At 43.0% G+C, this 144,179-nt stretch overlaps 1 protein-coding gene and 1 long non-coding RNA gene across 4 annotated transcripts; one reads left to right on the forward strand and one right to left on the reverse strand.

Moving 5' to 3' along the window:
• Positions 1-18,289: 18,289 nt before the first annotated feature.
• LOC139560583 (retinoic acid receptor gamma-A-like) lies at positions 18,290-93,324 on the forward strand. 3 transcript variants are annotated; one of them, XM_071377483.1, is made up of 9 exons: positions 18,290-18,900; positions 35,640-35,990; positions 86,102-86,250; positions 86,680-86,821; positions 87,315-87,478; positions 87,569-87,745; positions 88,076-88,280; positions 88,611-88,769; positions 89,065-93,324. In XM_071377483.1, exons 2-9 carry the CDS (start codon positions 35,822-35,824, stop codon positions 89,379-89,381), a joined length of 1,482 nt encoding a protein of 493 aa, XP_071233584.1. In that variant the 5' UTR covers positions 18,290-18,900; positions 35,640-35,821; the 3' UTR covers positions 89,382-93,324. The 3 variants fall into 3 exon arrangements, with proteins under 3 accessions (XP_071233584.1, XP_071233594.1, XP_071233603.1); XM_071377493.1 differs by lacking the exon at positions 18,290-18,900 and adding an exon at positions 22,374-22,457; XM_071377502.1 differs by lacking the exons at positions 18,290-18,900; positions 35,640-35,990 and adding an exon at positions 56,580-57,203.
• A 12,849-nt stretch (positions 93,325-106,173) lies between these two features.
• LOC139550889 (uncharacterized) lies at positions 106,174-108,419 on the reverse strand. Its single transcript, XR_011670148.1, has 2 exons — positions 108,006-108,419; positions 106,174-107,319 (listed from the first exon to the last, which is right to left on the reverse strand). It is a non-coding gene; the product is annotated as an uncharacterized lncRNA (long non-coding RNA).
• Between the last annotated feature and the right edge of the window lie 35,760 nt (positions 108,420-144,179).

The raw sequence follows: 144,179 nt of genomic DNA on the forward strand, positions 1-144,179 counted from the left end.
TGATGGAAATGCATGGTGGTGGGTTATTCTGTATAGCTAAAGGTAATGTGTCACCCAATTAATTATGAAAATATAAACATTCCCTATTGCTAGGTTATTCGGAATCAAAATACAAATTCACCAATTGTAGGTGAACTGTAAGCCACCATGCACAATCAATGAACCAACAGCATTGCCTAGGGCCATACTTTCTCTCCCAGACTTATGGATATACATTTTGGAGGGTAGCATAAAGTAACCAGTCCATCCAGTATGCATAATAATACAGTTGTCACACCCTGATCTGTTTCACCTGTCTTTGTTCTTGTCTCCACCCCCCTCCAGGTGTCGCCCGTTTTCCCCATTATCCCCTGTGTATTTATACCTGTGTTCTCTGTTTGTCTGTTGCCAGTTCATTTTGTTCGTCAAGCCTATCAGCGGTTTTCCCCTTGCTCCTGTCTGTTTCTAGTTCCTGTTTTCTAGTTTTCCCGGTTTTGACCATTCTGCCTGCCCTGACCCTGAGCCTGTCTGCCGTTCTGTACCTTGTCACACTACACTGGATAATTGACCTCTGCCTGCCCTTAACCTAAGACTGCCTGCCGTTCTGTACCTTTTGGACTCTGATCTGGATTACTGACCTCTGCCTGCCTTTGACCTGTTGTTTTGCCTGCCCCCTGTTCTAGTAATAACATTTTGTTACTTTGACACTGTCTGTATCTAGGTCTTCCCTATAACGTGATAACAGTCCATACTCAAAGGATAGACCAATTATGTACCCAAAGACATCTTAAAACAGTTTGGTTTTATGTTTTTCTTTCATGCATAATATGCCAGTAGGCTATGTATTGTATAACTGCACAATGATAATTAGAATTCAGGTAATTTTTTTCGTAAGCCTATGCATACGGTCTAATATGTGTATGGGTGTTTTGAATTAATCATCACCATAGAAAGCACTGTCCATTTAGTTGTGTTAGCTTTGAAACCACATCCACAACAACCATGTTTTACAGTTTCAACCTGCTGTTGAACTTCTTTCTTCAAATTGATCATCACAGTGAGGTGAGTTTTAAAAGTACAAAAGTTCTACTGTTTTGATCATATGATTGCATTTGCATTGATGTCAGAGTGGTTAGAGGGACAATAGAGCCCTGAGTACCAGCCATTAGGACTTGATGGTAGTTGGTAAATTTGGTACTACCAAAGCATGTCCAGAGTGCATAAAAGTAGATTACCGATACTCAACTGTGGCTGCCGGTGTGGCGGTATTACAGTCACCGCAACAGCCCTAGTAGGACCCGGACCCTTCTAGGAAGAGAGGGAAGTGGTGCTTATAAGGCAGACACAGGCGATGGGGGGGTACCCACAAAACCTGGTCGACCTCTCTCTGGAGTAGCCTCCCGTAACCAGTGACAGAGCGCACAGGAGCTGGGAGACTTTCGACCCGACCAACGACCCACACCTTCTCTGTGTCCCGCAACTCAGACTCAGCCGATGTATGGGCACACTATCGTAAACACCAAGCCCCCTAAAGAATTCGACACGATTGTTAAGAGAATCTGCACCACGTCTGTTTAGTGAAACATTGCCAGGCGTCCCCTAGTCTCGCACACAAACTGATTCGAGTGAGGGCAGCCTGAGCATGTCCTGAGCCGAGACATACAGACAACCAACATGAGTATATTTTAATTAGTTGCGAACCTGAACCAGCTTGCTAGCCTTTGACGTTTCGGTCGCGTTAGCCATCTTACTCATTGCTATAGTCAGAACAAGCAATTTGAAGAATAACTAATTGTTTCTAATTAGGAAACTTATGAGCCTCACACTTATCACCTGTGGAAGGCGGGGCTACCAGCGAGGCTGGTAGGTCGCGAGAGTGCGACACCCCATAGTATGTTTTACCAAAGTTGAGGTGCCACAGGGCCTCCTAGAAAAATGTATCTCTCGAGGCTCAAAGTACAAAGACGAACATAAGAAGTGCTTTCCCCAATTCTCCTTCTTCACAATGTTCATCTGCTTTCCCCAGCAGTAGCAGTGGCCCTGCGAGAAGTGAGAATCGTGCCATGAGAAACGTAAGCACAAAACCCCCTGTATTTTTTACACAAAACAGATGTTAACACGGCTGCTGACCCCAATGCAGAAACCACCGCAAAGACATAAGATGGCCCAGGTAAAAACTGCCCCATCCACAATCTACCTCATCCGCTTAGAAAATGCAGAGGCCTCAGAGCTAAGACCATCAACGTTGTGTTTCATGTGTTATGCATCATCTTTTCACCTTGCAAGGGACTGTAAGATAGCAGTGAAATGTAATGAGTGTGAAAGTGACTGCCACAACACAGCTATGGACCTCAATGGCCTTCACCCCTGCGTCTGACAATGGCGGGGAGGAGGAAGAAAACCCAACCACTGCACCTGCAGTCAGCTCCCTGAGTTATGTGACACCGGTCCGACAACATGATCATGCTCCAAAATATGTCTGGTGAGAGTATACCCCCAGGGGCAGCGTGAAAACGCGATCAAGATGTACACAATACTCAATGACCAGAGCATCCAATCACTGGCAAGGTCAGAGTTGTTCGATCGGTTCAGCAACCAGGACAGCCCATCCCCTTACTCATCCCCCTACTCACTGAGGACATGCGTGGGAGTCGTGGAAACAGCAGGCAGAAAAGCTGATAGCTTCCAGATCCAAGCAGTGAATGGAAGAGTATGCCCTTCCTTCACTCAAGTAGCGCAATGACATCCTCAACAACCGATCTAACATACCTACACCATTGGCAACCCACATCCTGGAGCTGGATCCAAGTGCCAAAATCTGTCTGTTATTAGGGAGAGACATTATCAGATTACACAAGATTACACACAATGCCCCCTTAGCTCAGAGACTCAACTTAGGCTGGGTCCTAGTGGGGGAACCATACCTGGACAATGCACACAAGCCAAGTGTGAGCAGCCTCAAAACAGATGTGGAGAACGGGCATCTCTCCTTCCTCACTCCATGCCTGATCCATGGCGGGGAGCAACAGGTTGGTTTCTCCCATGCATTCAAAGCAAGCCTTGTTGAAAAGACAGACAAGGACAAGACAAACAGCTGGGTTGCTCCTCTCCCCTTCAGGGCACCCAGTCCTTCTCTTCCTACAGGAGAGGCTCATCTCTGGCTCAGCCGAGCCACCCAAGGCCGTTGTATTGTGTTACACCTTGTTAACCGCATTTATTCTATGGTACTTCTTCTGTGGTGCTGTGCCTGTAAACAGGACATAGGAAGCATTTGGATCAGTTGACCATCCTTGTTGTTTCTGCCTTCAAAAAGTATTTCCTTTTTACACCGGTATATCAATCATTAAATACTGGAGGTTTGGAAAATCCTGACTCTTGACATGGTTTTTGAATGGAGTTTGGCTGGCTGTCTAATTTCTGTTACACACACCACAAGGAGGACAGTACAGTTAGGGTGTCTAGCACTGTGATTGAACACACGACCTTCGGAGCCAGAGTTGGCGGCTTAAACGACCTTAGGAGCTGGAGTCTACGGCTTAAACATATATCCATCGTCCCCAGGCGAAAAAAACTTTCCAAGCCAAACCATGTCATAACCGCTACACACACTCCATATTGTTTTTCCCTTATTAGCTAAAGTAATGTCCTAGTCAACATAGCTAATAGAACTAATGCATTAGTAAACACGCTACAATAATGCAGTAGTGTTACAGTGTATAGTCAGTAAGCAGTTACACAGGCGGTCCCCGGTGGCAATAAATTAATTAAACCAAAAGCTTACCTTGGAAGAGATTTAGTGTTGTGTTGGATAGTTGTAGCCAGCTAGCTAACATAGCATCCCTCTGTTTGAGCCAGGTGCTTGAGTAACTAAACTAGCCAGCTGCATTTGCTAGCTAAGTAGTCTCCTTCATTGTTGAAGAAATTAATTTGTTGAAAACTGTTAAACTATTGTCTTTCCCTCTCTTTGAGTCAACTACTCACCACATTTTATGCACTGCAGTGCTAGCTCGCTGTAGATTATGCTTTCAGTACAAGATTCATTCTTTGATCCTTTGATTGGGTGGACAACATGTCAGTTCATGCTGCAGGAGCTCTGATAGGTTGGGGTGCGTCCTCCGGAGGTTGTCATAATCACTGTGTAAGTCTATGGAATGGGGTGAGAACCAAGAGCTTCCTAGGTTTTGTATTGAAGTCAAAGTACCAAGAGGAGGACAGATGTTAGCTGTCATCCGGCTACAACATGGTGCTACCCTACAGTGCTGTTGAGGATGCTGTAGACCTTCATTGCAAAACAGTGTGTTTTAATCAACTATTTGGTGATGTGAATATATTTAGTATAGTTTTATCTAAAAAGGAGGCGTTTTTCAATGTTTTCATGAAAAAAATGAAATTCACTGAGGAGGTTGGTTCTCGCCTTCCTCCTCTGAGGAGCCTCCACTGCTCTGCCCCCATACGAGCGCGCACTGCAGTTGTCCTGCAAACGCACTGCTAGAGACTAGGGGATCATAAACTGTCTCCCCAAACTCCCAGTGACCTCTGCTACCAGGCCACCTATAGTTGTTAGGGGGCAGGACACCTGACAGTTCTGCCTGTTCAGGTCAGAGCCTCTTCAGTCTCTCTCCAAGTGGACAAGAGTGATGGAGTGCGTGGACAGACGTGAGTGATGTTGTTATTGAAACTTGTGCATTTACTGTTGGTTGTTACTATTGCTAGTTGTTAATAATAGTTGATGCTATTATATACAGTCCTTTTCTTATGTCACTATCTCCTTATACAGGCAATATTATTATTACTCATTCATTCTCATGCTATGTTTATTAGTATATTAATTTCTTTATCTTTCTCTGTACAGAACCACATCCATCTCATAGGTCCTCTGGAAATAAAGTTCTTTAGTGTGTGTAACTCTCTGTGAGGTTGGCTTATTCCTTTGACCGGTAAAGGTGTCAGTGAATCAGCCCAACTTGAGAGCCATTCTCTTTCATGGTCCTTTAACTCGTCAGATTTGGGACTTGCTGGCACCACTATGGCAGCGTACAGAAAATTCACAGGAGACTAACCATCCAGACCTCCGCTCTCAGATTACACCCCCTTTTCTTCATCAGCATGTGGAGTAAAGGCAGCTTGGAGTTTGACCCATTGCTTCTCCAGGATTTTATAAATCCCTTCTTCCTGTCTAGGCAGCGATAGCGTGGACTTAAAGCCTCATCCCGTTGGGGGAAGCCATTCCTCACAGCTAAGAGGGTGGCAGGACAGGTGACTTGGGGAGCCTGAGCAGGGATGTACCACCTCCTCGGCCCCAGCAACACTACAGGGGATGTCTGTGATGGGGACTGGGCCAAAGCCTACTGGACTAGTGGTGTCATCCTTCAGAAGTCACGAAACATCACCTCATCACCCCCTGCAAGCCTCTACTCTGCACCAACAGTCCACTCTGTTGGCCCAGCCAGCTGTACCCCAGCCTGGTCCTCAGTCTGCGAGAACTGAGTTCCAGCCTCCAGCATGAGCAGCATTTCTCCAGGCACAACATCAATCTGTGCATCAGCCATCAGCCCATTCACCGGTACAGGTAGGAGCCCTGCGACCACCAATCCAGTCTGCTGTGCTCGAGTGGATGCTGCAGCCTTCATCACCGCCTACCAAAAGGCCTCAGGCGCACCAACTGTGCCAACGCCAGCACTCCACACGTGAGACTCATCTTCTGGGTGTGAAGCCTGTGATGGAGAATCCTCCAGACCCAGGAGTGGACCACCATCCTGCCCTGGTAAGAGAGCCGCCGCCATGCCCACCCCCCTTCTCTGGCTCCATCCTTGGGACACTATTGGGCTCTGTTGGAGAGCCTACCATGACACCCTACTGGACACAGCGAAATAACCCTGATTTAGGGTGCCTAGACACAGTTGTCTGTCCCCTGGCCTCTCCTAACGTGCCACTGAGGGGGAGTGACAGGGGGCGTGACAGGGGGCGGCGGAGTGGTGCCAGCTCTGCGCTCTAGACCTCCAGTACACCTCCAGAGTCCAGTACGTCCTGTGCCTCCTCTCCGCACTCGCCCTGAGGTGCGTGTCATCAGCCCGGTGCCACCGGTACCGGGTCCATGCATCAGACCTCCAGTACGCCTCCACAGTCCAGTACGTCCTGTGCCTCCTCTCCGCACTCGTCCTGAGGTGCAGGTTATCAGCCCGGTGCCACCGGTACCGGTCCCACGCATCAAGCCTCAGCGACGGTCCCCAGTCAGCGACGGTCCCCAGTCCGGGGCCTGCAGCGATGGTCCCCAGTCCGGGGCTTGCAGCGATGGTCCGCAGTCCGGGGCCTGCAGCGAAGGTCCCCAGTCCGGAGCCTGCAGCGACGGTCCCCAGTCCGGGTCTGCAGCGAGGGTCCCCAGTCCGGGGCCTGCGACGAGAGTCCCCAGTCCTGGGCCTGCAGAGAGGGTCCCCGCACCAGAGGCGCCACCAAAGTGGGGTGAGCCAGAGGTGGAGCGGGGTCTGCGTCCCGCACCGGAGCCGCCACCAAAGTAGATGCCCACCCGGACCCTCCCCTATAGGTTCAGGTTTGCGGCCGGGAGTCTGCACCTTTGGGGGGGGGGGGGGGGGGTACTGTCACGGGTGTGATGGGTGTGATGGGTGTGATGGGTGTGATGTGGGGTGGGCATTTTATGTTTTGTATTTCTGTGTGTTTGGCCGAGTGTGGTTCAAAATCAGAGGCAGCTGTCTATCGTTGTCTCTGTTTGGGAATCATACTTAGGCAGCCTGTTTTGCCACCTTAGTTGTAGGTAGTTGTCTTTGTTAGTGGCCTGTATAGCCCTAGTAAGCTTCACGTTCGTTTTTGTTGTTTCTTGTTTTGTTGGCGACATTTAAAATAAAGAAAAATGTACACTCACCACGCTGCACCTTGGTCCGGTCATTTCCCTGACAACGTTCGTGACAAGCACTCTTGGCCTAAGGTGGATCAAACCCTTTCAAACTACGACAAACCATGTTATTATTCATTCTGAATATTTTATCAAAAGAGCCAGAGACACCAAAACGTCAATGGACAACATACTCTGTAGTTTAGAGAACTACAATAGCAGGGCTGAGCACTATGCAAAGAACGGTTACAGTGTCTTTAAATATTAATTTCACTTTATACACACACACACATACACAATGTTAAGCAGTGGACTTAGAACATTTGTTAATACATGCAGAATTACTGTCTAACCTCAATTAGCCACGAAGTCCCTAGTTTAAAAGTGACTGTTTTCTTGAAGCTGAATTACGTAATTTTCCTTACATTTCGCCCCAAGTGGGCCGGCTGGTGGGAACACCACATACCACAGTCATAGTACAGTCCATTCGGAAAATATTCACACCCCTTCATTTTTTCCACATTTTGTTACGTTACAGCCTTGTTCTAAAAATTAAAACAAAAAAATGTATCATCAATCTAAACACATTATCCCATAATGATAGAGCGAAAAAAAAAAAAATTGTTGTTGAAATGTTTGCAAATGTATTACAAATAAAAAACAGAAACACCTTATTTACATAAGTATTCAGACCCTTTGCTATGAGACTTGAAAATGAGTTTAGGTGCATCCTGTTTCCTTTGCTTATCCTTGAGATGTTTCTACAACTTGATTGGAGAAATTCAATTGATAAGGTCCTACAGTTGACAGTGCATGTCAGAGCAAAAACCAAGCCATGAGGCCGAAGGAATTGTCCGTAGAGCTCCGAGTCAGGATTGTGTCGAGGCACACATCTGGGGAAAGGTACCAAAAAATGTCTGCATCATTGAAGGTCCCCAAGAACACAATGGCCTCCATCATTCTTAAATTGAAAAAGTTTGAACCAATCCACATCCTAGAGCTGGAGCTTCCTAGAGCTGGCCGCCTGGCCAAAATGAGCAATCGGGGGAGAGGGACCTTGGTCAGGGAGGTGACCAAGAACCCGATGGTCACTCTGATAGAGCTCCAGATTTCCTCTGTGCAGATGGGAGAACCTTCCAGAAGGACAACCATCTCTGCAGCACTCCACCAATCAGGCCTTTATGGTAGAGTGGCCAGATGGAAGCCACTCCTCAGTAAAAGGCACCTGACAGCCCACTTGGAGTTTGCCAAAGGCACCTAAAGGACTCTCAGACCATGATAAACAAGATGATCTGGTCTGATGAAACCAAGACTGAACTGATCTAAATTCCAAGTGTCACGTCTGGAGGAAACCAGAAACCACTCATCACCTGACCAAGACCATCTCTACAGAGAAGCATGGTGGTGGCAGCATCATGCTGTGGGATGTTTTTCAGCGGCATGGACTGACAGTCTATTCAGGATCAAGGGAAAGATGAACGAAGCAAAGTACAGAGAGATCCTTGATGAAAACCTGCTCCAGAGCGCTCAGGACCTCAGACTGGGGCGAAGGTTCACCTTCCAAAAGGAAAACGAGAACATAGCCAAGACTACGCAGGAGTGGCAAGTCTCTGAATGTCCTTGAGTGGCCCAGCCAGAGCCTGGACTTGAACCCAATCGAACATCTCTCGAGAGACCTGAAAATAGCTGTGGGATTATTTAAGATATGGATTGAAGAGGTAGGGTTCCAGATGTTTTCAGAAGATGGACAGAGACTTTGCTGTCCTAGCTTCAGGGGGAATCTGGTTCCACCATTGGGGTGCCAGGACAGAAATGAGCTTGGACTGGGCTGAGTAGGAGCGGGAGTCCGAGACTGATGACATGGCTGCCTGTCTCTGTATTTGTGAAAAGTTATGGTGGTGCTAGAATCCTTCAATTCTCTCTTTCTGCATTAGCCATCCATCTGTTATGGTTGGACAAATGTGTTCATATTGTTTGTGTAGACTGATCTGTGGTGGAATTGTAGTTTTTTTTACTTTTAAGACTGTGAAATTTGTGCCACAAACACTTGTGAGTAATCACCAGCAGTGGAAATAAAACAATATGCCAACGAACATTACTGGACTAACAAACTGGTTGGCTAACGTTTTTTAGGAACTTCAGTATCCGTTGGTCTTGGGTAGCAGCAGCAGATCGTTTCATCTTCTTTGCCATGTGCCAAACACATTTATTCAGTGAGTCTAAATTGTTAACTTAGCGGCTGGCAGGATGATGGTATCAACCTAGCTAGGTAATGTTAGCAAGCTCTCGAGCTAGGCTACTTTAAAGCTAACGTTGGTAGATTTGTTAGCTAGATATACAGTTAAAGTAAGAAGTTTACATACACTTAGGTTGGAGTCATTAAAACTCGTTTTTCAACCACTCCACACATTTTTCTTAACAAACTATAGTTTTGGCAAGTCGGTTAGGACATCTACTTTGTGCATGACAAGTCATTTTTCCAACAATTGTTTATAGACAGATTATTTCACTTATAATTCACCGTATCACAATTCCAGTGGGTTAGAGGTTTACATACACTAAGTTGACTGTGCCTTTAAACAGCTTGGAAAATTCCATAAAAGGATGTCATGGCTTGAGAAGCTTCTGATAGGCTAATTGACATAATTTGAGTCAATTGGAGGTGTACCTGTGGATGTATTTCAAGGCCTACCTTCAAACTCAGTGCCTCTTTGCTTGACATCATGGGAAAATCAAAAGAAATCAGCCAAGACCTCAGAAAAAAAATTGTAGACCTCCACAAGTCTGGTTCATCATTGGGAGCAATGTCCAAATGCCTGAAGGTACCACGTTCACCTGTACAAACAATAGTACGCAAGTATAAACACCATGGGACCAGGCAGCCGTCATACCGCTCAGGAAGGAGACACGTTCTGTCTCCTAGAGATGAAAAGTGCAAATCAATCCCAGAACAACAGCAAAGGACCATGTGAAGATGCTGAAGGAAACAGGTACAAAAGTATCTATATCCACAGTCAAATGAGTCCTATATCAACATAACCTGAAATGCCGCTCAGCTAGGAAGAAGTCACTGCTCCAAAACCGCCATAAAAGAGCCAGACTACAGTTTACAACTGCACATTGGGACAAAGATTGTACTTTTTGGAGAAATGTCCTCTGGTCTGATGAAACAAAAATAGAACTGTTTGGCCATAATGACCATCGTTAAGTTTGGAGGAAAAAGGGGGAGGCTTGCAAGCCGAAGAACACCATCCCAACCGTGAAGCACGGGGTGGCAGCATCATGCTGTGGGGGTGCTTTGCTGCAGGAGGGACTGGTGCACTTCACAAAATAGATGGCATCACGAGGCAGGAAAATGATGTGGATATATTGAAGCAACATCTCAAGACATCAGTCAGGAAGTTAAAGCTTGGTTGCAAATGGGTCTTCCAAATGGACAATGACCCCAAGCATACTTCCAAAGTTGTGGCAAAATGGCTAAAGGACAACAAAGTCAAGGTATTGGAGTGGCCATCACAAAGCCTTGACCTCAATCCTGTAGAAAATGTGTGGGCAGAACTGAAAATGTGTGTGCGAGCAAGGAGGCCTACAAACATGACTCAGTTACACCAGCTCTGTCAGAAGGAATGGGCCAAAATTCACCCAACTTATTGTGGGAAGCTTGTGGAAGGCTACCCAAAACATTTGACCCAAGTTAAACAATTTAAAGGCAACGCTAGCAAACACTAATTAAGTGTATGTAAACTTCTGACCCACTGGGAATGTGATGAAAGAAATAAAAGCTGAAATAATTAATTCTCTCTACTATTATTCTGACATTTCACATTCTGAAAATAAAGTGGTGATCCTAACTGACCTAAGACAGGGAATTTCTACTAGGATTAAATGTCAGGAATTGTGAAAAACTGAGTTTAAATGTATTTGGCTAAGGTGTATGTAAACTTCCGACTTCGACTGTAGATTGGCACATTCTAGATAGTTGTAGAGGACGACTTAAAAACTTCTCAGGGATAGGCGTCCCGTCAGCGGGACAGTTGTAAATCATGCAGCGCCTTGTGTCATGATCGCAGATTTTAGAGAAACAACAAATGTCAGTACATATATGTGTCTTATATCTGCTGAAAGCTTAAATTCTTGTTAATTAAACTGCACTTTCCAATTTACAGTAGCTATTACTGCAAAATATGCCATGCTATTGTTTGAGGAGAGCTCCTAACAACAAAAACTTTTTTTCACTGCGCTAGGTTTGATAAATTCACCTCTGAAGGTGAAATGTGTACTTACATTCTGAAATGTTGCTCTGATTTATCATCCAAAGGGTCCCAGAAATAACATTAAGTGTCGTTTTGTTTGATAACATCATTTTTTCTATCCTAAAAAGGTCCATAATACATGCACAATCGATTTTGTATTTCCACTCGTTCAATTTGCAAAGAAAGGAATCTGTGAAATTCTAACCCTAAACGTTGTTTCGACCAGTCAAATCACATTCGTATTTATTCCTCGGAGATCCTAGAACGTAATCATACTTCGCTATATCATTAGGGATGTAGTATATCCTATAGGACACCAAATTTGGTCAGAGAGCGGCGCCTTCATGGCACGCCGATGACGAGGGCGGTTTTCACTTGATCGACTCTAACTTTGTCAAATAAGCACCAATCGGGGTCAACCAAAGCTAGCTAGATAGCCAATGAATTGAGCTTTATGGGAGTATCAGGAACCCCTGTACCTGTCGCAAAATGTAGCTGCCAACCTTTTGCGACAGCATGCCTTTTCCTTTTGGACAAAAATTATACGAATATTCAGAGTTATGAAGTTATGAAAACTGGTTGTTTTGCAAATGTTGAACTTATAATATGGCTACTAATACTGGAAAAGCTAAACCAAAGTCCAAGTATACAGATTTGACGATTTTCTTGCAGAAAAATGTAATATGAATGCAAACGTCTCCTTCACGATTTGCCCAAATGTACCTGGGTGACTTCACACTAAATGTCATGTAGTTCGCTCATACTTCAAGTTATCCGTCTGAATTTTTTGGGGGGGCACATATACTGCTGTCATGTTGTGGACACCATCGGAATTACAAACAGAGTGATGGCTCGAACTGGGACCTTTCTCTTGCATTTCAAAGTTGGTGGTAGAAAAAAACGGGTTGGTTTTTTCTTTGTATTTCCTTCTACCAGATCTATTATGTTATATTCTCCTACATTCAATTCACATTTCCACAAACTCCAAAGTGTTTCTTTTCAAATGGTACCAAGAATATGCATATCCTTGCTTCAGAGTCTGAGCTACAGGCAGTTAGATTTGGGTATGTCATTTGCGCAAAAATTGAAGAAAAGCGGGCTATCCCTAAGAATATGAACTGCTTTTATTAACACATACATTGTTTTCCATGAAAACATCATTAGAAAACGTGGTCTTCGGTTGTGAAGCCGGTTGGACGTACTGCCAAATTCTCTAAAACGACGTTGGAGGCAGCTTATGGTAAATAAATCAACATTAAATTCTCTGGCAACAGCTCTGGTCGACATTCTTGCAGTCAGCATGCCAATTTCATGCTCCCTCAAAACTTGAGACATCTGTGGCATTGTATTGTGTGCCAAAACTGCACATTTTAGAGTGGCCTTTTATTGTCCCCAGCACAAGGTGCACCTGTGTAATTACCGTGTTGTTTAATCAGCTTCTTGATATGCCACACCTGTCAGTTGGATGGATTATCTTGGCAAAGGAGAAATGCTCACTAACAGGCATGTAAATGAATTTGTGCACAAAGTTGTAGAGAAATAAGCTTTTTGTGCGAATGGAATCTGGGACCTGGGATTTCTGGGATCTTTAATTTCAGCTCATGAAAAATGGGACCAACACTTTACGTGTTGCGTTTATATTTTTCTTCAGTGTAGAAGTGTAAGTTACACAGTGTGCGGCTGCTGTAGAATGAATGAGCTCCATCACAGGATGTGTTTAACTTTATTACCCAAAATTGACAACTGCTCCTCTCTCTGTCTCTCTCTCTGTCTCTCTCTCTGTCTCTCTCTCTCTCTCTCTCTCTCTCTCTCTCTCTCTCTCTCTCTCTCTCTCTCTCTCTCTCTCTCTCTCTCTCTCTCTCTCTCTCTCTCTCTCGCTCTCTCTCGCTCTCTCTCAATTCAATTCAATTAAATCCAAAGAGCTTTATTGGCATGGGAAACATATGCTCTGTCTCTCTCTCTTTCGCTCTCTCTCTCTCTCTCTCTCTGCCACTGGTCCAGGGTGTTGTTTGAATGTGTGTATGTGGCTATGTGTGTCTGTGTGAGGGAGTTCAAGTGTGTTTAGGTGTGGGGGTGTGATTGTTTGTATTTGTTTGTGTTGGTTCTTGTTTCCAACACTTAACATACCTAGTGGTTAGTAAAAGTTTGTGTGTGTGGCGTGTGGCGTGTGTGCACCAGACTGTGTATACTCGTGTAAGAGCGTTTGCCTATCTGTAGACGTGTTGGTCTTTCTGAGTGTTGGTATTCGTGTGTGTGTGTTTATTTGTGTGTGTATGTATGTATGTATGTATGTATGTATGTATGTATGAGTGTGTGTGTGTGTGTGTGTGTGTGTGTGTGTGTGTGTGTGTGTGTGTGTGTGTGTGTGTGTGTGTGTGTGTGTGTGTGTGTGTGTGTGTGTGTGTGTGTGTGTGTGTGTGTGTGCGTGTGCGTGTGCGTGTGCATGCCTGTCGTTCTCGGCGTGCCTCTCAGAGCTTCACATGACATCAATCTGAGAGAAAGCGGGATAGTGATCTCATTACCAACGGCCTGCTGCTGATTAAAACCTGCCGTCTACACCCCTCCCTCTCCTCCCTCTCCTCCCTCACCCCTTCTTTTCTTCTCTCTCCCCTCCCCCCTCCCTACCTCGCTCCGTCTTTCCAGCCAAGGGCTCACACCCTTCTGCGGTTTCTCCGCTGCTTGCGTCCAAATGGGGCCCCATTTTAAGCTCTCCAAAATGTCACTCTCTTTCGACTGCCTCTTTTCCAGTTCACTCTCAGCTTCTTCTTCTTCTTGTTTCTCTGCTGTTTTCCTTTTCCTGGAGCAAACAACAGCTGTAATGCCTTTCACCTACCCTTTACATTATCCGGGCCCTCCCACTATTCTTCTCTCATTCCATCCTCACCCGATCCCAGCTTTGTTTTACATTTGAGTCATTTAGCAGACGCTCTTATCCAGAGTCTTATCCAGAGTCTTATCCAGAGCGACTTACAGAAGCAATTAGTTGCTTTACTCAAGGATATATCGACAGATTCTTTACCTAGTCGGCTAGGGGATTTAAGCCAGCAACCTTTCATTTGCTGGCCCAACACTCTTAACCGCTAGGCTAACTACCTGCCATTCCTCTCTTTCTCTCACAGCCTTTAGCACAGCGTTTCCCAAACTATGGGTTGCCACCCCATTTGAAAATGGGGTAGCTAGAGAAACTCTGAAATAAAATAAATTCAATCGCGCTTGGTTCGTAGAACCGGGGTTATGTCAGTAGTCTCCAGTAGCCGCTAGATTAGGTTTTAATGAACAGAGCGGTTTATGTTTCTCCCTACAAATGTGGCTCTATCTTTTGAACCGTTTAAACGACAAAATATTATGACCCCATCACTGAAAGATTAGAACGTTTCCCTCTACAATGCCCACAAGCGGCGTAGGACTCATTAGAACACTCGGCCAGAAGATCATACAAAATGATTGCCTGGTGATCTTCTGTACTTCCCAATACCTTTCTGATGCATTTCAGTCACTTCAAACCATACTTCTTTCAGATTGAAATAATGTCAAAAGTACTATCAGACTGATTTGTAATAGACTCATAGCCCCAAATGGCCAATGATTACACCACTTTTTTTACATGGTGGGTGTCGCACATTTTTATAAACATCGAAATGGCGTCGAGGGCCAAAAAAGTTGTGAACCCCTGCTGTAGCAGATGTACATAATGCACTTAGGTTCATAATTTTTTTAAATTTTATTTTGAACTCTATTTGGCTGTTACTTTGGCAACAGCTGCTCTTGCTGTGGCTCACACAAAGTGCAAAATACAGTACAACACAACCATACACATAGACAGAAACTATCCTGACCAAAAAAACTGTAACCACTAACCAGAGTGTGGGTGCAAGCCAACAGGGAAAGGGGATAGGAAATAGAGAGTAGGCACTCTTATCTGCCTTCAATACCTCATTCTGTTGACTGCACACACCCACACACTCACACACACTCAAACCATAAATCTACTCCCCCTCGTCTTCACACACTTCACTGACACTGAAACACAAACGCTACTAACCTTTAACCTCCCTGATGCTACTGCCCCACAGACAGTAATATGCTCACAATATTAGGCAGGTGTTCTTAATGTTTTGTACACTCACTGTATGTGCACGCACAGACTCTATCTATTGCATGGTGAGACCCTTTCTTACATCTCTACTGAAGGTAAGGTCCATCGGATACAGTCTTCATTTGATTTGCTTGTCTGTTACCAGCCGTCTTACAGTCGGCTAGAGTTAGTTTCAGTCTGTTCAACCTGTTTCAGACTGGTTGACTGTATGTAAGACTGGTAGTCTGGTAGACTGTTTCCCTCAGACATTATGAGACAGACGAGAGTTCATTCATCTCCTGCGTGTACAGACAGGGAAGCAAGCAGACAGACAGACAGACAGACAGACAGACAGACAGACAGACAGACAGACAGACAGACAGACAGACAGACAGACAGACAGACAGACAGACAGACAGACAGACAGACAGACAGACAGACAGACAGACAGACAGACAGACAGACAGACAGACAGACAGACAGACAGACAGACAGACAGACAGACAGACAGACAGACAGACAGACAGACAGACAGACAGACAGACAGACAGACAGACAGACAGACAGACAGACAGAGAAGCAAGCAGACAGGAGGCGGGAAGTCAGGCAGAAAGACAAACAGATAGGCAGTCAGAGAGACAGACAGACAGACAGACAGACAGACAGACAGACAGACAGACAGACAGACAGACAGACAGACAGACAGACAGACAGACAGACAGACAGACAGACAGACAGACAGACAGACAGACAGACAGACAGACAGACAGACAGACAGACAGACAGAGAAGCAAGCAGACAGGAGGCGGGAAGTCAGGCAGAAAGACAAACAGATAGGCAGTCAGAGAGACAGACAGGCACGCAGGCAGGCACGCAGGCTTGGATCCTGTGGGGTAGGGCTTTATGTAATGACTGATTAATTGTACCTCCATCAAATGCTTCCTTACCAGAAAACCACACTGCTGATTTGCCTAGGAAAATCCTAGAGGAGGAACAGAACAGGCATCTTCTAAAACAGAACAGAGAATGAACCCATTGTACTTTACATGTCAAGGTGTGTTAAGTATGTGTGTGTGTGTTTCTGGAGTTGCCCGATGTGTGACAAGTGGAGTCTTTAGTGTGTGTGCGTGTGCTAATACTTGTGTGCCTGTGTGTTTGCGTGTGTGTGTGTGTGATTGAGGCTGAAAGGGGATAGCAGGGTAAGGGGCTAAGGTAGGAGTGAGGCTGAGGGGAGGTTAGGGGGTAAGTGGTTCTGTGACTCATCCCTGCTCAGTAATTAGCCCAGGGTATCAGCTCCTCTGAGACTGAACAAGTTAGACGAAAGAACACCTATTTACTGTACAAACAGGCTGGCCGTAAACACTGCACGTTAGTGCAAAGGACACATTGCATATGATATATTTGTGTTCTTGTAAAAACCTGGATAATTCTCACATCATTTAGCAGATGCTCTCATCCAGAGCAACCTACAGTAGGTAGTGCATACATTTTCATACTGGTCAACAGCGGGAATCAAACCCACAGTCAACAAAAGTGACTGAAGAAGATCAAAAAGGGGAGAAAGTATTCTCAATCACCGCAAGCTGGCAGAAGGACAATGACTGCAGTATGAAATACCCCCCCCCCACCACCCACTTCACCACCCCACCCCGGTTGGCAAACTGACGTTCATTCCATGTTCCTCTAAGCTATTGATTGACAGTGCTCAACCAGTGGTTCATTCCAAAAGACAGATGTTTAGATTATTACCACAATCCTGCTCATCTCTAAACTCAGTCGTTTCACTGTTCGTATCAGCTTACAGTGTTAAGTGACTAGTGACAAGTGATCGGGGCAATTTCACAGTAACAGAATGCTGCTGAGACTCAGATCTTTCACTTTAAAATGTGAGCCAAACAAACATTTAGGATTGCAAAGTTAACAAACCATACGACTTAATGCGCAAGGATGACTTTCAACAATTTCCACAGAAAATTTTACAAACATACTTTTCCTTGAAGAACAGTGCAGATCCAACGTTTGGTAACAGAATGACGTTTTGTGCTGTGTGTACCGTCATTCTGTTACCAAACTTTGCATCTGCACTGTTCTTCAAGGAAATGTAAATCGGAGTCTCAGCATCGATCTGTTATCGTGGAATTGCCCATTAGTGTTTATATCACATAATGTGTTAGTTAAGAGTTTGCCCATCTGATGCATTTTAAGAATAGAGTTATTATTTAAAAAGTTGTTGGTTATTCCTTAGCAAATAGATTTGTAGGACTTTTATGAGAAATACTTTTCACTCTTCAATTTGTAGATTCACGTGCCAGACTTATCAATCAATCAAATGTATTTATAAAGTCCTTCTTACATCAGCTGATGTCACAAAGTGCTGTACAGAAACCCAGCCTAAAACCCCAAACAGCAAGCAATGCAGGTGTAGAGGCACGTTGGCTAGGAAAAACTCCCTAGAAAGGTTGGAACCTAGGAAGAAACCTAGAGAGGAACCAGGCAATGAGGGGTGGCATGTCCTCTTCTGGCTGTGCCGGGTGGAGATTATAACAGAACATGGCCAAGATGTTATATCTTTGTTATTCTTGTTCAATTATTATTATTCATTGTTTAATATATATTGGACTCGTATTATTATTGGTGTCACTAGGTAAATGACCTGTGCTATTGAGTCAGATTGAGTGTATTCAGTGTGACTGTGGAGATTTAGTCACAATAGTGTGTTCAGTGGTCCGTGGCTCAGGCCCCTCTTGGGCTCCCAGATCCTTGGCCCAGTCACACAGTTCAGGCATTGTAAACATTAAGCAAAGGCCAAGGATTCATACTGATATCCCCGAAGGTGCACAGCCTTCTGCTGCATGTGTGTTTGTGTATGTCTGCTAGGTAATGACTGTTTCAGAGCTTGTGTGTGTGTGTGTATGTGTGTGTGTGTGACTTTAAATGAAAAGAGAATCTAGGACCATAGAACATGAGAGCATGTTGGGACTGAGAAGAAAAACAAACGAATTGGCATTTATGCCCCCCCTTCCCCCTCGGACACACATGCGCACACACATATGCAAAGCTGGGTGGGCAGTTGTTTGTTTTTAAAGGAAGAGGAATATGCATAAAGGGAGATATGGGAATAGTCAAGGAAATGAAACATCCAAGAACAGTAAGGTGACAGACCAAAGGTTTGGGACGAAGAGTGAAGGGAGAGAGTGAGAGACAAAGAAAGAGAGAGAGAGAGCGAGAGAGAGAGAGGGAGAAGGAGAAGGAAAGAGAGAGGAGGGGGGCTGAGAAGCTGAAACCTAAGCTTTCTGGACTCTATTTTCCATTCCTTCAGGCATTCTGTGGCTTGTAAAAAATGCACTGTATATTTGAAGTGTTGGATCACGTGACAGGGAGGGTTTGTAAATCAAAGTGCATAATGATTTCAGTAGGGGAGAGAGAGGGAGCAAGAAGAGAGTGAGTGAGTGAGCGATCAAGGGAAAGAGAGAGAGCGAGAGAGAGAGCGAGAGAGAGAGCGAGAGAGAGAGAGCGAGAGAGAGAGCGAGAGAGAGAGAGCGAGAGAGAGAGAGAGAGAGAGCGAGAGAGAGAGAGAGAGAGAGAAAGAAAGAAAGAAAAAGGAGAGGAAGGCAGAATGCAACAGGCTGTGCTTTATCTTCGCTCTGAGAGGGACTTCTGACTGATGAACTGAACTCTACTACACATATCTCAATCTACTCTCTTCCTTCATTCGTCCATCTGTGCTCCAGACCACTGCAGAGCTGGTGAGTTTGGGTTTCGGATTGAACTTTACAGACCGTCTCTCTTTTTCCTGTTTTTTCTTTCTTTCTGAGTCTTTCTGTGGAGTGAGAGAGAAAGAAAGAGAAAGAGAACATGTCAGAGCAGGACTGAGACAAGAGTGTTTGTGTGGTGTGTGTGTGTGGTGTGGTGTGGTGTGTGTGTGGTGTGTGTATGTGTGTGTGTGTGCATGTGTGAGTGTGTTTGTGGATGGGGAGATGATTGAAACAGAGAGCGCTTGTGTGTGTTTGGGGAGGAATGGGACTCTACAAGGGGAGAGTTTGAGTTTCCTGAGGACAGCTTTAATTGAGAACAGATTTAAAGAGAGAGAGGGAGGTAAACTAGTGAGAAAGACAGAGATCGCCTCTTTCTTGTGCTTGACCGTTGTTACAAGTGTGAGTAGATGTGTAGTATTGTATGCATGAGTGTGTGATATGTTTTTTTAATGTGTTCTTGTGTGTGTTTGCTGATTGTATGACAACTTTATAGTTTCCTAATCAAACGCTTAAATTCCTAATGTGACATACTGGCATGACATGAGCCCTGTGTTTCCTATGCGTGGCATGACACGATATGTGAAAGACCTTTCATCTATGCACACACTGTTGTCTCAGTAGTGATCAAAGTGATTCCTCATTCCATTTTAATATTCTCACATGGCATCGGCCGCACTAATGTTATGTTATAGGGACGTGCACTGCATGTCAGTGTAATACACCTTCATAATGCACTTTCTTCCCCATGTCATGATATATGTGTACATATACACTGAGTGTACAAAACATTAAGAACACCTGCTCTTTCCATGACAGACTGACCAGGTGAATCCAGGTGAAAGCTATGATCCCCTATTGATGGCACTTGCTAAATCCACTTCAATCAGTGTAGATGAAGGGGAGGAGACAGGTTAAAGAAGGATTTTTAAGCCGTGAGTCAAGTGAGACATGGACTGTGTATGTTTGCCATTCAGAGCATGAATGGGCAAGACAAAATATTGAAGTGCTTTTGAACGGGGTATGGTAGTAGGGGACAGGTTTGTGTCAAGAAATGCAACACTGCTGTGTTCTTCATGCTCAATAGTTTCCCGTGTGTATCAAGAATGGTCCACCACCCAAAGGACATCCAGCCAACTTGACACAACTTTGGGAAGCATTGGAGTCAACATGGGCCAGCATCCCTGTGGAACGCTTTCGACACCTTGTAGAGTCAATGCTCCAACAAATTGAGGCTGTTGTGATGGCAAAAGGGGGATCTGCAACTCAATATTAGGAAGGTGTTCTTACTGTTTGGCATACTCAGTGTATGTCAGTGTAATTCCATCTCAATGTCTTTATAGTATGGGTCCTTATATGTCAGTATATTTCCTCCCCATGTTATGGTCACACCCAGCATAAAGTAGCACAGACCTATTAAGCAGTGACTACGCTAGGATTAGACAGGGCCTCTACTTTGCCCACAGGCTGCTCAATCATATTGTGAATTGTCACTCTTGACGGATGCTTCATCAGTCATGCAAATAGCTGGAGCTGGTTTGGTCTGGTCTGGTCTGGTGTGTGTGTGTGTGTGTGTGTGTGTGTGTGTGTGTGTGTGTGTGTGTGTGTGTGTGTGTGTGTGTGTGTGTGTGTGTGTGTGTGTGTGTGTGTGTGTGTGTGTGTGTGTGTGTGTGTGTGTGTGTGTGTGTGTGTGTGTGTGTGTGTGTGTGTGTGTGTGTGTGTGTGTGTGTGTGTGTGTGCGTGCCCGTGTGTGCATGTGTGTTTGTGTGTGTGCACTGTGCAGTAGTACAGTCACATAACACTTAAGGTTATGTAAACAGGTTACGGAGGTGCAATTATACAAGCGACATGGAAACATTGAAACGACGTGATTTGAATATCGGGAGATGACTCTGAGAGCCGTGTGCGTCTGATGTCTGTTTCCTTGTGGTGTGCAGTGTGTGTGTGCGTGTGTGAAAGAAAAAACAAACTCTTTGACCCCATGTAGTAAACCTTCAGTACATGGTGTTACATGTACTTCCATCCTCTCTCAGCAACAACCTGCAACCATTTGAGGATCCTCAGTTTGGGTTTATTTTACAGGAAAAGGGAAACAAAGTGTTTTACACACATTTGTGAGTCACTCATACAGTGGGGATATGCACAATTCTTGTCAAAAACAACATGTACCCATCAATTTTATTATAAATAGATTAAGTTATAATATTGAATCTAATTTGTTTAGATTAAACTTTTACTATCTCTTACTTTGTGTACAAAGCTGTGGTTTAACTGTTGTGTTCCATATGGCTATGATATAATGCTGATCAGTAACACACAGCAGCTCAGTGTTCTGACCTCAGTGTGCTGATCTATGGAGTACAGCTCTATGCAATGCTTATCCTGCCCTTTGCCAATGTAGCGGATGCCCGACAAATCTATTCCAGATTCATTTTCCTAATGTCTGGTGGAATGTTAGTCAGCACATCTAGTAACTATCTTGGCATGGAGAGACGAGGAGGAGGAGGAGGAAGAAGCAGCAAACAGAGCACAGACAGGGCACAAAGGTTTAATGTGGCTAAGCACCACATTAAATGCTGGTTTGTGTCCACACACACTAATAAAAACACACATTCACTATAGTAACACACTCTCTCCCTCATCTACATGAACACCAACAAGCTCTCACAGTCTCACTGCAGAATTAGACGTTTATCCCACTTTTCTCCAAATGTCGCATTTCGAAGTTGCTCTAAACGTCAAATTTAGAAGGTTAAGGTGTTGGATAGAGTTAAAACATTAAGTTTAGGCACTCATTCTGAATGGCTAAGGTAAGGGTTAAGGTCTGGGGTAGGGTTAAAGCAACAACAAAAACAATCTAGACGTCGAATTTCGAAGTCAAGCTTAAGCGACTTGCCTAATGAACAAACACACACACACACACACACACACACACACACACACACACACACACACACACACACACACACACACACACACACACACACACACACACACACACACACACACACACACACACACACACACACACACACACACACACATTTCCCTAAGAGATCAACACAACACACTAGTGTGTCCCACCAGAGCGAGACCAGCCAGTTCCAGTAAAAGCTTTGTGTGTACAGATGTAGGATCTTAATTTGATCCCTCTTTTGTTGCTGAGAATGCAAACTTGTAGTGTATTTTTACGAGGGGAAAAATACAAAAAATACACTTTCAAATTTCAGACATGATTTTCCGTAATGAAAAATTTATCAACCCCTACAAAAATGTAAATTTATTATAATCCACATAATAATTAATATTTCCTGTTGCTGCAGCATAATTTTTCTGCTGTAGCAAACTGGCTCAAATTAAGATCCTGTCTGTGAAGTGTTTGGCAGACAGCATGGTTGGAGTGTGTCTAAATATACTCCACGGAGAGTCCCTTTCTTTTATTCTCTATCACCACAACTCTCAGTGTCAGACTGGATGTCTCTCTCTCTGTGTGAGTGAAGTCAGTGGAGTTTTACAAGAGCATTTCCTCACTGTATATGTCATGTGTCTGAGTGAGTACTCATGTCTTTGTGTGCTAGTGATCCTGGTATTTATGAGAATGTGTCTATGAGCTGGCAATCTTGTGTATAGTCACTGTGAATTGCACCATTCAGTTTAAAAGTGTAGTTAGCTCTGTTATGTGTGTTTTTGCGTGTGTATTGTGTGTGCGTGTGTATTGTGTGTGCGTGTCTGGGGGTGTAGATGTAGGATCTTAATTTGAGCCAGGTTGCTCCAGCAGGAAAATAATCCAGGAAAGTTATCCTGCGACAGTGGGATTAAATTAAGGTCCTACATCTCTATAAATGTGAAGTCAGAGATCCAAACACTTAGAGTGGTTTTCATCACCCTGTAATTTTCTCAGACCAAAGATATCTGGAAAGAGTGTCAACTAATTGCCCTGAGCAACAATACTCTCAATCCCACCAAACCCTCAGGTCACCCACTAGCAACCAACAGGAAGGCACAGGTCTAGGATCAGTTTACACTCGCTAAACCCTAACCTTAACTATCAGGGTGGGCTAAACTGACTAACTATGCCAATGACTGCCATCTCTATAATGGCCATTTTGTTAACCCCATTCCCTGATTCACATACTTTATGGGGGTTAGTTTGGTTGGTTAGAATATACAATACATAATGTATTCTGTACATATGTGTATGGACCTCTGAAGTCTGGAAATGTAATAAGTCGTGTAGCCCAATTTATTTCAAATAATGTATGCTGTTGTAAAACTTGTTTTGATAGCATTCGTTTATGACTAAATGTGTTTTTTTTGTGTTTGTTTTATGATCAAACTCACCTTACCTGACAGACTGACATTTCTTGTCCTGTCTGCCCATACGCTTTAGATACATTCCCAGCAAACCCACATTTATAAAAATGTATACACGTTTGTCTAAGTAATATTCTCTCACACATCTTTCACACGCACACAAACAAAGAGAGATTCATGACGCATCTGCAGTGTTTGTGCGCAGGTTATTACTGCCTAACTCCTTTAACTGCTTTGCAATCTCTGTGTCTTTGTTCCCTTCGCTTTTCAAGACAGGGCCCTCAGTAGGAGAATGTTGTCTGTCTCCTCTCTTTCTTCTTTCTCTCTCTCTGTTTCATGGTCTCCACACGTCTGTCAACACAAAGCATTTCTCATTACCTCTCTCTCTCTATATTTCTCTCTCGCCCCCCACCTGCCTGTCTGTCCATACTAACCCACTTTCAAACTCTCCTCTTTTGAGGTGCTGAATAGAACAAATAGTAGATGGCAAATATAATTTTCCATACAGTATCTAACAATAATTTATTTTTAATAATTAGTGTCCAACCGCAGGTTGTGAGAATGTTGAGAAATACAGTCATCATCAGAAACAGGGGAATTGTAAATCAGTTGGATATTGTAAAAAAAAATGATACAACGGGTGGATCTAATCCTGAATGCTGATTGGTTAAAAGCACATTCCAGCCGGTGTCTATTCCACAAGTTACCACCGGCTAAATCTATCATGTTAAAATGCCTATCTACTCTGTTAATCTGACTGTGCAATCCACTGTCTCATCAGGCCACTTAGGCAAGTTATAAACTTGATCTCCACTATAAAAAGGAGTCGGGATGAGACAGACAGACAGGTAGGCAGTGTTTCTCAGCCAGTTGAAATCTTCAATTAGCTGGTATCATTTTTATGGATATAGTTTTCAGTCTTTCCAGCTTCAGTTTGAAGTGATTATATTAGCTGTGTTATTGGCCTCTGAACAACAGTGTCCTGATGAGAGAGCACATGTTCTATGCCAGGCGAAATCGCGCCTCATTAGCTCATTGTTATGGATGTTTCCAAATAAATGTCACTAGAAAACAGCTTAAACAAATGCAAATGCAGCTATTGTTGTTATTCTGTCTGCACTGTTTGACGTGACCGTAAGTTAGCCGTAGTTGTCTAACTAGCAAACAAGGGATAAGGATGTTGCCAGCCAGTATGGCAATGGAACATTTAGAATGAACGCCTGTGTCCATAGATACAGAACAAAAAGACTGAACGACTGGGTCGCGTCTCAGGCAACCGAACCGATAGAACGAACAACCAACCGGCTTGGGTAGCAACCCTAGATCTGTGTCGAGACTATGTCTTGTGGAAGGATGAAATAGTAGGAATACATTTGTAAAAATTATGTTTTAATTAAAATATGTCAATCATTATTTCAATATGTTGGTAACCTGTTGTATAAAAGTGATAATGCCCCTGAAGCCGGTGTTTGGAGGATATATTGGCACAGGTGTTGTTAGGCCCGAGACAAAGTCGGCTTCTCTGGCATTATCACTTAAACGTAGCACAGTGTTATACACCTTTCATTGTGCATTTATTTTGTTTTTAGACATCTTTCACCACATAACCATTAATCAAAATATATATTTACTGTGAAATATAATGAGTACATTGGTTTAATCACCAAAACACAACATAATCATATCTTCTCAATTTAGTTATTTTAACAACCAGTTAATCCAATAGCAAAGAATGTAAGATACATGTTTCAAAATTGCCCTTTGAATGTAGTATGCTACACAGCACTGTAAATTACATGAAACTGTTTTCCCATTATGCACTAATATTGACTGAATATTACATTTCCAGAATTTCGATCCCATGTGTGATCAAAGGTGTGGTGATTGAAGACAGATTTCACAATGTAATGAAATGAAAGGAATGAAACGCTAGTAAATATCATGTTGTCACTTTGGATAAAAGTGTCTGCTACGTAAATGGCATATATCACGGTATTACAGTACTCTATTTGCCAATGCAAAACAGTAAAGCACATGCTTTTAGAAATCTTTGCAAATGTATTGAAAAGGAAATACAAAAATATCTCATTTACATAAGTATTCACACCCCTGAGTCAATACTTTGTAGAATCACATTTGGCAGTGATCACATCTGTGCGTCTGTCTGGGTAAGTCTCTAAGAGCTTTCCACACCTGGATTGAGCAACATATTTTCATTATTATTTTCAAAATTCTTCAAGCTCTGTCAAATTGGTTGGTGATCATTGCTAGACAACCATTTTCAGGTCTTGCCATACATTTTCAAGTATTAGATTTAAGTCAAAACTGTAACTTGGCCATTCAGGAACATTCACTGTCTTCTATGGTAAGCAACTCCAGTGTAGATTTGGCCTTTGGTCCTGCTGAAAGGTGAATTCATCTCCCAGTGTCTGGTGGAAAGCAGACTGAACCAGGTATTCCTCTAGGATTCTTCCTGTGCTTAGCTCCATTCTGTTTCTTTTCATCCTGAAAAACTCCCCAGTCCTTAACAATTACAAAACAAATGTGTATTGGATTTGCCCGAAGCGTAACAGTTTGTATTCAGAACCAAAACTTAATTGCTTTGCCACATTTCTTGCAGTATTACTTTAGTTCCCTTGTTGCAAACAGGATGCATGTTTTAGAATAATGTTATTCTTTACAGGCTTCCTTCTTTTCACTCTGTCAACTAGGTTAGTATTGTGACGTAACTACAATGTTGTTGTACTTACTCCTATCACAGCCATTAAACTCTGTAACTGTTTTAAAGTCACCATTGGCCTCATGGTGAAATCCCTGAGCGGTTTCCTTCCTCTCCGGCAACTGAGTTAGGAAGGACGCCTGTATCTTTGTAGTGACCTGGTGTATTGATACACCATCCAAAGTGTAATTAATAACTTCACCATACTCAAAGGAATATTCAATGTTTATTTTATTTTTTTACCCATCTACCAATTAGGTGCCCTTCTTTATGAGTCATTGGAAAACCTCCCTGGTCTTTTTTTTTTGGTTGAATCGGTTTTTGAAATTCATTGCTCGACTGAGGGACCTTACAGATAATTGTATGTGTGGGGTACAGAGATGAGGCAGTCATTCAACAGTCATGTTAAACACTGTTAGTGCACACAGAGTGAGTCCATACAACTTATTATGTGACCTGTTAAGCACATTTTTACTCCTGAACATGTTAAGGCTTGCCATAACAAAGGGGTTGAATACTTATTGACTCAAGACATTTCAGCTTTTAATTTTATATTAATTTGTAAATATTTTGAAAAACATAATTCTACTTTGACAATTTGGGATATTTTGCGTAGGCCAGTGACAAAAAAAATCTATGTAATTAATCTATTTTAAATTCAGGCAGAAAAATGTTTTTTTATTTTTTATTTTTTAAAGTTAAATCATAATAGTCATCATCATAGTAGTACATTTGAGTATATATAATACTTTTTATGTTTCTACAGATGTAGGACTTTAATTTGATCCAGTTTGCTACAGCAGGAAAATAATCCTGCAGCAACAGTACATGTGAAGTATTATGTGGATTATAATTAATGGACATGTTCATAGGGGTTGATACATGTTTTGTTAGGGCAAATCAAATCTGAAATTTCTAAGTGGAAATTACAAACTTTGGAAGGCTTTTTAAAACTCAAATATACTACAAGTTTGCATTTCCTGCTGTGCAGGAAAATTCTCAGCAGCAACAGAGTGATCAAATTGAGATCCTATATCTGTACTTTATGTAGTTCTCAAAATCTATAGGTTTACCAAACGTTTAAGTGATCATCAATTAAGAGCCGTCAAATTAAGTAATAGTAGTAATAGTGTCTGGGAAAGGCAATGGGAAAGGCAATGGGAAAGGCAATGGGAAAGGCAATGGGAAAGGCAACGGGAAAGGCAATGATACACTTTTTATGAACATGTGTTGCAATGTGAAACATGTATTTGTAGATGAAACACTGATTACATTTGTTGAAAAAGTGATGGTATGATTTTGTGTGTTGTATGTGCTTAGAGTTTTGAAACATTTGCCTTTTTGATGATCTATTTAGAGTATTGTACTGATAAGAGTTGTGAAAAAGTACCACATACTAATTTTAGTTCAGTAGTTATCAGTTTAGATCAGTTTGATTAAGTGATAGTTAATTGTATTGTTAACAAATTTCAAGAAAATCAAATCAAAAGTACTATTAATATTGCATTTTGAATATGTATTCAAATTGAAATGGATTTGGTGCAGTGAACAAGTCACTTTGTGAATTTGTTTGTTGTACACAGTCAATTAAAAATGTGCTTAGAGTTTTGAAACATGAGCCATTTTTTGTGCTTAGAGTTGTGAAAATATACTACGTACTTGTGAAAATATACTACGTACTTGTGAAAATATACTACGTACTTGTGAAAATATACTACGTACTTGTGAAAATATACTACGTACTTGTGAAAATATACTATGTACTTGTGAAAATATACTACGTACTTGTGAAAATTGCCCCAAAGTCATTGATTTTATTTTCATTTGAGGGAACAATAGGTACCACCAAAAGTTAAGCTTTACTTGCTCAAAATGTAAATGTCTGTTCTTCTCGTTTCCTCTTGTGTGCCAGTATTGGCACAACGGTGTACTGAGTACATTGTGCCTATTTGAGAGATGTTGCTCTTTGGTCGACCTTTCATTTTTTCTCTATGAATATCAATGGCAATTTCATTCAATTATATATTCCCAGAATTGTATTTTCTTGTTTTCCAGCCTGGACGAAACAAACATATTTTTGTTCTGTAACGATGACGTATTTTCTTTGGTGTTACATAAAGGACTCTTAATGGAAACCATGCAGCAGTGTGGTTCTGCTTTAAGTGTTGAGTTGGAGTACTTGTTCACTTCTGATACAGGCTATTTAACAGCTCGTCTGTTCTGCATTGTTTAAGAACAACTCTCTTGTGTGTGGCTACTCATCACATTTAACTCTTTCCAAATGAACATTTTCATCCAAGTAGGACTGTTCTTCTTCATGTTTTAAAAAATGCTTTGTTTATGCTTCACTTTTATTGGTGCACTGCTATTTAGTTCAAAATCTATGTCTCATAAGGTACCGTGTTTGGCACTTTAACACTGTGTTTAAGTCTGTTGAATAGTGGTCATTGTCATTGGGTCAGGTTGTATCATCTGGCCACCTGGTGTACCAGTGAAGCTGTCCTCTGTCTGTGTGTTACTTTAATCACAGCCTCAGGCATGCCTTCAGATCAACATCCACTAGTCCTTTAAACACAGCAGGTCACCTCTAGTCCTCCCTCTGTGGCGGAACGCAACCCTCGACCCCCGAGAGAGAGAGAGAGAGAGAGAGAGAGAGAGAGAGAGAGAGAGAGAGAGAGAGAGAGAGAGAGAGAGAGAGAGAGAGAGAGAGAGAGAGAGAGAGAGAGAGAGAGAGAGAGAGAGAGAGAGAGAGAGAGAGAGAGAGAGAGAGAGAGAGAGAGAGAGAGAGAGAGAGAGAGAGAGAGAGAGAGAGCGGGGAGAGAGCAAAAGAGAAGAGATAGAGAGAGGGTAACTCCAGCACTAGGGTAGACTGACACAGACCCATGAGCACAGAGCTAAAAGGTGCCTACCAAATGCCTCGATTAAGAGTGACCCCTGAACCCTATCTGTAGCCTGGAGCGACATGGGGTGACCTCAGTCGCGACCTGGCAACCCCAGAGTCAGCCGGAGGGGTTGGGCTCCCCATAACGGCACCATTGTGCGTTTGATTTAAACATTATTATCATCATTACCATCATTAGTGCTGTTATTGCAGCCACTATTATGATTAAGCCTACCATTAAGAGAGTAACAGTATTATAGTCACTGGCGTATCTCTAATTACCATTATTTATGGTTAGTAAGTTATTGTAAAGGTTACGACAGTGATTGTAACAGTAACAGTGGTATTATTACAAAGACTGTAAGTCACTTTTATGTTATGTTGACATTATGTGGCTAAAGCAAAGCTCAAATGATTGTTTGCAGTGGAAGGTATAGAAGACAGCATAGAAACACATTATAGGCTTGGTTGTATAAAACATATTCCAGTTTCCATAGGCGGTATTATGAGGCGTGTGAGAAGCAGTTACTGCTGCCTAAACAAATCCCATGTTTCTTTACCAACTGTCCGTCTGACAGTGAGAGATACAATGAGATGGCTGTGGCTAGAGGAGACAGGAGCTGTGGTGAGAATTTAGACTCAATGGTTACATAGAAACAAAGCAACCATAATGAATGATTATGAGGTGAAAGTTTCCACAATTGGAAATAAAATGTCCACATGAAGTTAACCATTTCATTCACACGACAGTGTTTGTGTTAGTACAAGAGTCTAGTTTGCGTCAAAGAAGTTAACAGTTGTAAAAAGGGCGTTGTCGTTTCTTAACTTACCATCTTGGTCATAAATAGTATCTAAATATCTGGCTAATAAAGGAAATGTATATGCATAGTTATGCAAAAAAATAGCTTAGCCAACAATATAATAGCTTTCATAAATTATAGTTATTGTTCGCAACCCTGGACCACAATCGTAAAAATATTTTGGTTTTACGAGACCGATGGTAGCATGTGTTTTAGAGAGCCAGCTATATTTCAGCTATATGTCAACATAGCTCATATACTATGGCCTTTTATTTTGTCTGGGAAAGAGAGAACATTTAATTGAATCGTGTATTGTTTGTGGGCAAATATATTTTGTGTGTGTGTGTGTGTGTGTGTGTGTGTGTGTGTGTGTGTGTGTGTGTGTGTGTGTGTGTGTGTGTGTGTGTGTGTGTGTGTGTGTGTGTGTGTGTGTGTGTGTGTGTGTGTGTGTGTGTGTGTGTGTGTGTGTGTGTGTGTGTGTGTGTGTGTGTGTGTACACCAGGTGAAACTTGCCATGCGGACCGTTTGACCCTGTGCTAACTCAGACACAGCAGACAACACTTCTGCAGAGAGAGAGAAAAACACACACACACACACACAAACACACACACACACACACACATACACATACACAGTTATATACTTTTTTTGTATTTTGACTACATACTTTAACTCCACTTAACAAATAAGCCCATGTTTCAAAATAAAGACAGCATGATTTTACACACTTCTCATTTATCCTGCTTGGGTCGATTTGAGAGGATTGGAGTTTGGGACTTTTTCAGTTTGTCTCCTGCTGCGATTTGAAATTCTCCATCCCTCAGTCTTACTGCGTTAACTGTATGTAGTAGCTGTATAACCTGGCAGTTTTGACAACTGGTAACAAATTCTAGCCAGTTCTAATACCAGCTCTAATCCCATGTTGGGAAAATATATTACATCGTGACGTCTTGTTCTATAGAACATTTATGGATTAAATGCTGAATAGTTGAGCTGCATGAGGTTTTACACAAACTGCTTTAGATAGCTGTGAATGCTCCTCCAATCTACATCACTTACACACAGTGGTGGTCCGTCTCTGAATTAAGTGAATTCACTTGTATTGTTTCAGTAAAAATATGCAACTGTACACATGAAGGTTAAAACCTTAAGCCAGTTGGTGAAACATGTCTGGCATGCAGAGAGGTGATTTAATACATCATTAAAGAAGGACTTGGGGTCACACAGTGCACTTTTTATGACTTTGATTAAAGCTCTCTCTGCATGCCCACCTCAGTAATGACCTGGTGTGTGTCTGTGTCTGTGTGTGTGTGTTTAAGTCAGTAGTTAGAGGCATATTAAACCGCGCCTCCATATTACCCAGTGGGTTGCATTCGCCACATGAAAGCTGGATACTTAAAATCACCCAGAGAAGTGTACGCTTCGCCTCACAAACAAGCTGTTGTGTGGGTTTAACTCAGTTGGAAAAACACAATTTACACTCTACATGGTCCCTGAAGAACAAGAGGCAGGTGCAGTTGGTAACACTGGAGGACAGCTTTTACTTGTGATGAACTTCAGACAGGCTTTTATTGTTTGTTTTGTTTGAAAAGGAAATTAGAAGTAGGATTAGAAAAACATCCAATGGTCATAGTTATATATCCAGTGGCTGGTGTAGGCTATATGTAACCTTTATTTAACTACACAAGTCAGTTAAGAACAAATTCTTATTTACAATGACGGCCTACCCCGGCCAAACTCAGATGACTCTGGGCCAATTGTGCGGCGCCCTATGGGACTTCCAATCACGGCTGGTTGTGATACAGCCTGGATTTGAACCAGGGTATCTGTAGTGATGCCTCTAGCACTGAGATTAAGTGTCTTAGACTGCTGCGTCTTAGACTGCTGCGCCACTCGGGAGCCCAATATCAATCCTATGCTATACAGTATAAATATATGCATACATTTTATATGTCTAGCCGTTGACCAATATCAAATAATTCTGTAAAATAAAAATGTTCACGAGAAAAGGCCTTTTTGGAAAAAAGATGGTGGAATGGAAAACCGCCGACAGACACACACACACACACACACACACACACACACACACACACACACACACACACACACACACACACACACACACACACACACACACACACACACACACACACACACACACACACACACACACACACACATAACCACCAAAGCGGCTTTTAAACCCTCTGCATTCGGAAAGGGGGACGTCAGTTACCTGTGCACCCCTCAGGCGTGTATGTGTGTGTGTGTGTGTGTGTGTGTGTGTGTGTGTGTGTGTGTGTGTGTGTGTGTGTGTGTGTGTGTGTGTGTGTGTGTGTGTGTGTGTGTGTGTGTGTGTGTGTGTGTGTGTGTGTGTGTGTGTGTGTGTGTGTGTGTGTGTGTGTGTGTGTGCGCGTGAAGAGTGGCAGGTTGAGTCAGGTCGGGACTTGGGGTGATGGACTTGGGGGTGATGGTGGGCGATGAGATCACTGAGACAACACCCCTTCGCCCCCTCCACACACACCGTGTGTGTACATGTGTGTGCCTCAGTGTCTCAGCAGGGCCAGGCGGCCCAGTCTGAACCGACCCAGCCCGGCCTCATAAAGGCAGCATTGAGGCCTGGAAGCCCAGAAACGCACAGCACCGCTTTTGTTGCCCTGCCCTAGGTGTGTTACCCCTGGAGGGAGAGAGAGAGAGGCTCCCCTGGCTGGTGTGACTCATTAGAGAAAATGCAACAGTTCTCTGGGATGGAGGCTCATTATTTTGTGTGTTTATTGGGGGAAATAAACCGTTTCTTTATTTTTATGTACGTTTTTCATCCGCCAGTTCGCTCCCCCCATATTTGCTCCCTCCCTCTTTCTTCACCAAAGTCCCCTCTCTCTCTTCTTAATCCAGCTCCCAATGTGGGAGTAATTAATGAAACGCTACTCACCTCTTACGAATGGAGAAAAAGCTCAGTGCCTTCCAGATGCCTGAAACAAACTCTTTCTTTCTCTCTTTCTTTCTCTCTCTCTCTCTTTCTCTCTTTCTTTCTCTCTCTCTCTCTCTCTCTCCTTCTGTTTTCTATCATCTTTCGCTTTCACCAATTTCTTTTTTCCTTCCCTGCTTTTCTTTCTTTCCTTCTTTTTCTCTTTCTTTCATCGTACTAGAGAGACTTGGGTCTTATGTTGTGATCAGTAAGGGAGCCCATTGCAAGTGAAGCAACACCAGGGCTGTCTGCGGTGTGGTTCCTCTCAACAGATCCCGTATTAACTTCATCTCTCCTCCATACTTCGCCTCCTCAGGGTCAATCTGAGATAGCAATGGAGCTTCCGACTGACCCTGGTTCCCACCAAACACTTCCCCATAAGGATGCTTAAAGTCAATGATTGTGTATCCGTGCGGGAGTGAGTGTGTCTGAAGGGATGTCTTTGCACCACTTACTTTAATTTGTATATTGGACACCCGTCTATATCACTCATACAATCCCACCTACTCAATTGTTTTTTTTGTTGCCCATACTTCTTACTATAAGAGATTCTTTGTCTCTGGAGCACAAAAGCCTTTTTTCTCTTTAAGTGAAAATATTTTGGAGGAGAAAGCCCACATCGGCCCTCACAGAGAAGTGCTGAAACCCCTGAAGATCCAAACATTTAAAGAAAATATGTCAATAAGAGAATTTATGGCTTGAAAAACAATTGTGAGATAGTTCATGCTTTTGTTTGCGTGTACATGCATACATGTGTGTGATTGTGGAATAATGAGTAATGAGTTACAAGGCATGGTTATTCAGAACAGAACACAACAAGACAAAAGAAAACAACAAAACCATAACATCCCGTAAACCTCCGGGTCAGAGCTAGGCCTAACAGCAGACCTGATGGAACAAATAGAACAATGACAACCAGATTCAAATCCTGGCAGAGGGAGGGATGTATTTCGTGGACTGATTGGAAATGGTTGAGAGGGAGGTTTAGGGTTGGAGGAAGAGGTGGTTAGAGTGGGGGAGGGATAGAGACAGGAAGAAGAGATGGAGAGGAGAAAGAGAGAGGGTATCTATGACAGTTGTGATGATAGATGGGTCAGGGTATTGATAGGGGGCGTAGAGTATCCACTGGGTTGATTTAGTGGACCGAATGTCTTGGGTAGAAGGGTGAATGCTATGTGTATAGTGTAGGGGGTACAGTGTGAACTGAACAGGAAGAAATCAGGGCCCTATGTATTGTATATGGTATAGGGAAGCACACGTGCATCAGTGGTGTGGGCGTGTGTGTGTCCTCTCTGTAACGTGGCTGGGTTGGCCAGCCGGCCTGGCCCCACATGTGGAACAGTTTACTGGAATGGAACTCTAAATTAGCGGTGCCCCGCTGCAGTAGGCTGTAATTAGCTAGCTCTGTGAACATGGGAGAGAGACAGCGAGACAGCGAGACAGCGAGACAGCGAGACAGCGAGACAGACAGCGAGACAGACAGACAGACAGACAGACAGACAGACAGACAGACAGACAGACAGACAGACAGACAGACAGACAGACAGCGAGACAGACAGACAGCGAGACAGACAGACAGAGACAGACAGCGAGACAGACAGACAGACAGACAGACAGACAGACAGACAGACAGACAGACAGACAGACAGACAGACAGACAGCGAGACAGCGAGACAGACAGACAGACAGACAGACAGACAGACAGACAGACAGACAGACAGACAGACAGACAGACAGACAGACAGACAGACAGACAGACAGACAGACAGACAGACAGAGGGAAGGAGGAAGAAAAGAATACAAGTATGTGTTTGCGCTGATGGGTCTGTTTTCAGGGGTTGTGTGTGTTATGGCCTCTTTGTGGACATTTGTGTGTGTGTGCATGTTTGCGCTCTTGCTTAGTATGCCACCCTACTGCCCCTGCAGTGCCCCCCAGTGCGTGGAACAGGTCACTGCAGAGTGAGTGTGTGTGTGTGTGAGAGTGTGTTTTTCCACTGTACACGTTAATCCATGGACATGTTCTTCCCTGTTTTGAGAGGGTACTGTGAGTTCCTCACCCTTCCCTCCCTCTGCTCCTCTATCCTCTCTCATTCTCCCTCTCCCACTCTTTCTCTCTCTTTCTATCTCTCTCCTTCTCACCCACCTTCTCACTCTCCCTCTCCCCTCCTCTCTCTCTCTCTCCCTCTCTCTCTCTCCCTCTCCCTCTCTCTCTCCCCTCCTCTCTCTCTCTCTCCCTCTCCCCCCCTCCTCTCTCTCTCTCTCTCTCTCCCTCTCTCTCTCTCTCCCTATCCATCTCCCACTAGGATTCATAAGCTGCAGCATGCCCAAAACAACACTGCATTCTTTGGCTCCTGTGTGTTTACCACAGCTCCACCAGCGAGAATGTGAACCCACCCACTCATCACATCACTCTGTGGGGGGTGGGACGGCACACCAGGAGGAGATACGGAGGGAGGGAGAAAGGGAGAGTTACAATGATAGATAGAGGAAATAATTTGATCTGACTAAGTACGTCTTCTGCTGCTTTCTGTGTGTCTGACCCAGAAGATGGGGGCACACTTAACCCATGTTGTAATGGATTAAGTGTGCCCGTGTGTTGGGCACAGTACCCTGGGCAGAGCGGCCACAGTTTCAGGCTGGCAGAGAAAACACAGAGACTCTTTATAGTGGAGTTGGGCTGATTTAAATCAGATGGCATTGCACTGTTTGGAAGCCTTTCAAAAAGTGACAGAAATGAGACCTTTCTCTGCTCTGTCTCATCCTCTCAGTCCTACTTTGTACTTATTTTCCCTAGAACTGTCGCTGTCTCTCATTCTCTGCCCACTGCTGTCTTCATCATATCCCATATTCCCTTTATTCCTCATCATTCACTTTTCTTCTTACCATCATTTGAGTCAGCTACAGTTTCTCCATGAATGATGCCATCCCTCTATGTCTGTAACAGACTTCTCATTTGATCATATATTGATGCATTTGAATTGAGGCTGTGTAGCCTACTATAAACTGACAGGCATTGTAACTGACCTCCTATTCTCTCTTCTTTCCCTCTAGAGAGCGTGGATCTGAGGCAGTGTTGCCCAGGCTTGGTGTCTCGTCTGTGGGTCCCACCTCAGCTCATCACCCTTCCTCAGCCCTGTACTCTCCAGGCCCGCAGGACCAACCCCAATAAGACCACTGCCTGAGCGGGACAGTGGACCGGAGCTATCCTGGACCGGAATTATCCTCTCAACGCCATGGCAACCAATAGGGAACGGCAGGTGGGTCACATGACTGGCTTTTCACCTGCTGTCTACCCTTTTGCCTTCAACTCCATGAGGAGCCATTCCCCCTTCGACCTGCTGGCCAATAGCAGCCTGTTTGGACGATTTGGGGCAGACCTACCGAAAGAGATGGCTGCATTGTGTAAGTACTGTTAATCATATTCTTCATATTCAATACATAATGTATACACACACACGATAACATAGAGAGAGAGAGAAAGAGAGAGATAGAGAGAGAGAGCAAGAGAGAGAGAGAGAGAGAGAGAGAGAGAGAGAGAGAGAGAGAGAGAGAGAGAGAGAGAGAGAGCAAGAGAGAGAGAGAGAGAGGGAGAGAGAGCGAGAGAGTGAGAGTGAGAAAGAGAAAGAGTGAGAGAGAGAGAGAAAGCGAGAGAGAAAGAGAGATTGAGAGAGAGAGAGCAAAATACAGTCCAAAAGAGAGAGGGGTAAGTGTAAAACAGAGTGTCATGGCCCTTCCAGGAAAGCAGGCAGGCCGGCGAGGGGGGGGGGGGGGGGGGCAGGCAGTGGGTTGGCAGGGTACAGGGCCAGCCTGAAGGCAGCAGGAAGAACAAGTGTCCCTTTATGAGCTGGCTTTACAGAGGTGAATCAAATTATAACATATAAAAAACAACATGAAAAGAGAGGGATTAAAGAGAGAGAGAGGGGGGAGAGGTTTGAAACAGTTCCTTGTTTTTGAATGGGTGAGCCAGTGCGGCTGTCAGAGTTTCCACACAAGTTCAAAGGGGGTGCTGTTGTCCAGAGAGAGAAAGAGAGAGAGCGAGAGCGAGAGTACTCCCATATCTATGTGCAGCACGATTTGTCACCTGTTGCCACAAGAAAAAGGGCAACCAGAGAAGAACAAACACCATTGTAAATACAACCCATATTTATGTTTATTTATTTTCCCTTTTGTACTTTAACTATTTGCACATAATATGACATTTGTAATGTCTTTATTCTTTGGAACTTTTGTGAGTGTAATGTTTACTGTTAATATGTATTGTTTATTTCACTTTTGTTTATTATCTAGTTCACTTGCTTTGGCAATGTTAACATATGTTTCCCATGCCAATAAAAGTTCTTAAATTGAATTGAATTGAGAGGAGAGAGAGATATGAGATAGTTGGATAAATGTAGATAAACTTGAAATTTTTCACAAGGACTTGTACAGGAAACTAACCTCAACATTAAAACCTTCAATCCGGATCAAAATTCCATACCTGAAACCTTGATTTTGGACGAAATGACATGAATGGACGGTTACTACCAAGGACTAGCAAGAAAAAACTTTAACAAACCAAAACCTGCCGAAGAAACACAGCAGAACCTGGAAATACCATCCAACACAAAACTGCGTGATTAATATTCAGTCTGAAGCTACTTCTGAAGCCAAAAAGTAAAAGACAATAATAATTTTGTTATATTAAGCTAAGTAAATAAGGCTACTAAGCTACCAAGCTGCTAGGACACCTTCAATTAGCACTGAAGTGTGAAGTCAGATGTGTGAAAACTCTTGAGCCCAACAATGGCAGGAGAGTTTCACAGCCACATCATAATTCACACGTGCACAAATGACATGAGGGCCCATCAGGAAAGAGTGGCAACAGCACTCGCGGGTGTGATTGAAAAAGCTTCTTCCACTTTCCCCAACGCACAAGTGGTTGTCTCCACCCTGCTACCACGAAAATACTTTCACCCTGCCACCATACAGCAGGTGAATGCAAGCATTTCGCGAGACTGTGCCTCAAAACATAATGTCTACCTGGCCCACCACTCCACCCTGGACTTGAACAGCCTTTACAACCAGGTCCACCGCTACAAGGCAGCAATCCAAACTTTTGCCAGGACCCTGAAGGACGTCACCCTCAACCTCAGCCCCAGCACCTCACACAGGAACAACAGAGCAACAGACATCCCGCCCAGACCAGCGAGACACCCTCCCAAACCTGCAAAAAAAACTCCCGAAGGACCTGCACCAAGAGTGCCCATGCCAAGAGGACCTACACCCAGACCACAGCATCACCTGCCACACCACAACCAGCTAAGAACACCCCAAGCAAACCCTGGCCACACCGTATATAGGCCCCCCATATCAGACCTATGCTCCATCTGCCCACCCCATGCCCCCCGCCCCTGCGGCAAGGACCTCAGCATGACAGCAGAACATATGCCCAGGCCGTGAGCAGAGCAACAGGCCCAAACCCCACTATTACACCCGCCCAAGCCTCATCATGCGACCTAAGAGGTATGTATCAGATGCTCAACATGCTCTGCTCACACCTACTGTGATGGTCCGGGCCTAAACCACACAAAGCTTTTACTATCTCATCCTGGAATATACAAGGTCTGAGGTCATCTGCCTTTGGCCTAAACAGCAGGAACCCAGACTTCATCAAATACTGGCATTGTCATCCTACAAGAAACATGGTATAAAATAGATGGACCCACTGGTTGCCTTCTAGGTTACAGAGAGCTGGTATTCCCATCCACCAAACTACCAGGTATGAAACAGGGAAGAGACTCAGGGGGTATGCTAATTTGGTATATAGCAGACCTAACCCACTCTATTAAATTTGTCAAAAGAGGAACATTTTACATCTGGCTAGAAATGAATAAGGAAATTATCTAAACAGAGAAAAATGGCCTCATGTGTGCTACCTATATCCTCCCAATAGAATCCCCATACATTAACGATGACAGCTTCTCCATCCTAGAGTGGGAGATCAACAAATTCCAGGCCCAGGGACATGTACTAGTCTGTGGCGACCTAAATGCCAGAACTGGACAAGAACACGACACCCTCAGCACACAGGGGGACAAACACCTACCTGGAGTTGACAGCATTCCCTCCACCATATGCCCCCCTAGACACAACTACAACCACAAAACAAACAAAAATGGGTCACAACTCCTGCAACTCTGTTGGACGCTGGGTATGTACATAGTCAATGGTAGGCTTCGAGGGGACTCCTATGGTAGGTACACCTATAGCTCATCTCTTGGCAGTAGTATTGTAGACTACTTTATCACTGACCTCAACCCAGAGTCTCTTAAAGCATTCACAGTCAGTCTACTGACACCCCTTTCAGATCACAGCAAAATCACACTCTACTTAAACAGAGCTATGCTCAACCATGAGGCATCAAAGCCAAAGGAACTGAATAATATTAAGAAATGCTATAGATGGAAAGAAAATAACAAAAAACTATTGGGCAACAACAAATTCAATCCCTTCTAGACAATTTCCTGGACAAAATGTTTCACTGTAATAGTGAAGGTGTAAACTTGGCAGTAGAAAACCTAAACAGTATATTTGACGTCTCAACTTCCCTTTCACATCTAAAAATGTCAAGCAGACAACCTAAGAAAATTAACAACAATGATAAATGGTTTGATAAATGGTTTGATGAAGAATGCAAGAACCTAACAAATAAGTTGAAAACCCTATCCAACCAAAAACATAAAGACCCAGAAAACCTGAGCCTACGCCTTCACTATGGTGAATCACTAAAACAAAACAGAAATACACTACGGAAAAAGAATGAAGAGCACATCAGAAATCAACTCAATGTGATTGAAGAATCCATTTTTCCACCACTTCTGGGAAAATTGGAAAACTCTAAACAAACGACAACATGAAGAGTTATCTATCCAAAACGGACATGCATGGATAAACCACTTCTCAAATTTTTGGGGTTCTATAACAAAGAACAAACAGCAAAAACATATACATGATCAGATGCAAATCTTATAATCAACTATTAAAGACTATGAGAACCCACTGGATTCTCCAATTACATTGAATGAACTAAACGACAAAATACAAACCTTCCAGCCCAAAAAGGCCTGTAGTATCTGAAATGAAATGATGAAACACAAATTACAATTGGCTATATACTTAAACTCTTTAACATCATTCTCATCTCTGGCATCTTCCCCAGTATTTGGAACCAAGGACTGATCACCCCAATCCACAAAAGTGGAGACAAATTTGACCCCAATAACTACCGGGGGATATGTGTCAACAGCAACCTTGGGGAAACCTGCTGCATTACCATTAACAGCAGACTCGTACATTTCCTCAGCGAAGAAAATGTACTGAGCAAATGTCAAATTGGCTTTTTACCAAATGACTGTATGACAGAACACGTATTCACCCTGCACACCCTAATTGACAAACAAACAAATCAAAACAAAGGCAAAGTATTCTCATCCTTTTAAAAAAAGCTTTTGACTCAATTTGAGGGTCTGCTGTACAAATTGATGGAAAGTGGTGTTGGGGGAAAAACATACAACATAATAAAATCCAAACTACAAGTGTGTGGTTAAAATTGGCAAAAAACACAAATTTATTTCCACAGGGCCGGGGGGTGAGACAGTGATGCAGCTTAAGCCCCACCCTCTTCAACATATATAACAAATTGGCAAGGGCACTAGAACCGTCTGCTGCACCTATACCCACTAATGATCAAAATCCAGAAAAGAGCTGTTAAATTCAACAACTACCTAAAAGGACACAATTCCCAAACCATCCATAACAAAGCCATCACATACAGAGAAATTTACCTGGAGAAGATCCCCCTAAGCAAGCTGGTTTTGGGGCTCTGCTCACAAACACAAACAGACCCCACAGAGCCCCAAGACAGCAACACAATTAGACTCAACCAAATCATAAGAAAACAAAAAGATAATTACTTGACACAATGGAAAAAATTTGCACAAAAAATGAGCAAACTAGAATGGTATATGGCCCTAAACAGAGAGTATACAGTGGCAGAATACCTGACCACTGTGACTGGCCCAAAAATAAGGAAATATTTGACTCTGTACAGACTCAGTGAGCATAGCCTTGCTATTGAGAGAGGCAGCCGAAGGCATATCTGGTTCCCAAGAGAAGACAGGCTATGTGCACACTGCTCACAAAATGAAGTGGAAACTGAGCTGCACTTCCTAACCTCCTGCCATATGTATGACCATATTAGAGACACATATTCCCCTCAGATTACACAGATCCACAAAGAATTTGAAAACAAATCCAACTTTGATAAACTCCCATATCTATTTGGTGAAATATCACAGTGTGCCATCACAGCAGCAAGATGTGTGACCTGTTGCTGCAAAAAAGGGCAACCAGTGAAGAACAAGGACCATTGTAAATACTGTACAACCCATATTTATGTTTATTTATTTTCCCTTTTGTACTTGAACTATTTGCACATCATTACAACACTGTATATAGACATAATATGACATTTGAAATGTCTTTATTCTTTTGGAACTTTTGAGTGTGATGTTTACTGTACATTTTTTATTGTTTATTTCACTTTTGTTTATTATCAATTTCACTTGCTTTGGCAATGTTAACATATGTTTCCAATGCCATTAAAGCCCCTTGAATTGATTGAATTGAGAGAGAGAGAGAGAGAGCGAGAGAGAGAGAGAGAGAGAGAGAGAGAGAGAGAGAGAGAGAGAGAGAGAGAGAGAGAGAGAGAGAGAGAGAGAGAGAGAGAGAGAGAGAGAGAGAGAGAGAGAGAGAGAGAGAGAGAGAGAGAGAGAGAGAGAGAGAGAGAGAGAGAGAGAGAGAGAGAGAGAGAGAGAGAGAGAGAGAGAGAGAGAGAGAGAGAGAGAGAGAGAGAGAGAGAGAGAGAGAGAGAGAGAGAGAGAGAGAGAGAGACATTATAAAATCCATGTACACAAACAACAAGTGTGCGGTTAAAATTGGCAAAAAACACACACATTTCTTCACACAGGGTCGTGGGGTGAGACAGGGATGCAGCTTAAGCCCCACCCTCTTCAACATATATATCAACGAATTGGCGCGGGCACTAGAACAGTCTGCAGCACCCGGTCTCACCCTACTAGAATCCGAAGTCAAATGTCTACTGTTTGCTGATGATCTGGTGCTTCTGTCACCAACCAAGGAGGGCCTACAGCAGCACCTAGATCTTCTGCACAGATTCTGTCAGACCTGGGCCCTGACAGTAAATCTCAGTAAGACCAAAATAATGGTGTTCCAAAAAAGGTCCAGTCACCAGGACCACAAATTCCATCTAGACACCGTTGCCCTAGAGCACACAAAAAACTATACATACCTCGGCCTAAACATCAGCACCACAGGTAACTTCCACAAAGCTGTGAACGATCTGAGAGACAAGGCAAGAAGGGCCTTCTATGCCATCAAAAGGAACATAAATTTCAACATACCAATTAGGATCTGGCTAAAAATACTTGAATCAGTCATAGAGCCCATTGCCCTTTATGGTTGTGAGGTCTGGGGTCCGCTCACCAACCAAGATTTCACAAAATGGGACAAACACCAAATTGAGACTCTGCATGCAGAATTCTGCAAAAATATCCTCCGTGTACAACGTAGAACACCAAATAATGCATGCAGAGCAGAATTAGGCCGATACCCACTAATTATCAAAATCCAGAAAAGAGCCGTTAAATTCTACAACCACCTAAAAGGAAGCGATTCCCAAACCTTCCATAACAAAGCCATCACCTACAGAGAGATGAACCTGGAGAAGAGTCCCCTAAGCAAGCTGGTCCTAGGGCTCTGTTCACAAACACAAACACACCCCACAGAGCCCCAGGACAACAGCACAATTAGACCCAACCAAATCATGAGAAAACAAAAAGATAATTACTTGACACATTGGAAAGAATTAACAAAAAAACAGAGCAAACTAGAATGCTATTTGGCCCTAAACAGAGAGAACACAGTGGCAGAATACCTGACCACTGTGACTGACCCAAACTTAAGGAAAGCTTTGACTATGTACAGACTCAGTGAGCATAGCCTTGCTATTGAGAAAGGCCGCCGTAGGCAGACATGGCTCTCAAGAGAAGACAGGCTATGTGCACACTGCCCACAAAATGAGGTGGAAACTGAGCTGCACTTCCTAACCTCCTGCCCAATGTATGACCATATTAGAGAGACATATTTCCCTCAGATTACACAGATCCACAAAGAATTCGAAAACAAATCCAATTTTGATAAACTCCCATATCTACTGGGTGAAATTCCACAGTGTGCCATCACAGCAGCAAGATTTGTGACCTGTTGCCACAAGAAAAGGGCAACCAGTGAAGAACAAACACCACTGTAAATACAACCCATATTTATGTTTATTTATTTTAACTTGTGTGCTTTAACCATTTGTACATTGTTACAACACTGCATATATATAATATGACATTTGTAATGTCTTTATTGTTTTGAAACTTCTGTATGTGTAATGTTTACTGTTCATTTTTATTGTTTATTTGACTTTTGTATATTACCTACCTCACTTGCTTTGGCAATGTTAACACATGTTTCCCATGCCAATAAAGCCCCTTGAATTGAATTGAATTGAATTGAGAGAGAACGAGAACGAGAGAGAGAGAGAGAGAGAGAGAGAGAGAGAGAGAGAGAGAGAGAGAGAGAGAGAGAACGAGAGAGAGAGAGAACGAGAGAGAGAGAGAACGAGAGAGAGAGAGAACGAGAACGAGAGAGAGAACGAGAGAGAGAGAGAGAGAGAGAGAGAGAGAGAGAGAGAGAGAGAGAGAGAGAGAGAGAGAGAGAGAGAGAGAGAGAGAGAGAGAGAGAGAGAGAGAGGAAAGTCAACCCAGTATCACAGATTATCGTGAAATAGACACGAAATGTACATGAATGCATTACGAAGAAAGAAAATTATGTAATACACACAAAATGCCTTGTGATTAACTTTTTTGTGCCTCTCACGAATTTCTAATTATGTAATTTGTGTCTATTTCACAATAAGCTGTGATAGTGTGTTGAACAAGTAGAGGGATGAGTGAGGGAGAAAGCATGTGGGAAATCATTTGAAATACTACTATCTCTTTTGAGCATGTTGAAAGGAGACTGAAGTCTGACACACACACAAACACACACACGCACACACACACGCACACACACACACATCCAGCAGTCCCAATATACAGTACAGTCATTTCCTTGCCCCTGTTCTTCTCCAGCAGACATGTAGAGACTGAGAGCAATGTGAGTATGAGCAGTATGAGCAATCTGCTCTGTTGTTAGTGCCCTGGCTCTGACTATAACCACATGAAACACATAGACGTCAATACTGCAGGAATGAAGTCTGGAGAGGAACAGATCAATGACAGATGGATGCTGAGGTACCGCTGGAGAGAACAAAGAAAAATTGACACTAGTACATTTCATTGGACAAAGTTAGTTTGATCGTAAGTTGCAGTGGACCGTTAACCCAAATGGTTTGAGGAAACAAATGGCCTTGAACGGTTTGAGTTTGAAAGCTTAGACATTTGAGTTTTTTGAGTTTGTTCGACAATCATCATTGTTGACACTACTTAAATACTAACTAGTAGAACTTGAAACTATTGAGATAAGTTAATAAAAAAGGGGGTTTTCTTGGTCAGGTCGGATGGTCAGGAAAAACTCCCAATACAGTATAACAATTGAATAGCACTACATTAATGCTAACAATGATCTCAACAATGAGCATACACTTTGATCCACAATGACTTACAGTAAGTAGCCAGCCCTCCAGTTCAGTGTAGTGATCATAAAAACTGTAAAAGACTTGTTAAACAAAAAACTCATGACTCCCCCTCTGCTCTCCCTGTCCTCCATGTCCAAACTTGTCTGTTCTCCTTGCCAGGCTTTCACATGTCAGTCCCTCCCTCCTTCCGTTCCTCTCTCCCTCTGCTCAATTAATCCTCTAGGGATTTGAGGAAGAGGCAGAGAGCAGTAGAGAGGACTCCCCACTAAACCCCCTGGCTGAGCCAAGGTTGGGGAGGAATCTGACAACACATCCTGCCTGGAGAACACACACTCACACACACTGGCAGATGAGCAGACACACACACAAGGACGCACTCTGACAGACACACACATACACTAAACGACAGGAGTATGCACACGGGCACGAGCGCACATGCACGCACGCACGCACGCACGCACGCACGCACGCACGCACACACACACACACACACACACACACACACACACACACACACACACACACACACACACAGACAAGTCGACGCAGTATCTGCTATGCTGGCATCAAGATTAGAAATACCTGTTGAGCACAGTGTTAGTCAGAGAGATACAGTGAGTTCCAAAAGTACAGTGACAGTGACAAATGTTTTGTTGTTCTTTTGGCTTTGCCCCAATATGTTTGGTCCTGTAAAATGTGGGGACTATGTACAAAAGGTTCTGTAATTTCTAAACGGTTCACTCAATATTGATGGAAATACCCTCAAATTAAAGCTGACAGTCGGTAATTTAATCTCATAGTCATTGTATCATTTCAAATCAAAAGTCCTGGAGTACAGAGCCAAAACAACCAACCGTGTGTCACTGTCCTAATACTTCTGTAGCTCACTGTAGCTGTCGGATTGAGTTAGTAGGGAAACTTTGTGGTATTGCTGTGTGTGTGTGCCTCTGTGTGTGTCCTGATCTACCAGGGAGATTATCAGCTGATCTGGTCACAGTGGCTGTTATCTGTTGATCTCTGCCATTATCTGGAGTCTTCAGACCAAACGGCAGGGAGTCCATTAGCACCACTTAATACCTGATAACATCTCAGCCCTGCCCCTCAGAGAGAGGGAGGGAGGGAGAGGGAGAGAGAGGGGAGAGAGAGATAGAGGGAGAGAAAAACAGAGAGAGAGAAAGGAGGGGGAGATATAGGGAGAGAGAGATATAAAGAGATAGAGAGAGATAGAGATATCTACTTCACTTGCTTTGGCAATGTTAACATATGTTTGCCATGCCAATAAAGCCCTTGAATTGAATTGATAAAGGGAGAGACAAACTCCAAAAGGTTCTGGGACACTGTAAAGTCCATGAAGAATAAGAGCACCTCCTCCCAGCTGCCCACTGCACTGAGGCTGGGAAAAACTGTCACCACCGAAAAATCTACGATAATAGAGAATTTCAATAAGCATTTTTCTACGGCTAGCTTTGCTTTCCACCTGGCTACCCCTACCCCGGTCAACAGCTCTGCACCCCCCACAGCAACTTGCCCAAGCCTCCCCAATTTCTCCTTCACCCAATTCCAGATAGCTGATGTTCTGAAAGACTTGCAAAATCTGGACCCCTACAAATCAGCTGGGATAGACAATCTGGACCCTCTCTTTCTAAAATTATCCGCTGCAATTGTTGCAACCCCTATTACTAGCCTGTTCAAACTCTCTTTTATATCGTCTGAGATCCCCAAAGATTGGAAAGCTGCAGCGGTCATCCCCCTCTTCAAAGGGGGAGACACTCTAGACCCAAACTGTTATAGACCTATATCTATCCTACCCTGCCTTTCTAAGGTCTTCGAAAGCCAAGTTAACAAACAGATCACCGACCATTTCGAATCCCACCGTACCTTCTCCGCTATGCAATCTGGTTTCCGAGCTGGTCATGGGTGCACCTCAGCCACGGTCAAGGACCTAAACGATATCATAACCGCCATCGATAAACGGCAATACTGTGCAGCCGTATTCATCGACCTGGCCAAGGCTTTCGACTCTGTCAGTCACCGCATTCTTATCGGCAGACTCAACAGCCTTGGTTTCTCAAATGACTGCCTCGCCTGGTTCACCAACTACTTCTCAGACAGAGTTCAGTGTGTCAAATCAGAGGGCCTGTTGTCCGGACCTCTGGCAGTCTCTATGGGGGTGCCACAGGGTTCAATTCTCGGGCCGACTCTTTTCTCTGTATACATCAATGATGTCGCTCTTGCTGCTGGTGATTCTCTGATCCACCTCTACGCAGATGACACCATTCTGTATACTTCTGGCCCTTCTTTGGACACTGTGTTAACAAACCTCCAGACGAGCTTCAATGCCATACAACTCTCCTTCCGTGGCCTCCAACTGCTCTTAAATGCAAGTAAAACTAAATGCATGCTCTTCAACCGATCGCTGCCTGCACCTGCCTGCCCATCTAGCATCACTACTCTGGACGGTTCTGACTTAGAATATGTGGACAACTACAAATACATAGGTGTCTGGTTAGACTGTAAACTCTCCTTCCAGACTCACATTAAGCATCTCCAATCCAAAATTAAATCTAGAATCGGCTTCCTATTTCGCAACAAAGCATCCTTCATTCATGCTGCCAAACACACCCTCGTAAAACTGACTATCCTATCGATCCATGACTTAGGCGATGTCATTTACAAAATAGCCTCCAACACTCTACTCAGCAAATTGGATGTAGTCTATCATAGTCCCATCCGTTTTGTCACCAAAGCCCCATATACTACCACTGTGACCTGTATGCTCTCGTTGACTGGCCCTCGCTTCATCTTCATCGCCAAACCCACTGGCTCCAGGTCATCTATAAGTCTTCGCTAGGTAAAGCCCCACCTAATCTCAGCTCACTGGTCACCATAGCAGCACGCACCCGTAGAATGCGCTCCAGCAGGTATATTTCACTGGTCACCCCCAAAGCCAACTCCTCATTTGGCCGCCTTTCCTTCCAGTTCTCTGCTGCCAATGACTGGAACGAATTGCAAAAATCACTGAAGCTGGAGACTTATATCTCCCTCACTAACTTTAAGCATCAGCTGTCAGAGCAGCTTACAGATCATTGCACCTGTACATAGCCCATCTGTAAATAGCCCACCCAACTACCTCATGCCCATATTGTTATTTATTTTTGCTCCTTTGCACCCCAGTATCTCTACTTGCACATTCATCTTCTGCACATCTATCACACCAGTGTTTAATTGCTAAATTGTAATTATTTCGCTACTCTGGCCTATTTATTGCCTTTACCTCCATAATCTTACTTCATTTGCACACACTGTATATATACTTTTCTATTGTGTTATTGACTGTACGTTTGTTTATCCCATGTGTAACTCCGTGTTGTTTGTGTCCCACTGCTTTGCTTTGTCTTGGCCAGGTCACAGTTGTAAATGAGAACTTGTTCTCAACTGACCTACCTGGTTATATAAAGGTGAAATAAAATTAAAATTAAAAAACCTTGTGTAATTTACTATTCTAACTCTCAACCGTAAGTTGAGACCCTGATGGAGTTCTTATAAAACATTTTTAAAAAGAATATTGGAAACAATTCGGTGTCCTCATTATGTATCTATGGCCCTGCAGACAGACAAACACGTTCTGCTGTCATAAGTCTGCGGCTCTTGGAGGTCTGCAAATTATAGGCAGCCTGGTCAGAAGCAGTCAGAGATGAGATGGAAAACACAGCGATTCAAATGAATGCCACATTTTGATGAAAAAAAATAACGAGAATGGCCTAAAAGTAAAGGTTGCTGTGGTACTGAAGGGGCCCAGAACAAACAGCACATTGTGTCTAATTATTTATTTATATAAAATCGGTTGGAATTTTGGTTCTGGTCCCAGCTCTCAACCAGCAGAGAGGCCTCTGTGTGTGTGTGTGTGTGTGTGTGTGTGTGTGTGTGTGTGTGTGTGTGTGTGTGTGTGTGTGTGTGTGTGTGTGTGTGTGTGTGTGTGTGTGTGTGTGTGTGTGTGTGTGTGTGTGTGTGTGTGTGTGTGTGTGTGTGTGTGTGTGTGTGTGTGTGTGTGTGTGTGTGCGTGCGTGCGTGCGTGCGTGCGTGCGTGCGTGTGTGTGTGTGTGTGACAGTGATCAAGAGAGGGAGATAGATACTGGTTGAAAAATGTTTCAACCCTATTTATTCTGCCCCAAACTTCATCAGAACAGGGTGCGCAACAAGACGAAATACACATAAATCAGAGAATGAGTCCATTCCTTCAGAAAAAAACACTAATTGTTATTTTTATTCTTTTTTAAATGTAGTTGTTTAGAAGAGAAACTTGAGTCAGGAACAAAATCAAAACAAATGCATAGATGGGGCGGTGGGTAGTGTGGCTGACTCCACATGATGACAGATGAAGATTAAGTAGCCTTTGACAAGAGTTGGACACAAACCTAAACCAATGAAAATCTTCCGCATAAATAAAGGCGTGGTCTTGAGAGCAAGGTGGTCCAATGGAGCTCACTGGGTGGTTGCAGTTCAAGGAGAAGGGCGGCGCATAGGCTCTCCAATTTGCCTTGTCTAACCGACGCGCCAAAGCCTTTCACGAGCGCTCATACAAACAGAGAATCCCGACAATCAAGATTCCTAATTATCATAATAGTTTTTTAAAAAAGGGGCATTTTGTGTTCGTCATGTATAGGCACTAAACTTATGTAGGACTTCATGGATCTCTTCCTGATCCAAGCGCTTCCTGGCTTTGTTCACCATCCTCAGACTGTGTCATTTATTACTCCAATGTCAAGATTACTATAAGCTTTCTCATTTAGAATGATCCACAGTCTGATACACAGGTTTGGACTTATGAGCAAACACTGTACATTCCAACACAGGCAAATACCACACAAACTGCAGCCAACAGTTCCCTAGCCCCTTAAATGTGACCATAATTGTGACTGCAGCTTTATTGATGAACACATTGTGATTTGTGCCCATACTGTTAGTGCTGGGGTTATGAAAGACAGAGAGAGCCCATTGTTCTGGCCTGTGTGTGTTTCTCTCAGAGATGATGACAGAATGAATAGCTGAGGAACCAGATTCTGAAATGCCCTGTGAGGAGCTGGAATGTGACTGTGTGTGCACTATGTGTGTGTACTATGTGTGTGTATGTGCGTGCGTGTGCATGTGAGTGTGAGTGTACGTGTTAGAAAAAGAGTTGGGGAGAAAGAAAGAAAGAGTGAGAAAGGGAATGGACCTCCCTTTTCCTGTCTGCATTCCCTCTTTCATTTCTGTCTCTCTTTCCTTGGTCCTGGGGCTGGAAGCTGTAGGAAGGGGGGTTTGAGGGGGTAAGGGGGGGGCTGTAATTGTCTCAAGGTGTGGAGAGAACAGAGCAGGCTGAGATTGTGCAGCTACGCTCCCTGCTGTGAGTCACAGAGAAGTGTGTGCGTGTGTGTGTGTGTGTGTGTGTGTGTGTGTGTGTGTGTGTGTGTGTGTGTGTGTGTGTGTGTGTGTGTGTGTGTGTGTGTGTGTGTGTGTGTGTGTGTGTGTGTGTGTGTGTGTGTGTGTGTGTGTGTGTGTGTGTGTGTGTGTGTGTGTGTGTGTGTGTGTGTGTGTGTGTGTGTGTGAGACGTGTTGACAGACAGGTAAAAATGTTGAGACTAAGAGAGGGAAACGTTTGGTGGGGGACTTGCTTACATGAACAAAGCAAAGTTTAAAAGGCAAAAAGAGGCCATAGCATTATGAAAAGAGTGACTTTTTTCTTGGAAGTTTCACTATTGTTCAGTTGACTCTAACACTTCCATAGTGAGAGAAAAGAGAGAGAAAAAGAGGAAGAGAGGCAGAGAGAAAGAGTAAAAGAGAGAAAAAAATGCAACAGTACATTAACATAGTGGGGAAGATATTGACATAATAGCAAATTTGCAATTATACAATAAGGGAAAATCATTATGGATAATGAGAATCCAAAAAACAGAGTGATCAGAAGAAAAGTGAGCCAGGGAAGGAACAGAAACCAGGGAAGGAGGGCAGAAGAAGTTTGAAGGGGAGTTAGAGCCCCAGTGGGGGTTTCTTCCAGAGTTCATCCCTCGTGAACCAAGGAAGGAAGGGGAGGGAGGGGGGGTGGAGTTGACCGTATAGAGAGCGTATGAAGTATCCAAAGTCACGGCAATTGAGTTGGCTTGCGGGGAAAGCGTGGTATTAATGTGGCTGAAGTAGCCAATAACCCCAGGGCTGGGCAAATCAACTGAATGTAATGAATTGAATTAGAAAGGCAACACAAGCCAGATGACGAGGGAAGAGAGAGAATCTGAAAGAGTTGAAAACACAAACCGGGGAGGGAGAAAGAGAGAGAGAAAGACATAATGTCTCTATTCTTTTGAAACTTTTGTGAGTGTCATGTTTACTTACTGTTTGGCAATGTAAACATATGTTTCCCATGCCAATAATGCCATTTGAATAGAATTTAGAGAGAGATGAGAAAGAGAGAGATGAGGTAGAGAGAGGGAAAAACACCAAACAGAAAAACACCAAATAATGCAGCAGAGCAGAATTAGGCCAATACTTATTTTAATTATCAAAATCCAGTAAAGAGCTGTTAAATTCGACAACCACCTAAAAGGAAGCGATTCCCAAACCTTCCATAACAAAGTCATCACCTACAGAGAGATGAATCTGGAGAAGAGTCCCCTAAGCAAGCTGGTCCTGGGGCTCTGTTCACAAACACAAACACACCCCACAGAGCCCCAGGACAGCAACACAATTAGACCCAACCAAATCATGAGAAAACAAAAAGATAATTACTTGACACATTGGAAAGAATTAACAAAAAATCTGAGCAAACTAGAATGTTATTTGGCCCTAAACAGAGAGTACATAGTGACAAAATACCTGACCACTGTGACTGACCCAAAAATAAGGAAAGCTTTGACTATGCACAGAATCACTGGGCATAGCCTTGCTATTGAGAGAGGCCGTCGTAAGTAGACCTGGCTCTCAAGAGAAGACAGGCTATGTGCTCCCTGTCCACAAAATGAAGTGGAAACTGAGCTGCACTTCCTAACCTTCTGTCAAATGTATGACCATATTAGAGACACATATTTCCCTCAGATTACACAGACACACAAATAATTTGAAAACAAATCCAATTTTGATAAACTCCCATATCTATTCGGTGAAATACCACAGTGGGCAATCAAAGCAGCAAGATTTGTGACCTGTTGCCACAAGAAAAGGGCAACCAGTGAAGAACAAACACCATTGTAAATACAACCGATATTTATGTTTATTTATTTTCCATTTTGTACTCCCACTATTTGCATATCATTACAACACTGTATATAGCCATAATACGGCATTTTAAATGTCTCTATTCCTTTGGAACTTTGTGAGTGTAATGTTTACTGTTCATTTTTTATTGCTAATTTCACCTTTTTTTTATTATCTATTTCACTTGCTTTGGCAATGTAAACATACAGTACCGGTCAAAAGTCATTCAAGGGAAAATTCCAAGAGTGTGCAAAGCTGTCATCAAGGCAAAGGGTGGCTACTTTGAAGAATCTCAAACATAAAATATATTCTGATTTGTTTTACACCTTTTTGGTTACTACATGATTCCATATGTGTTATTTCATGTAGAAAATAGTACAAATAAAGAAAAACCCTTGAATGAGTAGGTGTGGCCAAGCTTTTGACTGGTACTGTATGTTTCCCATGCATATAAAGCCCTTTAATTGAATGGAATTTAATTGAGAGATGAGCTAGGGAGATAGAGATGAGGTAGAGAGATAGAGATGAGGTAGTAGAGAGCTAGAGAGATGAGGTAGAAAGATAGAGATGAGGTAGAGATATAGAGAGGTGAGGTAGAGAGAGAGAGATGAGGTAGTAGAGAGCTAGAGAGATGAGGTAGAAAGATAGAGATGAGGTAGAGATATAGAGAGGTGAGGTAGAGAGAGAGAGATGAGGTAGTAGAGAGCTAGAGAGATGAGGTAGAAAGATAGAGATGAGGTAGAGATATAGAGAGGTGAGGTAGAGAGAGAGAGATGAGGTAGTAGAGAGCTAGAGAGATGAGGTAGAAAGATAGAGATGAGGTAGAGATATAGAGAGGTGAGGTAGAGAGAGAGGGATGAAGTAGAGCGAGAGATGAGGTAGAGCAATAAAGATGATGTATTTGATATTATTTGATTTTAGTAGGATCTCTTTTAGTCCTCATTTGGACTAATCTTTTCAAGAGTCCTTAAACATTCAAATACAATTTATAATACGATCACATTTTCACATATAACACACTGTTACAAACAGACATAATACACTGACATATTGACCAGTACCACATAACCTTCCAATTTGTTATATTTCAATAGTTCTAAAGTATTGTTTGAATATATATATTGAAAGGTTTCTGGTTTGCTCAGATAAATTATTTTATTTCTTTATTACTATAAATCGAAATGCTCTTTTGCCTATTTCTCTTTTCTGTCTGGATAACACATAGATGGTGGACAATCTATTCCTAGTATTTACTGAATGTCTGTCTCTTACAAACTGAATACTGTTGTGAATGGAGTTTGACCGTTTTAAATGGTGTACATTGTGAAATAAAATAAGAATGTTTTTTTTTCAATTGTCTTGTTGATTGACGGCCAACCAAGAGCATTGAGCATGACTATAACTGAATGTATCCACACCTTAAAACAATCATTGCTGCTTTGTTCTGTGCATTCTGCAGCCTCCTAATTTCACTTGATGATGCATTTCCCCAGACCACAGAACAGTAGTTCACCTGACTCTCAATTAATGCTTGGGTTATTTGCTTAAGAATCTTTCCCGGTAAATATTTAACTATCCTTCTGATCATGCTTGCAGTTATATATATATATATATATAATTTTTTTAAACTTAGATTCGTTTTTTGAGACAACGATGATAAGCAGTTGTCTAGCTGCACCCCTAGTAGTTTGGTTTCTGCCACTTCCTCAATTTGTACTCCCCCATACTTAATTGTATACAATGCTGTGTTGGCCTTTCCTGGTGGAACAGACCAACATAACCTTGGTTTTCTTGGTGTTCAAAAAAGTTTGTTCCAGCAAACCCACTCCCTGATATTTCCCAGATCTACTTGTACTTGCTGTACGTGTTGAACCGATTGTCTATTTGTATAAATTGTAGTATCATCTGCAAATATAGTAGCTTGAGTTTTAGATAAGGCATAAGGAAGGTCGTTGGTATATATTAAGTAAAGAAGTGGCCCAAGGCAGCTGCCCTGTGGTATTCCACAGTTTGGAGCATGAGGGGAGGAAAACGACTCATTGATATAGGTGGACTGTTTCCTGTCAGTTAGATATGACTGTACCCAATTCAATGCTGCCTCCTTAAACCCATGATGCAATAATTTAGTCAAAGTTATTTCATGATCCACTAAATCAAATGCTGCATTAAAATCTAAAAATAGTACACCCACAAACTTGCCATTATCCATAGCATTGAGCCACTGGTCAGTTATGTCAACCAATACAGTGGTAGTGGAATGGTTTTTGCAATAAGCATGCTGATTGGCTGTAATCAGATCATTTTTCCATGTACTCCCATATTTGTCTACTCACAATACCCTCCAATATCTTACTGAGTGAAGGGAGTAGACTAATTTGTCGACTATTGGAAGGAGTAATGGGTTCTTTGCTGTCTTTCGGGATTGGACACAGTTTAGCATTCTTCCATACATTTGCAAATGTCCCCTTTTCCGGTGACCAATTAAATATGTATTTCAGTGGAGCTGAAATCTCGGGAGCAGCATAGCGAAGTAAATTCTTTCCCATAAGATCATAACCTGTAGATTTACCATCGGGTAATGACTTCAATAGGTTTAATACCTCCTCTACTGACACCATTTGTAGATTAAAAGATCAGGTTTTTTTGCTCATAATATGATCATCAATCCACTGGACGATAGCTTGTTTGGAAGAATGGGTGTTTACATAAATCTGCTAGTTGATTGCCAATATCAGCTGGTTTTGTTATTGTTCTCCCGTCAACCTCCACACTAGATGGACATGTTGAAATAGATGTACCAAGTAAGCCCTTAACTGTATTCCATGCCTTTTTAGAATCATTTTTACAATTAATAAAAGCATTTTTGTAAAATAGCGTATTTTTCTCGCAATTTAATTTAACTGCATATTTACGTAGTGTTCTATAATTCTGTTAATCTATTTCGAGTTTAGATTTGGCTACCAAGACCTTTGCCATATTTCTTTGACAAAATGCTTCACCCAGTTCATCATCAATCCATGGAGATGGACGAGCACCAACTGTACTCTTTCTTACTGGGGCATGATGGTCCATTACCTCAGTGAGCAAATCAATAAAACATTCTGATTTAAATCATCATAAATCATCTCCCAGGTAGAGAGAACATGATAGATAGACTGGAGAACACACTGTACAAACAGCTGACGTGTTGATTTACGGAACATGCTCCTCTCTTCACATGTTATGAAATAACATCTGTATCAGTAAAAATGACTTCCCCTCTCTCTTTAATGCACCACAGCTCTATAAGCATCTCCATTAGGGTCGGTGCAGTAGAAGTTTTGTCTACGTTGCTGCTGTGGTTTTTTATGTGTTTGGTCAAACTTTTGTCTTGTGTTTGAACCCGGTGACTGTGGTGTGCATGAAACTAGCACTGCGGTGCTGGATGCGGTTCAGTATACGGTCATTGAAATTACTGACTGTGAGAGAGAGAGAGAGAGAGAGAGAGAGAGAGAGAGAGAGAGAGAGAGAGAGAGAGAGAGAGAGAGAGAGAGAGAGAGAGAGAGAGAGAGAGAGAGAGAGAGAGAGAGAGAGAGAGATGAACGGTACAGAGTGTACTAGTATGGGCAGCAATAATGTGATCTGAGACTCATTCCAATAAAAGCAGGATAGAATTAAGGAGGGGAGGGGTAGAATGAGAGATTGAGGACAAAAGAGAGAGAACTAAGGGAGAACGAGACTGTGTGTGTCTGTGCGTGCGTGCGTGTGTGCACGCGTGTGCTCACATGTGCGTGTTTGCATATTTGTTTCCCCCCTGTTCCTCCCCACGAAGGCCTCTGGGTGGCGCCTCTGACTTTAACCATCACCCTACAGTCCCACACACAGTATATCACCATCAGAAATTACCATTTGCCACTTAATGCAAACTAACAGTGTGGTATACTCAGTCTCAGCATTCATTTTACAATAGGATGGCAGTCTTCTCTTAACATTGTCTGTTGACTCATTACATTTGCCCTCCCATGGGGACACTATGAAGTGGCATTGGGGACACAAAAATGACTTTGGTGTTTGAACCCTAAGGAGGGATGGGGGAGGCTCAAGACTGTGTGGGAGGGAGGGAGAAGGGGGCTTTTCAATTGAGAAAGGAGTAAAGGAGGGGGGCTGAGAGAAAGAGCAAGAGTACACAGTGGCAGAATACCTGACCACTGTGACTGACCCAACATTAAGGAAATGTTTGACTATGTACAGTTTCAGTGAGCATAGCCTTGCAATTGAGAAAGGCCGCCGAAGGCAGACCTGGCTCTCAAGAGAAGACAGGCTATGTCCACACTGCCCACAAAATGAGGTGGAAACTGAGCTGCACTTCCTAACCTCCTGCCAAATGTATGACCATATTAGAGACACATATTTCTCTCAGATTACACAGATGCACAAAGAATTCGAAAACAAATCCAATTTTGATTAACTCCAATATCTATTGGGTGAAATACCGTAGTGTGCCATCACATCAGCAAGATTTGTGACCTGTTGCCACAAGAAAAGGGCAACCAGTGAAGAACAAACACCATTGTAAATACAACCGATATTTATGTTTATTTATTTTCCCTTTTGTACTTTAACTATTTGCACATCATTACAATACTGTACATATACATAATATGACATTTTAAATGTTTTTATTCCTTTGGAACTTTTGTGAGTGTAATGTTTACTGTTAATTTTTATTGTTTATTTCACTTTTGTTTATTATCTATTTCACTTGCTTTGGCAATGTTAGCATATGTTTCCCATGCCAATAAAGCCCTTAAATTGGAATTAAAATAGAAAGAAAGACAGGGAGGGAGGCATAGTGTTTGTTTTCATTTGTAAAATATGAAATATGAAGAGGAGGAAGGGAAAACAGAGGGAGAACATAGGATAGAAAGTTTGTTATGTGACCAACCAGACTAATGGGCCCGCCCCGGCTCTCTAGTTCCCTCCCTGCTCCCCCCCCCCCCTCTTTGCTGAGAGAACAGGCTGTTGGTTCACTCCAAAGTATCACTGGCTGTGTGTGAGAGGCCCAGAGAGCTAAGGAGAGGGGGGTGTTTAGATCAGTTACAACTCCCAATGAGAAACACCCAGAGAGTGGAGAGGGTGACTGAGAGTGGGAAGTAGTCTGGAGCTCAAGAGGAGAGAGAAAGAGGAGACAAAAGGGAAAAAAGCTGTTCAACTCCAAGACCAATACACAGAGAGAAGCCAGTCAAGGACTTTATCAGACTGGAACCAAACAGAGGCTGAGACAGACGCACAGCACCTGGAGAAGGTTCACCCGACTGAAAGTGACAGAGGTCCACTATTACAACAACCACAAGCCTGGAAAGCCAGTCCTGCTCTGAGCTGCTCTTGTTTTTCTCTGGGTGGAAATTCCTCTGAGACGTCACTGCTAGCTAAGCTCAGCTGAACAACCACAGCAGAAGAGGACTCTGGTGTTGTTGTGGTTGTTGGACAAAATAGTGTGTGTGGAGCTAGAGAGAGGAACATGTTTGACTGTATGGAGGCTCTAGGGATGGCCCCTCGGCCACTCTTCGACGTGTCCACTCAGGGGGCTTGTATGCTGGGCAAGGCCACCCCCTTCTTCCCTGGTCTGGACCCCTTTGCCTGGGGTGGGACAGCCAGTGTTCAGTGTAAGTGAAGTATTTGCTCTGTCTCCTCACTCGACTCATCAGACTGTAAAGGCTTGTGTGTGTGCTGTGCGTGTTTTTGCAGAGACAGGGTTTTCACTCTCCTCATCAGGCCGGTGAGGCCGGTGGTGTTATTGTGATCATGCGGAAAGAGTGACAATCTCAGTGTGCATGTGTGTCCTTATCAGAGTGCTGATGTTATCATAGAGCTCTCTCCACAGGAAGAGACAGATTCCATTTGATTCTCGGTGCCCTTTCTCATCCTCCAGTTTGTTTGTTTATGTGCTCAGTGTGTGGGACTGCATATTTATTCATCATCACGTTTGTTTTCTTTTTGAATGACTTCAGATGAATGATTTAGCTTTCTCTCACAATATGGGCCCCCTGACCTTGTGAGGTGTTTAGAAGCTAACTACCAAAGTCAAAATGAAAGGGGATCCTTAAGAGGGATCACAAGAGGCCCAATGATGAAAGCCTAGGACCCATTTCAGTAGAGATATGGGTAACTGATGCAATGTGAATAACTAGGTCTACTTAAAAACATAATTAGCATCTAACTTAAAAGTTCATTTGAGGGCAAAACTGTTAATGAAGAATAACTAGAGCATGAATAAGTAGGACAATACAGCTTTACAGTAACAGGCCTTGGGGTATAACAGAGCCATGTCTCTCTCTCTTTTCCTAGAGGCTTTGCCACTTTGCTAACACACATCATGCATGTATGAGTGAAAAGGAGTGAAAAACAATGGGTGTGAGAAAATAAGTTGTGATTGTTATGCAGCCCATCTACCCTCACCACTGTATTTCATATGATAATAGCATACTCTGGCACTGGCAACATGGTGTTTCTGGCATGCTCATTTGAATATGAAAGATGGGGGGGGGGGGGGGGGCTTGCCATTGCGCTATAAGAACGTGTTCAGGCAGGGAAGACACAGGAAACTATTACAGATGTTATATTGAACTATTTCATCCAGATGGCCTACACGCTTTTACGCAAGGCTGTGCCCCTTAGCGCCTTTTGTGTCGGTTTAATAATTGCGACCCAGGCGAATTCTACTTCATGACAGTAGGCCTACACCGTGTGCTGGTAAGTTTAAGTTCTTCAAGGTGAACTGCCTATATATCTTCATTAATTGTGAAGACACCAGGGTTTCAGGCGCTGTCAGCCCCACGGTGTTTCCCGTAATGAAGACGAATGAGCTGTCAGGACGAGCGAGACCACAGCCGGTCTCAACTCGCTAAATACAATCGCCAACTTCTGAGGGGACAGGAGGACAACAAAATACTGCTACAGTTGTATTGAACATCGAAACTATGAGCCGTTCTTTATTCGGTAACAGTCTAGGTCCTATAATGTCCTGTCCAAAGTGACCTTATTATTACGTTTCTGTTGCGCAAATGTACATAGTGGCCACCACAACACTTTTTGATTGAAGAGAATGAGATTTATTTTTCCACGAACACTTTAAATAAGTTCCGTTTATAAACTACTTTTCTCTGGTCGTACGATTGGTTGCCTTCACAAAATAGTATCTGTTAGGCAGTTTGAGAAAGAGACAAAGATAAGGAGGAAACAGAATAGGTCTAAAGACCACAGAAATGTCCTTTGATAGGCGTGGATGGCCCCGGGCGGGGAGAGAGAAAAGAGGGATCTAGAGTGTTGAGTGTTCATCTTTAGACCGGTGTTCTCTTTCCATCCTCTGTTCCCAATAACCTCAGTAAACATCGAGAGACAATAACTTGCGAAGAGGCGTAATTCACCCACTCTATTCACACTGGTTAGCCCTCATTGTTGCCAACAGACGGATGAGCTAGCAATGGCTCACCCTTACATTGCCAAACATGGAAAGGTCGAACTAAAATCTAATTTAGGTAGTAGGATAGCATAATAACCAGTAAGAACTCATTCACATTCTCAAAGTAGTGGGTCTTTGTGAGTGTGTTCAACCTGGACTCAGGAGTAGACGTAACATAGTAAAAGAAAATCACTGGACATTCCAATTAGTATGATATGTTATGTTCCGTATGGTAGCCTATATATTAACTTGTGGATGTCCATCATCCATTTTGTATGATATTTTATTAATTCCAATTTGTTTTGACTAATGTTAGCTAGGTGGCTAACGTTAACTACGCTAGGGGTTAAGGTTAGGAGTTAGGCTAAAGGGTTAGGGGAAGGGTTAGCTAACATGCTAAGTAGTTGTAAAGTAGCTAAAAAAAGTAGTAAGTAGTTGCAAAAGTTGTCCGTGATGAGATTGGAACACGCAACTTTTAGGTTGCTAGATGTTTGCATTATACCACGCACCCTACTTTCCTTTTTTGCCTTAAAGATGCTCCGACATTTCCTGGTTGCTAAAATTTGAATAGTTCGCCTAATTTCAGTTTATGTGACAAAACAAACAAGTATAGTGTAGAGAATTATTGTACCATCTAAACCGCTGTGAAATATATTTTCCATAAACAAAAATATTGTATTTTCAGCTGTTTGAAGCTGGTGTACAAAACCAAAAGTTAAAGATGCAAAAAGGAAACTTAAGAATGGGAAGTATAGAAATAGCACACATAGAACATATTTACTGCTTCTTAGACTTGCTTTCAATGAGAATGACAGATCTATAACGCACATTTCTATCAATTTGTTTGTGTCGACCAAAAATGTACGTATTACAGCTTTAAGTAACCTTCTGTCTTATATAGCCATACCAAACGTAGCATGTCATACTAATTTTTACATTACTATGTTAAGTCTAGTCTATGAGACCGACCCGACCAGGCTGGTGTGTTTGATGTTTGAGGTTTTTTGCCCTTGGAAGGTGAACTACCGGGTGTCATTGTTTAGCATTGACAGAAAGGAGGTCAATGATAGATTGACGGGCTTGTCAACAACAAACGAGGCCATCACGTTTTTCACAAAAAGACAACCCAAGCTCTTTTTCAGCTCTATTACTTTGACACACTGCATTGTGTTTTATCGAATTTGATAAGGTAAATATTCTGAAGGCTGTAGGTCTTTCTCATATATCATCAGCAGAATAGAACATTTGGCCTACAGGAGAGCACAACACATCAGCACTAGTATCAACAACACAGCCAACCTGTGAAGGATCCGCCAGGGGGTAGATTGGAATAGAGGCTCTGTCACAGTGTGGAGCTTGGTCATGTTACTTCTCTAAATTCTCATAATCCGGGATAGGCATTCAGGCGGCCCTAGTGTGTGTGTGTGTGGCCAGTTTTCCTGTTTTCTGTTGTTTTTAGTTCAGGACCTTTCTGCCTCCCTTGGTTTCAATGTCAGGCGTTATGGAGAGAGCACAGACAGGCCAAAGTCAGGATCTGTGTGCGTGTGTCCCTCTTTGCACACCGGTGGGCTTCCTAATAAAGAAAGAGAAAGGCATCATTTTAAACACTATTAAATAAAGTAGACATGGTATTGTACAATAATGAAAGCAACACCAAACAAGGACTATACATGCCATTATTTTGAATTCTTATGAGTATGCTGCTGTATATGTGTGTCCGTCTCACTGAATCATGCATACAGTATCCCTCGGATCTTGTGTCTTGTCAGAATACGTCAACATCATTTGTTTGCCTTTAATGAAGGCCTTTAATTATTCAATTATAATTACAAAAGGCTCAATTAAGAGATTAGACTGCCTGCAGGGACGGGGCAGCAAGAAGAGAGGGATGAAAGGGGGATGAATGGGGGTTTGATTAGGGATTAAGATTTACCCCTTACAATTCCATCCCTTCTTCTGTATTCAGGGGGTTTCGTCCTTTCATCAGAGAATACGCCAGCATGTCTTCTCTGGGAGTGATAACACTAATCCCCTGTCTCTCTCTGCTTCTCTCCTCTCTGCCCTTGATGTCTTATTCACTACCACCTTGAAGGTCATATGGCCACATTATACGTGTCATGACTATGTTAGGAAGCTCAGGTGAAATAGGATTAAATGTTAGTTTGTTTTAAATGCTGTGCCTTCAGGATTAAATAATATGTTTACAGATTAACTGTAAAGTGAGAATATTTCTCTAAGAGAAATTGGAGAGGCAGGATGAAATCTACATTGCAGTATGTAGAGTAATACATTAGCATAAATATACTTTTTTCATGGTCAAATAAAAATGGCAAATACTTTGACACTCACAGGTATATGTTTTTAGCTTCCATAATAAGACATGTATGCACAAAGGCAACAGGTTGTAAAGTAAGAATTTACACAAACATACTTGGGCCAGTTTGATTAAATCGGTCTAAAACAAGGATAGGGAGACAGAGTGAAATACTATATGTGAGGTAGATGGTAGTTGAGAGGGTTTAGAGGGAGAGTGAGAGAGAATACATCCCATAGACAGTGTGTGTATTTGTGTCTGTGGTGTGTGTGCTTTTGTGTGTCTGTCTCAGTGCTCAGACGGCTGTCCCTGTTTGTGCCTGCACAGATTTCACAGGCCCCTGATGGAATTCAGTAATAGCATTTTATAGCTTGTCTTCAGTGGGCAAGGGAACACAGTAGATAATATTGGTTGTCCATGGTGCGTCCACCTCTGGGCTGGCTTTGTCATAGTGCCATTGGGCCAGGGCCAGTGGGAGAAGGACCCAGTCAACCCTACCCTTTGTATTAGTCTGTCATTGTTTTCCAAAGTCAGAGAACCACTCATTTACATGATATAAAGATTTTCTACATTATACAGTACCGGTCAAAAGTTTGGACACACCTACTCATTCAAGGGTTTATCTTTATTTTTACTATTTTCTACATTGTAGAATAATAGTGAAGACATCAAACCTATGAAATAACACATATGGAATCATGTAGTAAGCAAAAAAGTTTTCAACAAATCAAAATATATTTTATATTTGAGATTCTTCACAGCAGCCTCCCTTTGCCTTGATGACAGCCTTGCACACTCTTGACTGGTACACTATATTTTGTACATTATTGGACTGTCGTCAGGCACCTCTCTATGGTTTCTCCCAGATAGACATAGAATGGTTGTAAATGGCGTGAGGTGACGCCTCAGGACTACCTGTGTGTGTTAGTGTATGGTCTGTCTGTCTGTCTCTGGGAGTGTGTATGTATCGAAGTTTGAGATCCAACCCCAGAGGAAGTGGGGATCCTGTCTTCCTGTGGCAGGGCAGTGCTGAGCAGAACACCAGTAAGTAGCTAGTCAACTGATTGTTACTCTTCAGTCAAAAATAACCTGTGCTAAGCTTTAGCTACTGTGTATGTTTGAGTTGCTGTTTGAGTTATTAACTGAGGCCTGTTCAGATGTGCTAAACTGGCCGACCACACAAAAGGGATTGATTTTGAGTGACTGATTAGTTGATTGATATATTGATGATTGATATGTTGATGATTGATATGTTGATTTACTGGTTGAGAATCCTGGTCTGAAATTGCTAATGCAAAGTAGTTGAAATGCCTTGTGGGACTTGTAGCTAGGTTGCTTAGATACTCAAACCTCACTCAGTCAGATGAGTGCTTTAGTAATTGTGGTGACTGAACCACTTGTATTGCACTAGGATTAGTGGTTCTTGACAGTAATGACAAATTGTTTCCCAATTTCAGTGTAACTCAAACAATCTTAAAAGTAATGGGATTAGCTTGGTCGAGTTATTGAAAAGCAGTTACTGTAGCATGAGGAAGCAGCCAGGCAGCACTGTAGTGCCTCACCTGTTGTAATGAATAGTCTTTACCGTCTAGTCTTGTTCTAGCTTGTCTCAGACTCTGTAATTCCCCTTTTCATTGTGTCATAACAGTCTTTCCCATCCATTGCCACAACACATTGACTTCAATGGTTGGATGTTTGGAAACAATTGAAACGTGCGCGTGTGTGTGTGTGTGTGTGTGTGTGTGTGTGTGTGTGTGTGTGTGTGTGTGTGTGTGTGTGTGTGTGTGTGTGTGTGTGTGTGTGTGTGTGTGTGTGTGTGTGTGTGTGTGTGTGTGTGTGTGTGTGTGTGTGTGTGTGTGTGTGTGTGGGTCAATGTGTGTTTTTGTCTCAGTGTTGTTGTTCATCAAGGTGGGATTAGGAAGGCATGCCTGTTTGAAGCATAGTGTTGGTCATCTGACAAGAAAGTGTTGTGCAGAAAGTAGGGGTAGTTGGTGAGTAGGGGAGATGAGGGGTGGCCAAATGTTGACTCCGTTACATCCAAAAAAAAGGGGTGAAATAAAAAGGTAGCTTTATGAGGTGTTGTAAAGAAGAAAGGCTGCTTTGTATGCAATGTGAGGTGAATGTGAGGGGCAATCCTGATTTAACAACCGTCCCTAAAAAAAGAACCCCCACCCCCCCTCACAGAGAAACCCTGCCTTCCTGTCCATCTCTGTTAGGAGAAAAACATATGGGAGTAAATATTGCATAAAACACTGCAGTTGTATTTATAGAGTGAACATATACAAAAGTCAGTACAGATGTAGGATCTTCATTTGAGCCAATCTGCTACAGTAGGAAAATAACCCTGCAGCAACAGGAAATATGAAGTATTATGTGGATTTTAATGAATGGATATTTTTGTAGGGGTCAAGTCTGACATTTCAAAGTGGAAATTACAAACTTTAGAAGCCTTTTTAAACCTCAAGTACACTACAAGTTGTACATTTCCTGAATGTTCCCTGCAACAGGGTGATCAAATTAAGATCCTACATCTGTAGGTGAACTTGCAGCATTACTCTCCACATTATCTGTGTGTATGTGTGTGTGTTTGCCGTATAGTCCACGGCTGTGTGTCGTTCTAGTAAGGGTGTGATAATTCCTCTCGGATTGTGTGTGTGCATGCATGAGCTGGTGTGTGCTCATGTGTTTGTGCGTGTGACCCCCTCTTGCCTGTGCGTTTGGTGTTGCTGTTTTTATGGAGCCATCTCCTGGACGGTAGACTGGTTTTATCACAGGCTTTCCTTTCAAAGAAGCTGCCAATGACAGGAAGGGCTCCTCCTCCCAACAGAGCAGGAAGGCAGAAGGGGGAGAGAGGGAGGGAGGGATATGGGACAGGCCGGGGAGGGGGAAGGGAGGTGAGGGAGGATGGGGGGTGTAGGTATTGAACTTAAGACAGCTGACGAAAGGAAGTGCCATTGCTCCACATTTTAGACTGAAATCTCTTCGACCCACCCCCCCGTGCTAACACATACACGCACGCACTCAGCATATCCTCTCCTGGGGTTCAGGCTTATTTGGGGCTCCCGAGTGGCGCAGTGGTCTAAGGCACTGCATCTCAGTGCAAGTGGCATCACTACAGTCCCTGGTTCAAATCCAAGCTGTATCACATCTGGCTGTGATTGGGAGTCCCATAGGATGGTGCACAATTGGCCCAGCGTTGTTGGCCGGGGTAGGCCGTCATTGTGAATAAGAATTTGTTCTTAAATGACTTGCCTGGTAAAATAAAAAAATCCTTATTGGTTATCTGTAAACATAGGCCTATCTGTTATAACGAACTAGTACGTTTAACACCAGTGTACAGATACAACTCTAGAATGACCCATTAAATCAGTTCACACATTTGCCCACATCATGCTCATTTCAAAGAGTGAGTGGTCATGGTGGAGCATATGGGTTTGAAGACACACAAGGGAATTGTTTTCCTGTTTGTTGGTATATACAGGATGGGATGAGTTAACGTAGTCTCCATTTTCTCCCTCAGATCAGGCTTACGGTGGTGTTCTTGTGTGTTGTTCCCACATACTGTATGTGTTGTTCCCCTATTTCACACTGAAAGTCACACTGAAAGTCACACTGAAAACCGATACACACATTCCAACATGTTCATACACTGAAACCAGCCTACACTCACACACATTCACACGCACACACATTCCACACCAGACTCCAGAACATTTTGTGAGGCGAGAAGTTATGTAAAAGGAAATTTGCAAACCAAATGAGTCTTTGGAGACCTGATAGCGCCATACTGTAGATTGGAGCACGTCCAATTTAAAACTGAACGCCTACAGTCATGTACCGAGATTCCATTATGTTGGCACAACTGAAGTTTGTGCAGAAACTCATCTCTATAAAATGCCATCTCATATCGATCATTAGAACTCGAAAAAGCCATGTGACCCTGACCAGGAAAAAATACTATTAAGTTATTGCCAGGTATCACTAGGACATGGAGTTTTTCCTTGTCAGATACCTGTGTCAGGAACACTACTTATGGGTCCTAAGTGGCGCAGCGGTCTAAGGCGTCACTACAAACACTGGTTCGATCCCGGGCTGTATCACAACCGGCTGTGATCGGGAGTCCCATAGGGCGCCGCACAATTGGCACAGCGTCGTCCGGGTTAGGGGATGGTTTGGCCGGGGTAAGCCGCCATTGTAAAACAAGAATTTGTTCTTAACTGTCTTGCCTAGTAAATAAAATAGAACTATTTTGTTGAAAATACAAGGAAAGATAAACGTAGACAAAATCACAGGATACTCCCATAGTAACATCCCATGGAGAGGGTCTGTCAAGCCCACCAGGCTGGCTGAAGCCCACCAGGCTGGCTGAAGCCCACCCCTGAGACGTCTGAACTGCCCCTTAGGCAATGCGCCCCACTCTGTCGCCCACAGCGAATGAAAGGAGCCCTTCATCACAGCATACATTCAACACGCTACACCGTGTGCATGTGGGTGCGTGCTGGATATGAAAATGCATTTCTCACCGCTAGGATCCATGTGACATATATGACAAATGGGTGAAAAGTTTGCATAAGGTCTTGACTAAAGCTTCTTCACGGTCCGGCTGTTGTAGCAAGCAAACTGTACTAACGTAGGCTATAGCCTACACTGACAAAAAAAATCATTGTGTAACTGACAAGCTTGTATCTACATTGAGGTTCATTCAGACATCTAATGAGTCTCAAAGGTCAAGAAAACTTTGTAATTAGATGAAACATGTACATGGCCTCAGTGTATGTCAGCCTCATGCCCCAGCTGTATTAGCTAGCATAGGTAGAGCGAGTTAAGACAGACCTATGCTGCATGGTTGAAAGACAGACAGAGAGAAAGAGGGGGATAGATGTGGGAGTGTGTGAAGGCCAACCGATGGTAGAAAGTGGTGCATGTATAAGTGACATGGGGGGATTATGAAGACTCACTCCCTCCCCTGCAAAAAGAAGCCATGCAAAAACAGAGGGGATTAGGAGTAAAATGATACGGTATTGTGATGGCTCTGCTGTACCTGCCCTCCCCACCCACACCCCCCATCACCCCTCCTCATAGCCTAGGCTGACACACGGCACTCAGGATGGGGATTGTCATGCTAATTGAGTCCCAGGCTTCTGGGGGCTGATAAGGAAGGCCTCAGGTTTCACAGGAGCTTTTGTTTTCTAAACAGTGATGTGTCGAGCTGAGACACACTGAAGGAGAAGCAGAAAGAGAGAAAGAGGGAGCGAGAGAGTGAGAAAGACAATTAGACCCAACCAAATCATGAGAAAACTAAAAGATAATTACTTGACACATTAGAAGAAATTAACAAAAAAACAGAGGAAACTAGAATGCTATTTGGCCCTAAACAGAGAGTACACAGTGGCAGAATATCTAACCACTGTGACTGACCCAAACTTAAGGAATACTTTGCCTATGTACAGACTCAGTGAACATGGCCTTGCTATTGAGAAAGGCTGCCGTAGGCAGATCTGGATCTCAAGAGAAGACAGGTTATGTGCACACAAAATGAAGTGGAAACTGAGTTGCACTTCCTAACCTCCTGCCAAATGTATGACCTTATTAGAGATACATATTTCCCTCAAATTACACAGATCCACAAATAATTCGAAAACAAACCCAATTTTGATTAACTCCCATGTCTATTGGGTGAAATACCGTAGTGTGCCATCACATCAGCAAGATTTGTGACCTGTTGCCACAAGAAAAGGGAAGAACAAACACCATTGTAAATACAACCCATATTTATGTTTATTTATTTTCCCTTTTGTACTTTAACTATTTGCACATCGATAAAACACTGTATATAGACATAATATGACATTTGAAATGTCTTTATTCTTTTGGAACTTCTGTGACTGTAATGTTCACTGTTACTTTTTTAATTGTTTATTGTTTATTTCACTTTTGTTTATTATCTACTTCACTTGCTTTGGCAATGTAAACATATGTTTCCCATGCCAATAAAGCCCTTGAATTGAATTGAGAGGGGGAGTGCGAGAGAGAGCAAGAGAGAGATGTGTAGAGCTGAGGAGACACCCTGAAGGAGAAGCAGAGAAAAAGAAAGAGGGAGTGAGAGAGAATGAAAGGAAGAGGGAGATGAAAAAGGTGAACGCAAGAGAGAGAGAGAGAGATAGAGAGAGAGAGCAAACTGCAGCTAACTTAAGCACCAGGGTAGCCACAGACCCACTTTTGCGCAAAGTGAAAAGGTGGAAGAAGGAAGGTAGAGGGATAAACAAGGATGGAGAGAGGAAGGTGGGAGAGAGAGAGGGATAAAGTGAGATGGAGGGAGTTGTGAGGGGTGGAGCTGGTCTAATTGCTTGTCTCGGGGTAGTCCTATGGATGCTGATTGATGTAGTGACACGCTGTGAGGTAAGCCCTGGGTGAAGAAAGAGACAGAAGGAGAGAGAGAAGGGCGTTTTTTCAGGCTGAGGCTCAGAGGCTGGACTCAGTTCAGGGTGATGACAGATCCTGACAGATCCAGGCCCCCTCTCTCTCGGTCTCTTCCAGCCAGGTGGAGCTGGGATTGTCCCAATCTATTTCTCTGTGTTCTCCTGTTTTCCCTCACTCATGTCCTTCTATGCCCCTTCCTTTTTCTCTGTCTCCCTCTCTCCCTTTATCTTGTGTCCTTTTGTCTTTTCTCCCTTTTCTGTCTCTCCCTCTCTCCACCTCTCCCCCCTCGAGTCAGACATTGTCAGTCACTACCTCTCCCCTGGCGCCACATGCAGCTCCTCGTTTTCAATAGGAGCCTTTTTTCTGGGCCTTTCTTTCATTGTAGTGTTACTACATAAATAGAAAACAGCACTCCGGTTACAGTGTCCCTCACTCAGCACCAACCCACTACCACCTCCACTACCTGTCTCTACTGACAGCATGGGTGTTCCAAAAGGTACCCTATTCCCTATATAGTACTCTAATTCCCTATATAGTGCTCCAATTCCCTATATAGTGCTCCAATTCCCTATATAGTACTCTAATTCCCTATATAGTGCTCTAATTTCCTATGGGCCCTGGTAAGAAGTAGTAATTTTGGACATATCCTGGGACTGGGTCTCTGTCTGTCTCAGGCCATGGTAGAAGGATTTGGGGCCCAGGATTATATTTCGGAATGCTCAGACATATTCGCTTGATTGTCTTCATGCGATCACAATTAAGCAACCTCAGTCTTCTATAACACTGATCAGAGCAGTTATAGTGAACGAGGGCCCAGAGTTATTCCTGGTTGGGATTGCTGGTCACGAAAAAGTCCTGACTCTAATCACCAGCCATAAAAGCAACAGTGGCTGTGGTTCCTGTGACCATATGTTACGTTCGTTGTTAGAATGAGACCACGTGGTAGGCGTACATTTTCCTTTAATTTAGATGTTCCACCAAAAAAAACAATAAACAACTCAATGAACGTAAAGCTAGGAGTGCAAACACATGCAACACAAAAAGACAAGATCCCACAACAGAAAGTGGGAAAAAGGGCTGCCTAAGTATGATCCCCAATCAGAGACAACGATAGACAGCTGCCTCTGATTGGGAACCATACTCGGCCAAAAACAAAGAAATAGACAACATAGAATGCCCACCCCAAATCACACCCTGACCTAACCAAATAGAGAAATAAAATGTCTCTCTAAGGTCAGGGTGAGACACCATAGGAGCAACAGTTGAAATAGTGGTAGCATCTCAATGTAGGCTATTGGTTGTAGTAAGATGTTTACATTTTACATTTTAAGTCATTTAGCAGACGCTCTTATTCAGAGCGACTTACAAATTGGAAAGTTCATACATATTCATCCTGGTCCCCCCGTGGGGAATGAACCCACAACCCTGGCGTTGCAAGCGCCATGCTCTACCAACTGAGCCAACTGATGTTGGGCTACCGATGGTGGTAGTGGTTTTGGTAGTGGTTTTAGGCTATTGGTCTAGTAGTAGTACTAATGTTAGTGGTAGACTCGTAGCTTATTGGTAGCTAGTACTAATGGTATTGTTAGTGGTGGTAGTAGACTGTTAGGCTATTGGTAGCTGGTACTAATGGTAGTGGTGGTAGTAGACTGTTAGGCTATTGATAGCTGGTACTAATGGTAGTGGTGGTAGTAGACTGTTACACTATTGGTAGCTAGTACTAATAGTATTTGTATTTGTTTTTATTATGGATCCCCATTAGCTACTGCCAAGACAGCAGCTACTCCTCCTGGGGTCCAGCAAAATTAAGGCAGTTCTAAAATTTTAAACACATTACAATACATTCACAACAGATTTCACAACACATCAAGTGTGTGCCCTCAGGCCCCTCCTCTACTACCACATATCTACAACACAAAATCCATGTGTACGTGTGTGTATAGTGCGTATGTTATCGTGTGTGTGTATGCATGTGTCTGTGCCTATGTTTGTGTTGCTTCACAGTCACTGCTCTTCCATAAGGTTTATTTCTATCAGTTTTTTAATCAAATTTTACTGCTTGCATGAGTTACTTGATGTGGCATATAGTTCTGTGTAGTTATGGCTCTATGTAGTACTGTGCGCCTCCCATAGTCTGTGCTGGACTTAGAATGTGAAGAGACCTCTGGTGGCATGTCTTGTGGGATATGCATGGGTGTCCGAGCTGTGTGCCAGTAGTTTAAACAGACAGCTCGGTGCATTCAACATGTAAATACCTCTCACAAATACAAGTCGTGATGAAGTTAATCTCTCTTCCACTTTGAGCCAGGAGAGATTGACATGAATATGATTAATATTAGCTCTCAGTGTACATCCAAGGGCCAGCCGTGCTGCCATGTTCTGAGCCAATTGCAATTTTCCTAAGTCCCTCTTTGTGGCACCTGATCACGCGCCTGAACAGTAGTCCAGGTGCGACAAAACTAGGGCCTGTAGGACCTGCCTTGTTGATAGTGCTGTTAAGAAGGCAGAGCAGCGCTTTATGATGGACAGACTTCTACCCATCTTAGCTACTGTTGTGTCAATATGTTTTGGCCAAGACAGTTTACAATCCAGGGCTACTCCAAGCAGTTTAGTCACCTCAACTTGCTCAATTTCCACATGATTTATTACAAGATTAAGCTGAGGTTTAGGGTTTAGTGAATGATTTATCCCAAATACAATGCTTTCAGTTTTTGAAATATTTAGGAAAGACTTATTCCTTGCCACTCATTCTGAAACTAACTGCAGCTTTTTGTTAAGTGTTGCAGTCATTTCAGTCCCTGCAGTAGCTGACGTGTATAGTGTTGAGTCATCCGCATATATAGACACATTACTTTATATTACTCAAAGCCAGTGGCATGTCGTTAGTAAAGATTGAAAAAAGCAAGGGGCCTAGACACTTGCCCTGGGGAATTCCTGATTCTACCTGGATTATGTTGGAGAGGCTTCCATTAAAAAACACTCTCTGTGTTCTGTTAGAGAGGTAACTATTTATCCACAATATAGCAAGGGGTGTAAAGCCATAACACATAAATGTTTCCAGTAGCAGACTAGGATCGATAATATCAAAAGCCACACTGAAGTCTAACAAAACAGCCCCTACAATCTTTTATTCATCAATTTCTTTCAGCCAATCATCAGTCATTGATGTAAGTGCTGTGCTTGTTGAATGTCGTTCCCTATAACCGTACTGAAAGTCTGTTGTCAATTTGTTTATTGTAAAATAGCATTGTCAAACACAATTTTTCCCAGAAGATTACTAAGGGTTGGTAAACAGGCTGATTGGTCGGCTATTTGAGCCAGTAAAGGGGCTTTACTATTCTTAGGTAGCGGAATGACGTTTTGATACATTGATAGCATCTCATCTCATATGTATATGTATATACCTGTAGATATATGTATATGTATATACTGTATTCTATACCATCTACTGCATCTTGCCTATGCCGCACGGCCATCGCTCTTTCATATATTTATATGTACATATTCTTATTCATCCCTTTACATTTGTGTGTATAAGGTAGTCATTGTGAATTTGTTAGATTGCTTGTTAGATATTACTGCACTGTCGGTACTAGAAGCATAAGCATTACGCGACACTCGCATTAACATCTGCTAACCATGTGACCAATACAATTTGATTTGATTTGATATGTCAAATAGGAGTGGCAATATCGTCCGCTATTATCCTGGTAGTGGTGGTAGTAGACTGTTAGGTTTTTGGTAGCTAGTACTAATGGTAGTGATGGTAGTAGACTGTTACGCTGTTGATAGCTGGTACTAAAATGTTCCGCTAAAATGGCGCCGGAGCAGAAGTTTTATGTGCCCCCAACCGATTGTGTTTTTTTTTTGTTTATCTGCGTTGTTTGTAACGAATTTTTTTACTATTTTTGTACATAATGTTGCCGCTACCGTCTCTTATGACCGAAAATAACTTCTAGACATCAGGACTGCGATTACTCACCACGGATTAGCAGAATCCTTTTTCTTCTTTCACGACTCTGACGAGCCCGAGGCGGAGGATATACGGCTCTCTCAGGAACAGGCCCCGACCCCCGTGACCTGCGTGAAGATGAGGCGGAGAAAGAGAGGCCGGAGGGCGGGCTGCATTCTGAGGAGTAGGAGGCGATCGAATAAACGACCACTCCCCTCAATTCTGCTCGCGAACTTGCAATCATGGACAATAAAATGGACGAGTTATTGGGAAGATTAAACTGCCAACAAGACATTAAAAACTGTAACATCTTATGCTTCACGGAGACGTGGCTCAATGACGACAATATTAACATACTAAACAGCTAACTAACCATATTAACCAGCTTTCAGCTGGTTATACGATATACCGGCAGGATAGAACAGCGGCATCTGATAAGACAAGGGGCGGCGGTCAATGTATTTTTGTAATCAACAGCTGGTGCACGATATCTAAGGAAGTCTCGAGCCATTGCCTTCCTGAGGGAGAGTTTCTCATGATAAGCTGCAGACCACATTACCTACCGAGAGAGTTCTCATCTATATTCTTTGTAGCTGTTTACATACCACCACAGTCAGAGGCTGGCACCAAGATAGCATTGACTGAGCTGTATTCCACCATAATCAAACAAGAAAACGCTCACCCAGAGGCGGCACTCTTAGTAGCCGGGGACTTTCAGGGAAACTTAAATCAGTTTTACCAAATTTATATCAACATGTTAAAACAAATCTGACCATAATTCTATCCTCCTGATTCCTGCTAACAAACAAAAATTAAAGCAGGAAGCACCAGTGTTAGATCAATAAAAAAGTGGTCAGATGAAGCAGATGCTAAGCTACAGCACTGTTTTCCTAGCACAGACTGCTAGCACAGTTCCGCTAGCACAGTTCCGGGATTCCTCCGATGGCATTGAGGAGTACACCACATCTGTCATTGGCTTCATCAATAAGTGCATCGATGACGTCATCCCCACAGTGACCGTACGTAAATACCCCACCCATAAACCATGGATTACAGGCAGCATCCGCATTGAGCTAAAAGCTAGAGCTGCCGCTTTCAAGGAGCGGGACTCTAACCCAGAAGCTTACAAGAAATCCCGCTATGCCCTCCAACGAACCATCAAACAGGCAAAGCATCAATACAGGACTAAGATTGAACCGTACCACACCGGCTCTGACGCTCGCCGGATGTGGCAGGGCTTGCAAACCATTACAGACTACAAAGGGAAGCACAGCCGAGAGCTGCCCATTGACACGAGCATACCGGACGAGCGAAACTACTTCTATGCTCGCTTCGAGGCAAATAACACTGAAACATGAACGAGAGCACCAGCTGTACCAGAAGACTGTGTGATCACGCTCTCCGCAGCCGATGTGAGTAAGACCTTTAGACAGGTCAACATTCACAAGGCCGCAGGGCCAGACGGATTACCAGGACGTGTACTTCGAGCATGCACTGAACAACTGGCAAGTGTCTTCACTGACATTTTCAACCTCTCCCTGTTTGAGTCTGTAATACCAACATGTTTCAAGCAGACCACCATAGTCCCTGTGGCCAAGAACCCTAAGGGAACCTGCCTAAATGACTACCGACCCGTAGCACTCACGTCTGTAGCCATGAAGTGCTTTGAAAGGCTGGTCATGGCTCACATCAACACCATCATCCCAGAAATCCTAGACCCACTCCAATTTGGGCCCACACCATCATTAAATTTGCCGATGACACAACAGTGGTAGGCGTGATCACCGACAACAACGAGGCAGCCTATAGGGAGGAGGTCAGAGGCCTGGCCGTGTGGTGCAAGGACAACAACCTCTCCCTCAATGTGATCAAGACAAAGGAGATGATTGTGGACTACAGGAAAAAGAGGACCAAGCACGCCCCCATTCTCATCGACGGAGCTGCAGTGGAGCAGGTTGAGAGCTTCAAGTTCCATGCACACCATGACAGTCGTGAAGTGGGCACAAAAAAACCTATTCCCCCTCAGGAGACTGAAACGATTTGGCATGGGTCATCAGATCCTGAAAAGGTTCTACAGCTGCACCATCGAGAGCATCCTGACTTGTTGCATCACTGCCTGGTATGGCAACCGCTCAGCCTCCGACCGCAAGGCACTACAGAGGGTAGAGCGAACAGCCCAGTACATCACTGGGGCCAAGCTTCCTGCCATCCAGGACCTCTATACCAGGTGGTGTCAGAGGAAGGCCCTGAAAATTGTCAAATACTCCAGCCACCCTAGTCATAGACTGTTCTCTCTGCTACCACATGACAAGCAGTACAGGAGTGTCAAGTCTAGGTCCAAGAGGCTTCTAAACAGCTTCTACCCTCAAGCCATAAGACTCCTGAACATCTAGTCAAATGGCTACCCAGACTATTCACATTGCCCCCCCCCCCTCCCCCCTCCACACCACTGTCACTCTCTGTTTTCATCTATGCATAGTCACCAAAATTAACTCTACCTACATGTACATACTGCTTCAACTGACCGGTGCCCCTGCATATTGACTATGTACCGCAACCCCCCTGTATATAGTGTTATTTTACTGCTCCTCTTTAACTACTTGTTACTTTTATCTCTTATTCTTATCCATATTTTTTTTTAACTGCACTGTCGGTTAGGGGCTCGTAAGTAAGCATTGTAAGGTCTACACCTGTTGTATTCGGCGCATGTGACTAATAACATTTGATTTGATTTGATTTACTAATGGTAGTGGTGGTAATAGACTGTTACACTATTGGTAGCTAGTATTGGTAGCTAATACTAATGTAGTGGTGGTAATAGACTGTTAGGCTATTGGTAGCTAATACTAATGGTAGTGGTGGTAGTAGACTGTTACACTATTTGTAGCTAGTACTAATGGTGGTGGTGGTAGTACATTTACATTTAAGTCATTTAGCAGACGCTCTTATCCAGAGCGACTTACAAATTGGTGCATTCACCTTATGATATCCAGTGGAACAACCACTTTACAATAGTGCATCTAACTCTTTTAAGGGGGGGGGGGTTAGAAGGATTACTTTATCCTATCCTAGGTATTCCTTAAAGAGGTGGGGTTTCAGGTGTCTCCGGAAGGTGGTGATTGACTCCGCTGACCTGGCGTCGTGAGGGAGTTTGTTCCACCATTGGGGTGCCAGAGCAGCGAACAGTTTTGACTGGGCTGAGCGGGAACTGTACTTCCTCAGAGGTAGGGAGGCGAGCAGGCCAGAGGTGGATGAACGCAGTGCCCTTGTTTGGGTGTAGGGCCTGATCAGAGCCTGAAGGTACGGAGGTGCCGTTCCCCTCACAGCTCCGTAGGCAAGCACCATGGTCTTGTAGCGGATGCGAGCTTCAACTGGAAGCCAGTGGAGAGAGCGGAGGAGCGGGGTGACGTGAGTGAACTTGGGAAGGTTGAACACCAGACGGGCTGCGCCGTTCTGGATGAGTTGTAGGGGTTTAATGGCACAGGCGGGGAGCCCAGCCAACAGCGAGTTGCAGTAATCCAGACGGGAGATGACAAGTGCCTGGATTAGGACCTGCGCCGCTTCCTGTGTGAGGCAGGGTCGTACTCTGCGAATGTTGTAGAGCATGAACCTACAGGAACGGGTCACCGCCTTGATGTTAGTTGAGAACGACAGGGTGTTGTCCAGGATCACGCCAAGGTTCTTAGCACTCTGGGAGGAGGACACAATGGAGTTGTCAACCGTGGTGGCGAGATCATGGAACGGGCAGTCCTTCCCCGGGAGGAAGAGCAGCTCCGTCTTGCCGAGGTTCAGCTTGAGGTGGTGATCCGTCATCCACACTGATATGTCTGCCAGACATGCAGAGATGCGATTCGCCACCTGGTTATCAGAAGGGGGAAAGGAGAAGATTAATTGTGTGTCGTCTACATAGCAATGATAGGAGAGACCATGTGAGGATATGACAGAGCCAAGTGACTTGGTGTATAGCGAGAATAGGAGAGGGCCTAGAACAGAGCCCTGGGGGACACCAGTGGTGAGAGCACGTGGTGCGGAGACAGATTCTCGCCACGCCACCTGGTAGGAGCGACCTGTCAGGTAGGACGCAATCCAAGCGTGGGCCGCGCCGGAGATGCCCAACTCGGAGAGGGTGGAGAGGAGGATCTGATGGTTCACAGTATCAAAGGCAGCCGATAGGTCTAGAAGGATGAGAGCAGAGGAGAGAGAGTTAGCTTTAGCAGTGCGGAGCGCCTCCGTGACACAGAGAAGAGCAGTCTCAGTTGAATGACTAGTCTTGAAACCTGACTGATTTGGATCAAGAAGGTCATTCTGAGAGAGATAGCAGGAGAGCTGGCCAAGGACGGCACGTTCAAGAGTTTTGGAGAGAAAAGAAAGAAGGGATACTGGTCTGTAGTTGTTGACATCGGAGGGATCGAGTGTAGGTTTTTTCAAAGGGGTGCAACTCTCTAGTAGACAGTTAGGCTATTGGTAGCTAGTACTAATGGTGGTGGTGGTAATTGACTGTTAGGCTATTGGTAGCTAATACTAATGGTAGTGGTGGTAGTAGACTGTTATACTATTTGTAGCTAGTACTAATGGTGGTGGTGGTAATAGACTGTTACACTATTTGTAGCTAGTACTAATGGTGGTGGTAATAGACTGTTAGGCTATTGGTAGCTAGTACTAATGGTGGTGGTGGTAGTAGACTGTTACACTATTTGTACCTAGTACTAATGGTGGTGGTGGTAATAGACTGTTAGGCTATTGGTAGCTAATACTAATGGTAGTGGTGGTAGTAGACTGTTACACTATTTGTAGCTAGTACTAATGGTGGTGGTGGTAATAGACTGTTACACTATTTGTAGCTAGTACTAATGGTGGTGGTAATAGACTGTTAGGCTATTGGTAGCTAGTACTAATGGTGGTGGTGGTAGTAGACTGTTACACTATTTGTAGCTAGTACTAATGGTAGTGGTGGTAATAGACCATTACACTATTTGTAGCTAGTACTAATGGTGGTGGTGGTAGTAGACTGTTAGGCTATTGGTAACTAATACTAATGGTAGTGGTGGTAGTAGACTGTTACACTATTTGTAGCTAGTACTAATGGTAGTGGTGGTAATAGACTGTTACACTGTTTGTAGCTAGTACTAATGGTAGTGGTGGTAATAGACTGTTACACTGTTTGTAGCTAATACTAATGGTAGTGGTGGTAATAGACTGTTATACTGTTTGTAGCTAATACTAATGGTAGTGGTGGTAATAGACTGTTACACTGTTTGTAGCTAATACTAATGGTGGTGGTGGTAATAGACTGTTACACTATTTGTAGCTAGTACTAATGGTAGTGGTGGTAATAGACTGTTACACTGTTTGTAGCTAATACTAATGGTGGTGGTGGTAATAGACTGTTACACTGTTTGTAGCTAGTACTAATGGTAGTGGTGGTAATAGACTGTTACACTATTTGTAGCTAGTACTAATGGTAGTGGTGGTAATAGACTGTTACACTGTTTGTAGCTAGTACTAATGGTAGTGGTGGTAATAGACTGTTACACTATTTGTAGCTAATACTAATGGTAGTGGTGGTAATAGACTGTTACACTGTTTGTAGCTAATACTAATGGTAGTGGTGGTAATAGACTGTTACACTGTTTGTAGCTAATACTAATGGTAGTGGTGGTAATAGACTGTTACACTGTTTGTAGCTAATACTAATGGTGGTGGTGGTAATAGACTGTTACACTGTTTGTAGCTAATACTAATGGTGGTGGTGGTAATAGACTGTTACACTGTTTGTAGCTAATACTAATGGTGGTGGTGGTAATAGACTGTTACACTGTTTGTAGCTAATACTAATGGTGGTGGTGGTAATAGACTGTTACACTGTTTGTAGCTAGTACTAATGGTGGTGGTGGTAATAGACTGTTACACTATTTGTAGCTAGTACTAATGGTGGTGGTAATAGACTGTTAGGCTATTGGTAGCTAGTACTAATGGTGGTGGTGGTAGTAGACTGTTACACTATTTGTAGCTAGTACTAATGGTGGTGGTGGTAATAGACTGTTAGGCTATTGGTAGCTAATACTAATGGTAGTGGTGGTAGTAGACTGTTACACTATTTGTAGCTAGTACTAATGGTGGTGGTGGTAATAGACTGTTACACTATTTGTAGCTAGTACTAATGGTGGTGGTAACAGACTGTTAGGCTATTGGTAGCTAGTACTAATGGTGGTGGTGGTAGTAGACTGTTACACTATTTGTAGCTAGTACTAATGGTAGTGGTGGTAATAGACCATTACACTATTTGTAGCTAGTACTAATGGTGGTGGTGGTAGTAGACTGTTAGGCTATTGGTAACTAATACTAATGGTAGTGGTGGTAGTAGACTGTTACACTATTTGTAGCTAGTACTAATGGTAGTGGTGGTAATAGACTGTTACACTGTTTGTAGCTAGTACTAATGGTAGTGGTGGTAATAGACTGTTACACTGTTTGTAGCTAATACTAATGGTAGTGGTGGTAATAGACTGTTATACTGTTTGTAGCTAATACTAATGGTAGTGGTGGTAATAGACTGTTACACTGTTTGTAGCTAATACTAATGGTGGTGGTGGTAATAGACTGTTACACTATTTGTAGCTAGTACTAATGGTAGTGGTGGTAATAGACTGTTACACTGTTTGTAGCTAATACTAATGGTGGTGGTGGTAATAGACTGTTACACTATTTGTAGCTAGTACTAATGGTAGTGGTGGTAATAGACTGTTACACTATTTGTAGCTAGTACTAATGGTAGTGGTGGTAATAGACTGTTACACTGTTTGTAGCTAGTACTAATGGTAGTGGTGGTAATAGACTGTTACACTATTTGTAGCTAATACTAATGGTAGTGGTGGTAATAGACTGTTACACTGTTTGTAGCTAATACTAATGGTAGTGGTGGTAATAGACTGTTACACTGTTTGTAGCTAATACTAATGGTGGTGGTGGTAATAGACTGTTACACTGTTTGTAGCTAATACTAATGGTGGTGGTGGTAATAGACTGTTACACTGTTTGTAGCTAATACTAATGGTGGTGGTGGTAATAGACTGTTACACTGTTTGTAGCTAATACTAATGGTGGTGGTGGTAATAGACTGTTACACTGTTTGTAGCTAATACTAATGGTGGTGGTGGTAATAGACTGTTACACTGTTTGTAGCTAATACTAATGGTGGTGGTGGTAATAGACTGTTACACTGTTTGTAGCTAATACTAATGGTGGTGGTGGTAATAGACTGTTACACTGTTTGTAGCTAGTACTAATGGTGGTGGTGGTAATAGACTGTTACACTGTTTGTAGCTAATACTAATGGTGGTGGTGGTAATAGACTGTTACACTGTTTGTAGCTAATACTAATGGTGGTGGTGGTAATAGACTGTTACACTGTTTGTAGCTAATACTAATGGTGGTGGTGGTAATAGACTGTTACACTGTTTGTAGCTAATACTAATGGTGGTGGTGGTAATAGACTGTTACACTGTTTGTAGCTAATACTAATGGTGGTGGTGGTAATAGACTGTTACACTGTTTGTAGCTAATACTAATGGTAGTGGTGGTAATAGACTGTTACACTGTTTGTAGCTAATACTAATGGTGGTGGTAATAGACTGTTACACTGTTTGTAGCTAATACTAATGGTAGTGGTAATAGACTGTTACACTGTTTGTAGCTAATACTAATGGTGATGGTGGTAATAGACTGTTACACTGTTTGTAGCTAATACTAATGGTGGTGGTAATAGACTGTTACACTGTTTGTAGCTAATACTAATGGTAGTGGTAATAGACTGTTACACTGTTTGTAGCTAATACTAATGGTGGTGGTGGTAATAGACTGTTACACTGTTTGTAGCTAATACTAATGGTGGTGGTGGTAATAGACTGTTACACTGTTTGTAGCTAATACTAATGGTGGTGGTGGTAATAGACTGTTACACTGTTTGTAGCTAATACTAATGGTGGTGGTGGTAATAGACTGTTACACTGTTTGTAGCTAATACTAATGGTGGTGGTGGTAATAGACTGTTACACTGTTTGTAGCTAATACTAATGGTGGTGGTGGTAATAGACTGTTACACTGTTTGTAGCTAATACTAATGGTGGTGGTGGTAATAGACTGTTACACTGTTTGTAGCTAATACTAATGGTGGTGGTGGTAATAGACTGTTACACTGTTTGTAGCTAATACTAATGGTGGTGGTGGTAATAGACTGTTACACTGTTTGTAGCTAATACTAATGGTGGTGGTGGTAATAGACTGTTACACTGTTTGTAGCTAATACTAATGGTGGTGGTGGTAATAGACTGTTACACTGTTTGTAGCTAATACTAATGGTGGTGGTGGTAATAGACTGTTACACTGTTTGTAGCTAATACTAATGGTGGTGGTGGTAATAGACTGTTACACTGTTTGTAGCTAATACTAATGGTGGTGGTGGTAATAGACTGTTACACTGTTTGTAGCTAATACTAATGGTGGTGGTAATAGACTGTTACACTGTTTGTAGCTAATACTAATGGTAGTGGTGGTAATAGACTGTTACACTGTTTGTAGCTAATACTAATGGTGGTGGTGGTAATAGACTGTTACACTGTTTGTAGCTAATACTAATGGTGGTGGTGGTAATAGACTGTTACACTGTTTGTAGCTAATACTAATGGTGGTGGTGGTAATAGACTGTTACACTGTTTGTAGCTAATACTAATGGTGGTGGTGGTAATAGACTGTTACACTGTTTGTAGCTAATACTAATGGTGGTGGTGGTAATAGACTGTTACACTGTTTGTAGCTAATACTAATGGTGGTGGTGGTAATAGACTGTTACACTGTTTGTAGCTAATACTAATGGTGGTGGTGGTAATAGACTGTTACACTGTTTGTAGCTAATACTAATGGTGGTGGTAATAGACTGTTACACTGTTTGTAGCTAATACTAATGGTAGTGGTGGTAATAGACTGTTACACTGTTTGTAGCTAATACTAATGGTAGTGGTGGTAATAGACTGTTACACTGTTTGTAGCTAATACTAATGGTGGTGGTGGTAATAGACTGTTACACTGTTTGTAGCTAATACTAATGGTAGTGGTGGTAATAGACTGTTACACTGTTTGTAGCTAATACTAATGGTGGTGGTGGTAATAGACTGTTACACTGTTTGTAGCTAATACTAATGGTGGTGGTGGTAATAGACTGTTACACTGTTTGTAGCTAATACTAATGGTAGTGGTGGTAATAGACTGTTACACTGTTTGTAGCTAATACTAATGGTGGTGGTGGTAATAGACTGTTACACTGTTTGTAGCTAATACTAATGGTAGTGGTGGTAATAGACTGTTACACTGTTTGTAGCTAATACTAATGGTGGTGGTGGTAATAGACTGTTACACTGTTTGTAGCTAATACTAATGGTGGTGGTGGTAATAGACTGTTACACTGTTTGTAGCTAATACTAATGGTGGTGGTGGTAATAGACTGTTACACTGTTTGTAGCTAATACTAATGGTGGTGGTGGTAATAGACTGTTACACTGTTTGTAGCTAATACTAATGGTGGTGGTGGTAATAGACTGTTACACTGTTTGTAGCTAATACTAATGGTGGTGGTGGTAATAGACTGTTACACTGTTTGTAGCTAATACTAATGGTGGTGGTGGTAATAGACTGTTACACTGTTTGTAGCTAATACTAATGGTGGTGGTGGTAATAGACTGTTACACTGTTTGTAGCTAATACTAATGGTGGTGGTGGTAATAGACTGTTACACTGTTTGTAGCTAATACTAATGGTGGTGGTGGTAATAGACTGTTACACTGTTTGTAGCTAATACTAATGGTGGTGGTGGTAATAGACTGTTACACTGTTTGTAGCTAGTACTAATGGTGGTGGTGGTAATAGACTGTTACACTGTTTGTAGCTAATACTAATGGTGGTGGTGGTAATAGACTGTTACACTGTTTGTAGCTAATACTAATGGTGGTGGTGGTAATAGACTGTTACACTGTTTGTAGCTAATACTAATGGTGGTGGTGGTAATAGACTGTTACACTGTTTGTAGCTAATACTAATGGTGGTGGTGGTAATAGACTGTTACACTGTTTGTAGCTAATACTAATGGTAGTGGTGGTAATAGACTGTTACACTGTTTGTAGCTAATACTAATGGTGGTGGTGGTAATAGACTGTTACACTGTTTGTAGCTAATACTAATGGTAGTGGTGGTAATAGACTGTTACACTGTTTGTAGCTAATACTAATGGTGGTGGTGGTAATAGACTGTTACACTGTTTGTAGCTAATACTAATGGTGGTGGTGGTAATAGACTGTTACACTGTTTGTAGCTAATACTAATGGTGGTGGTGGTAATAGACTGTTACACTGTTTGTAGCTAATACTAATGGTGGTGGTGGTAATAGACTGTTACACTGTTTGTAGCTAATACTAATGGTGGTGGTGGTAATAGACTGTTACACTGTTTGTAGCTAATACTAATGGTGGTGGTGGTAATAGACTGTTACACTGTTTGTAGCTAATACTAATGGTGGTGGTGGTAATAGACTGTTACACTGTTTGTAGCTAATACTAATGGTGGTGGTGGTAATAGACTGTTACACTGTTTGTAGCTAATACTAATGGTGGTGGTGGTAATAGACTGTTACACTGTTTGTAGCTAATACTAATGGTGGTGGTGGTAATAGACTGTTACACTGTTTGTAGCTAGTACTAATGGTGGTGGTGGTAATAGACTGTTACACTGTTTGTAGCTAATACTAATGGTGGTGGTGGTAATAGACTGTTACACTGTTTGTAGCTAATACTAATGGTGGTGGTGGTAATAGACTGTTACACTGTTTGTAGCTAATACTAATGGTGGTGGTGGTAATAGACTGTTACACTGTTTGTAGCTAATACTAATGGTGGTGGTGGTAATAGACTGTTACACTGTTTGTAGCTAGTACTAATGGTGGTGGTGGTAATAGACTGTTACACTGTTTGTAGCTAGTACTAATGGTGGTGGTAATAGACTGTTACACTGTTTGTAGCTAGTACTAATGGTGGTGGTGGTAATAGACTGTTACACTGTTTGTAGCTAGTACTAATGGTGGTGGTGGTAATAGACTGTTACACTGTTTGTAGCTAGTACTAATGGTGGTGGTGGTAATAGACTGTTACACTGTTTGTAGCTAATACTAATGGTGGTGGTGGTAATAGACTGTTACACTGTTTGTAGCTAGTACTAATGGTGGTGGTGGTAATAGACTGTTACACTGTTTGTAGCTAGTACTAATGGTGGTGGTGGTAATAGACTGTTACACTGTTTGTAGCTAGTACTAATGGTGGTGGTGGTAATAGACTGTTACACTGTTTATAGCTAGTACTAATGGTGGTGGTGGTAATAGACTGTTACACTGTTTGTAGCTAGTACTAATGGTGGTGGTGGTAATAGACTGTTACACTGTTTGTAGCTAGTACTAATGGTAGTGGTGGTAATAGACTGTTACACTGTTTGTAGCTAATACTAATGGTGGTGGTAATAGACTGTTACACTGTTTGTAGCTAATACTAATGGTGGTGGTAATAGACTGTTACACTGTTTGTAGCTAATACTAATGGTGGTGGTGGTAATAGACTGTTACACTGTTTGTAGCTAGTACTAATGGTGGTGGTGGTAATAGACTGTTACACTGTTTGTAGCTAATACTAATGGTGGTGGTGGTAATAGACTGTTACACTGTTTGTAGCTAATACTAATGGTGGTGGTGGTAATAGACTGTTACACTGTTTGTAGCTAATACTAATGGTGGTGGTGGTAATAGACTGTTACACTGTTTGTAGCTAGTACTAATGGTGGTGGTGGTAATAGACTGTTACACTGTTTGTAGCTAATACTAATGGTGGTGGTGGTAATAGACTGTTACACTGTTTGTAGCTAGTACTAATGGTGGTGGTGGTAATAGACTGTTACACTGTTTTGTAGCTAGTACTAATGGTGGTGGTGGTAATAGACTGTTACACTGTTTGTAGCTAATACTAATGGTGGTGGTGGTAATAGACTGTTACACTGTTTGTAGCTAATACTAATGGTGGTGGTGGTAATAGACTGTTACACTGTTTGTAGCTAATACTAATGGTGGTGGTGGTAATAGACTGTTACACTGTTTGTAGCTAATACTAATGGTGGTGGTGGTCTTACAAAACATCTCATCAGTCAAGGTCAATGCTAAAGGGTCAGAGTTTTATTCCACCTCTCTAGCCACTGGGAGCACTCTGTCCTCTAACTCTCATGTCTTTCTCTTTCTTCCCTCTATTTCTCTCTTCATTTGTCCCACTCTTCTTTTATTAGATTATTCCTTTATGCCCTTTTCTACTATTTTTGAAGTCTTGCCTCTCTTGTTAAACGCAGGCCCTAGTGTGAGAGAGAGGGGGCTGGAGGGGGGTAGAGGAGGAGGAAGGGTGGGGGGAGGTGGGGGTGTGTAGAGGTCCACATTTGGGCCAGAACTGTTCTTTCCATTGAAGATGGCAGCTAGGAGGGGGGCTGTGCGTGGCTTTTGGATTTTCAACGCCTCCATTTTTGTTTTTTTTGTCTTTTTTTACGGGGAAGGGATGCGAGGGTCCAGCTGGTGGTGTGAATGGCTGTCCAAGGTGACTGGATCCCAATAAAGAGGCGGTTGGCCTGGCCGGGGGCCTCCTTCCCAGCCCAGACACAACCTTTATAGGCCAGCTTACGAGCCTGGTCCTCTATTAAACCCTGGCCAGCCTGCGCTGAGGAATTTAGGGCCAGGAAACAAGAGAAAAACAGGGGGGTTTGGGAATGGGCATGGGGAGGTGAAGTTGGGGTGACTGAAGGTGAAAGTTGAAAGGCATGTTAGAGGGGATTGTTTTGGGGGCTTGGTCGGTGAATGTAGCTAAATATATGTGTATATGTGCTTTTGACCATTTATAAATGAATGTGTGTGTGTGTGTGTGTCTATGCAAATGTCTGCTCTTTGTTGTGTGTGTGAAGTCAGGAAAAACACAGTGCATTTGTAGTTATGTTAAGTAGCTAGATGGTGCATAGACCTGAAATGGTCAGTGATGAAAAAGAGAAGGACTGCACTCTTAGAATTAAGGTGAATACAAAATAAAGACGTTTTCCCTTTTAGACATGGACCAAGGTTTCACTCATCTGGGCTTCATCCATGTCGTGTTGTCTCTGTGTTCAAATGTTTGTCTCTGTGTGTGTGTGTGTGTGTGTGTGTGTGTGTGTGTGTGTGTGTGTGTGTGTGTGTGTGTGTGTGTGTGTGTGTGTGTGTGTGTGTGTGTGTGTGTGTGTGTGTGTGTGTGTGTGTGTGTGTGTGTGTGTGTTTGACGTTGTTTATTTTGAAGGTTTTCATTGGCAGCAGTTGAATGACTGCTTGTGGGACGGCAAATGGTGTTATATTGTGTGCCATTTTCCCCCTGCGAGACAGAAGGGAGGGACAGAGGGAGACAGCAGTCTCATAAACACCTTCAGTCTGTTTGTTCAAATGTGACTAGAGGTATACAAGCATGTCGGGTTGGACAGGCATTCAAAATAAAAAAAGACACACACACACACACACACACACACACACACACACACACACACACACACACACACACACACACACACACACACACACACACACACACACACACACACACACACACACACACACACACACACACACTATTCAGCTGTCAGTTAGTCAGACAGTCAGAGGTATGCTCCACCCCCCACTCCCCAGAAGTGGAGACGGCAATCAAATCTCATCTGCCAATCAGCATTTTATCAGCATAGCCATCTGGCCATCAGCTAATTGTGTCTCTTTTCCCTCTTTCGATCTCTCTCTTTCTCTCTCTCTCCAATGTCAATCAGTGCTGAACCAACCCCCCATCTCTTAAAATGTTTGCCTTTGAGCTGCCCTCCTGGGTAGAGCTGAAAGGCTGGGCTAGAGGGGGGTTGGGCTTGTTTGTTGACAAGTCTGCCTTTATCAGTTACTCCATATCTATATATCAGCTTAACTTATTTAGGGAACAACACTGTGGGTCCCATTGAACCCCAGTCGGGTATTGTACTTGTAATGCACCTTCAAAGATGTTTGGGGGCTTCAGAAAGAGTTGCGTTAATCCTCTGACACACAGTATACCTATTAGCTGCAATACTGAAATGTGCAGTAAGTTAAAGTCTGTCTTTCTTGCCCCCTACTCACTCTCTCTCTCTCTCTCTATCTCTCTCTCTCTCTCTCTCTCTCTCTCTCTCCCTCTCTCTCTCTCTCAATTACATTCAAAGTGCTTTATTGGCATGGGAAACATATGTTTACATTGCCAAAGCAAGTGAAATAGATAATAAACAAAAGTGAAATAAACAATCTCTTTCTTTCCCTCTATGTGAGCAGCAGTAGAGACCCAGAGCACCAGCTCTGAGGAGATGGTGCCCAGTTCACCCTCTCCGCCCCCTCCTCCTCGCATCTACAAGCCTTGCTTCGTGTGCCAGGACAAGTCCTCTGGATACCACTATGGGGTCAGCTCATGTGAGGGCTGCAAGGTGAGACACACAAAGAGACTCAGTCAATATGTACAGACAGGATGTGTAACCCAAGCAAATACATGATATATACAGAACATGCATACACAAACAAACAAACAAGCCATGAACAGTCAGACAGGGGCACACAGACAGTCTACCATAATTGTTTCCATGCAGTTCATCCCTATTCTGACGTTAGAGGATGAAAAGATGCCTGTGCTGCCCTCTGGTGGAATCTTTATCTAAGGACAAAGGCATGGGCTCAAATCCCCTCCTGTGGCTATGGAGTGAGAGATCTATGCTCCCGGAAACAATGTTTTAATGGCTGATTTCTCTCTCTTTTACTCTCTCTTGGTCTCTCGGTTCCTCATACTTTCTCTGTATCTCTCGGTCTCTCGGTCTCTCTCTCTCTCTCTCTCTCTCTCTCTCTCTCTCTCTCTCTTTCAGGGATTCTTCCGGCGCAGTATTCAGAAGAACATGGTGTATACCTGCCACCGAGACAAGAACTGTCAGATCAACAAGGTGACCCGTAACCGCTGTCAGTACTGCCGGCTGCAGAAGTGCTTTGAGGTCGGCATGTCCAAAGAAGGTGAGTGCCAGGGCCTCAGAAAGATTGCATTACAACCAGTTTTGCCCATACCTTCTGGGTATGCTGTGCTCAAGTGTAAAGGTGTGAGGGGATCAGAGATGGTTGGAATACAGAGAGCGTGTGAGAGTGATTGTGTGGCAAAGAGTGTTTTGGAAAGGGATCTCAGTACAGTCCATGTCTGTACTGGGGTAGCACTGAAATCACAATATGGCCGCTCTATAAGTGGACATCCTGAGAGGAAGGAAGGAGGGAAGCATGAGGGATGTGTTGCTCTATTAGATGACAACAACTACCACCAATCTATCACTTTCCCTTTCACTGTTGTCTCAAAGAGTAGGGTCACGGCCAGCCATTAGTTAAGAGAGAGTTAAGTGCCATGTTCAAGTGCACATCGGCAGTTTTTACACCTTGTCGGCTCAGCGACAAGCGACCTTTCGGTTACTGGCCCAACTCTCTAACCGCCAGGCTACCTGCTGCCTTGTCCCCCATGCAGCGGTGCGTAATGACAGGAACAAGAAGAAGAAGGATGTGAAGGAGGAGGTGGTGTTGCCGGAGAGCTATGAGCTCAGTGGAGAACTGGAGGAGCTGGTCAACAAAGTCAGCAAGGCCCACAAAGACACCTTCCCCTCACTCGTCCAGCTGGGCAAATACACTACAGTGAGTCAAGTACAGACACACACGCACACGCACACACACGCACACACGAATCTCAGCCCTCTCTCTCTCTGTGTCTCTCCTGTGTTCCAGAACTCCAGTGCAGACCACCGTGTACAGTTAGATCTGGGGCTGTGGGATAAGTTCAGTGAACTTTCCACCAAGTGCATCATCAAAATAGTGGAGTTTGCCAAGCGCCTGCCAGGCTTCACCACCCTCACCATCGCTGACCAGATCACACTCCTCAAATCAGCCTGTCTGGACATACTGGTACCTAAACACCTCTCTCCCCCCACCTCCACTCTGTCTGTACTCCTCTCTCCCTCACTACTCTTTACAGTGCACACTCATGTCTCCCTCCACCTTCACTCATCTCTCCCTCACTACAATCTATCCACTCCTCTCTCCCTTACAATGCTCCATACTTCGCTTTCCCTCAACACACTATACACACACATTGCACAATCCACATGTCACTGTCCTCCATCCTCTGTCACTCCCTACACTTTACACTACCTCCTCTTCTTCGTCCTCCCTTTTCATCATCCTTGTTGTCGTTATTCCCCTAACCTCTCTATCTTCTCCTCTCCTCACTCTCAGATGCTGAGGATCTGCACTCGCTACACTCCGGAGCAGGACACAATGACCTTCTCAGACGGGCTGACTCTGAACCGGACCCAGATGCACAACGCAGGCTTCGGCCCGCTCACAGAACTGGTGTTTGCCTTTGCTGGCCAGCTGTTGCCTCTGGAGATGGACGACACAGAGACTGGCCTCCTCAGCGCCATCTGCCTCATCTGTGGAGGTACTGCAGCATTGGCTGTTATTGTTTGTGTTCATGTGTGTGTGTGTGTGTGTGTGTGTGTGTGTGTGTGTGTGTGTGTGTGTGTGTGTGTGTGTGTGTGTGTGTGTGTGTGTGTGTGTGTGTGTGTGTGTGTGTGTGTGTGTGTGTGTGTGTGTGTGTGTGTTCGCGCGCATGTGTGTTTGTCTCAATATACTAAGCACTCTCTCCTCTTCTCTTTTTGTTCACGTCTTTTTTCCCCCCTGACCCTATGTCATTGGCTGCTTACTCTTCCTCACCCTCTATCATTGCCCACCCCCCTTCCTGACCCTGTGTGTTGACTCTCTCCCTCAGACCGTATGGACTTGGAGGAGCCCCAGAAGGTAGACAAGCTGCAGGAGCCCCTCCTGGAGGCCCTAAAGATCTACGCCCGCCGCAGACGCCCCAACAAGCCCCATTTGTTCCCCCGTATGCTGATGAAGGTCACTGACCTCAGGGGCATCAGCACCAAGGGTCAGTACAGATAAGGATCTGCACAGCCTAGATCTCTATTCATAACATAGGCTATAGCCTTAACGAATCCTGACACATAGATCAATATGCATGTACAGTAGAGCCTCAGACTCCGGCTTTCAATCAGTATTGATAGAGACATAGAGCCACAAATAATTAACAATTAATAACTAACTGATTGTAAGTTGCTCTGGAGGAGTCTGCTAAATGGCTAAAATGTAAATGTGAATGTAAACTCATGTTTATGCATGTCTCTGTCTCTCTCTCTCTCTCTCTCTCTCTCTGTGTACTGTAGGTGCAGAGAGGGCCATCACTCTGAAGATGGAGATCCCAGGCCCCATGCCTCCTCTGATCAGGGAGATGCTGGAGAACCCTGAAGCCTTTGAGGACAGCAGCGACTCTGGGGACAGCGCCTCTGCCGCCGCCCCCCCTGCCATCCAGGCCATCAAGAAAGAGAGAGAGGAGGAGAAGAGCCTGGAGGAGGAAGATGAGGAGGATGAATGGGGGGATGAGGATAGGGAGAGAGGGGCGGACAGCGATGGGGAGCCTTGGGGGGAGGCTGCAGTGGCAGCAGGGGGGTCCCAGAAAGGGGCGACTGGGAGAGCCCAGTGAGAGACATAGTGATGCACTCTGACCCATACTCATCACCTCCTGCTCCACCACCCTCAGACAGACCAACACTCCCTGTCCTAGCACACCAAGTCATCTCCCTACATGAGCAGCCCATCCTGTAACAAGGGTCTTTGCCAAGACATAGCATTCACCTCTGTTGTTACACTACCCCCCCCCCCCCCCCTACATTTACAAATATACACACATACACATACATACTGTATACCCATAATAATTCCCTCTTTGCTCTAGATAAACAGAGAAGTAAAGGCTGTATATGTATTGCACCTACTCTGACACTCCATGGTGAAACGGGCCCTTTCTATAGGAGCACGTGGAACATGTAGTCCGGGAAATAAGAGAAGAGAGAGAAAAACAAGCACTAAGTGTCACTGAGTTGGGACAAGGGTCACGAGATATCACTGTGCCAACCATAAGACTGACCATTATGTTACTTTACAACGCTGTCTCCAAACAAACAGAAACACAAGGAAATGCAAAGCGGAGTGGCAGCAGCTTCAAGCGGGGGTCTATAGGAAATGCACTCCCCCACTTTCCTTAAGGGCTAGGATAAGTGCAAGAGCAATGACGAAACGACATCTGCAACAACCAAACTCTTAATGTGGAAACCATTGCCACACATGCCTTTGAAAATAATTTCCAGTGACATTTGACCTTTGACCTTCTATTGTATGATTTTCCAAAAGAAAACGTATGCATTCATATTTCACCATATTGTATATTCATGTGTATTACTATGCATTTTTCTATTTGATCGTTTTTTTGTATGTTTGGGCTTCAGTCATGCTCATGTTTGATGAGCCATCTCAAACTAGCGATAGATTCTCAATCTGGCAACCCATCTCGCAAACTGGCAACTCTCTTCTGATCTTTACATTGTCTGTGCTTGTGACTTCACTCATTGGGACAGAGCTTACTATAGATCTCTGTAGGGTGAGACAAACAAAAACAACAAGGATTTTACAAGCTATAGTTCATAAACACACAAACAACATAAACACACAAACACACTCATTAAACATCCATGTGTGCAGGGTCAATTTGATGCTTTTTAATGCCAATGCTTTGACTCAAGGTGACTCTAGACTCTAGAATGTTGAAGAAAATCACAACAAGGAAGTGTGGGGTAGCACCGATGGTCCGTCACACTCCCTGTTCTCTTCATCTACAAGCCATTCAAGCGGGATCTGAATGTGAAAGAGGACTCTTTTCGTTGTCATTTCCTTTTGTTCTTAGTGGAATGCCTGGTGGTCTACCAGGGGGGTGATCAGATATCTGGGTGGGCAGAATCCAGCACATAGCTGAGTATCTGTGAAAATGAAAGTAGGTGTCTACTCCCATCCCCAAGCCAAGGCTCAGGTGGTGTGTTGATAATAGTACAGCACATTGAAAATAAGCCATAATGAGCAGCGATATGATAAAGGATACATGGACTGGATTACTGGATCACTAAGTAACACTCACCGGACCAGTTCAGTCTTAGGTCCATTCCATTAATTCAACAGAATAACTCAAATGTGTAGGTCATAGTTACACATATCATCGATGTCCATGAAATTTCACCCTCCTAGAGCGATGAATAAGCAATATTGCAATTATATGCAAACCCATGAGGGAGATAGCCTTGTATGAGCTGCCTGAATCAGGAACTGACTGTGTGTGGGGTATGTAGATGTGTGTGTGAATGAGTGTGAGAGGGTGAGGGTGAGCGTGAGAGTGTTCTCACATTACTTGTATAATGTACATTTTGTGTTTTGTGCTTGCTTTACCATAGAGCAGATGAGATAGTATTTTGGAAACTGTCTACATACATAAACTGGGTTATAGGAGTTTTGGTCCATAGTTCTGTCCAAGAACATGCACAGAACCATATGGTTGATTTTCTTACTCCAGTCATATAGAGAATTCTTCATTTGTAAAGTGAATCTATGCCAGGGCTCTCCAGCCCTGTTTCTGGAGCGCTACCCTCCTGTAGGTTTTCACTCCATCCCCAGTTGTAACAATCCTGATTCAGCAAATTAACTAGCTAATTATTAGAATCAGGTGTGCTAGATTAGGTTTGGAGCGAAAACCTACAGGATGTTTGCTCTCCAGGAAGAGTGTTGGAGAGCCCTGATCTATGCAACGCTGGGATTTTGACATTCTTTTGATGTCATTTCACTTTTGATATACTGTACTTTACATGTGTAATAAGAAATGTTTCTGACGAATTTGAGATTTAGATAAGTTAGTCAATTTAGAATGACTACATTTCATTCTCTTAAAGTCCACAATTGAGATATTCCACCCAGTTCCTCTATACATGTATCTTCCTGTCCCAAGCATTACTGTACAAGATATTACTTTGATAAAGGAGCGGCATATTAATGCTCATAATAACTCAAAACCCCACATCTACAGTATATTCAGATTGCATACCGTTGGCACCTTGCCGTTGGCCTCTTACTATGACAAACAGACACAGCAGTGTGTGGATTTATTAAAATCTGTGGTTGTAAAGCATTAACATGGACCTTAGGCTGAGTAAGATTTCCAGTGTATGGAATGGATTTGGAGTTAATCCCCAGTGTGCATTGAGGCCATTAGTTATTCTGAAAGAGTGATTTACACCTTCATGTCAGCAGCCACTGCACAAGCCTACCTCTTACTCAGTACTCAGCCCTCATGGAGTAGAGGGAGAATTTTCCTATACAGTCAGTCACACCCTGATGCATAAACCTCAACCCTTACTGCAGCGCAGTTCACAAACTGTAGCTACTGTAGTGGTATATCTGACAGCACTCGTTCAAAACAAAAGCCATATTAACTGTGTTCTGTGTGTGTGTGTGGTCTCATAATGCTGCAGAGGACTCTCAGCCTCTGTCTCACAATATTAGTCACATTAGCAATATATTTGATACCATCGTCATACCTCTAAATGAGATTTTCAATCAGGTTCATTGGACTCCTGAGGAGCTTCTTGGAATAGCAGTAATGAATAAAGGACATTTATTTAAGTGTTTGTTTATTGTTTCCTTTTTATATACAGTAGTCAATGTTTTGTTTGAAGCTAAGCAGATGTAGCAAAAAGCCATGGTTCTTGTGCATTTAGCAAGCACTTAGCAAGCAACCAATGTAGAAAGAAATCTAGATGTGGGAACCTGTATTTTCCTAGGCCTATTTGAAGAAAATGTGGCATATATTTTGGGCAAAAGCTTTTCAAAGACAGCTGACATTTAGTAGTGATTGTTTGATGGTAACTGAAAATAGATTGGCCAAAGAAAAAACAATTACACCAGTGTTATCAATCATGAAGAATCTCAATTAGGTCATTCATTTGAAATATGTGTGCTATTTTTTGAGTTTGAATATTTGTGGCTCTTCACAGCTTTTATTATTGATAATAAGCGCTTCCTTTTTAATGCTTAAGGATTGTTGGGTATTTTATGAGATAAATAATTGCTTTTCAGAATGTACTATACTTATTTTAATTAGCATTTTGTTCTTATTTGTTGGTGTTACTTTTAATAACCATAACTTTACATTTCAATTGAATTTGTAAAAAACAAAGGATACAAAATTGTAATTAAATTCAGGGATTTCAAAATCAGCCTAAGATTTGTATTTCTGTTTGTGTCAAAACATGAAATCCCCATTTTTGTTTTTATGCTCTTTTGAGATAAAATGTACTGGTAGTTTGTCTTTCTGTTGTTTTTATACCTGCTGTCCCTTTCTCAAAACAACGCTTTGTGTAGCCTGTCGTCCCTTTCTCAAAACAACGCTTTGTGTAACCTGTCGTCCCTTTCTCAAAACAACGCTTTGTGTAGCCTGTCGTTGTTGTTACTATTTTATTTTATTGTCATTGAGGCAGTTGTCTCTTCTGTACGTCTGGATGTTGTTGTTTTTTCAAATAATTTGATTTTATAAAGAAACTTCTCTTTTATATGTGTGTGTTCATTTGTATTACAATGTAATTTGCTTCAATACAGATGGCATACCTGGTAAAAACACATGGACACAAGGGGGCGATGTAGTCATGCCATAGCAAGGTGAATCTACTGCTACTCTATTGGGAGTGAATGGGGCAACATTGGCATGTTACACATTTGTGGCTAAATCACCAACCTTTTATTACTAGGCTACTGAGTCGAGCCAATCTGAGTGGAGCTGTACTGCGCTGGCCTGGTTGCACATCCACAACAGTTGCTGGAACCTTGCTGAAAGAAAATATCTGAACCAGCACTGTACTGTAGGCTACAGGTCAGCAAGATACTGTAGTGTGAAAAGGCTGTTAGGGTATTATCAAACCAAGTCATTTAGTTGAATTGGCCATGCCCAATTGGTAATGCAATAAAGAAAAATTTAGCTGAATTTATCAGTGGCTATTTAAACAAATCTGAACCACGGATCAAGGTTACTACTCCTAGCCCATAGACTACTTTAAAGGTCAAATAAAAAATACAATACCAAATGTGTCCTATAAGGCAGAAGAGACCAGAGTTGTAGGAGCAAAATAAATTGTTTATTACATGGAATCGAACTATCACCTTGACTGCACCAACCACATTGCATGTGCTAGCGATGAAAAAATAAATGTACACATATGTTATTCAATCATTTCATCCGCACTGCTCATTTCTGTGATACCAAATGCTAAAATAGAACTTTGTTTTATTTGAGACTGTCACGATCGTCGTTACGTGAAAGAGAGGAGGACCAAGGCGCAGCGTGAAATGAACACATATTTAATAAACGAAGACGAAGGACACTTACAAACTAAACAAAACAACAAACCGACGAACGTGAAGCTATATAATGACAAGTGCAGACACAGGCAACTTACACATAGACATAGACAATCACCCACAAACTACCTAATGACTATGGCTGCCTAAATATGGCTCCCAATCAGAGACAACGATAGACAGCTGTCTCTAATTGAGAACCAATCTAGGCAACCATAGACATACAAACACCTAGACTGAACACTGCCCCATAAACATACAAAAAACCCTAGACAATACAAAACACATACATCCCCCATGTCACACCCTGACCTAACTAAAATAATAAGGAAAACAAAGATAACTAAGGCCAGGGTGTGACAGTACCCCCCCCCCCCCCCCAAAGGTGCGGACTCCGGCCGCAAAACCTCCCACAGAAGGGGAGGGTCCGGGTGGGCCTTCTCACGGCGGCAGCTCGGGTGCGGGACGTGGACCCCACTCCACCATAGTCAATACCCGCTTTGGTGGCGCCTCTGGAGCGAGGATCCTTACAGCGAGTCCCGGACTGAAGACTATCCTAGAGGGCGCCACTGGACGGAGGGGCAGCTCCGGACTGAGGGGCAGCTCCGGACTGAAGGGCAGCTCCGGACTGAAGGGCAGCTCCGGACTGAGGGGCAGCTCCGGACTGAGGGGCAGCTCCGGACTGAGAGGTAGCTCCGGACTGAGGGGCAGCTCCGGACTGAGGGGCAGCTCCGGACTGAGGGGCAGCTCCGGACTGAGGGGCAGCTCCGGACTGAGGGGCAGCTCCGGACTGAGGGGCAGCTCCGGACTGGAGGGCAGCTCCGGACTGGAGGGCAGCTCATGACTGGAGGGCAGCTCATGACTGGAAGGCAGCTCATGACTGGAGGGCAGCTCATGACTGGCGGGCAGCTCATGACTGGCGGGCAGCTCATGACTGGCAGGCAGCTCATGACTATTGGGCAGCTCTGGCAGCTCCAGACAGGATGGCGGCTCTGGCAGCTCCTGGCTGACTGGCGGCTCTGGCAGCTCCTGGCTGACTGGTGGCTCTGGCAGCTCCTGGCTGACTGGTGGCTCTGGCAGCTCCTGGCTGGCTGGCGGCTCTGGCAGGTCCTGGCTGACTGACGGCTCTAATAATATGCATATTGTATGATCTAGAATAGAGTACGAGGCAGTTTAATTTGGGCACGATTTTTTCCAAAGTGAAAATAGCGCCCCCCTATTGACAAGAAGTTTTAAACTGCGTGTCATGATTGCGTCTGATGGGGATAGACAGTAGGCGTGTTGCTCTGCTCAGACGTGGCTGCCGCAGGCCAGATCTTACAATGCCTGTTTTGGTATTTTACGTAACAGCTAACCATATCATTATGTTAAAGAAATCTGGTGCCCGACAGCACAGTCGATGACATGGCACGCAACTATTAGTTGATGCATGCAACATCTGAGCAGGGGAGCGCGACCGAAATCAACATTGCACAATGTTATACCTGTAGGTGTAAGCCTAAGAGTTAGAGAGCAAACTCAAGTCTATAGTCTCAAAAAAGACAACTAGTTAAACGTGTTCCCCTCTATAAAATTTCACTCCCCTTTGATGCAGAAGGTTTATGCAACAATATGTCAGATGTAGCTTTCATGCCAGTCTGATCTCACACTATCTGAAGGAAAGCAACACATGACTGGAAAAAGCTAAGCAAAGATGGGGAAACCAAATCAGTTGGAATGCATTCAAAAAGACATTGCTTTGAAGCTTTCTTGTTTAGTCTAATGTCCTAACAGTTTATTTGATATAATGCTTAACTTGTGACAACAGTCAGAATTGTCCTTTTAACCTTTTGATGTGGGATAAGAGTACAGTGGTCCTTATAACCCCTCTGCAACAGCACTCATGCTGACAGCGACCAAGAACGGAGGTACAGTATAGTGGCACACATAGAATTAGGATAGGATCTCTATGGTGGCACATTTTAATTAAAATACTTTTTCTAAAAGTGCTTGCTTTAGTTCAATCAGAGAGCATTGGCAATGGACATGGAACCTGATGCTGAGTCTGAGACCAGGGACACTGGCGTAGCACACACCCCAACAGCCCACGCAAGGCGGTGGCTCCCCAACCCCCCAAAAAATATAAAACATTTATGTTTGGGGTCCCCTCCCGGAGGAGGTTGGGCCCCCCAGATAGCATATGAACACATCATAAACCATGAAAAAGTTTTAGAATTACAGGAAGGTCACTTTAAAACTGCAAAGCGTTCTTTTAGCCTCATGGAAATTAGCTCAGCGATTCTTGAAAGTCGGGACAATCCTTGTCCGGCAGGGTAACTTTATTTTTATAGTTGCAATTTTTATTTTATTTTTTGCATTATTTGACCTTAGCCCTCTGTGACTTTAAAGAATATTTATCTAAAAACTTCGATTTCTAAAATATTTGTCCGGAGATTTGGTGAACTCCATCAGATTTATCTAAAATGAATCAGGAATGAGCAGGGTCAGCTACCCAATAAGGACCCCTTATTCCTGTCCTCATTACATGTAGTGCAACAAGACCACTCATGGTCTGTAAAGTTCTCTACTGTTTATAGATTTAAACTAACAACATTGGAATCACCATGGTCACAACCATAAACTATCAACCCCATATGCCTGATACAATATGAGTTTTGGTTCAAATATGTTACATTTAATTAGGTTTTAGGGTCAAAGCAACTGAGGAAAAATAAAATTGCTATTGTGTACTGTATATCACTTGAATGAAGAAGAAAAATGTAATTTTTGTCAACTCTGTTAGATTTGTATCTAATGTCTGCTCCGTCAAAGTGCTGAAAGATCTGATAGAATGGTTGTTTCTATTACGGATTTTCAAATAAACAATTTTCCATATTTTACAAACGTTTGTATTGATCTTATATTAAATTTTTTGGGAAAAAAGTATCTGTTGTCAACTCCGTCAGTTGCTTGTCTGCTCCATCACTGATGGAGTCAATATTTTTGGGCCAATTTTCTGAAAAAAATATTTTAATCATTGTTCTGCAACATATGCTTAAACAATTGAAGTATTTATTGTGCTAGACCTAAGAGATAATGCTTGATTTATACATTCCGTTTTATGTTCTAAATCTAGAAAACATGCCAAATAGCAAACAAAATTTGCCCTGGAGCCTTTCATAGTGATTTAATACAAAATCAAGGCCTTTAAACACTTTTTGGACAATAATTATAAAACTAAAATGCCTTTTACGGTGTCTGACGAAGTTGACATAAATCCAGTTAGTTGCATTTTATGTTCCTTTACATGGTGTGATAGCTGATACTTTGGTCTATCAAAATATATATTTCAAATTTGTTAATAGTAAGACACATTTTTGTGGGAAAAAAGTTGAGATTGTCCTGTCTTTCAAGAAGCCCTGAGCTCTAAAACAGCAACATGGGGTGAGGGGGGGCTTGACAAGGGACAAAATACTAATATACACCATTGATTGATCTTCCCAGGTGAGTGCAGCAATCCAATCTCAGCCAGGTGTGTGTTCCCGCACTTTCTGTCACGTGAGGAAGCTTGAAGCAGGCTTGAAGTTGTGTTCTCGTAGAAATTTGTTCTGTTGAGACGATTCGGCACATGGACTCTAAGGGAAGATGGCGGAAGTGGCCGAGTAAATTTGGTGAAGACGAATGTTCTGACTGGTCAACATTAATGTAAAAAACTGGAACAAAAAGGAAATAGTCTACAATTGGAGTAGAGGATATGTGTGTAAATGATAATGAATCTCTTCTTGTCGGGATGCGTTTGTTGAGTAAGGATGCATATGTAGGAAACCCATTTCAGTTGTCGATAAGTATGCGCTTGGAAGAGTGGAGTCTGTCAGAGTGACCAGGAGTGGTCTTATTTTGATTAATTGTATTTTTGACAAGCAGATGAAGATTTTAGTGGGCCTCAAAAAAATCCGGACAACAGAAGATTTGTGTTTAGAACTTCGGAGTAGAGCACCCATGAAAGGAGTCATCTCAGGGGTAACTACGGATGTTCAGGTTGAATACCTGATGTGGTTGGTGCCCGCTGAGTGAATGGAAAAAAATAAGAAAACCTGTCTGTCCTGTTGTTTTTTGATAATGAGCAATTACCTACGCATATAACGACACAGGGTGACAGCCAGATGCAGACACAGGGGGCATATGGTTCGAGTCTCTGATATTTATTGAATTACAAGGGGTAGGCAATGGGCAGGTCGGGGACAGGCAGAAGTTCATAAACCAGGTCAGAGACAGGCAGAAGTTCATAAACCAGGTCAGAGTCCGAAAGGTACAGTGGGGGCAGGCAGGCTCGAGGTCAGGGCAGGCTGAATGGTCAGGCAGGCGGGCTCAGTGTTAGGGCAGGCAGAACGGGTCGGAACCGGGAGGGCTAGAAAAACATAGAACACAGGGATAAATACACTGGGGATAATGAGGAAGATGGATGACACCTGGAGGGGGGTGGAGACAAGCACAAAGACAGGTGAAACAGATCAGGGTGTGAAAGTACCCCCCTCTAGAGGTGCCACCTGGCGTCCTACTTGGGCGAATACCTGGTTGACCGGGGTGCCGGCGGTGAAAGTCGGCGACGAGGGCTGGGTCCAGGATGTTCTTAACGGGGACCAGCACCTCTCCTCCGGGCCATGACCCTCCCAGTCAACCAGCTACTGGAAACCCCTGCCCCGAGGTCGAAGACTCAGGAGGCATCTCATCGTGTACGCCGAATGGCCATGGTTGATGAGACGAGGAGGAGGGGTGGGCCTGGAAACAGGAGACAAAGGACAGTGAGACAAGGGCTTAATCCTGGACACATGAAAAGTGGGATGTATATGGAGGGTACGGGGCAACAGAAGAAACAAATTATGACAGTGAAGAGATGGTAGTGGATACATCACAGCCTGTAGTCATTACTTGCTGCCAGACAAAAGATACCCTGTGTGTTAAAAAGGTGGACTTTGTTGCGTTCATTGCCACAGTTATAAACTGTACTGCACAACCCTCAAAGAAGTCGAAGAAACTAGACATTATTGTGGCTGAAGCAGAACAGTTTTTGGGACTCAAGGATTTTATGGTCAGAAGACTTGCAAGGGGTACGGGCGCCAGAAGACCTTGAGGCTCAAGGTGAAGAAGGTTCACCTTGAGCCTGTGTAGGGATCAGATATTTTTTTTGAAAGAAAAGTTGTTTGATTTATTATTTTAAAAAAATATATATTTTTGATAGAATCCTGTTTCCATCCCGCATAGCAGGTGTCGGGATGAACATTAAAAAATTGTGTGATCGCCAAAATACCATAGAAGACGAAGAATTTGATCTGTTAGGCCTGTTTCTTGATATGTTTGAGTTTTCCAGATAATTTTGACTTTTGAACAGTTTAGGCCTACCAGTTGGGCTATGTATGACTTTGGTTAAATGATACTACTTCCAGCGCGTCCTGTGTACACTTGCAACTTTGATGAGAGGGAAAGGTAATCAGACTTTGTCAAGCATGTAAGTAACTTTTACCCTATTTCTACATTGTGAAATAGCCTACCTAGGCCTAGATAAACCCAGCAAAAAAAGAAACGTCCCTTTTTCAGGACCGTGTCTTTCAAAGATAATTCGTAAAAAATCAAAATAACTTTGCAGATCTTCATTGTAAATGGTTTAAACACTGTTTCCCATGCTTGAACCATAAACAATTAATGAACATGCACCTGTGGAACGGCCTTTAAGACACTAACAGCTTACAGACGGTAGGCGATTAAGGTCACAGTTATGAAAACTTAGGACACTAAAGAGGCCTTTCTACTGACTCTGAAAAACACCAAAAAAAAGATGCCCAGGGTCCCTGCCCATCTGTGTGAACGTGCCTTAGGCATGCTGCAAGGAGGCATGAGGACTGCAGATGTGGCCAGGGCAATAAATTGCAATGTCCGTACTGTGAGACGCCTAAGACAGCGCTACAGGGAGACAGCACGTACAGCTGATCGTCCTCGCAGTGGCAGACCATGTGTAACAACACCTGCATAGGATTAGTACATCCGAACATCACACCTGTGGGACAGGTACAGGATGGCAACAACAACTGCCCGAGTTACACCAGGAATGCACAATCCCTCCATCAGTGCTCAGACTGTCCGCAATAGGCTGAGAGAGGCTGGACTGAGGGCTTGTAGGCCTGTTGTAAGGCAAGTCCTCAGACATCACCGGCAACAACGTCACCTATGGGCACAAACCCACCGTCGCTGGACCAGGCAGGACTGGGAAAAAGTGCTCTTCACTGACGATTCGCGGTTTTGTCTCCCCAGGGGTGATGGTCGGATTGGCGTTTATCGTCGAAGGAATGAGCGTTACACCGAGGCCTGTACTCTGGAGCAGGATTGATTTGGAGATGGAGGGTACGTCATGGTCTGGGGCGGTGTGTCACAGCATCATCGGACTGAGCTTGTTGTCATTGCAGGCAATCTCAACGCTGTGCGTTACAGGGAAGGCATCCTCCTCCCTCATGTGGTACCCTTCCTGCAGGCTCATCCTGACATGACCCTCCAGCATGACAATGCCACCAGCCATACTGCTCATTCTGTGCGTGATTTCCTGCAAGACAGGAATGTCAGTGTTCTACCATGGCCAGAGAAGAGCCCGGATCTCAATCCCATTGAGCACGTCTGGGACCTGTTGGATCGGATGGTGAGGGCTAGGGCCATTCCCCCCAGAAATGTCTGTGAACTTGCAGGTGCCTTGGTGGAAGAGTGGGGTAACATCTCACAGCAAGAACTGGCAAATCTCGTGCAGTCCATGAGGAGGAGATGCACTGCAGTACTTAACTTCTTATGGGCAGGTGGGATGTCCCACCTGGCCAACATCCGGTGAAATTGCAGAGCGCGAATTTCAAATTACAGAAATAAAAATATTTAACATTCATGAAGATACAAGTATTATACATCAAAATAAAGCTTAACTTCTTGTTAATCCAGCCGCTGTGTCAGATTTCAAAAAGGCTTTACGGTGAAAGCACACTATGCGATTATCTGAGGACAGCGCCCCACATACAAAAACATGAAAAACATTTTTCAACCAGGCAGGTGCGACACGAAAGTCAGAAATAGCGATATAATAAATGCCTTACCTTTGAAGATCTTCTTCTGTTGGCACTCCAAAAGGTCCCAGTTGCATCACAAATGGTCCTTTTGTTTGATCAAGTCCTTCTTTATATCCATAAAAACTCAGTTTAGCTGGCGCGCTTCATTCAATAATCCACCAGTTCCCCTCCTTCAAAATGCATACAAAATGAATCCCAAACGTTACCAATAAACTTATCCAAACAAGTCAAACAACGTTTATAAATCAAACCTCAGGTACCCTATTACATAAATAAACGATAGAATTTAAGACCGAGAATAGTATGTTCATTACCGGAGATAAATAACAAAGAACGCGCTTTCACCCACGCGCATGGAAACACTACAGCCAAAATGGGAGCCACTTAGAAAAACTACAACTTCTAGCTCATTTTTCCAAAAACCAGCCTGAAACTCGTTCTAAAGACTGTTGACATCTAGTGGAAGCCCTGGGAACTACAATCTGGGAGGACTTTGCCTCATAATAAACATGAAAGCCATTGGAAACAGTGGAAGGCTGAATTTTTTGGGGGGGATAGTTTGTCCTCGGGGTTTCGCCTGCCATATCAGTTCTGTCATACTCACAGACATTATTTTAATAGTTTTAGAAACTTTAGTGTTTTCTATGCAAATCAACCAATTATATGCATGTCCTAGCTTCTGGGCCTGAGTAACGGGCAGTTTACATTGGGCGCGCTTATCATCCGGACATGAAAATACTGCCCCATACCCAAGAGAGGTTAATGCAGCTGGTGGCCACACCAGATACTGACTGTTACTTTTGATTTTGACCCTCCCTTTGTTTAGGGACACATTATTCCATTTTTGTTAGTCACATGTCTGTGGAACTTGTTCAGTTTATGTCTCAGTTGTTGAATCTTGTTATGTTCAGGCAAATATTTACACATGTTAAGTGTGCTGAAAATAAACGCAGTTGATGGTGAGAGGACGTTTCTTTTTTTTCTGAGTTTACATTTTGAACATTTGGAGTTAACCGTATATCAAAAAGGCTAGGCAACTTTTAAACTGTCCTACTAAAACCTTCTACAGCTTTCACGTTAAGGTAGATGGGGCTCTCGAGTGGCACAGCGGTCTAAGGCACTCCATCTCAGTGCTAGAGGTGTCACTACAGACCTTGGTTCAATTCCAGGCTGTTTCACAACCGTCTGTGATTGGGAGTCCCATAGGGCGGTGCACAATTGGCTCAGCATCGTTAGGGTTTGACCTGGGTAGGCCGTCATTGTAAATAAGCATTTGTTCTTTACTGACTTGCTTAGTTAAATAAAAAAATAGTAGTTGCCAGACAGGAAGAGGTGAAGTGAGAGGCCCAAAATCTTTTTTCTCAAGCAGGTAGCTCCCCCCTCAAATTTGGTCAACATACATTTGAATGGCTTATTTTCTATATGAGGATTATTTGATTGAATATATGTTTTGTAATGCTTAGGTTGCTTAGGTGTACTGATATAAGTAGGACACATGACATCCTGGCAACTTTGAGAAAAAACACTATCGGAGTTGTGCCTCAGTGCTATTCGGAATTCTTGGGATGTTTCTACCCATAACAGTTGTCAAGTTGGCTGGTAGTGGATCTCTTCTCCAAATAGCTCATTCCATCTCATCGTACAATTGTATGACTGGGCAGGCCGCTGCAGTAAGCTGAATTCACTGTCATGTTTGTGGAACCATTCCTGGACAATTCTAGCCATGGGGCGGCAGGTAGCCTAATGGATAGAGCGTTGGGTCAGTAACCGAAAGGTTGCTGGATTGTATCCCTGAGCTAACAAGGTAAAAGTGTGTCATTCTGCCCCTGAACAAGGCAGTTAACCCACTGTTCCCCAGTAGGCTGTCATTGTAAATAACAATTTGTTCTTAACTGACTTGGCTAGTTAAATAAAAGTTAAATAAAAAATGATATCTCCGATAGTTACACTGCTGCCATGAAGGGATGCACCTGATTGGCAATCATCTTCAGAAATCCTGTGGCATTCAAACGTTGCCCCAACGTGTGCCATGAAAACATGCCCCACCAGCCTGCAATGTTGACACGCAGCATGATGGATGCATGTACTCATGTGGTTTTCTCCGTACCCTAGTCCTCTCATCAGCATGAAACAGCAGGAACCGGGATTCATCAGACCAGGCAATGTTTTTCCAATTCTCCAGTGTCCAGTGTTTTCGTTCCTCAGCCCACTGCAAATGCAGTTTCTTATTTTTTTCTGAAAGAAGTGGAACTCCGTAAGGTTGTCGGCTGCCATACCCCATTCGTGTCAAGGTACGACGATCTGTGCATTCTTTTATTGGTCTTTAGGAACCAATGGACTGTCAGTTGACTAACTGTAGCCCGTCTGTTGCTCTGCACAATTCGTGTCAGCCTCCTTTCTTCTCTTTCATCAATTACCCATTTTCAATCAGTGGCCTGCCGTTGGCTGGATGTCCATTCTTAACACACAGCAAGCTGTTGAGCGTGAAACCTACTACCGTTCAAAGAATGAATACACCCCATACGCTTCCGCCCATGCGCAATTAGCCAAACATGAACAATGACGAATTCCATACCTTTTTAATTAATATTTTAAGTAACTATGAACTAATGTGCATTTGCATATTGAAGCTGCAATGAAGTAAGATGCAGGACGTTGGGGAAGGCCCATTTTTCATCCGTCGACTCAAGTTGACAGTAAGTGCAGTGGTTGCTCTCTTGTCCTCTAGATTTAGACCATTAACTGTTACCTCTTAGTTTGTAATGTCATGTTCTCCATAACCACATCTACAGGGACACTAACCACGTTTCCATCAAGAGTTTTATGCGAGTAAAGTCATACCGTATAAAAAAATATCACGACAGCTATGATGGAAACAGGTATTTTGGTACAATTTTATAAATGCGGACAGATCATTTGTTCGTTCATCATGGTTGAATATTTTTGTGTCTGTAAAATGTAGGCCTATTATGAGAGAAATTGTGGTGGAAACGCCTTATGAGCAAATATTAATATTATGACCATTATATCTAAGAAAAATTGGGAGTCCCGCGATGATATGGTGTGTGGTCCACCCATTACGACTCAGGAAACCATACAGTTTATTAGGCTACAGATTAAATAAATGATGAACTTCACAGGGTGGTGAAAGTGCACGGTGATCTGGACGCTCCTTTCGAATAAATATCGAGGGTTTTATTCTGGTGACAAAATGATTGATGTTTGTCTGCCGTTTGACAAATACAAATTATTCTCGCTCTTATCCATAATAATCTCATGTAGGCCTACACTAGCCTAACCGCACATCTGATCCGCACTGCGAGCTGTTGACTAGAGCACACGTGCCAAAACCAGACTTGACACATTTGCTATTTAACGCAACAGTTTTTGTGACAAAACTAGTTAAAAATGCGATTGAAACACATTACGCGAAAAAAGTACATTTTCTTTACACTACGTCATCACGCAATGACTTTTATCCCCAATAAGTCAAATCCGTTTGGTGGAAACACCACTGGTGGGAAAATGCGCATATTTTTTTATGCGTATTTTAAAATATTTGCGTGAAGATCTGTCGCAAATTGGATGGAAACCTAGCTACTGACAGTCATGTATAACATAACCGGCCCACCTGATTTGGTTAGATTGGGGGGATAGGCCCTACTGTTTTTTGCGAAAATGCTCACTCTGATCTTGAAAGTTGGCATAATGAATCTTTGCATGCATTACACACATACACAAGCCTCCCTTCAATGATGGATGTGTTTTCAGCATGGTCATTTTTAGTAATAGGGAGAGAGAAAATGTAATAAATTGGGATAGGACTGCTAATTAAATGATTGCTATAATTAACTTTCATTAAACAGAGATCGATAAAGCAGTGCAAGGATTAAAACAGGGTCCATACATTATACACTGTTTTACAAGGAAGCTTTTAACGACCTTGTATATTTGACTGCGCTGAGGCACGTTGCCATGGGAACGCGGATGGGGGATTTAAGGAGGCTGGGCAGTATATTTTATTCCCCCTTTTTTATGTGTTTCTGCCTTCATTTATATTTGATCTGCCTTTGGCTGCCTGGAGTGAGACTGCTCTAAAAAAAAATATACAAAAAACTGCACAGAGAAAAAAGGAGGAGGGGAGCCTCTCTTACCCTTGGCTGCAGATGAATATGACTAGTATTATCAGACACATCAGAGGGTAAAGGCATTTTGGACCATACATCATCAAGGGTCACTCAGGGAAGCCTTGTAGATTAGTTGTAGATGGCAGATGGGGATGTTCTTGAGCCCAAGAAGGATACAGAGTTAGAGGCCTTAAGATAGACAATCATAATATTAACTGAGAGTGAGAGCGAATGAAAAGGAGCAGATTAGGGAAGGAAGGGTGGACTTGTTGTAGAGTGGTGGTGTGATATGTGATGCCATAGTAGAGGGGTAGTGGGATTCTCAAAGAGGGTAGCTCTAATGTTTGCATTTTAGCACAGAGCGACTCCGATTTCCACAAACCAGGTTTCAGACTCAGAGCAGGCTGTAAAAGCAACTGCATGAGACCGTTGATTTTATAATGAGCGCTTTTCCTCCATCTCAGATTCAGGTGTGGGAGGGATAGGGCCAGAGGATTATGTAGAGGAGGTTGGTTTCAGAATGTAGATGTTTTAGTGCTAAAGAAGGTTGAGAAGAATGCAAGAATATGTTAGACTGGACTGATGGGGGGCACAGGTGTTTGTGTGTGGGAGGGAGGAAAGTGCATGGAGCGGACTACTGCAAAAGGTAAGTTGCTGGGTAGAGAGGGAGTATTGGAGAATAGTAAGAGAGTGTAGAAATTGGAAAGAGGACCAGAGGCAGAGTAGCCGTCAGTCGACCGCCTTCCTGATCTTCCGCTCCATCCAGCCAGTCTGTGATAGAGTATGGACCGTTTGTTTTAACGGTGCCTCCAAAATCACAGGATAGAGATGAGCATAAAATCGGTAAACAGAGAGTGTTTTATTGCAAAAACTCATCCACACAGTGTGAAGCACTCTGAAAGTAAACCAAAGAGGGAACTTGTTCATTCTATCACTCTTGTGCACACTTTTACAACTCTACACACATCTTTACAGCCTACTCCCAAATGTATCGGGCTAGTTTATAGCACCTAGATAAAATGTATACCAAGATAAAAATAGTGTAATGGACAGATTGCTTTCAACTAGCCGGCTATCTAAACTTGTAGTAATGATCCAATTACCGACCGGGGGGGGCCCCATTGATTTTGTTAGTCACTTTCACTTCAATATCATATTCAAAACGGCAAACAGTTCTCTCTACCCAATGGCAAAATGTGTAGAATTGCCCCTGGCAATATTTTTCTTAGTGTCCCCAAAAGGCTAGGGCTGGCTCTGACTGCATATGTGGGTATGCAGACCCACGAGCCACTGCTGCCCCTCATGATGAGTACAGATTTTTTGTGGCCCCCTTCAAAGTTGCCCATCACTGTTTGTAGGATATTCAATCAACTTGTCCTCGTTTTTTTACCACAAGGGGGAGCAGTCAGCAAGCTCACAATGAAAGAGGGAGATGGTGAGACATTTGGTTGAGGCTCTGTGGATGGATGCAAGCGAGAGAGAATGGGCATAGTAGTTAATAATGGTTGGAGAGAGAGAGAGAGCGGGAGAATGAGTAATGCTGTGGTGAATACTGAACACTGTGTGTGACTAGTGATGGATCATCCCCACACTGCTTCCAGCACTGGTCTTTATTTCCCCCTACTCCCATCCCTCCCTATGTGGCTCTGCTCTACTCCCGCTGGCCTACTCCAGCTGATGCATTACCTCTATAACACTCAAATCATTTTTTGGGGGAGGAAAATCATTATCATTTTATAGATGCTCTTATTCCCGCTGTTCTTTAATTCAGGGGCGCTGCTGCAGTGCTTTACATATTCTCACACATGAAGAGGAAAGGAACAGGGCGGTTTTAACAGCAGTCAGCACTGTGTATGTACAGTCGGAAAATAAACTGGTTAGTTACGGGGGGAGATAGTGGAGGGTTTGGCAGAAGGCCAGAATGGTCAGCTTATGATTGGGTTGTTGTGGTCTGGTCTTCACCCTTACTGGTCTTGTGCCCCTCCTCATCCTTAGTCCAGATTGATAGAAGGACACATACACACAGAAAAACACAGAAAACAACTCAAGTGAGGATTTCAGGGATATTGATATGCATGTACTGATGTCATTTGGTATGTTTTGTTAATAACATGCTTTTGTGTTATTTGGATGAGCCACAGTCTTATATACTGAACAAAAATATAAACACAACATGTAAAGTGTTGGTCCCATGTTTCATGAGTTGAAATAAAAGATCCCAGAAATGTTCCATATGCACAAAAAGCTTATTTATCTCAAATTTTGTGCACAAATGATTATCCATCCACCTGACAGGTGTGGCATATCAAGAAGCTGAATAAACAGAAGTATCATTACACAGGTGCATCTTGTGCCAGGGAAAATAAAAAGCCACTCTAAAATGTGTAAGAAAAAATGAATTCTTATTGGCTGGGCCTGGCTCCCAAGTGGGTGGGTTTATGCCCTCCCAGGCCCACCAATGGCTGCGCTCCTGCCCAGTCATGTGAAATTCATAGATTAGGGCCTAATTCATTTATTTCAATTGACTGATTTCCTTCTATGAACTGTAACTCAGTAAAATATTTTAAATTGTTGCGTTTTATATTTTTGTTAAGTATATTTTGCTGTGTCCATTACGTATTCTGTGTTTTGGTGGTATGTATATAGTTTGACTTTGGCTGTAATATGGTGGCCTACTGTCTCTGTCTGGGGACACTCGACACTCCGGTGAGAGGAGCGTTCCAGGGCGTCATTCCAGTAGGGTAGTCTGGGTGTCTGGTAGTGTAGTGGAGACGTAGGCTTCTCATCCTCTGAAGAGGGTTTCTCATCCTCAGACGATTTGTCATATTAGGAGTCATCGCCACGAGATGCAAAGGAAGACAGGGTGTCTCTTTAAATATGAGTTTATGAGCATCCAAGAATGTGACGACGTCTGTACTATACTGTATATGACTGTAATTTATACTGTGAGTGCCTGGCTTTGGGTCTGTACATAAGCCTCTGTGGTATTGATAATATTCACTGGTTGAGTAGTAGAGAGCCACTCCCTTCCTCTTATTGTCTGTAGCCACTTCCAGCCTCTGCTCCAGCTGATGCATGTAGTCCAGCAGGTCCTGTATGTATTTGAATGTGTACACAGCAACCATTACATGGTAAGACTAACAGAGATCGAAACATCCACATGGTTTACTCAAACCAAATCTTACACTAAAATGTCATTTTTAGATCTTATTTTATAAATAGTCATGCCACACATAACAGCAGTTAAATATACACTGAGTTGCACCCCCCTTTTGCCCTCAGAACAGCCTCAATTCATGGGGGCATGGACTCTACAAGGTGTAGAAAGTGTTCCACAGGTATGCTGGCCCATGTTGACTCCAATGCTTCCCACAGTTGTGTCAAGTTGGCTCTATGTCTTGATACAGGGGGAACTGTTGAGCATGAAAAACCTAGCACCATTGCAGTTCTTGACACACACGGGTGTGTCTGGCACCTACTACCATACCCCGTCCAAAGGCAGTTCAATCTTTTGTCTTGCCCATTCACCGTCTGAATAGCACACACGCAATTCATGTCTCAATTGTCTCAAGGCTTAAAAATCCTTCTTTAACCTGTCTCCTCCCCTTCATCTACACTGATTTTAAGTGGATTTAAGAATGACATCAATAAGGGATCATAGCTTTCACCTGGTTAGTCTGTCATGGAAAGAGCAGGTGTTCTTAGTGTTTTGTAAACTCGGTGTATAGACATAAATCCACCTGATTATAAATGGCACATAGCCTGATCCTTGCCTGTCTCTCTAGCTGTTGCTGCTCCTTCTCCTTCAGGTTCATTCTCAGGCTGGCCTTCATCTCGCGCTCCTCCCTGCGGGCATCGCTCAGCAGCACCTGCAGGGGGCACTGGTGTGTTTAGAGTCGGTAGGCTAAGTGTGACTTCCAGCCTCTTGTGAATCACTGTGGGGAGCAGTGTGATGGATGGGTGTTGATGCCAGGCTGCCAGCATATGTGTCTTTCTGTGTTTACTGTGAACGTGGCAGAGGATGTTTAAAATAAAATAAAAAAGGAAACCGTTTCCGATATGATCTGAATGTCCGATGCGGACAGATTAGAGAAACTAGGGGAATGGCAGTTATATTTAGGATGTGTGTTTTTGTGTGCCAATAATGGTCTATGGTTTATGTGTTTTGTGTGTAGCCTACCTATTGCAATACACTTGACTATATTACCCTGTTGCAATCCTTCTCTTTTCCAAGCTCCATTTCTAGTTTCTCCCTATTAATCTTATTCTCTTGGAGCCACTCCTCCTTCCACTGCATGTCGCAGATCAATTTCTGCACCCTCCCTTTATCAAGCTACAGCAAGGGAAGATGAATAGATAGATGAGAAATAGGATACACATACAGTGCTTTGTAAATACATATAGAAATTAGTAATGGGAGAAAAAGTTGATACAATTGCATATCAAAATATTATTTTTGACAATATGTTGTATTGTTTTAAAGATATCGCAGTATAATTGTTGGGCTAGTTGGTTGTACGTGCACCAAAACTCCAGTATTTTCCCTTCATATCGTGTTCTCCATCTTCTTTTTAAATAGGGAGCCCACTTTGTTTTCAGCACTTTTATTTCGATGACTGATCAAAACTTGTTTTTCTCATGGCTCTCTTTTGTCCCTCTGTAGCAGACATATGGTGGGTCAGGGTCAGTCCTTGCCATTCTGCCGCCATAGGCAAGACCAAACAATGCCTCTCCCCCACAACTACAATAATCCCGGTAAGCAAAAAGACATTGAAAAGACTTCTAAAATAAATATTTTCCAGACATTTTAAGTTCTATTTATGTTCTGAATGAAAGGTGAAAATATATTTTCCATATGTTTAAAATTGTTTAAAAACAAATTATTCAGGAGGTTGAAAAAACATATTTTCCGGACATTGAAATCAGGTTAATTTTCGCTTCTGGATGAAAGTTTAAATACTTATTTTCCAGATGTTGAAATCAGGCAGATTTTTGGTTCTGACTGAAAGTTGAAAATAAGTAATTTATAGACGTCTATGTTTGGGCCACATCAAGGCTGGTACAGACCGGTCAATATCTGGGCCAGATTTGGTCCAGACCAAAAACCAATGTCTGTGGATGTGGAAATCAAGGCCGGTCCGGAACTGCATTAAAAAAAAAGACATCCAAAAGACGTCGGCGGCAGTTCGTGCTTACTGAGGTGTAGCCTACAGTGTTGTCTGAAATTGAAATTTATGAATGCCCATCTATGTGGTAAGCCTACCGTTTGTAAAACACCTTAAAACGACATCCGGGCAGGACTAGGAATTACGTCCAAATTACGTCGGCTCGTGCTTACTGGGGTATAGCCGGCCAACAATGGAAATTTATGAATTCCCATCCATGTGGTAGGCCCACCGTTTTGAAAAAACATGCCATTGCATTGGCTTTATTAGTCCTGATTCCTATGACCTAAGAAATGTGGCTATTTAAGTTCTGAATATCAGCTACCCAACTTTATCAGGAGTTATCGTGAGCCTATTTGCAGTGTGTTTACACAGCAGGAAATGCAGAAGTATTTTATTTTTCGCTATGATCACATTGTCAAAAATGTATAGATACAAACTTGAAACCACTGATCATGACAATGGGGTGAAACTCCTGGACCACAGTTGTGATTGTTCATTCCATATTGTCTATTTTACTTTGACCTGTACTGTTTTTAGGATATGTTATTTTTTTATTTTTTTTACATGACAGCAATTTTTTTATTTGATTGAGCTCCATTTAGGTCAGGCTATTTGATTAGAGAAACCTGCATTGTGTAAAAAGTGCAAATCAAATCAAATTGTATTTGTCACATGTGCCGAATACAACAGGTGTAGACCTTACAGTGAAATGCTTACTTACAAGCCCTTAACCAACAATGCAGTTTTAAGAAAATACCTAAAAAAAAGAGATAAGAATAACAAATAATTAAAGAGCAGCAGTAAATAACAATAGCGGGCTATATACCGAGGGTACCGGTTCAGAGTTAATGTGCGGGGGCACCGGTGTCGAGGTAATTGAGGTAATATGTACATGTAGGTAGAGATATTAAAGTGACTATGCATAGATAATAACAGAGTAGCAGCAGCATAGAAGAGGGTAGCCGTTTGATTAGCTATTCAGGAGTCTTACGGCTTTGGGGTAGAAGCTGTTTAAAAGCCTCTTGGACCTAGACTTGGCGCTCCGGTACCGCTTGCCGTGAGGTAGCAGAGAGAACAGTCTATGACTAGGGTGGCTGGAGTCTTTGACCATTTTTAGGGCCTTCCTCTGACACCGCCTGGTAAAGAGGTCCTGGATGGCAGGAAGCTTGGCCCCGGTGATGTATTGGGCCATACGCACTACCTCTGTGGTGCCTTGCGGTCGGAGGCCGAGCAGTTGCCATATCAGGCAGTGATGCAACCCGTCAGGATGCTCTCGATGGTGCAGCTGTAAAACCTTTTGAGGATTTGGGGACCCATGCCAAATCTTTTAAGTCTCCTGAGGGGGTATATGTTTTGTTGTGCCCTCTTCACAACTGTCTTGTTGTGCTTGGACCATGTTAGTTTGTTGGTGATGTGGACATCAAGGAACTTGAAGCGCTCAACCTGCTCCACTGCAGCCACGTCGATGAGAATGGGGGCGTGCTCGGTCCTCCTTTTCCTGTTGTCCACAATCATCTCCTTTGTCTTGATCTCATTGAGGGAGAGGTTGTTGTCCTTGCACCACACGGTCCTCCCTATAGGCTGTCTCATCGTTGTCATTGAGCAAACTTAATGATGGTTTTGGAGTCGTGCCAGACCGTGCAGTCATGAGTGAACAGTGAGTACAGGAGGGGACTGAGCACACACCCCTGAGGGGCCCCCGTGTTGAGGAACAGCGTGGCGGAAGTGTTGTTACCTACTCTTACCACCTGGGGGCAGCCCGTCAGGAAGTCCAGGATCCAGTTGCAGAGGGGGGTGTTTAGTCCCATGGTCCTTAGCTTAGTGATGAGCTTTGATGGCACTATGGTGTTGAACGCTGAACTGTAGTCAATGAATAGCATTCTCACATAGGTGTTCCTTTTATCCAGGTGGGAAAAGGCAGTGTGGAGTGCAATAGAGATTGCATCATCTGTGGATCTGTTGGTTCGGTATGCAAATTTGAGTGGGTCTAGGGTTTCTGGAATAATAGTGCTGATGTGACCCATGACCAGCCTTTCAAAGCATTTCATGGCTACAGACGTGAGTGCTACGGGTCGGTAGTCATTTAGACAGGTTACCTTAGTGTTCTTGGGCACAGGGACTATGGTGGTCTGCTTGAAACATGTTGGTATTACAGACTCAGACAGGGAGAGGTTGAAAATGTCAGTGAAGACACTTGCCAATTGGTCAGCGCATGCTCGGGGTACACGTCCTGGTAATCCGTCTGGCCCAGCGGCCTTGTGATTGTTGACCTGTTTAACGGTCTTACTCACATTGGCTGCAGAGAGCGTGATCGCACAGTCATCCGGAACAGCTGATGCTCTCATGCATGTTTCAGTGTTACTTGCCTCGAAGCGAGCATAGAAGTTATTTAGCTCGTCTAGTAGGCTCGTGTCACTGGGCAGCTCTGGGCTGTGCTTCCCTTTGTAGTCTGTAATAGTTTGCAAGCCCTGCCACATCCGACGAGCATCAGAGCCGGTGTGGTACGATTCAATCTTAGTCCCATATTGACGCTTTCCCAGTTTGATGGTTCGTCGGAGAGCGTAGCGGGATTTCTTGTAAGCTTCCAGGTTAGAGTCCTGCTCCTTGAAAGTGGCAGCTCTACCCTTTAGCTCAGTGCGGATGTTGCCTGTAATCCATGGCTTCTGGTTGGGGTATGTACGTACAGTCACTGTGGGAACGACGTCCTCGATGCACTTATTGATAAAGCCAGTGACTGATGTGGTGTACTCCTCAATGCCATCAGAAGAATCCCGGAACATTATCCAGTCTGTGCTAGGAAAACAGTCTTTTAGTTTAGCATCTGCTACATCTGACCACTTTGTTATAGACCGAGTCAGTGGTACTTCCTGCTTGAATTTTTGCTTGTAAGCAGGAATCAGGAGGATATAGTTATGGTCAGATTTGCCGAATGGAGGGCGAGGGAGAGCTTTGTACGCGTCTCTGTTTGTGGAGTAAAGGTGGTCTAGAAAATTTTTTCATCTAGTTGCACAATTAAAATGCTGATAGAAATTTGATAAAACTGATTTAAGTTTCCCTGCATTAAAGTTCCCGGCCACTAGGAGCGCCGCCTCTGGATGTCCGTCTCATTACATTGTCATACATTTTATCTCCAGCCTGTAGGCTACAGAATAGGCCACATACTCTTTCGACCGTATCCTATATCTGCTACAGGATTTATGTTAGATTATTTTTGTACAGAACGTTGGTGGAGCGCTGAAGAGATGCATCTCTACAACAGCACCCTTAAGAGGCACGCTGGGAATGGACAAGCAAAATATTTTGCTCCCCTGCTCTGACACGGTGGGCACTACTTATCAAAGGGCGGCATTGGCGCTCAAATAAAAAGCCCATATGCCACTGTTGAGAAAAATTGTCATCATGTTGTTGTTGTAGATGCGTCTTGGTCAGTTTTAGCTCAGAAAAGTGCGTCCCTCGTCAATCTGCCGCCATAGGTGGTCACCTAATCATGTCTAATGAGCGGTCCAGCCATGTGCTGGGTAATATGTTTAGAACATCTAATCGCAAATAAAATTACACTATCTAATTGTAATACATTTAGAATTGTGAAAAGCTGTACACATGCCTAGTCACTTTAGCCCTACCTAGTGTAACAGGATAGATAATAAACAGTAACAGCAGTGAATGTGATGAGTCAAAAGAGTTAGTGAAAAAAGGGTATTTGTGCTGGCTTGCATGTTGAAGCTTGTCCCAGAACTCAGGATCTGTGAAACCGAGATATGTTGAAGCTTGTCCCAGAACTCAGGATCTGTGAAACCGAGATATGTTGAAGGTTGTCCCAGAACTCAGGATCTGTGAAACCGAGATGAGTTGGAGCCTTATTTCGCCATCACCTCTCAATGGAGTAGGACATTTGAGATGTAGGAGTCAGTGGGTTTACAGTATTTAGAGGGGAGAACATGTGTGTTGTTCCACCTCATAAAGCACAGAGAGGATTTCGACACCCACCATTTCAGATTGGTGTGAAATAGTTTGTTGTTAGAAACCATTAACATGAGCATTTCTGCAACATTATTTGGTTGAAATATAATTTGATCTCTGACAAATTAAGCTAATTGATTGCACCCAATTCCGTCATTTTAATTTATTGGAATCATATCATGTTCAATAAATATAGTACCTAACATCCAATTTGGACCCCACTTTTTTTTCTAACAATGAGTTAGACATGAGGAATCCAAAGAAATGGTCGAAAGCCACCCACAGACACCCCACACACCACGCCAATCCCACCCCAACAATGAGTATATACAGTTGAAGTCGGAAGTTTACATACACTTAGGTTGGAGTCATTAAAACTAGTTTTTCACTCCACAAATTTCTTGTTAACAAACTATAATTTTGGCAAGTCGGTTAGGACATCTACTTTGTGCATGACACAAGTAATTTTTCCAACAATTGTTTACAGACAGATTATCACAATTCCAGTGGGTCAGACGTTTACATACACTAAGTTGATTGTGCCTTTAAACAGCTTGGAAAATTCCAGAAAACGATGTCATGGCTTTAGAAGCTTCTGATAGGCTAATTGACGTAATTTGAGTCAATTGGAGGTGTACCTGTGGATGTATTTCAAGGCCTACCTTCAAACTCAGTGCCTCTTTGCTTGACATCATGGGAAAATCAAAATAAATCAGTCAAGACTTCAGAAAAAAAATTGTAGACCTCCACAAGTCTGGTTCATCATTGGGAGTAATTTCCAAACGTCTGAAGGTAACACGTTCATCTGTACAAACAATAGTACGCAAGTATAAACACCATGGGACCACGCAGCCGTCATACCGTTAAGGAAGGAGATGCGTTCTGTCTCCTAGAGATTAACGTACTTTGGTGCGAAAAGTGCATCAATTCCAGAACAACAGCAAAAGACCTTGTGAGGATGCTGGAGGAAACAGGTACAAAGTATCTATATCCACAGTAAAACGAGTCCTACATCGACATAACCTGAAAGGCCGCTCAGCAAGGAAGAAGCCACTGCTCCAAACCCGCCATAAAAAAGCTAGACTACGGTTTGCAACTGCACATAGGGACGAAAATCGTACTTTTTGGAGAAATGTCCTCTGGTCTGATGAAACAAAAATAGAGCTGTTTGGCCATAATGACCATAGTTATGTTTGGAGGAAAAAGGGGGAGGCTTGCAAGCCGAAGAACACCATCCCAACCGTGAAGCACATGGGTGGCAACATCATGTTGTGGGGGTGTTTTGCTGCAGGAGGGACTCGTGCACTTCACAAAATAGATGGCATCATGAGGAAGGAACATTATGTGGATATATTGAAGCAACATCTCAAGACATCAGTCAGGAAGTTAAAGCTTGTTTGTAAATGGGTCTTCCAAATGGACAATGACCCCAAGCATACTTCCAAAGTTGTGGCAAAATGGCTTAAGGACAACAAGGTATTGGAGTGGCCATCACAAAGCCCTGACCTCAATCCCATAGAAAATCTGTGGGCAGAACTGAAAAAGTGTGTGCGAGCAAGGAGGCCTACAAACCTGACTCAGTTACACCAGCTCTGTCAGGAGGAATGGGCCAAAATTCACCCAACTTATTGTGGGAAGCTTGTGGAAGGCTAACCAAAATGTTTGACCCAAGTTAAACAATTTAAAGGCAATGCTACCAAATACTAATTGAGTGTATGTAAACTTCTGACCCACTGGGAATGTGATGAAAGAAATAAAAGCGGAAAGAAATCCTTCTCTCTACTATTATTCTGACATTTCACATTCTTAAAATAAAGTGGTGATCCTAACTGACCTAAAGCAGGGAATTTTTACAAGGATTAAATGTCAGGAATTGTGAAACTGATTTTAATTGTATTTGGCTAAGGTGTATGTAAACTTCCGACTTCAACTGTAGTATCCGTACTCTATGTTTTACAAGTACTATGGAGCTGTGGCTCTGAGTATTGTTTCTTCATCCTGTGTAATGTATTCTCAGTAAATTTGGTGATGTTTTTCCCCCCTGTTTAGAGAAATAAGTCATTGAAGTTGTTGGGTTTATGTCCCAGTCTTGATATTACCATGGTCTGACCACTAGATGGTGCTGTTCCTGTTATTAGGTGATCATAATCCCCCCCCCCCCCATTGTTAAAGGGATGGTTCACACAAATTACTAAATTACGTATTGGTTTTCTTACCCTGTAAGCAGTCTATGCACCAGGTATGACCCTAACCCTTGCTTTGGTTTTGTTTACCTGGCCACTGTTTGAAATGCATTTCTGTCAAAAATCCAATCTAGTATCTAAAAATGTATTGTGTAACTCAATGAGGTTACTTATAGATGATTTGGATATGAAGCACATTTAAAAATATATATAGGTACCATTGACTTGCATTGGAGTTGTGCCACAAATGCAAAAAAGTTAGCATTTGAAACAGTGGCCAGGTAAACAAAACATCTGTCAGGTGGATGGATTATCTTGGGAAAGGAGAAATGCTCACTAACAGGGATGTAAACAAATGTGTGCAAAAATTGAGAGAAATAATCTTTTTGTGATTATGGAACATTTCTGGGGTTGTTTTATTTCAGATCATGAAACATGGTACCAACACTTTACATGTTGCGTTTATATTTCTGTTCAGTATACATAAGAGATGTTGGGTGTCATGGCTTACGGAAATGACATGGAATGACTAAGGTGTAAAGTAATGGTTGAGGTGGGATTCGACCCCATGCCAGACATCGGCTATGTGCTTGGAAGATTGCATCGCCACACTCACGCACGCAACTATTATTTTATAAAGGAGATGATCAAAACAGGGAATGGTAAACCACTTAACTTGTATGGAGTAACCTCAAGCAACAGAACTATTATGAGACTTCCCTTGTGTGCAATAATTTTACATTTACATTTACATTTAAGTCATTTAGCAGACGCTCTTATCCAGAGCGACTTACAAATTTTACCCGCAAACTGTACTCATGTTAGACTCATTACACCATGAGTATGAAACATTTCTAGAGAAGTTGAGTGAAACTGAGTTGTCCATCCATCCACCCCCACCTGCAGGAGCTGAGCTCTGGGCAACACCAGGAGCAAGTCGTCCCTGTCCCCCTCTCCGCCCTCCTTATCCTTTATCCTTGTCCTGCTCCTCCGTCAATGTCTCCAGCTCATCCAGCGTCTTGGAAATGCTAGTGGGGGCACTTCTCCGGTTTGTTTAATAATATTTTCTTTCCCCAAAACTGATCAAACGTGTATTACCCTTTGCCTTGATGACAGCTTTGCACAGTCTTGGCATTCTCTCAACCAGATTCACCTTGAATGCTTTACCAACAAGAGTTCCCACATATGCTGAGCACTTGTTGGCTGCTTTTCCTTTACTCTGCGGTCCAACTCATCCCAAACCATCTCGATTGGGTTGAGGTCGGGTGATTGCGGAGGCCAGGTCATCTGATGCAGCACTCCATCACTCTCCTTATTGGTTAAGTAGCCCTTATACAGCCTGGAGGTATGTTGAGTCATGGTCCTGTTGAAAAACAAATGATATTCCCACTAAGCGCAAAGCAGATGGGATGGCGTATCGCTGCAGAATGCTGTTAAGTGTTCCTTGAATTCTAAATAAATCTCAGACTGTGTCACCAACAAAGCACCCCCATACCATTACACCTCCTCCTCCATGCTTCACGGTGGGAACCACACATGCGGAGATAATCCGTTTGCCTAATCCGTTTGCCTACTCTGCGTCTCACAAAGACACGGCGGTTGGAACCAAAAATCTCAAATTTGGACTCATCAGACCAAAGGACAGATTTCCACCGGTCTAATGTCCATTGCTTGTGTTTCTTGGCCTAAGCAAGTCTCTTCTTCTTATTGGTGTCTATTAGTAGTGGTTTCTTTGCAGCAATTTGACCATGAACGCCTGATTCACACAGTCTCCTCTGAACAGTTGATGTTGAGATGTGTCTGTTACTTGAACTCTGTGAAGCATTTATTTTTGGCTGCAATCTGAGGTGCAGTTATCTCTAATGAACCTATCCTCTGCAGCAGAGGTAACTCTGGGTCTTCCTTTCTTGTTGCGGTCCTCATGAGAGCCAGTTTCATCATAGCGCTTGATGGTTTTTGCGACTGTACTTGAAGAAACTGTCAAAAGTTCTTGAAATTTTCCATATTGACTGACCTCCATGTCTTAAAACTTCTTGTCAATAGGGGGGCGCCATTTCGACTTTGTAAAAATTTGTTCCTAAATTAAACTGCCTCGTACTCAATTCTTGCTCGTACAATATGCATATTATTATTACTATTGGATAGAAAACACTCTCTAGTTTCTAAAACCGTTTGAATTATATCTGTAAGTAAAACAGAACTCAAGTTGCAGCTAACTTCCTGTCAGGAAGTGAGAAATCTGAAATCGATGCTCTGTTCCAGGGTCAGTTTATTAAATTGCATGTTATCTATGAGTCGACATGCACTGCATACGATTTCCCCTAGATGTCAGTAAGCAGTGAGAATTGGAATGGTGTTGCTAGGCAGATCTGAGGCCATATAAAGGCTCATGGAACCGGGGGTGCACTCTTTTCAACGTTCGTCATGGCGCAAAGGAGGACCTCAGGATGGCATTCTGAAAAGCTCTCGTTATAGGCCTTAGATATATCCGGCTCTGATTTTATTCGATATAGGTGTTAAAGACATCACAATGTAGTTATTTTAAACCGAGTTATATCAGTTTATATCAGTATATTGCGATTTTCGGATATTTCTTTGTGCTGCGTTATGAAGAGTTGGGCACGTCTGGGCCACATAGCTAATGTTTGCTGCTAATTCCTAAGTTGAAGACGGCAATCTACAACCGAGCAACGATGATTCTGGACAAAGGACCACTTGCACAAGATTCTGATGGAAGCTCATCAAAAAGTAAGAACTATTTATGATGTTAATTCGTTGTTCTGTTGAAAAATGTAAAACTATTATTCCGCCATTAATTTCGGTGCGGTCTCGCTTTAGCGCACGCTGTATGTCGTAGTAACGTTAATTTTAAAAATCTAACACAGCGGTTGCATTAAGAACTAATGTATCTTTCATTTGCTGTCCAACCTGTATTTTTTTGTCAAGTTTATGATTAGTTATTGATTAGATTAGGTGCCTCTCCCAAGATTTCTCCCGACATTTTGTTGGCAGCTTGGCTACTATTCTCATTGTATAACCACGATTTGTGCCGCTAAATATGCACATTTTCGAACAAACAATATATGTATTGTGTAATATGATGTTATAGGACTGTCATCTGATGAAGTTTTGAGAAGGTTAGTGAAAAAATTAATATCTTTTGCTGGTTTATTCGCTATCGCTAACGTGCATGAATCAATGCTGCTGTGTGGTTGGCTATTGTAGTAAGCTAATATAATGCTAAATTGTGTTTTCGCTGTAAAACACTTAAAGAATCTGAAATATTGGCTGGATTCACAAGATCTTTGTCTTTCATTTGCTGTACGCTGTGTATTTTTCATAAATGTTTTATGATGAGTATTTAGGTAATTCACGTTGCTCTCTGTAGTTATTCTAGTTGCTTTGGTGAGAGTTGTGATGGTGGCTGCAATGTAAAACTATGATTTATACCTGAAATATGCACATTTTTCGAACAAAACATATGCTATACAATAAATATGTTATCAGACTGTCATCTGATGAAGTTGTTTCTTGGTTAGTGACTATTTATATCTTTATTTGGTTTAATTTGTGATAGCTACCTATGCAGGAAAAAAATGGTGGGGAAAAAAAGTTGTCTTTTGCTATGGTGGTTAGCTAATAGAAATACATATTGTGTCTTCCCTGTAAAACATTTTAAAAATCAGAAATGATGGCTGGATTCACAAGATGTGTATCTTTCATTTGGTGTCTTGGACTTGTGATTTCATGAACATTTTATTATATGATATCCCTGTGGCTTTAGGCTAGGCTATGCTAGTCAGCTTTTTTGATGGGGGGGATCCCGGATCCGGATTTGTGAGGTTAAAGTAATGATAGACTGTCGTTTCTCTTTGCTTATTTGAGCTGTTCTTGCCATAATATGGACTTCGTCTTTTACCAAATAGGGCTATGTTCTGTATACCCCCCCCCCCCCCCCACCTTGTCACAATACAACTGATTTGGCTCAAGTGCATTCAGATGGAATGAAAGTCCACAAATTAACTTTTAACGAGGTGTGAGTAGGTGTGAATGGTACTGTGTGTGTGTATGTATATTCAGTCACGAATTTGGAATCAAAAGTATGCTACATCAAATCGTTTGACTGGTTTGACAATAAATGTCTAATTGACTGATAAACTCTAGAGGAATGCAATCCAGTTGGTTACTCTATGAATCCCAGTGATGATAAAACCAGCAGCAGACTGCTGCCCTCTGTGACCTGCTCTGCTAGACCCTGCCTTAAAATGTACTTCTCATTCCTGTGCTAATCTGGCATGATTGATGCATTCTTACCTTGGAAATGTACACAGCAGTTGGCAAGTGTGGCCTCAGTGTACCCCTCAGGAGTGAGTGACCACGCAAAGGTGGAGTACTTTTTGACCTATGACTGGCCAACCTGAGTGAGACATTAGTAGTTCTCCATATTGTTCATATAAACACTATATGAAAGTGTTCTATTGTTTTTAACACTAAAACATTGCAATGCATAGACTTTTTTATAGCGATCTAAAAGGGAAAAATGCGCACTCACTGAAGTATTCTAATGTCTTGTTTTTTTAGCAGCAGAGGTCGAAACAATTGGACTAGTTTCGGCGGCAACCTTTGTCAGCGTTTGGAGAACAATGGCGATCCACCCATATTTATAGATGACATCACATTGTAGTGCTGCATATTTTTTTTTCACAATAGTTATTTACATTCCTTATTTACACTGAACAAAAATATAAATGCAACATGCAACAAGTTCAAAGATTTGACTGAGTTACAGTTCATGTAATGAAATCAGTCAATTTAAATAAATTCATTAGGCTCTAATCTATGGATTTCACATGACTGGTAATACAGATATGCATCTGTTGGTCACCGATACCTTTAAAAAAAAAATAGGGGCGTGGATCATAAAAACAGTCAGTATCTGGTGTGACCACCATTTGCCTCATGCAGCGCGACACATCTTCACATTGAGTTGATCAGGCTGTTGATTGTGGCCTGTGGAATGTTGTCCCACTCCTCTTCAATGGCTGTACGAAGTTGCTGGATATTGGCAGGAACTGGAGCTGTTGTACATATCGACCCAGAACATCCCAAACATGCTAAATGGGTGACATGTCTAGTGAGTATGCAGGCCATGGAAGAACTGAGACATTTTCAGCTTCCAGGAATTGTGTACAGATACTTGTGACATGGGGCCGTGCATTATCATGCTGAAACATGAGGGGATGGCAGCGGATGAATGGCACGACAGGGGGCCTCAGGATCTCGTTATGGTATCTCTGTGCATTCAAATTCCCATAAATAAAGAGCCTCCCGAGTGGTGCAGCGGTCTAAGGCACTGCATCGCAGTGCTGAGGCATTACTACAGCCTGGGGTTCATTCCTAGGCTGTGTCACAGCCGGCCGTGACGGAGTCCCATAGGGCGGTGCACAATTGGCCCAGCATCGTCCGGATTAGGGGAGGGTTTGGCCAGGAGGCTTTGCTTGGCTCATTGCGCTCTAGCGACTCCTTGTGGCGGGCCGGGCACCTGCAAGCTGACTTTAGTCGTCAGTTGAACAGTGTTTCCTCTGACACATTGGTGCGGCTGGCTTCCGGATTAAGCGAGCAGGTGTTAAGAGGCAGCACGGCTTGGCGGGTCATGTTTCGGAGGATGCATGTCTCGACCTTCGCCTCTCCCGAGCCCATTGGGGAGTTGCAGCAATGAGACAAGATCATAACTACCAATTTGGATATCACAAAATTGGGGAGAAAAAGGAGGTTAAAATAAATACAAAATGCCACAATTACATAAAATTTAATTGTGTTCGTTGTCCGTAGCTTATGCCTGCCCATACCATAACCCTACTGCCACCATGGGGCACTCTGTTCACAACGTTGACATCCCCAAAAAGCTTGCCCACCCGACGCTATACACTTGGTCTGCGGTTGTGAGGCCGATTGGACGTACTGCCAAATTCTCTAACGATGTTGGAAGTGGCTTATGATAGAGAAATTAACATTCAATTTGCTGGCAACAATTTTTGTGGACATTCCTACAGTCAGCAGTCAGCAGAGACATCTGTGGCCTTGTGTTGTGTGACAAAACAGTACATTTTAGAGTGGCCTTTTATTGTCTCGAGCACAAGGTAAACCTGTGTAATGATTGTGCTGTTTAATCAGCTTCTTGATATGCCACACCTGTCAGGTGGTTGGATTATCTTGGCAAATGAAAAATGCTCACCAAGAGGGATTTAAACACATTTTTGCACAAGATCTGAGAGAGATACGCTTTGTGTGTGTGTGGAACATTTCTAGGATATTTTATTTCAGCTCATGAAACATGGGACCAACACTTTACATGTTGCGTTTTATATTTTTGTTCAGTGTATATCAGCTGGTGTGTTTTCTCTACTTGGAAACCTACAGGCAACAGCATAATATTCTGCAATGTCATAGATTGAGATCAAGGGCTCAAGGCTATTCTTGTTGACATTCTGATGAATGGCAAAATCTCTGAGTGTAGTTGACAGACTGGAACAAATATTAGATTTCAAAGTGTTGTGAAAACTACTGTCCACTGTCCATGTCAGAATCGTTTCAGAGAATGTTTGAACACGCAGGACTCCAAAAAGTGAGAGAGAACTGAGCCAGCAGCCAGGCAAAGATGATAGTGAAGTATGAAATCTAGGACTACAGGATTTCTTTGTCATGGTGTTGCTGTGACATTGTTATCATACCTTATTGTTTTGTCTATGCATCTTCACCTGCCACTAGAATTACTAGGTAACTGATATGTTTGCTTTATTTTTTTTAACTACTCAAACAGCCTATCTGATTAATAAATTATTTTTGTAAAATGTAGTTTTTTTTCATCTAAAAGTTAATGTTAAGTATTATGACATGGGAAATTATTCTATAATAGCCTAGATTCATTGACAAAGGCTCCATCTTGTGCTGAACTGTCCTCTTAAAAAGAACACGACCCCATACATTTTAAAATATTCTTATTTAGTTCATATTACCCTTGTGTTACCAATAGGCCTAACTAGATTGAATACATTTTCCTACTGGTAGCTTAAATTTAAAGAATTGTAGTAGGCTAAGCTAATTTAATTGGCAGTCTAGTTGATTCAAGTTTTGTCAAGAGTCATCAAGTATAATTTCGTTATCATGGAAGAAATTAACAACATTGATAAATGAATACACATACATTCTTATGGAATTGTTTTAAAAAGCTTACCTAATGTTGGTATGCAATTTGCCACCAATGGCTTCAGTGCTGCCTATCCTCAGAGATGTGATTGAAATAAAGTGATGCACACAACCGCCTGTCAACTAATACTTGGGTGCCTACTACTGCAACAAAAATAAACAGTTGGCTTGGTAAATACGTTCTTGAGAGAACAGCATATCCTGAAAGGTATAGAACCTAATATATAGTTTAGAAACTCTGATTATAACTATTTCTCCTGAACTACAGCCCCCTTGTGCTGAGTGGGGTAGTAGAACGCGCTGTCACTCACTGCGGCTGTTGAGATTGGTTGACTTGTTTTAAACGAAAGCGCATTTGGGATGGAGGCATTTCGGAGTACAGTTAGTCTATTTTCTTTAGGCTACTGTGTAATCAGGCTGTACTTCATATGAAACCTACCGAACTAACAGATGGATATTTGGAACGTTTGCGTAATTTGCGCAACTGTGTCGGGAAGAGCCGACGTGTCCATGAGTGGGCGCTTTGACCTATCATACCCTATAGCTGATTTATCAGTAGATAATGTTTTTGCGAATTCTGTTGCTTAAACAACCACAGTAATGTAATGTAATAAAATAATATTTTGTAAACAGTGATAGGTCTCTGCTGACTCAGGAGGTTGAGGACACTTGTGCTGTAGATGTTTTGGAGGCGTCAACTTACAAAGGTTATTCCCTTAGAAATGTGTATTTGAGTTCAGGAAATGTAGACAATGTTCAGCCAATGTAGTTATTTATATGATGGCCACTTTGTAGCATATTCCTTGTCTAGTTGTCATGTTTTATTTTAATCATATTTTAATTTGAAATCAAGTCTCAAGGCATGTGATTTGTTGGAGGTTTTGTTGGAGAATACGAGTTGAGTTTATTGAAGTATTCACTACAAATAATGTCATTAGGCGTGTAGGCCGTCATTGCAAATTAGAATGTGTTCTTAACTGACTTGCCTAGTTAAATAAAGGTAAAAAAAATTAATAAATGACAACTACCGTACTGAGTCCACTGAAAGCCTTGTTGCACTGCCATCTAGTGTTTTAGGTGAATCTCAAAGCAACCTCACTTTATCACTAAGTCATCAGGACCCTACCTGAGTGGGTGCAGTCAACACCCCGAAGACCAGTGATGGAATAAGTACCCAATTGTCATACTTGAGTAAAAGTAAAGATACCTTAATAGAAAGACTCAAGTGAAAGTCACCCAGTGAAATTCTACTTCAGTAAAAGTATTTGGTTTTAAATATTCTTTAAAGCCAAATACTTTTAGACTTTTACTGGAGTATGAAGAAGGGTGGACCATTCTTGATACTTTACTATTTATATATTTGGAAACTTTTACTTTACTATACTCCTAAAGAAAATAATGTACCTTTTACTCCATGCATTTTCCCTGACATGCAAAAGTACTCATTACAATGTTTAGCAGGACAGGAAAATGGTTTAATTCACACACTTATCAAGAGAACATTCCTGGTCATCCCTACTGCCTCTGATCTGTCGGACTCACCAAGCACATGCTTCGTTTGTAAATTATGTCAGCGTTGGAGTGTGCCCCTGGCTATCCGTAAATTAAATGAATTAAAAAATATATATAATAAATGGTGCCGTCTGCTTTGCTTAATATAAAAAATTTGAAATGATTTATACTTTTGATACTTGCGTATATTTTAGCAATTAAATTTACTTTTGATACTTAATTATCAAAAGTAAATGTAATTGCTAAAATATACTTAAGTATAAAAAGTAAAAGTATAAATCATTTCAAATGTCTTTTTAAGCAAATTAATTTCAAATCAAATTGTATTGGTCACATACACATGGTTAGCAGATGTTAATGCGAGTGTAGCGAAATGCTTGTGCTTCTAGTTCCGACAGTGCAGTAATATCTAACAAGTAATTTAACAAATCCACAACAACTACCTAATACACACAAATTTAAAGGTGCTGGAGGGCAGGTAGTTTGCCCCCGTTTATGCGTTGTGCAGACTGCACCACCCTCTGGAGAGCCTTGCGGTTGAGGACGGTGCAGTTGCCGTACCAGGCAATGATACAGGCCGACAGGATGCTCTCAATTGTGCATCTGTAAAAGTTTGTCAGAGTTTTAGGTGACAAGCCAAATTTCTTCAGCCTCCTGAGGTTGCGCCTTCACCACACTGTCTGTGTGGGTGGACCATTTCAGTTTGTCTGTGATGTGTACGCCGAGGAACTTTTAAAACTTTCCACCTTCTCCACTACTGTCCCGTTGATGTTGACAGGGGGGTGCTCCCTCTGCTGTTTCCTGAAGTCCACGATCATCTCCTTTGTTTTGTTGATTTACGGATAGCCAGGGGCACGCTCCAACACTGACATAATTTACAAACTAAGCATATGTTTGGTGAGTCTGCCAGATCAGAGGCAGTAGGGATGACCAGGAATGTTCTCTTGATAATTGTGTGAATTAGACCATTTTCCTGTCCTGCTAAGCATTCATGATGTAACAGGTACTTTTGCATGTCAGGGAAAATGTATGGAGTAAAAAGTGCATTATTTTCTTTAGGAGTAAAGTAAAAGTTGTAAAAACTATAAATAGTAAAGTACAGATACCCAAAAAAACTACTTAAGTAGTACTTTACACCACTGCCGAAGACTCTCCTTGTCATGGTATTGTCCCCAAAACCCAAGCTTAACTTTGGAGAGATTCTTTGTGTTCAACTGCAGTTACTTACTATCAATCACAGCGTATTACACAGCATTCACTGTGTCAGGATCCACTCAATGTAAAATATTGTATTATACACTATGTACAAAACATTAGGTACACCTGCTCTTTCCATGAGACTGACCAGGGGAATCCAGGTGAAAGCTATCATAGCTTATTGTTGTCACTTGTTGAATCCACTTCAATTAGTGTTGATGAAGAGGAGGAGACAGGTTAAAGAAGTATTTGTAATCCTTGAGACAATTGAGACATGGATTGTATGTGTGCCATTGATGGTGAATGGGCAAGACAAAAGATTAAGTGCCTTTTAATGGGGTATGGTAGTAGGTGTCAGCGCACCAGTTTGAATGTGTCAACAACTGCAATGCTGCTGGGTTTTATACGCTCAACAGTTTCCCATGTGTATCAAGAATAGTCCACCAGTCAAAAGGACACCCAGGCAACTTGACACAACTGTGGGAAGCATTGAAGTCAACATTGACCAGCATCCCTGTGGAAAGCTTTCGACACCTTGTAGAGTCAATGCCAAATGAATTGAGGCGGTTCTGATGGCAAAAGTGGTGCATTCCAATATTCGGAAGGTGTTCCTAATGTTTTGTACACTCAGTGTATACTATAATATAGGGTAATGTAGTAATGTAGTAGGCCTATGCCTGTGAGGGCATAGGCCCAATCCACTGGGGAGCCAGGCCCAGCCAATCAGAATATTACAGACATAAATATTCCTCATTTTCATCAGCTGTCCAGGTGACTGGTCTCAGATGATCCCACAAGTGAAGAAGACGGATGTGGAGGTCCTGGGTTGGCGTGGTTACACGTGGTCTGCGAATGTGAGGCCAGTTGGACGTACTGACAAATTCTCTAAAATGACATTGGAGGCGGTTTATGGTAGAGAAATGAAATGAACATTAAATTCTCTGGCAACAGCTCTGGTGGACATTCCTGCAGTCAGCATGCCAATTGCACGCTCCCTCAACTTGAGACATCTGTGGCATTGTGTGGTGACAAAACTGCAAATTTTAGAGTGGCCTCTTATTGTCCCCAACTCAAGGTGCACCTGTGTAATGATCATGCTGTTTAATCAGCTTCTTGATATGCCACACCTGTCAGGTGGATGGATTATCTTGGCAAAGGAGAAATGCTTACTAAATGAATTTGTGCACAAAATATAAGCGAAATAAGCTTTTTCTGCGTATGAAACATTTCTGGGATATTTTATTTCAGGTCATGAAACATGGGACCAACACTTTACATGTTGCGTATATATTTTTGTCAGTATTGTAAATTATTAATACGAGTTGCCTGTCTTTCTGTAAATGTTTTTTGGGAGGGATGTGTCTGTCCAGGCGATGCCACATTAGTCCTCTCATACCTGGCTAGAGTATGTAGTGGTCTATGGGCCGACCACAGAGTAGTAATTGTATGCAGCCAGGCAGTGAATGAGACTCCTCTAATAAAGGGCCCGTGAGGTGTCCATAACCGAGTGGTGGTGGGGGGGTTGTTACCAATATCTCCACACCCTGGTATCTTTGGCGGCACACCTGGGACTCATTATACACTAAAAGGTGCTATCTAAAACCTCAAACCTTCTTTGGCTGTCACCATAGGAGAACCCTTTGAAGAACCTTTACGGTTCCAGGTAGAACCCTTGACACAGAGGGTTTTACATGGAACCCAAAAGAAGTCTTTTGGACTACGCTTGCAGACTTTAATAAATGCATCACTTCTCACTTTAAACAATGGCACTTTAATAATGTTTACATATCTTACATTATTCATCTCATATGTATATACTGTATCTTATACCATCTATTGCATCTTGCCTATGCCGCTCGGCCATCGCTCATCCATATATTTATATGTACATATTCTTATTCCATCCCTTTAGATTTGTGTGTATTAGGTAGTTGTTGGATAATTGTTAGATTACTTGTTAGATATTACTGCACTAGAAGCACAAACATTTTGCTACACTCGCATTAACATCTGATAACCATGTGTGTGACCAATAAAATTTGATTTGATTTGAAAGTCTACCTGGAACCAAAATGGGTTCTACTTGGAACCAAAAAAGGTTCTCCCTATGGGGACAGCCGAAAAACCCTTTTGAAACCTTTATTTCCTAAGTGTGTACCTTAACATTAACCCCGACCACCATCCTTCTGATTCCATTCTCAGTAACAGGAAAAATAATACCATGCTATTCTAATCATCTTTAGGAGCAAAACTGGTACACAGAATTTGTAACAGAAGAGTTTTGTATTTCGTAACACTTTTTTATTTACACTTCTCTGCCTTCTTGTTTATGTTCTCCCATAGTCTTCTGACCTGAATGTTGACATGGATTATTTGCTGTAGTCTGCACATAAAACTCTAGAATGGACAGTAGATTTTCCACTTCTCTTTCTACGAGTTGTCGTTTTAAGACTGTAATAATAAGTTGGGTCAGCTGCGTTACCTCCATCTTAGCAGTGCCGCATGATTAGATAATGATGACTTTCCGGTAGCTACTGCTATTTAGTTTCATGTGCACAGGGTTCGGTGTGTGTGATGTTGTCGGCTTACAGTGGGAACACTGGGTTGAGCCTCGCATGGTTCACAGGTGAAACTTGCAACGAATGAAGCACGATAGATTTTTCATGCAATGCATGTTTAGCTGTGTAACCACCACACACACACACACACTTGGTAGAGGCGCTGCTGGAACTCCACCCTTTGTCTCCAGGGGAGGAGATGCCATTCAGATCTGGTCTACCAATCAATGTAGTCCAAGCCCCTGCCTCTTCCTCCACGCCCACCACTTGTCCTGCTATGTATCACAGTAAGGAGAACGTCCACCAGCCACCCCCATATCAGCACAGTGCACAATTACTGCCATACCGTATACAGGCAGATGGAAAGCTACCTCCAAACCCTCCTATTGTCATCCTCAACATGGAATGTTATGAGGGGGAAAACATGCACAACCAGTGGTCATGTTAACATGCCTCTGGGAAGACACAGTAACCATCAATTCGCTGTCTGTGACACAAAGAACCTACCCATACTGAGAAATGTCTGGAAACCTAAAACCTGTGTGGAAACCATTGGCATGTGGTGTTAATTGCGGTGATAATCTTGAGGCTCAAATCACGGTTGTGTAGGTTGTAAGCTGTGTGTGTGTGTGTGTGTGTGTGTGTGTGTGTGTGTGTGTGTGTGTGTGTGTGTGTGTGTGTGTGTGTGTGTGTGTGTGTGTGTGTGTGTGTGTGTGTGTGTGTGTGTGTGTGTGTGTGTGTGTTGATTCGATTTGGGAAGAATGATAGTGAGGTATTTCAAGAATGAGCTTTGATCAATTCTATTAGGTGAATTTTGAGTGATTGGTTGAGTTATAGGTCTCTGGATTGATGTATCCATCGGTCAGTAGGTTGGAATGTCAGTGTTGGTAGAGGTCATGAGTAGAATCCATAGGGTCAAGGTTATTAACAAAGTATCAGATGAAGGTGGGGTAGCGGCGGGTACGACCAGGGGATATAAGAGGGAAGGTGGTGGGGATATAGGAGAGAGGAGGATGAGGGGGACATTTGATGGGGTTGTACATAAAATAAGAAATAAATCAACCCGGGATGACAAGGAGAGATGGAGAGGAGGGGAGTGGGAAGATAGGGTGGAGGAAGAATGGTGATTGACAGCAAGCGGCTAGCCCAGGGGGGGTGGGGACTGTGGCAGTAGAACCATAGTGATGGAGTGGATTAATGCTAAAGAGAAAATAAGTGTCTGTGTGAGAGAGATGGGAGGGGGGGAGCAAGAGCAAGGGACTGAATGACGACAAAGAAAAGGGGGAATGAGGCGAGGAAAACCAAGGACAGAGAAAGCTAGTGAGAGATTTAAATGGGTTAGAGGGAGAGGTATAGGCAGCATCAGTACTGAGATTGATAAAGGGAGGGAGAGCGAGAGATGACGGTAGTTAGTATGCAGGGCTGAGCTGCCCCATCTGCTTAGCCCAGCAGTCCTTGTCGTATAACTGTCGCTGGGCCGCAGGCCGCATAAAGAATGTCCCGGATTTGATGTAATTCCACAAAATTAATGACAGCTTTACGCTCGATGGACCGAGAGGGAATGATTAGTGTTTGATCGTCCATCTGATCCGATCCCGGGATGAGGCAGTGGAAGGCAGGCAGGAGGGAGGTGGAGAACCCCCCTCTTCTTGGGCTGGGCAGTCACAAGGGCACCCTACACCCCCTCACACACACACCTTTTAAATAGATTCCATATTTCTTGAAAAAACAGCCAGGAGAGGACTGAGACTGGTGCTCTGTGTGGCTCTCTCTGTAGTATGCTTTTTACATGCCTTTTAGCAATTAGATATGGAACAGGATACTGTTCAGGTTCTAAATTAAGTTATATGAGGGTTGTCATTAAAGATTTTGGTGATAATACCCGAGAATCCGGAGTTTGGACATGGGTGTTGTTAGGCCCGAGACGAAGTCTAGAGCTTTCAAACTGTATCAATATATCCTCCAAACACCAGCTTCGAGGGCATTATCACTTTTATGCAAGGGGTTACCAACATATTCAAATAATGATTGACATTTTCATGAAAAACTTTATTATGATTAATTTATTCATACTATTTCATCCTTCCACAAGATATAGTCCCGACACAGATCTAGTGTTGCTACCCAAGCCAGCTGGTCGTTCGTTCTATCGGTTCGGTTGCCAGAGACCCAGTCGTTCTGTATCTATGAACACGACTCAGTCATTTGTTCTAAATGTTCCATTGCCATATTGGCTGGCAACGTACTTGCTAACTAGCCAACTACAGCTAATTTACAGTCATGTCGAACTGTGCAGCCAGAATAACAACTAAGCAGCTGCATTTGCCTTTGTTTATGCTGTTTTCTAGTGACATTTATTTGGAAACATCCATAACAATGAGCTAATGATGCATGGTTTCACCTGGCATAGAAAATGTGCTCTTTCGTCAGCACACTTTTGTTCAGAGAAGCTAGACAACAACACAGCTAAAACAATCACAAGGTTTATACAAGTCTCCACTGTTGAAAATGAAATGTGAGACAATGTCTAGGGCTCCCTAGTGGCGCAGCGGTCTAAGGCACTGCATCTCAGTGCTAGAGGTGTCACTACAGACACCCTGGTTTGAATCCAGGCTGTATCACAACCGGCCGTGACTGGTAGTCCCATAGGGCGGCGCACAATTGCGCCAGGTTTGGCCGGTGTAGGCCGTCATTGTAAATAAGAATTTGTTCTTAACTGACTTGGCTAGTTAAATAAAATAAAAATATTCTAGATGCTTTTTATAGTAGAGATCAAGTTTATAAATTGCCTGGCTGAGCTGATGAGACAGTGGATTATGCAATCAGATGGAACAGAGTTAATAGGCATTTTAACGTCATAGTTTTAGCCGGTGGTAACTTATATATGTATGTATATACACACACACACACACACACACACACACACACACACACACACACACACACACACACACAAGGCAACAGGAGCAAACAACTGCAACATAGATTCTGTTTTATTTCCAAGATCATCACTATGCAGATAGCTGTTTAAAGTGTGCATGCTCATAATATGCAGAGTGTGAATTGATCCTAACTTTTGCGGTAGGTGTTTATCCCCTGAAGGACTCAAATTCCTCTCTGGCCCTTAAAACCAAACCCCCATCCACCCCCTCCCACCCAGACAGCAGAGTTTACAAGCAGGCAGGCAGTGGCATTCCTCTTTATTGCTCAACCCCAGGCTCTCAGTGAGCCGGTTGCATTAAAATCGAACCCCTGTCTCATCCGTGTGAAGACAACGGACGTAAAGGGTGCCCGGGCTCAGAGCTGCCCCCTGGTCCTGATGGGCGCGATGCTACTCCATTAGACAGTAACACGCTGCAAAGTTGACAAAAGATAGCCAAGTAATTGAGATACTGATGTAATTGATGGGCTTAGGGAGACACACACTAGTGTCAAAGCTCTTCCAACAGGCAATCGATTGTTGCTTGTCTTCACTTGCGAAGTGCAAGATGGAGAGAGCAGCTGAGTGGATGGTACAAGGATATATTGGTACCCATAGCTACCAGTGTTTGTTGTTTTTCTGTTGAATTTGCTCCCTCAGTACCTCCAATTGTAGCATAATCATGTTTGTATTGACGTTTTTTAGCTGTGAGCTGAAGCAAGGTTGCCCAGGGGAAGGGCTGAGATTTATGGCCGACAGGGAGGTGGGGAAGGGCGTCAGATGGAGCCATTTTCCCATCTGTCTGGAGCTGTGAACCAGTACCAGCCAGCCAAACGGTACCAGGTGCCTGCGTTAACACGTGTGTGTGTGTGTGTGTGTGTGTGTGTGTGTGTGTGTGTGTGTGTGTGTGTGTGTGTGTGTGTGTGTGTGTGTGTGTGTGTGTGTGTGTGTGTGTGTGTGTGTGTGTGTGTGTGTGTGTTTGCATGGCCTGTTTGTACGCATGTGCGTGTGTGTGTGTGTATGTGTGTGTGAGCTGTCTGTTTTCTATTCCATTCTCTATCCTCCTCCCTTGAATATCTGACTCTTCGTTGTTGGGCAGGTTTTCGTCTAAGCCAATGACCTCTCATTGACGTGACCTTTAAGAATGTAAGCACTGTGGCCAGTCTCTTTTCAGTAGCTAAGTTACGAGTCTTCAGAGGAAATGTGTAAAAATGAAAGGTTCTCGTGAAATGGCCTCTAAAAAAGCCGCTTAGATACATGCAACATTGGCTGGCGATTGGTTTGGATGTCATGCGTAAAGCTCAAAGTAGACTGGAGAGGAGCTGAGGAGAAGGCTGAAGGGAAACCACAGAGACAATACAAATGTCTCCTGCATTATGGGTACAGGAAATGTTTTTATGAAGAGTGGGTAACACAGAATAGCATTTTGATTTTCCCCAGATAGTGATTTATTTTCTCTGATTTTGAAAATACAGGGTATATTCCACTCTCTGACTTTCCTCCTATCCTTTCTCGTCTGCCAGAGATCAGATACAATCTCAGTTTTGATCATTGTAGCTCTCTCTATAACAGGGTGATCGAGGGGTAAACGTAATAAGCCACAGTTCATATTTGTGCATGTAATGGATGAAAAGTGCACACACATATACATACATACATACATACACACACACACACACACACACACACACACACACACACACACACACACACACACACACACACACACACACACACACACACACACACACACACACACACACACACACACACACACACACACACACACAGCCATTCATATCCCCCATCATCCAATGTTTCATGGCACTTGGCTTTGTGTGTTCTTGTTACATGTTGTGTGAATTTCAGAGTGGTAAGGTTCATCAGAGACAGAGAGCAGAGGTTATAAGACCACATGCTTTATCTATCTGTCAATAGTAAAGTCCTCCTCTTCTCTTTTCTGGAAGACATTAACACCCAGTTTACTGCAGGGGAAGATTGTAGGGTTTAAAATGAACACCGACTACACATTCTTCTCTGTCTCCTTTTACGGATTCTTCCTGGTAGAATCTCTCTAGTCATACCTAGCATTGGTAGTGGAAAGAATAAAAAGTGGACATTGATAAAGAGAAGAATGAAGCAAGAGAATATGTTATGAGGACAAGCCCCTTAATTTTCTTTTGTTCTGTCCGGGTTAATGTGTCTCTGTTTCTGTGTCTATTATAGCGCACACACACACACAAACACACACACACACACACACACACACACACACACACAGCTATACTCCGTCCCCCGATCTTCCCTTTAGCCCTTATCTGTGAAAGAAGCATTTTTACAGAGTATGAGCCGTAAAGAGCAGAGCTGAGCGGCAGATAGGTCGTAAATCTGGCCGTAAAAACGCTGGGCTGTCAAAGGGGCCGTCAGCCATCAATCGCATGCGCTCTGCAGCCTGATCAAGGGGAAATAGGTGATAAAAAAACAGCATTTTAGGGAAATTATGTCCAGCCTTCCATTTGCAAAGTGCTGCAGTCGCATGGCACCAGAATCTTAATGACAGACTGGTGCAGGGAGCGAGCGAGAGAGAGATGGGGAGCGAGAGAGAGAGAGAGAGAGAGAGAGAGCGAGATATACAGCAAGAGTATCACAGGAGGTTGGTGGAACCTTAATTGGGGAGGAAAGAAGGTAATGGCTGGGGCGGAATAGGTGGAATGGTATCAAATACGACTGTACAGTCTCATATTATTCCTCTTTGGTTCTGTGAGGTCCTCAGTTCATCTGTTCCCCGAATCTGTTTTCATTTCTCTTCTTCTTGGGTTGTTATACATTCTTTTGTTTGTGTCAATGTACCTCTATAGAGGAGGTATGAAGAATTCAGATATGGAGGATGATCCGGTAGCATATTAGGAAACATTTGTTACTACTATCCCCTGGCACTCCGGACTTAACGTACGAAATAGCTTTTTTTATGAAGGGCCCTGTTAATATCTTTGGATTCTGTCATTCTTATGTAGTGCAACACAAAGTACTCTTTGGCATGGACCACTGAGACAGAGCGAGAGGGGGAGCGTATAAGATGTAGTCTGGCCATAAAATAAGAGCACGTGGCCTCGCCTCTCCGACTGAGTATTGAGGTGATGAATGCAGCCATTGTCTGACCTGTGACTCCCCTCTTAATTGGGCGTTGTTCCTTAATTAATTTTAATCGCCTTTCTGCCGCTGGCCCGACGCCAGAGATGGTCTTCTGAGTGATGTAATGCTCCTATCAGAGCTGTTTAATAGCTGGAATGTGATTCAGACAGAGGGAGATGGAGCGGCAATGGGCGAAGTGGGATATTTAGATGGGGAAGGGGTGGGGGGGCTATACTGTATGGCAAGGGCTAATATAGTATGATGTATAACTTAATGACACAAATGTAAACATACACATGATCATAGGCTGCAATGAAATAGAGTATACCCAGGAGTGTTGTTACTTTCTCCCCAATGAAGTAGCCTATATAAGCAAATGTACACAATTTATATGTGAGCTTATACACCAATGCAGGAGATGTCTATGCTACTGTGTCCACTATCAGAGTAAGATTCAGGCTATTTTCATCTCAGCCAGCCATCCTGATCAATGAGACCGGAGTCTCCCTGACAACCACTTGAAGCCTTCTGCATCCCAGGCAGCACTTGGTCCTGGGTGCTATGCTGCCACCTACAGCCTGACCAGGGAGCTGCAGCCAGCCGGAGTCCCGCTACCTCTGTCTGTCTACATCTGCCTCCAAAACGGCAGCCTATTCCTTACATAGCATTTACACTATTACAAGCGGCACTCGCTTAGCCACGCTAGCTTAATTAAGCCCTCGTGTGGGTGCTAAGAAGCTAGCAAGCACGGTAGGTAGTGCTAGGTGTTAACGGTCATTGTCAGCAAATCCAGTAGGGGTTGAAAGATATTGTGAGCTTTGATTGGACACTCGCACCACGATATCCAGAGGATTTGAATAAAGTTCAGATTTCCCCAACTTTAATTCCGCCTGTTTAAGTCCCCGCCCACTCCGCTTCTCTTGCTTTCCTTCAATTGAAATTGAATGGCTTCCCATGTGTCAATGCCTTTTCCTAGAGTAGACGGACACATATAGTGCAAAGGCGCCGTGTCCAATAGGCTAGGAGAAGCTTAGCCTAAAACTACATTTGTAATTATATAATTACTCCTGTCGATACAGAAATCATAGAAAATACTACACCAGAGAGCATGATTTGGCGACAGAGGATCATTAGCTTATTTGTATTTTTTTAATTGCTGTGTATTGTTTAAAATCACAAGCGCATAGTCTACAGTCGGGAAACACACCATTTCAGCAGCATACGCTGCAGATATCAAATCGCTGGGGTCTATCAGAGTCCAAAACATGTACGCAAGGTAGAATATTGGACCGTTGGCTTTCATCCTTTTTCAGATTCTCATCACAGCTCAAGGAATTTCCCTGTCAACACATTCAAATGTATAGAGGACACGTACCGGAGCCGCTTTGTTTGGGAATGGTGGGGAAGTTCCCGTTCAGGCTGTGCCTCCCTGAACCTGTATATACAGTACCTGCATTCTCGTGTTTCTTTAACTCCCATCCTAGTTCGTGTTTTTTCTTTTTTCTTATATTTTCTATTATTATTATTATTACTCTTTCTTTGCATTGTTGTGAAAGAGGTCTCAAGGTAAGAATTTCCCTGTACTGTTTTACACCTGTTGTATCCTGTGCACTTGGCGAATAAACTTTGAAACACAACACGTTATTTCGGATAGTCGTTCTAGCTTCTCCCTCACGTGGGTGTTAGCAAACAGACTAGGTAGTGCTAGGTATCAACAGCCAATCCAGTAGGGGCTGGAAGCTATAGTGAACTTCGATTGGTCAATAGAGTATTTTCATAAAGTTCAGCTTTCCCCAACTTTGGTCCTACCCTGTTCACTCTCCCTCGCCCATGCTACTAGCATCGTCCAACGGTCCCCCGCCCACTTCACTTCTCTCCATTGAAAGTGAACGGGGCTCCATTGTTTCATCGCCCCCAACGTGTTTATGTGGAAATGCACTGTCAGAGACACTTATCTATGTCACAATGGGACGCCAGACTATCGCGTATGTGGCCTGTGATTTTAACATCAGCGAAATGCATCTAAATAGTACTAAACCTATCGCATGAAATAGCTTCTCCAAACTTGAAACTCACAGCTGCCTATTTAGTGCACTACCACTGACCAGAGGTACTCAAGGTACTAAACGATATCATAACCGGCATCGATAAAAGACAGTACTGTGCAGCCATCTTCATCGACCTGGCCAAGGCTTTCGACTCTGTCAATCACCATATTCTTATCGGCAGACTCAGTAGCCTCGGTTTTTCTAATGACTGCCTTGCCTGGTTCACCAACTACTTTGCAGACAGGGTTCAGTGTGTCAAATCGGAGGGCATGTTGTCCGGTCCTCTGGCAGTCTCTATGGGGGTACCACAGGGTTCAATTCTCGGGCCGACTCTTTTCTCTGTATATATCAATGATGTTGCTCTTGCTGCGGGCGATTCCCTGATCCACCTCTACGCAGACGACACCATTCTGTATACTTCTGGCCCTTCCTTGTACACTGTGCTATCTAACCTCCAAACGAGCTTCAATGCCATACAACACTCCTTCCGTGGCCTCCAACTGCTCTTAAACGCTAGTAAAACCAAATGCATGCTTTTCAACCGTTCGCTGCCTGCACCCGCACGCCCGACTAGCATCACCACCCTGGACGGTTCCGACCTAGAATATGTGGACATCTATAAGTACCTAGGTGTCTGGCTAGACTGCAAACTCTCCTTCCAGACTCATATCAAACATCTCCAATCCAAAATCAAATCTAGAGTCGGCTTTCTATTTCGCAACAAAGCCTTCTTCACTCACGCCGCCAAACTTACCCTAGTAAAACTGACTATCCTACCGATCCTCGACTTCGGCGATGTCATCTACAAAATTGCTTCCAACACTCTACTCAGCAAACTGGATGCAGTTTATCACAGTGCCATCCGTTTTGTTACTAAAGCACCTTATACGACCCACCACTGCGACCTGTATGCCCTAGTCGGCTGGCCCTCGCTACATGTTTGTCGTCAGACCCACTGGCTCCAGGTCATTTTCAAGGCTATGCTAGGTAAAGTGCCGCCTTATCTCAGTTCACTGGTCACGATGGCTACACCCACCCGTAGCACGCGCTCCAGCAGGTGTATCTCACTGATCATCCCAAAAGCCAAAACCTCATTTGGACGCCTTTCCTTCCAGTTCTCTGCTGCCTGCGACTGGAACGAATTGCAAAAATCTCTGAAGTTGGAGACTTTTATTTCCCTCACCAACTTTAAACATCTGCTATGTCAGGTCTCCCGGGTGGTAGGGATATCCCTGTCTCAGTATGTAAAAAAAAATGTAATAAAATGTATGCACTCTACTAAGTCGCTCTGGATAAGAGCGTCTGCTAAAAATGACTAAAATGTAAAAAAAAAAATGTAAATGCTATCTGAGCAGCTAACTGATTGCTGCAGCTGTACATAGTCCATCGGTATATAGCCCACCCAATTTACCTACCTCACCCCCCATACTGCTTTTATTTATTTACTTTTCTGCTCTTTTGCACACCAGTATCTCTACTTGCACATGATCATCTGATGATTTATCACTCCAGTGTTAATCTGCTAAATTGTAATTATTCGATTTATTGCCTACCTCCTCATGCCTTTTGCACACATTGTATATAGATTCTCTTTTTTTCTACCATGTTATTGACTTGTTTATTGTTTACTCCATGTGTAACTCTGTGTTGTTATCTGTTCAAACTGCTATTCTTTATCTTGTCCAGGTCGCAGTTGCAAATGAGAACTTGTTCTCAACTAGCCTACCTGGTTAAATAAAGGTGAAATCTTTTTTTTTTTAAAGAGCCCTGTGGGTCTTGGTCCCCTATATGGGGAATAGGGTGCCATTTGGGATGTAGCCTGTGTGTACCCAGCGTTGTGGGTCTGCAGCAGGCACCACGGACCTAGCCTTTTGGGGGCCCTAAGCGAGCTTTGTTTGCCCCCCACCCCGCGGGCAAAAAAATGTATAGGGCAGAGAACTTCTTTGCTCGCTTTGAGGACAATACAGTTCCACTGACACGGCCCGCTACCAAAGCCTGTGCTCTCTCCTTCTCCGTGGCCAACGTGAGTAAAACATTACCAACAACGACAATACAGCCTATAGGAGGAGGTGAGGGCCCTCGGAGTGTGGTGTCAGGAAAATAACCTCTCACTGAACGTAAAAAAAGCAACAAAGGAGATGATCGTGGACTTCAGGAAACAGCAGAGGAAGCACCCCCGTTTTCAAATCATCGGGACAGTAGTGGAGAAGGTGGAAAGTTTTTTAAGTTCCTCTGCATACACATCACGGACAAACTGAAATGGTCCACCCACACAGATAGAGTGGTGAAGAGGCGCAACAGCTCCTCTTCAACCTCAGGAGGCTGAAGAAATTTGTCTTGTCATCTAAAACACTCACAAACTTTTACAGATGCACAATCAAGAGCATCCTGTCAGGCTGTATCACCGCCTGGTATGGCAATTGCAAACAAAGCTCACTTAGGGCCCCCAAAAGGCTAGGGGCGACTCTGCAGCTGAGTCAGTGCTGCCTGCTGCAGACCCACAACGCTGGGCACACACAGGCTACATCCCAAATGGCACCCGCATGGCTCTCCAGAGGGTAGTGCCATCTGCACAACGCATCACCGGGGGCAAACTACCTGCTCTCCAGAGGGTAGTGCCATCTGCACAACGCATCACCGGGGGCAAACTACCTGCTCTCCAGGACACCTACAGCACCCAGGAAAGACAAAAAGATCATCAAGGACAACAACCACCCGAGCCACTGCCTGTTCACCCTGCTATCATCCAGAAGGCGAGGTCAGTACAGGTGCATCAAAGCTGGGACCGAGAGACTGAAAAACAGCTTCTATCTCAAGGTCATCAGACTGTTAAACAGCCATCATTAACATAGAGAGGCTGCTGCCAACATACAGACTCAATTCTCTGGCCACGTAAATAAAGGGACTTAATAAAGGTATCGCTAGTCACTTTAAATAATGCCATTATAAAAGAATGTTTACATGTCTTACATTACTCATCTCATATGTACAGTTGAAGTCGGAAGTTTACATACACTTAGGTTGGAGTCATTAAAACTAGTTTTTCAACCACTCCACAAATTTCTTGTTTAACAAACTATAGTTTTGGCAAGTCGGTTAGGACATCTACTTTGTGCATGACACGGATCATTTTTCCAACAATTGTTTACAGACAGATTATTTCACTTATAATTCACTGTGTCACAATTCCAGTGGGTCAGATGTTTACATACACTAAGTTGACTGTGCTTTTAAACAGCTTGGAAAATTCCAGAAAATGATATCATGGCTTTAGAAGCATCTGATAGGCTAATTGACGTAATTTGAGTCAATTGGAGGTGTACCTGTGGGATGTATTTCAAGGCCTACCTTCAAACTCAGTGCCTCTTTGCTTGACATCATGGGAAAATCAAAATAAATCAGTCAAGACCTCAGAAAAAAAATGTGGACCTCCACAAGTCTGGTTCATCATTGGGAGCAATTTCCAAACGCCTGAAGGTACCACATTCATCTGCACAAACAATAGTACGCAAGTATAAACACCATGGGACCACGCAGCCATCATACCGCTCAGGAAGGAGAAGCGTTCTGTCCCCTAGAGATGAATGTACTTTGGTGTGAAAAGTGCAAATCAATTCCAGAACAACAGCAAACGACCTTGTGAAGAAGCTGGAGGAAACAGGTGCAAAAGTATCTGTACCCACAGTAAATCAAGTTCTCTATCGACAATAACCTGAAAGGCCGCCCAGCAAGGAAGAAGCCACTGCTCCAAAACCGCCATTAAAAAAGCCAGACTATGGTTTGCAACTGCACATGGGACAAAGATCATACTTTTTGGAGAAATGTTCCCTGGTCCGATGAAACAGAAATGGAACTGTTTGGCCATAATGACCATCGTTAAGTTTGGAGGTAAAAGGAGAGGCTTGAAGCCGAAGAACACCATCCCAACCGTGAACCACGGGGATGGTAGCATCATGTTGTGGGGGTGCTTTGCTGCAGGAGGGACTGATGCACTTCACAAAATAGATGGCATCACGAGGCAGAAAAATTATGTGGATATATTGAAGCAACATCTCAAGACATCAGTCAGGAAGTTAAAGCTTGGTCGCAAGTGGGTCTTCCAAATGGACAATGACCCCAAGCATACTTCCAAAGTTGTGGCAAAATGGCTTAAGGACAACAAAGTCAAGGTATTGGAGTGGCCATCACAAAGCCCTGACCTCAATCCCATAGAAAATATGTGAGCAGAACTGAAAAATTGTGTGCGAGCAAGGAGGTCTACAAACCTGACTCAGTTACAGGAGGATTGGGAGGAAGGAGGAATTGGCCAAAATTCACCCAACTTATTGTGGGAAGCTTGTGGAAGGCTAGCCGAAACGTTTGACCCAAGTTAAACAATTTAAAGGCAATGCTACCAAATACTAATTGAGTGTATGTAAACTTCTGACCCACTGGGAATGTGATGAAAAAAATAAAAGCTGAAATAAATAATTCTCTCTACTATTATTCTGACATTTCACATTCTTAAAATAAAGTGGTGATCTTGACTGACAGGGAATTTTTACTAGGATTAAATGTCAGGAGTTGTGAAACTGAGTTTAAATGTATTTGACTAAGGTGTATGTAAACTTCCGACTTCAACTGTATATACTGTATTCTACACCACCTACTGCATCTTGCCTATGGCCATCGCTCATCCATATATTTATATGTACGTATTCTTATTCATCCCTTTACATTTGTGTGTATAAGGTAGTTGTTGTGAAATTGTTAGATTACTTGTTAGATATTACTGCATAGACGGAACTAGAAGCACAAGCATTTCGCTACACTCGCATTAACATCTGCTAAACATGTGTATGCGACCAATAAAATTAGATTTTATTTGCAAGGGACCTCACGATACAATATTAATCACAATACTTTGTGAATACCATACAGTGCATTCGGAAAGTATTCAGACCCCTTCACTTTTTCCACATTTCGTAATATTAGAGCCTTATTCTGAAATGTATTAAAAAATAATAATAATTGTCATCAATCTACACACAATACCCCATAATGACAAAGCAAAACATTTTTTTTTACAGTGCCGCAAATGTATAACATTTTTTTTACTGAAATAGGACATATACATAAGTATTCAGACCCTTTACTCAGTACTTTGTTGAAGCACCTTTTGGCAGCGATTACCGCCTCGAGACTTCTTGGGTATGAAACTACAAGCTTGGCACACCTGTATTCAGGTTATTGGTCACACCTCTGACCAAGGCCCTTCTCCCCCGATTGATCAGTTTGGCTGTGGCCAGCTCTAGGAAGAGTCTTGGTGGTTCCAAACTTCTTCCATTTAAGAATGATGGAGTCCATTGTGTTCTTGGGGACCTTCAATTCTGCAGACATTTTTTGGTACCCTTCTCCAGATCTGTGCCTCGACACAATCCTGTCTCGGAGCTCTACGGATAATTCCTTTGACCTCATGGCTTGGTTCTTGCTCTGACATGTACTGTCAACTGTGGGACCTTATATAGACAGGTGTGTGTCTTTCCAAATCATGTCCAATCAATTGAATTTACCACAGGTGTACTCCTATCAAGTTGTAGAAACATCAAGGATGATCAATGGAAACAGGATGCACCTGAGCTCAATTTCGAGTCTCATAGGGAAGGGTCTGAATATTTATGTAAATAAGGTATTTCTGTCCTTCTGTCATTAAGAAATATTGGGTGTAGATTGATGAGGAAAATTGCTTATTCATTCATTTTAGAATAAGGCTATAACGTAACAAAGTGTGGAAAATGTGAAGGGGTCTGAGTACTTTCCGAATTCATACCCCTACGCATTATGCCATGGGGAGTAGAGTAAAATGTGCCGTTTTAAAGCAAGCGTTCAGCAAATCTACACATTTTTCCATGGGGTGGAGAGAAGTTTAGTAATTGTATAAAAAATGTCATGCAATTCTACTCATTTTGCCATGAGACAGAGAGAAAAAGTTCAGTTTTAAAGTAAATTTCCTGCAACACATTTTGCCAAGACTTATGCCATGTTAATGAGTAAGTTGAGACCCTGACACAGTTCCAAAAAAAAAAAAGTCAAATAGCGGCTGGGGGCCTTAGGCAACCGCTTATGTCTGGAGCCGGCCCTGCTCTGCTGGGTTTAGTTCAGGATGGGAACCTGCTGCTGAGTGTTAGCCTGGGCACACAGCCAGCCTGGCATTTCCTGTGCGCAAGAGGAACAGACAGACTGCTCTGTAGACATGCAGAGACTATCACACCAGGAGTTGGTGCACTTTGTCGACGCATGTCCTCATTCATCTAACGGAAGCTCCTCCTAGCTTTATGGCCGCAAGGTTAATGGTGCCCTGCCTCTAGTGTTCCTCCCGTGGTGGGCGACTGCAACATTACAGTAGCTGTGTTGAAGAGAAGAGGAGATGTTGACTTGATTGTGTGAGAAAGTCGTGCCTCTCATGCCCTGAGAATATCAGCTGATAATGTTAGATAATTAGGAGGAATATGGATGCACACATTGCACAGATATTGATATCGCTAGAGTTGCCTTGTCTGTTTATGAAGTGTATCCATAAAAGCCTACAGGCACACAGATGGACAGCTACATTAATAAATAGGTGCTTTGTAGTAAGCTTTTGGAAAAGTGAGGAAGAACAAAGCTGCAGTACCTGTCTTTACTGCATGGGGGCAGTAGTGCTGCTCACCACACTATGGAGAGGCTGAATAAACAAGACAGGCACTGGTATGCTGCTGAGACATTGAGATCTAGTCTGATCAGAACTCTGGGCTGAAGCAGAGAGGAAGAGAGGCCCAACTCGGCGGAAACTCTGTCTCCCTCCAGCTGGTGGCATTTGTTTAATTGTTTTGCCCACCAAGCAAAGTTTTTTTGTATGTTTGGTCAACAAAACGTTTATGGCTTACAGTGCATTCCGAAAGTATTCAGACCCCTTGACTTTTTACACATTTTGTTACGTTAAAGCCT

The sequence above is a fragment of the Salvelinus alpinus genome, chromosome 2 (genome assembly GCF_045679555.1).
Source record: "Salvelinus alpinus chromosome 2, SLU_Salpinus.1, whole genome shotgun sequence".
Taxonomy (NCBI): Eukaryota; Metazoa; Chordata; class Actinopteri; order Salmoniformes; family Salmonidae; genus Salvelinus; species Salvelinus alpinus.

Excerpts from the sequence above, each read along its gene's own strand:
- LOC139560583 (XM_071377483.1), top strand. The coding sequence starts at position 35,822 with ATGGCAACCAATAGGGAACGGCAGGTGGGTCACATGACTGGCTTTTCA. Across the intron at positions 86,251-86,679 it reads GCTCATGTGAGGGCTGCAAG|GGATTCTTCCGGCGCAGTAT; the intron begins GTGAGACACACA and ends TCTCTCTTTCAG. Across the intron at positions 88,281-88,610 it reads CATCTGCCTCATCTGTGGAG|ACCGTATGGACTTGGAGGAG; the intron begins GTACTGCAGCAT and ends TCTCTCCCTCAG.